General features: G+C 40.0%; 7 protein-coding genes across 14 annotated transcripts; 1 reads left to right on the forward strand and 6 right to left on the reverse strand.

Moving 5' to 3' along the window:
- The first annotated feature begins 13,049 nt into the window (after positions 1-13,049).
- Positions 13,050-33,433, forward strand: cnih2 (cornichon family AMPA receptor auxiliary protein 2). 3 transcript variants are annotated; one of them, XM_036143377.1, is made up of 7 exons: positions 13,050-13,646; positions 14,094-14,639; positions 17,147-17,215; positions 26,840-26,887; positions 29,155-29,267; positions 29,338-29,481; positions 31,728-33,433. In XM_036143377.1, the coding sequence occupies exons 2-7, from the start codon at positions 14,559-14,561 to the stop codon at positions 31,753-31,755; spliced, it is 483 nt and encodes a 160-aa protein (XP_035999270.1). In that variant the 5' UTR covers positions 13,050-13,646; positions 14,094-14,558; the 3' UTR covers positions 31,756-33,433. The 3 variants fall into 3 exon arrangements, with proteins under 3 accessions (XP_035999270.1, XP_021176515.1, XP_012726730.1); XM_021320840.2 differs by having other exon boundaries at positions 13,050-13,240; positions 13,457-14,639; XM_012871276.3 differs by having other exon boundaries at positions 13,050-14,639.
- Positions 33,434-43,962: 10,529 nt separating this feature from the next.
- tm7sf2 (transmembrane 7 superfamily member 2) lies at positions 43,963-60,115 on the reverse strand. The gene is given in 12 exon segments (XM_036143378.1): positions 43,963-44,521; positions 48,683-48,805; positions 49,039-49,119; positions 49,203-49,371; positions 49,474-49,593; positions 50,946-51,049; positions 53,335-53,529; positions 53,828-53,882; positions 55,158-55,354; positions 57,910-57,991; positions 59,507-59,615; positions 59,617-60,115. Coding segments are annotated over 12 exon segments (1,419 nt in total). The 5' UTR covers positions 59,640-60,115; the 3' UTR covers positions 43,963-44,360.
- Positions 60,116-60,203: 88 nt separating this feature from the next.
- On the reverse strand, positions 60,204-70,231 carry vps51 (VPS51 subunit of GARP complex). Its single transcript, XM_021320854.2, has 11 exons — positions 69,830-70,231; positions 69,389-69,518; positions 68,158-68,304; positions 67,847-68,066; positions 65,902-66,817; positions 65,594-65,809; positions 65,368-65,451; positions 65,135-65,269; positions 64,934-65,055; positions 63,699-63,786; positions 60,204-60,682 (listed from the first exon to the last, which is right to left on the reverse strand). The coding sequence occupies exons 1-11, from the start codon at positions 70,001-70,003 to the stop codon at positions 60,422-60,424; spliced, it is 2,493 nt and encodes an 830-aa protein (XP_021176529.2). The 5' UTR covers positions 70,004-70,231; the 3' UTR covers positions 60,204-60,421.
- A 3,890-nt stretch (positions 70,232-74,121) lies between these two features.
- Positions 74,122-84,336, reverse strand: frmd8 (FERM domain containing 8). Its single transcript, XM_021320852.2, has 11 exons — positions 84,165-84,336; positions 82,761-82,866; positions 82,445-82,612; positions 82,244-82,345; positions 80,036-80,094; positions 79,725-79,891; positions 77,236-77,451; positions 77,034-77,157; positions 76,799-76,948; positions 74,809-75,037; positions 74,122-74,716 (listed from the first exon to the last, which is right to left on the reverse strand). The coding sequence occupies exons 2-11, from the start codon at positions 82,849-82,851 to the stop codon at positions 74,607-74,609; spliced, it is 1,416 nt and encodes a 471-aa protein (XP_021176527.2). The 5' UTR covers positions 82,852-82,866; positions 84,165-84,336; the 3' UTR covers positions 74,122-74,606.
- A 2,465-nt stretch (positions 84,337-86,801) lies between these two features.
- Positions 86,802-91,640, reverse strand: rom1a (retinal outer segment membrane protein 1a). Its single transcript, XM_012871271.3, has 5 exons — positions 91,511-91,640; positions 91,035-91,269; positions 88,432-88,862; positions 88,097-88,343; positions 86,802-87,623 (listed from the first exon to the last, which is right to left on the reverse strand). The coding sequence occupies exons 2-5, from the start codon at positions 91,182-91,184 to the stop codon at positions 87,411-87,413; spliced, it is 1,041 nt and encodes a 346-aa protein (XP_012726725.1). The 5' UTR covers positions 91,185-91,269; positions 91,511-91,640; the 3' UTR covers positions 86,802-87,410.
- Positions 91,641-94,432: 2,792 nt separating this feature from the next.
- On the reverse strand, positions 94,433-104,970 carry si:dkey-273o13.3 (uncharacterized protein C1235.01). Of its 5 annotated transcripts, none has more exons than XM_036143381.1 (9): positions 104,897-104,970; positions 104,388-104,618; positions 101,814-103,537; positions 99,853-101,351; positions 99,439-99,467; positions 99,177-99,338; positions 98,143-98,209; positions 97,898-98,002; positions 94,433-95,992 (listed from the first exon to the last, which is right to left on the reverse strand). In XM_036143381.1, exons 2-9 carry the CDS (start codon positions 104,525-104,527, stop codon positions 95,144-95,146), a joined length of 4,575 nt encoding a protein of 1,524 aa, XP_035999274.1. In that variant the 5' UTR covers positions 104,528-104,618; positions 104,897-104,970; the 3' UTR covers positions 94,433-95,143. The 5 variants fall into 5 exon arrangements, 4 of the variants coding, with proteins under 4 accessions (XP_035999274.1, XP_035999273.1, XP_035999272.1 ...); XM_036143380.1 differs by having other exon boundaries at positions 99,853-101,207; positions 101,370-103,537; XR_004931958.1 differs by adding an exon at positions 96,497-96,607 and having other exon boundaries at positions 95,904-95,992; positions 99,853-103,537.
- A 6,731-nt stretch (positions 104,971-111,701) lies between these two features.
- On the reverse strand, positions 111,702-118,514 carry zfpl1 (zinc finger protein-like 1). 2 transcript variants are annotated; one of them, XM_036143384.1, is made up of 8 exons: positions 118,430-118,514; positions 114,864-114,976; positions 114,648-114,759; positions 114,329-114,522; positions 114,163-114,241; positions 112,813-112,998; positions 112,578-112,698; positions 111,702-112,488 (listed from the first exon to the last, which is right to left on the reverse strand). In XM_036143384.1, exons 2-8 carry the CDS (start codon positions 114,963-114,965, stop codon positions 112,302-112,304), a joined length of 981 nt encoding a protein of 326 aa, XP_035999277.1. In that variant the 5' UTR covers positions 114,966-114,976; positions 118,430-118,514; the 3' UTR covers positions 111,702-112,301. The 2 variants fall into 2 exon arrangements, with proteins under 2 accessions (XP_035999277.1, XP_035999276.1); XM_036143383.1 differs by having other exon boundaries at positions 118,306-118,488.
- Positions 118,515-144,179: the final 25,665 nt, after the last annotated feature.

The raw sequence follows: 144,179 nt of genomic DNA on the forward strand, positions 1-144,179 counted from the left end.
CTTTCCATAAATCTAGCAGCCAGTGATAAAAACTGACAAACTGGTAAAGTGTGGCTGGAGGCATCCGTCTTTTAAGCTGGAGCCTGAAGATGTCTGATAGACAACAGGTGGTTCTTGTCAGCATGAAGAGCACACCGATGGCTTCACATCACACCATCTGTGAACATGACAAAAACAAAAAACAAAAAAAACAACTTAAGTGTACAAATCCAATAAACCCTCTGAAAAGTCCCAGCTCAGGGCTGTTAACACAAATTGTTTAAAACGATTCTATTTCAGTCAATTCCTGCAGATATTTTCTGCCACCTCCATGCCAGATGATGTTTTAATAGGCCAATTAAAATATTAAGAAGCAAAGATTACTCTCACTTTAAAAGACACATACAATAAGATCACTGCTGCAGGTTGAGCAGATGTAATTTCAGGGGTTAGAAACAAGGTTTAGACTAAATACAGTTCTTTCTTTATGTTGAGGATGACTTGTAAGGAATTTTTACATTTCAGCCCAGAGGAAAGTGACTCACATTTAGCGATGACGCACACTCAGATAAGATGTAAAATGGTAGCAGCCATTTAGGTTATTTAAATGAAATTGATGCAATGCCATGACAGGAATGGGAAAAAAAGTAAAATAGAATAAAACATATATTTTATTGTCACAGAGTGGGTATTGTGCACCAGAAGTAAAGAGTAAATTTACATCAGAAATAACACTTTACATCCCGATTAAGAGATGGTTCTGCTGGTACCTGTCAGCAGTGTCCTGTGTCCACTGTCTGTACTCTGTCTACCTGTGAAGAAGCCAACTATGGCAGAGTCATCTGGGAACTTCTGAAGATGGCTACTTGGGGAGCTGATAGAGAAATCTGCTGGTTAGAGGGTGGACAGCAATGGTGCAAATACATTTCCCTGAGGAGCCGCTGTACTGCAGACCAGCCTGTCAGTTACAGAGCCCTGTGTCCTTGCATACTGCAGAAGTCGGTGAGGTAGTCCGGTATCCACTGGGACCAGTGGTAGTCCACTCCTGAGCGCTCCAGCTTGTCCCTGAAAAGTCCCTACTGGATGGTACTAAAAGTGAGCGAGTACCTGACTGAACCTGCTGAAGAATTGGCCCGGATCATTTCCTAAATCAGCCTGGGAGTTTTGTTTGTGACCTGAAATTGTTTTCAGGCTCCTCCAAATCCCACTGATATTCTGCTGCAACTGGTCCTCCCTTTTCCATGTAGATGTTTATTTCATCCCTGATCTTCCTTCTCAGTTCCTTCTGCATAGCTCTCAGCTCCTCTTTGTTTCCTGATCTGAAGGCTCTGTTCTTCTGCTTGAGATCTCATGGTTGATCCACGGCTCCATATTAAAGAAACACCATACCTTCATGACGGTGTGGAGGATATCGCAGATTGCTGAAGCATTGGTAGAAGGGAGCACCCACACATTTGTCGCCAACTACATTAGGTAGTGTGGCTCAATGCCAACAGTTACACATTCAATGTCCTGATTGTGGCCTCATAAAAAGGGGATTTCTGGTGTGAATAATTGATGAGTGGCATTTGTGTTCGGTCTCCACACACGCATATGTCATAAAAAAGCGAATAAAAACAAAATTTTTCACAAAATTATCAGCTTCCTTTCCTTTCTGGACAGGCAAGTTAAATATTTGCAAGTACTAACGAAAAGACCTGGCAACCAGCTGGTTCCAACTGAAGGTTGGAACAAGAGCCGGCGAATGCAGGTGCGCCACCTCCTGGCCAGGAGGAGTTGAACTTGTGGCTAAGAAGAAAAAGAGAAAAACAAAACTTGCAGCTATCTCGTTCAATGGATATCAGTTGCTGACTATATCTGTTTTTATTTTGATATTTAGTATATTTTGGTTGTACAAGTGTAAGGAAGAGGCACATTCACCATTTCCAGTGGTGTTTTGAAGATTAAACTCCCATGTTTCCAGTTTTATTATGTCATTTAGCCGGAAATCCATGCACTGACCATGCTGTGTAAAACCCAAACATTGTCTTCTGTAATTCTGTCTTCCACTTACTAATTTTAGGGAATTTTCTTAGAATTGACCTGTTCACCTGTTCTATTCTGTGACATTTTTCCCATCACTTCGTATTCATTAAGAAAAATAAAAAACATTTTATAATTTCATACAAAATCTGTAATCCTACGCATTCAGACTGTTGTTCTAATCATTACTAGAGCTGTTTGTGGTTTAAATATGTCAGTAAGTCTGAATAATTGTAATTGTGCAAACAGTGTGTTAGTATGATTCAGGTTCTGAGCTTTGTTAATTACTCTAAATACTCTTTTAAATTGGGATTAAAGACTGTAGAGTTGTTTTTATGTTGTTTCCCTGGACCTACGAGAATTCACTTAAATATGGCAAAACTAAATAACATGTATAATATTTTCATGTAATACATGTTTAGCCTTGTGCTGTATAGAAATATTTAGGATATTTCACTTTGAATATATCTGATGTGAGATTTCCAGTGCAATTTATCTTCTGTCCTCCTGCTGCTTGTTTTCTAAAATATTCTTACATTTTCTGATAGTTATCATTTTAGATTCTGAACACAGTATGCAGCCTTTTTTGTAACGTAGCCTTTACGATCCAGCAAAATGAAACTACAAGTCTTTAAGGCACAAACAGAAACAGACAATCCAGCAAAGAGACAAGGACCAACGGGAGCTTAAATACTAGGGTGAGTGGCATGAGGGATAACAAGCAGACACGGGTGAACTGAATGAGCTGGAATACAAGGTGGCAGAGTGTGGGAAACAGGAGAAAGCCTAAAAACATGAATGGAACTGATGGAAAACACAAGAAAACCCAGCTATACCAAGAACACAGCAATAAAGTGGAGAATCTAATAAAGAAAAACTCTTCAACATCACGACTCAAGTAGTGCATTACAACTGAGGGGACGGTAAAATTATGCATGTTTTTATATAGCCTATATTACAAGTACAAAACTAACAGGGGTGGAAAGTGCATTCATTTGCATTCATTTACTCTGATGCACCTAAATGCACCTATTAGTCGCCTTCAGCCTAATAGGTGAATAGAGTTCACTTGTGTGTAATAAAAGTAAAGATGTAGCTGTTCTTTTAAGGTCTAAGTTTTCAAAAAATAAACAGGATCATGAAGACCAAAAAACAGCTGATAGGTCAATTAGGTCCATGAACAGAAATTGCATTCACAAATTATTTTACTTAAACAATAACAATGTTAGAAAACATCTTAATACGGCGCCTATGGACAATGAAAACACAGAGATGGTCTCCGTGGTGAAAACACATGATTTCTGGTATGAGATTTAAAAAGCAACTAAACAAGGTTTGTTTTTGTTCCCATGGCAACTGTTGCTGCCACCGCGTATCCATGGTTGTCAAAGGCATGCTCATGACTATTGTGATGCCAAGCTATTCCTGATTCCTCTTTACCCTTTCTCAGCTCTCAATAAAGGTATTGTTGCAGTGGCACACGGCTGGGATGCTCTCTGCTGTCTCAGACCAGTCACAGGCTCTCTGGCTTAGATCTCAGCTGTTCAGGTCAAAAAAGAAATTTGTCACCAACCTTTATATAAGACTTCAGGCAGCTGTAGGCCTATATGTAATATCATCTGTTATGAGATCTGTTATGAGTCAAAGGGGAAGATCAGGTAAGATTGATTCAGGGTTTTGGCTCAACAAAGCATCAGAGCATCATCTGTGAACATCAGCTGGTTAGTTAGTTCACTGCTTTTACGCAAGTTCACATGAAAGTTAGTGTACAATAGAGTTGTTGTGATAGAGATGGGCTTGTGAAGTTTTACAGCATCCTGTTAAGCAGCAGCTTCTCTCCTGACAGCATCAGTGAAACAGATGCTCCAGTAACTTACTGACAATAGCCTAAAGCGCCTTGGTGTTTCAGATAATAACAGATACGATGGCAAATCCTTCCATTCTGCAGTGCCTTATTAATAAGTTAAATGTTTAAACCTGTTAAAGCTGCAACGAAGATTTTTCTTGTAAAATCATTCTAAACTCGCAAAGTCTGTGTGATCTATAGAGTAACACTACGTGGTCAGATTTTCTGTCTGTTTGCGATTCTTTTGTAAATATTTTTTTAATCAGGATAGAATTTGCTCTTTGATAAACAAACTATAACGCAAATATTCCTCTGGTGACATCACATGAGGTTAAAGTTGCCAATCAGACTTCTTTTGAAGGTATTTTTTTAATTTTCTCTCTTTATTTATAAATTTTTAATCAACTTCCTCCTTCAAAGGTGTTTGCTTGTATTCTGTACAGCTGCAGCAAAACATATGAGCCGCATGTGAGGACACTGCATTGACAGTAAAACCCATGGAAGGGATTCATTTAAAGCACCAGAGCAGAGTGGAAAGCACGGGTCTAATTATTAAAGCTCTTCAGCAATCATCTGGAGCAAAGTTACAGTGAAAAGCTTTTGTTCTACTTGATGCATCACCCACAGATTCTGCTCAAAATCATCACCAGGCAGGCAGACTTAAAATTACCCCAGTTCTACTAGTTAGATCCACCATCTACACACCTGCACTACCGACTGTACCATTGCCATCAATACAGGCAACACCAGAGGGATGAAATAAGAAAGAAAATCCCATTACTTGGTAATCTGAAAAAAAAGAGGTTTTTAACAAAGTCGGCCACTATGGTGGCAAAAGTCATGAATATTTAAGGGAATAAAAGCCGAGAACACCATTTACTCGCTTTTCAAATTGAGAATGAGCATTGGAAAGAGGAACATAAACAGATCCGTGTCAGTTTAATTAAATCGATACACTTTTCCTTTTCTTTTCAGCTTCCACCCGCTGCAAAGACTCTTGGGATGCTTCAGATCTACAAATCCCTACTAATGCATGCTCCCTCTCAGCTTCAAACTATTGTGGTGAATGTATCTGTACACACTGAAAGTGCAGTTACTGGTAGCTTTTGTCATGCAATTATCGGGGAATTATTGGGAATGCAGGTGCCTCAAAGTGCTCACTAGCTACAATTAAAGAGACATTTAGAACATTTATTCTAGTGGGTTATTTGTTATAACAGCCAGTCTGACCATCTGTTGCTGCCTCTGCCTCTAATATGTTGCCATCTTGTGGACAATTTTAAAATCTTCAAAACAGATTTGATTAAAACAAGCCAGATAATTACAACCATTAGTCTCCTTTATTTTTTTCAGCTGACACATTTTATTGTACCGAGAAACGTAAAATTCCGCATTTTCAAAGAACGGAGAAATAATAAAAAACGTTTTATCTCAGGAAAACGTTTCATACCCTTGAAGCAGCAGATCATGAGGGAATATCTGTCATTAGTTACAGTTTTAATTTGTGCACCCAACAAATTTGACAAATTTAACAGCAGAGTGGCAAGAAGAAAACCATAAGAAGCCGTGTTTGTTGTTCACTACAAGCCGTGTGAGGGGAATTGCAAACAGATGGAAGAAGATGCTCTGTTCAGATAAGACCATAATTGAAGTTTTGATTTACATGTATTCTATGTATTTATGATGGAACATAGAAAGTGCCAATCACCCAGCCCAGCGGTAGCATGCTCTGGGCATACTTTCTTCTCAGGGACACAGAGGCTGCTCAGAGTTAATGGGATGATGTGAGTCCTTTCAGTTGCTCTCTTATCCAGGGGTGACAAAGACCTGGGCAGAGTTTTTACACTGGATGTCCTCCCTGACACAACTGGGAATTGAACCCAGAATTGTAACGAGGATGTGGAATTGGTCCACTACACTACCACAGAGAGAGCTGAATACAGCCCAATCATGGATGGAAAACCTGCTGGAGGCTGTAAGAGACTTGAGGCTGGAGCAAAGGGTCGCCTTCCAGGAGGACAACAAGCACAGCTGCAATGGGATACTTTAGATCAAAGCATAGAAATGTGTTTGGAGCGGGATAGTAAACGTGCAAGCCTGAACCCAATTAGGAATCTGTTGACAGTCTGACATTCAATGATACTGGCTATGCTGTCAGCCGCGAATGCGGAGAAAGTATTCGCTCAGAGGGGGTTACACATGTGCAGAGACTTCAGATTTCTATATGTTCAAAACCATGTATAATTTTTGTGTTGGTCGATCAAGATCCCAAATGACAATTATGATTATGAATGGGGCAAAATTCAAAGGGGTATGATATTCTTGCAAGGTGGTGGTTTTGCCAACAATTACGGCGAAAATGGATGTTTCACTGGTACATTTTGCATTATTAATTCCACAAAATGGGTAAAAAGCGTCATAGAAGATATTGACCCCTAAGTAAACAAGTCCGTCTCCATTTAAATACATTTGCAGAGTTGCTTTTGCACCGCTTGTGTCACATCCTTTGTGTAAAATCAAAAGAAGAGTTGTAAAAAAGCTATACCTAAATCACAAACTGGGCTCTTAGGCAAAACCAGGTTCTGCAAAAGCTTTTTACCTGCTGCCATCAGACTGTTGAACTGCTGTTCAACGGCTGAACTACAACCAATAAACTCTGCACATTTGCATATTTGCACACTTTGCATCATTACATCTCCACCTAGCATTATAAATGCTACCAAACTCTTAGTCCTTAAAAGCATCCTTGCACAAATGTCCTTGCACAACCCAATTCTGCACATTCAATGGTTTGTATACTGTGACCTTCTGCATTGTTTACATTTCAATTGTTTTTATAGTGTATTTTAAATCTATTGTTTACTTTTAAATCTCTGCTGCACCTAAAACTGTTATTTAACTTTTACTGCAATTTACAAAGCTGTATGCAACGAAATTTCGTTCTGTACGCACTCTGTGCATACAAAATGACAAATAAAGTTGTCTAAGTCAAATGTCTTATGTGACATCTTCGAAGTTTTTTTTTTTATTATTTATTTATTTATTTTTTTTTATTATTTTTATTTCAATTAAAGTCACACAACAATATATAAACAAACAAACAAATATGCCAGGGGGTATGTGAAAATAAACAAGTACAGTTAGGAGAAAAGACAAGCAATTACACAAACATATGCGCTGGGGAGTGTCATATATATGCGTGTATGTAATCCACAAGTAAATATATGTTCTACATCATTAAGTTGTCTAGAATTTCTAGTTGGGAACAGATTGCTATAGTTTTCTGTGCCTTCTGATGAGAAGAGAGTTGAATTGTTTGAAAATATTGCTTAACTTCTATTAAAAAAACTTTAAAGTCCGGCTTTTTTTTTTTAGAAATTTAAATTTATGCAAGTGAAATTTGGCTAACAAAATTAAAAGATTGATAAGGAAAGGTTTGGGAAACATTTTATCTTGCAGTTGAAAGCCAAATAAAATGTTTTTCCAATGAAGCTGAAAATTTTTCATAACATTTGAATCCACATAGTGTGACATCTTCGAAGTGACAAACAGCAAAATTTAGAGAGGGGCTGCAGTGTTTTCTTCCGGCCGCTAGGGGGGAGCCTAATGCCAATAATGAGAACTACTTTTTGTTCGGAGCTGTAGGTTCTGTGAGAACGATTCTTTCTGTAATAAACGGCTTTTAAACTGTACATTTAAAACTAAACATTTACAGGTGGATTTAATAGTGTCTCACCTTATGTATTTTTAAACAAATGGATTTAAATAGCTGTATTAGACATCCTCCTCTGCGAGGAAGAGGAAATTTAATAAAGTAAAAATCAGTATGAACACAAACATTTGAAAAGAACATCTCAACATAAACCAGCAAACCCCTTTTGAACTACATTCAAAAAATCTTATTATAGTTGCATCTACAAATAAAGCGATATCACCAGACTGCCAATCAAAGTAAGTGTACCAAAACAGAAACGTGGGATGAAGATCTTCACTCTGAAGGCCAGAGGACTAACCATCTCGGACTCGCTCCCATGGATTCTGGCCCAGAATACACGGCGGATGTTTTATGAGTAATGGGCTGCTGACTCTAGATGGAGTCAAAATTCTGGTCGAGGCCAATTTGGCAGCTTTGAACACTAGTGGTATTTAACCGCTGCTAATATGAGTGGTAAGCATCTCTGGGCTGTTTCTTTTATTTATTTACTGAATACAGGCAGTGTATAATTACAACGCATCAGAGCTTAAGTTTGAGCTTGCTTGCTTCACAACTCAAATAGCCTAAGTGGGAAACATAACAATAGATGTAAATTTCACAGTAAATATTACATCTTGACAACGGTTGAACAGACTGTGGGCAAAACCTTAATCAACTAAGAACACAGAGAACCAAAATAAAGGATAATTCTCCTCATTCATTTTAGACAGCGTACACATGGTGGAAACCATTAAATCCTTGCTTTTCTCTGATTGATCTCCTCAGCATACAGTACATCCTTCCCCATCCGTCATATAGCCTGTGATACATACACACGAGTTCCTTAATTGTCAAACTAGATATTTGTTTGTTTTTGTCTTTTTTGCTTACTAAGATGTTTTTAACTTTACAGATCAAGATGTCTACATCGCTCTTTTTAACTTTCTCCTATCGCTTTGGCATCCGTGATAGTAATCACTGAAAATGTATGTAGGGTGATAAAGTCTTATTCTGTTATTCGGATGATTTTACTACACAGTAAGGACATAGAAAAAGAACATGGCTTTGTTTTTAAGTGGAAAAAAAACTGTTTGGTCATGGGAGTCAATTATGACGTTCGAAGAGAAAATGAAATAAGAATTCTGGACAAAAGAAGCATTTGAACACTGTTCTGTGAAAAGATGCATTATCACGCTGAAGAGTAACTTCATCATCACCAAACCTCCTCTCCACCGACAGGGGGAAATGTCCAAATGTCAGCTTGTGCTCTTTCTGAAAGATCTAATGTAATCTCTCCTGCTCCAATCTCTGATCACATCCCAATATCATTAATGGAAGTGTGAAGGTGTTTGTATTCACCTGTTTATCGTCATTGCTCTTTTCACAGGCTGTGCACCACATAGAAAATGCATTCTGATCTCTTTGTCCAATTTAGCCTAGCGTAACCTGGATTTCTTCTTCTAACTAACAGTTGAGTTTTTACCTTTTGCTTTACTATATGTAAATTCCACCAGTTTCTTAGACATGTCTTAACTACTATTTTTCTGTTTCCTTTTTAATTTTTGTGGTTGCTTTTTGTTGTTGTGGATTGTCAAGGCATTTCAGATACTCTACGGTTTGTTTAACTGTTGACTGGCAAAAAAAACAATCTTTAGTAAAACTCATATTGAATCCCCTTGTCAGCGAGCTGTTTTTATTCCTCTAAATTATTAGAACTCGGTTCTGTTGTTTGGACCACATTTACAGTCAATGAGAAGCTCAAATACCCACAGAACAATAATTTATTTGAAAACGAAAAACACAATAGGATTCCATGCTTTTGGAAAACAACATGATTGCTTTAAAATTTCAGCTGCTAAAAAAAACATGTTATTTTATTTCTGAATGATGTATTTGAAAATACCCATGACTCATCCTGCTCTCTGCTAACTGTAGTCTTATTTTTTGCACAAAGGACTGCTTTTAAATTTGGAATTACAACAGAGCTGCTGCAGGTTGCTGCTGCTGCTGTTTTTGAGAAGTTAAACTAAGATATAATGAAACGTTATTTTTACTGTGAATGTGAATATAAAAATATCAAATGACAGGAACCTAACAAGTTACGGAATGAATTGAAAAATTATTTGAAATAAGTTTCAATCGCTTGTTTGCTATAGCGATTGGTGAACGAGAGACAATTTAATGTAACAACAAATGCTTCAAACTTAACCAAGGGGTGAGGATAAGGGCTGTAGCTAAGTGGAAATAATTGTTTAAGTTTAAAGCATTGGCCCAAACAACTATTAATATTTCAGAACAACTGTTAGCTGAATGAGCAGTCAATTAAAGTCATACATGAAGACCCAGCTACACTGTGCCGGATAGTCAGAACTAAAGGTTAAAGAGTGAAGTGCTAGCTAAAACTGATCTAAAATGATTTTTTAAAATCATTGGCTGGAAAGTTCATGAAAAGCAAAACCTTTAGTTTTCAGTTTTTACTTCCACAGTTAAACAAGGATGGTAGTTACTAGGCTTGTAATGCATTTAATAGGGAATGGGTTGTTATAAATAAATGATAATTATAGTTTAGATTGTTAGCTGAATGACTGTGGATGTTCTGCCAAAAACAATGTTTTTTTTTTTTTCAACAAAAAAGATATTACATTAAAAAACTACTGAATATTCTTTGTTTCAGTGAGTCCTGTTGAAGGTGGCGGCATAAATAATTGAAAATCAAGCAAGAGTAAGAGAACGAAATACATATAAAACCACACAAACTAAGCTCAACAGTTCACTCTCAGTGAAAACAACAACATCCCAGCCAACATTTAATCGTGGGTCCCGTAAGAGCAGGAAATTAGTTCAGAAATGTGCCTTAAAGGGACAGTGTGTAGCTAATTTGGCTATTCATTAGCAAAAATCTGGCATTGCTTTCAAAAAAATACATATTTTACCAAAGTATAATAACATCACATAAAAAACAAAAGTGTTCTCATAGCTTAAAATGAGTAGTTTATAAATGCATAGGTGGCGGTGCACCAAATGGAAGATATTATGTTGCATCGCCATTTTTGATTACAGTAGCCGAAAGGGGAGAAACTCGTTAGCATTTTACCTGTATATGAAGTCCTGTTGTCGGTGGAGGAGGAGTATAAAACAGGCAAAGATGCCCGTAGATCATTCTACTTGCCGTTTTCTGTTGAAATGGAGGACCATCCATACTCTTTGCCCAGCGGGAGGGAAGAGAAAGTACCCAAGAAAGGAAAAAGAAGTAATGACTGAGAGAAAATTAGTCTATATCGGTGTAGCTTTTAGCAGGTGAAGACAATTCACGAGGGACTGGGGATTCAGAAGTTATGTGGAGGTTACAGGATTTCAGGACAGGTAAGTTAAGTTAAACAGTGAAGTTTATTTTGCCGTTGTGTTAGAAACAGGACTGTGTAGTCCAGCGACTTCTCTGTCCTCAAAGTAGAGATGACTAGTTTGTTCGTCTTCATCCCCCTCTCACTTGATCAGATGATCTCTGAGTCTGCAGGTCACCAAAAAAAACCTTTTCACACGGTGACCGCAGCTATTAGCTATGAGCAGTAGCTTGATTTCAGATACATGGAGGACATACTTATTGACATTGTCACATTTATGTTAAGTAGGACTGTCTATATGTCACATATAGACTGTCCTATGCTGTTTGCAAATAACGTTTTGATGCAAGAAAACTGTGGCTGAAACTTGGGACCCATATGTGTCCTTCGTATGCTGTACCTCGGCAGCTTATTTTCCTAATGCCTATTTAAGATCCAGTAAAAAACATACAGAGAGTTCACTTTTTTTTTTTTGCTTATATGGGTTGTATTTAGTCAAGCAATATAATTCCAATACAAGGAGTGTCATGATCCGGCCTGCCTGCTGTCTTCCTCCTGTTCCTCCTCCAGATCTCAGTTGTTAATTAAGCCTTAAGGAGAGCGCCTGCAAGCCAGCCCTCTGCTGCTTCAATCAAGCTCATCCTGTACATCTGTTTCACCGTCTTCATAAGTTCTCCACAGGCAGCAAGACAGTGGCTAATCATTGAAAGCTTTCAGCTGGTATAGGACCGACGTTTTTCATGCCTGTTACCACGTTCTGACCACAACTCACGCATCCCCCAGCCTTGTTAGCTATCTACACTGCTTTTCTGTTTTCTGGACCACATTACCATGACCACGAGCCTTGCCAAGCCCCTTCATTTACCTGCACATTCTCAATTCTGAACACTTGTGCACGATACGATCTTCTGTGAGCAGCCACCCCTCAGCATCACTGGTTTTTGAAAATAAACCTCTTTAAACACAACACCATGTATGGCTCAAATTTTGCATCTCAGGAAGCCAGAGGTTTGGTGCATTCTAATAAATTATTATATCAATTATTATATCAGTGAAGTGGACGTGGATGTCCAGATAATAAAAAACAGACACCAGATTAGGGTGGGCTGTTGATAAGAAATACCAACTAATAATAATAAGAAAACAACAATAGAAATAGTAACTTCGTCTGGTCCTAAACTTAGACAGAATCTCTTCCTCTCTGATCATAACTGGAGGCTTGTTGTATTAAAAAAGATAACTTTGATCATTTCTCTTTCTTATAGAGCCATGACTAACCCTGCAGTCTGTGAGCAAAGTGCTATGCAAGAACAATATAGGACTATGAGTTATTTATGATGAGGTGGGCTTAGCCATTAAGATCTTTATCTGATGCATTGCAAAAATAATCACACCTCTGTTTTATTATTATTATTATTATTATTATTATTATTATTATTATTATACTCAAAACCAGCATGTTTTACCCTGGTAATAGTGTGTTCAGGATGAAGTGTAGTATTAGTATTATTCCTCACATAGCTTTTTAGATTTAAGCAAAAAAGTTACATTTTGGTCTCATCTGACCAAATAACTTGTTTCTAAACATCTGGTTCAAACCTTAAGTAGCAGAAAAACAGCTTTACAACTTCAAATACCATCTTACATGGCTCTGCTAAACAAAAGGCAAAAATACTATTAAATCAGCTCGATAACTTTCTATGCGCACTTTTATTCTGGTCATGTCTTTGACATTTTAAAAGAAATGTGTATGCTCAGATCAATAGAACAGGCTTAGTTGTATTTCAGTCCAAAAAAAAAAAAGACATGATGTCTCTTTGCATTAGATGGCACCAGTGGTTTCTGAGATCAATTTATTACAAGGCTGCGACGAGGGGTAAAAAAAAAACGAGAACCAGACAAAGTAGAATAGAGCAATTTACTGAATGCTAATGGTGCGGAGGCAGGAAATGACAGGTAACAGAAAGCAACACCCTATCAGAGCCAGACTTACATTTCATGGAGTGATGGATGATTGAAGGCTTTGGGGAGGAGGGAGAGGGAGGCAGACATCTCTAGTTTTCCCTGCCCCCTCATCAGTCTCTGGGGAACAGGGGTTTATAGAAATATAAAAATGCGAGCGAGAGAGAGAGAGAGAGAGAAAGAGAGAGAGAGAGAAGAGGAGAGGGGGAAGAGAGAGAAATCAGGAGAGCAGGGAGGGAGACGGAGCGACGCTATTGGTTGACTTTTATAACACCAGCCGTGGTTGAAATGTTTCTCTCGCAGTCTAAGAAATAGAGGAAAGAGACAGCTAGAGACGGCAGACTCAGGAATTACACTCAGAATCTCTGGAAGGGGTCTGAAAACGAGGGGCTTCAGGTAGAAAGACGGCACACGCAGGGAGATGAGAGGCGATCAGAGGCTGGTATCAATAAGTCATGACTTCTGAGGGCTTTGGAGATGCCTTACTTATCAACAGGAGTGTTTTCAAAATCAGCATTACTGCGTACTGTGACCATGTAGATTATCTACAGCGTTCTGGGTAAATCTCTCCCCCATCATCCCCTGCCTTTCTTTTTTAATTTTTCCTGACAGAAGTGACACATTTGACCCGCACGTTGGCGAAGATCTGATCTGAAGGCTCTGCTTTGACGGGAGAAATCTGAGGAATGCATCTGAGAAGTAGATACAGGGCAGACAATATTGACATGGTGCCGACCCAAAGTGACAGAAACAAGGGCAGAGTGGACTGTTCAGAGGCAGACACGACTCCTACCAGACACAGGTATTCTCTACTCGATGTAAAGATCAGTTAAGACGTCGATCCATGCTTTGGCCGTGTGTTTGTTGATCCTCTAATTGTTAAAATTAGTGTTAAATCCAAACTTATGTGTGCTGATATCGTCTTATTTTTGGTAAATTACCCGAGCAACAAGTAATCTGCTTTTGCGCAACAAGCCCGCATAGTGAGTAAAGCAATATGTCTAACTTTAGGCAAGAATTAAAAATGTTCAACAGCTTAATAATAGAAATAGGATGAGCGCCAACAATGGATGTTTAAAAAAAGCGTTTAAATATGACCTGGAATAACATGCCAGTAAGAGTGTTTCAGACTGAACTGTAAGCCATAAAGCTAACTACTTAATTATATAATAAGCCATAACCATCCTGGAGAGTAATCCTGTTTTTACTGCTCTTAATATCGACAAGAATCCTGTGCTTCTGCCGTCAGCGTGTCCATCAGACACTTGTACCTTCAGAGACAAATGTGTGGGCTTCGTCTCAGGAGAAACTCCTCGGGGGAGGAGGAGACAGACATTTTGCCTGTCAGAGACTGAAAAAAAGAGGAGCACCGGGGGCCAACAACAGACAACTGTGGCTGAGAACAGATTTCTTCAGAGCTTCCAAAACCCCGGCGAGACGGCCGCTGTCTCGCTGTCAGCGACACAAAAGGAGACAAATAGTGGAAGCGGCAACAGCCACAGCTTGAGCTCACTATTGATCGTTGCTTTAAGTGATTGCTCTACCTACCGGGACTGTATAGAGACTCTGCTCGCACCTGAAGTGGAAACAGACAATAAGACCCACTCAGGTAGAAGCGGGAGGGGAAGGTACCAGTTACCTGAAAACGATATACAGAGATACGGAAGGAAGTTTTCTTCCTTCACCCCAAGTCATCAGGCTGGCTGAGGAAGCCATGGCGTTCACCTTCGCGGCCTTCTGCTACATGCTTACCCTGGTACTGTGCGCCGGGCTCATCTTCTTTGTCATATGGCAGGTGAGTGGCACTGTGCACCCAGAAACCACTGCAACACATAGCGAAAGTGAAACGGGCACGCGTTGGGTCTGTGGACGTCCACTTTCACATCGTCCCACACAGGCAGACAAACACATCCACCTACACGCAATTGTACAACACTTCTTGTTTTTTTTGTTTTTTTTCTCTTTCCTTCTGCACACGTACACCGTGAACAGGCCATTTAAGGTTAATGTAACACAGAAATGTGCCTCTTTAGTCCCAAACTGTAATCATTTCACTGTTCAAACCAGTGTTGCCACAAACAGGGGGCTGCAGCCCTTTCCCGTACCCAGTCACCAAGACCATCACAAACCATAACCATCCTGGAGGGGCAGCTTGCATCACTCGCCAAATTATATTCATCTAGAAAATGTCTGGGAATTTGGCCCTCTCATGTGTAATGGCCGCTACAGTACGCCGCTACTCAAATGGTGTATTTGTGTATATGTGTGGGGGTTGATGCTATAATATATATATATATATATAACCTGGTTGGACTCTATTGTGTCATTCTATGCTACTTTCTGTCCAAATAGCATATGTTCACTGAAATCTGATGGAAAATTAATCTTTGTATGACCAATTAACAACCAAGGTATAATAAACTGAGACAATTTGGAAGGGTTGATCTAGTTTACGTCATTTTTCCTGAAATTCTGAGCATTGCTGTGACTATGCTGTTCCTGAAAATAGTTTAACAGTACTAATTGTTTAGTACTAATTATATATATATATATATATATATATATATATATATATATATATATATATATATATATATATATATATATATATATATATATATATATATATATATATTTGCTTTTAGACTGACTGAGTTTTTAAGTGTTAATTCAACTGTATGAGTGACAAAAACTTTGGTGATTTCAGAAATTTTTAATATTCTTTCAGGCTCTATGCGACTCTAACCCAGAGTAGAGAGGAGGAGCTAGTATCCAAGTCCAAATGTATTTAAAAAAAAAAAATTGTGTGCATATGTCTGTTTCTGTCCAGCACAAATGTTATCAGATGGATTGTAATTCTTTTTAACAGTGGTTAGGGCAACATGTAGTGAAAAGGATGCATGCATTTTTGGTGTTGCATTCAGTCAGCCACTGCAGAGACCTGACAAGAGAGAGTTCCTCAAACAAAACACGCCAGCCTTTTTTTTGCAAAACACACTGATTATAAATCTCACCCACCAGATTGTTGGGCATCTGGCTCCCTTCTTTGGGTGGAATTTGTACAGCCATCTCAGGAGACCCGAGCACTTTGTTTGCCGGTTACACAATTACACACTCCGCAAACACCCCAGCTTTGATCTCTCACCTATTTTTACATTTGCAGCATGGAGGCAGAAATAATGCGAAATACAAAACGGCTCATTATGACCATAGGACTTAAAATGACTAACGTACCAGTTGACTAAGTGGGTGAAACTACATGTGAGTCACTCCGTGTGTCTGCATGTGAAAGAGGTGGCGAGAGGTGTGCGTCTGGCTCGGTGGTGATTTAAAAACTCCCGTCAAACCAGGAATATGCCCCCCCCCTCCAGTCTGCTTCCACCCACAAGTGCAGCACCCCAACTATGTTTGGCTCACAGCCAGCCAGTCATTGTTTTCTCTTTAAGAGTAACCATGGTGCCCAACAAGGGACTCACCATGTCTCCAAGGAAACTGCATCTGTTTACAAGGGAGCTAAGTGTGAAGAATGAGGGGGCGCCATATGGACTTAGATGGGGATATTACCAGGACATTTTCTATTATGCATACAAGTGGCTTCTTTTCGTGCAATCTCTCGGTGTTGGCGTGTAATCCCCGTCTCTTCCCGCATTTTAACGAGCCATCGGAGTAATTTCCAAAGCTTACCTGACGATCAGCGGCGAATTACTTTTAAAGAGCTACTAATCAGACAAAAGATTTGACAAATTCTCCGTCATCACGAGTGCTTAACTAGCTAGGCTTACACTCAAGTTAACTGAATTCATTGGATATCGGCATGAAAAAAATAACAAGCACAATCTTTCTGTGTAAAACAATCTTTCCAAAGAGTCTGTGAGTGCATGCAAATTATCTCATTCTAAATGTGAAAACTTGCAAGATGCATTGATTATTTGAATGCATTTAATTATTGATACCTGGACCTCCGTGGATGTTACTGTAAGGATGGGTTTAAAAGTATGATTTCCAAGCAGTTATATGTCCAGTCAATGTGTCATGGATGTTTCTGTGTATAAAAGGGGCTAACGTTCACAAGGCAGCGAGATCGATGCCTTCACTAATTGCGTATGCGCATCCACCCGTAAAACACCACGTGTGATCTCACAATGTGAACAATGGGGCCGCAGCTGTGTGGGATGCTGAGAGGCGCCGTCGTCGATAGTATCGGCCCGCTGCCTGAGACAAGGCAGTTCCTACAAGTGTGGAAGGAATCGAACTGAAAAGTCGAAAGAACATTTTCTCACACCGTTCTGCTACTTTTTTCAGATCATTGCCTTTGATGAACTCCGCACAGACTTTAAAAACCCCATCGATCAGAGCAATCCTACCAGAGCGGTAAGAACCCTGTTGTTTCCCTTCTTGCAAAAAAAAAAAAATGAGATAAAAAAAAGCAAACAAAAAAACATTAAACCTTCACATGCACAAAGAGCAATCTCCACTTTCATCTTTTAGGATGAACCATTTATAGTCCTTCTGTTTAGAAATAAATAATGCAGCTTTCTTTCTAATCATGACAAGCATCCAAACAGAGAGAAAGATAAACACAGGCAGGTTAATTTAATAATTGAGCTCAGTTTAAAGCGATTCATTGATTTTTTTTTGACAAGAAATATTTGCACTATTATTATTTTACTGTTAATCCTGACGTCTGAGCCCTTCCCAGGGTGGTGAGAAGACAGTGTTTCTCAGCGAAGTCATTTGTATGCAGATTAAAGCAATCAATGTTGTTCAAAGACGTCAGCTCCTTGGCCTAATCAGTTAAAGAGATCCCCCTCAGATGAAGCCCCTGTTTATACAATGATAAACTGTGCCACTGTCAGACTGAACCATTCCCACCCAGTGTTACAGGAACAAATCTACTCAGTAAACGTTCATCTAATGAAAAAGAGAATATTTCATCCAAATAGGCCAATCCTGTCCTGTTTTCTAGCAGGGTTTTGTGTACATCCAATGCCTTGCAAAATGTTGCTCACCCATTGAACTTTTACCACATTCTGACTACCAGAAAATACCAGAAACTTTGATGTATTTTCTTAATGTTTTTCAAATACATTTTTTAAAGTGTGGCATGCATTTGGATGTATCCCCCTTTACTATGACACCCTCAAAAGAAATAAATTCAGTGCAACGCAGCAGGAAACATTAGCAAAGAGCTGTTTCTGTCTTTGCTTCTTGTAAATAAATTTCTCTAGAGGAGTGAAACACTTTGAAAAAAAATGATCAAAATGTATGTGTGAAATGTACGTGTTTTATGGTTGAGTTGAAGAACCAGAGCTGTATGTCTATTTTGGGGCTGAACAACAAGAAAATATCAACTTTTACAATAAGCAGATCTGCCAAACTTCTACAAAGCATGTGCCTCATGCTGTTAAAATGCTCAACTGCTATCAAGACCTTGCTCTTATTATACAAAACGTACAGTATTTTATACATGTACTTAATGTTTATGTTCCCTTAAATCCAAAATCCAAGTGAAACAATGTTGCTTTTGTTGTTGAACATTAAAATTCAAATCAGTCCACTTATTTAAAACAAAACAACAAAATCATGTATTTTATTTCTTGCTCTATTGGTCTCCTTCGTATGTGGAGTTTCAGTCATGATCCACAGCTGGTCGTGTTTTTGTTCTCACTTTGTGTTTTGTTTGTACGTACAGTGGCTTGCAAACTTATTCATACACCTTGAACTTTTCCACATTTTCTCACATTACAACCACAAGTATAAATATTGTGTGAAAAGACCAACACTAAGTGATGTGTAATGGTCCAATAGAAAGAAAATGATACATGATTTAAAACATTTTTTTTTTAACAGATAAACTTAAAAGTGTGGTGTGCAAAAGTATTCAGCCCCTTCTTCTCTGAGTGCAACTAATTGCCTTGTGAAGTCGCCTGATGATTGCTAAAGGCTGAATTATGTCCACCTGTGTGTAATGTAAACTCAGTACAAAGACAGCAGCTCCGTGATGGTCCCAGAGGTTGGTCAAGAGAATATTGGGGAGCAAACAGCATCATGAAGTCCAAGGAACACGCCAGACAGGTCAGGGATAAAGTTGTGGAGAGGTTTAAAGCAGGCTTAGGCTATAAAAAAGATTTCCCAAGCTTTTAACATCTGTTCAATCCATCATTCAGAAAAGGAAAGCTTATGGGACAACTGTAAACCCACCAAGACAAGGCCGTCCACCTAAACGTACCGACAGAACAAGGAGAGCGCTGATCAGAGATGCAGCCAGGAGGCCCATGGTGGCTCTGGATGAACTGCAGAGATCCACAGCTCAGGTGAAGCTGTCAGGGGAATCTGTCCACAGGACAACTATTAGTCTCTCACTGCACAAATGTGGTCTTTATGGAAGAGTGGCAAGAAGAAAGTTACTGTTAAAAGAAAACCATAAGAAGTCACTTTTGCAATTTGCCAGAAGCCATGTTGGCGATACAGCAAACACGTAGAAGAAGGTGCTTTGGTCAGACGAAACCAAACTTACATTCTTTGGCCCAAATGCAAAACTCTATGTGTGGCAGATAACTAACACTGGACATCACTCTGAACACATCATCCCCAGTGTAAAATATGGTGGAGGCAGCATCATGCCCTGGGTTAGGGTAGGGAAGAAGGTCAGAGTTGATGGGTAGATGGATGGAGCCAGACACAGGGCAATCTTTGAAAAAAAAAAACCTGTTGCAAAAGACTTAAGACAGGAGAGGAGGTTCACCTTCCAGCAGGACAACAACCCTAAACATAAAGCCAGGGCCACAGTGGAATGGTTTTATTGATATTCTAACATATTCATGTGTTAGAATAGCCCAGTCAAAGTCCAGACCTGAACCCAATCCAGAATCTGTGGCAAGATCTGAAATCTGCTGTTCACAAACACTCTCCATCTAACCTGACTGAGTTTGAGCTGTTTTACTAAGAAAAACGGGCAAACATGTGAGTCGCTAGATGAGCAAAGCTGGTAGAGACGTACCCTAAAAGACTTGCTGCTGTAAGTGCAGCAAAAGGTGGTTCCACATGAGTTTCAAATGAAATATATCGTATGTAGGTGGTTGTAATGTGACTTTTATGTCACATTACAACACATTATATGTGGAAAAGTCCAAGGGGTATGAATACTTTTAAAAGTCACTGTAGATAATTTTAGTGTTTAGTCATTGCAGCATCTCCATAGACTTGATTTTCTTAGCTGTTGCCCTGTTCTGGGCATTTTGGTTTAGACCTGCATGTTGGTATTAGTCCTTAGCTTTTGGTTGGATCCTTTGTTTTCCATTCAGTTCCTCCAGTGCCCATGATTCTACCTTCGCTCACTTCCAACTTACACTCTCCCCGAGTTGCCATTCACTCGGTTGATTGTTTTCGCCTAATGTGCATCCCACAATGAGATCCCCACAATATTTCAGCCTCTAAATTTTTTTCTCTAACTGCTGGATTCTGATGTTTCCTGATTGTTTAACTCGTGTTCTGTGGGGTATCCATTTCATTAAATATTGTATGATCTCCATTATGTTCTGTCTCGACCCCATTGCTATTTGAGTCCTCCTCAGCACACACCAAACAGGACGGTTTCTAGATATTGAACCAAGCCACCAAAAAATAAAAAATAAATAAATTAAAAAAACATCTCTAAGCTGACTTATGATATAATGTATATCTAAAAAAAAAAACCCTGATCAGTCCCTGATGAGCCAAACTTGTAAAGGGCTACATGGGGCTCCAGGGCCACAGGCTTTAGGCTCCTGTCCTAAACATTACATCCTCACTGTGAAACATGTTGGTGGCAGCATGTGGGGATGCTTTTCTTGAGCAGGAGCAATTAAGCTGGTCAGAGTTATAGACAGAAAAATTATATATTTCTTTCACATTTTCTTATTTACAATACATTGACAATATTTGGTTGGGAACTTTGTTTTTTTTTCTTCAAAAAACCTGTTTACATGTTGCCATAAACCTTCAATAATGAAGGTTTAATAATGATATTTGATGAATGCCCTACCTATTTTAGGAGTTAGAATAAGTGTTACTTGGTTAGCTTATGACAGTCATTTTATTTACTCGAAAAAGTCCCTACTTTTACTGTAGCATATGATAATTTAAGGATTATTCTTTCCTGAATCAAGGGCAGTCTTCTTTCACTGTTTTCCAATGTAAACATTATAGTTTAACTCAGAAATTAAAATTTATTAGAATTTTAATAGAAACAGGACCCTTACTCAAGTACCTTAGTATAAGTTGGTTCAGTTCATTTTCAGTATAATGTAGGGACATTTAGAAACATTGTGTGACAGACTATGAATTTTGAAAAAACAACAACAAAAAATAACCTCCTCTTCAGGATAATCAAACATGGTTTTGTCGATTCAACCCTTCAACAACAAGTCTATGTTGCTAATAGGAATGAAAGGATATTGAACGACACTCTGGGTATGTTTTACGCTCCGAACGGGAATTCTCAAAACCGCGAACCCCAACAGCGAATAAAAGGCCTGCCTTTGAAGGGAACAGTGGAGTGGGTACTGTGATCGCCAATCAAAGGGTTGAAGCACAAACAACAGCTGCAGACCCATTGATAGGAACACAGTTTTTAATCCAGAGCACTGCTGTCTGTTGTCAGGGAAACCACGCGGTCGTCTTATAAAGACCTCAAAGCCAGCCCCTCATTCAGGCCTTCTGCACTAATCTCACCTGTGTGTTTGCCTGGAAACTAAGACTAAACTTGAATAGCCTGGTGGTTGGTTTGCAGGTGAAACAAGTTCGCTGTGCAACACCGTCTTTCCCAGTAATCCCTTTTCCACATGAGGGGCAGATAGAACTTCCATCTTGGGGTCAAACCACATCTTCACTACAATCTTTGAGAAAGTCAATGGCAACATTTTCCAGCAGCCTATTGGCTAACAAGCTAGCAGGCTGCAAAGCTGCTAGCTTGTTAGCGATGTTATCTGCCTCGGATTCTTCAGTCTTAACTCCAAAACCACTTAGTGTCCCGTAACCACCTTTTGCTCAAGTTATTCATACTCCCTTTGCCTGTCTCCAGTTTTCGCTTAATTTGCTTCAGCAAAGCAAGGGGCACACCAAACATTGCAAGCAACTGCATCATTATAAGTAGGGGGTGTTTCCTTCTGTTTGGAGATGGTGAGAATAAAATCATAATGTTACGAGAATGTTACAGGAAATACTAAATATTTTCAGCACATCAGCATCAAATCATCACATAATCTGACCCAATCTGTATAATATGATTGAACTTGACTTTGTAAAGTGCCTTGAGATGACATGTTTCATGATTTGGCGCTATATAAATAAAATTTAATTGAATTGAATTGAATACAACCACCGAGGGGGTCACGAGTCCATCCCCACTTTGGGAACCCCTGGTTTAGATGAAACACAAATTTTGCACTACCTTGCAGTAGTCCATCACACAAAATCCCAATAAAACACATCAACTTTGTGGTTGTTCTGTGACAGAATATGGAAAGGTTCAAGGGTGTGATAATGTTTAGGAGGCACTATGTCAGTAATTTCCTCATTACTTAAGTTAATGACATTATCATGAGTCAGAAGAAAGTGCCATCATTCATTTAGCAAGTGAGGAGCAGCTGTGAACGTCTTTTTCACAAGATAGTTAATGTTCTAGCAGTCATGTGAACCTTCATCTGAGAGTGAGGAAGTGATGAGGAGTGGGAGAGGAAACTGTGAAAACAGGCCGTGGGTGTGTGGAGGCATGCCAGCCACAGGAAGTGGACACAAAAGCAGCACCACCTGTAAAATCTATAACAGTCTCTGACAAAGTGTGTGTGTGAGAGAGAGAGAGAGAGAGGGGGGGGGGGGGTGCTTCAAAGCTGCATGACTGAGTGCCATTACCCCCGCACTGTAAGATGACAACTCCAACATGTCAGGCGTCACAAACCTGATGTGCCAGGATGCAGCGTTGCCAGTTTCTCCCAAAATAAATAGGCTGGACAAACAGAAGAGGAATTACATGGAAACAGCCTGTGAAAATAGACGGCGCTGGTTTCGGATATGAGCCAAGAGAAACCCGTGTTCACTCAGCCGGGGGTTGTGTACCAAAAGGACAAAGGCAGCAAACATTTGAGAGCATGAGAGAAATGACATACAGACAACATGGGAGTGTTGAAACACGTGTTTCCAGCTCGGATTTGTGTTTCTAGCTAATATTCACTGTTGGGGTCTCGAAGGCAGAGTCAGTCTAAAGCTGAGTGGACCCATAACAAAGAATCTATTTCAGGGGCATCATCCAACTTCACTTAGTCACCACCTCATCTAATATTCCTGAGTTATTGCGAAGTTCAGCAATTATAGATCTAACACCAATCACAATTTTATGACACTCATTAACACAGTGTTGTCTACTATAGAACAACAAACAGCCAGCTATTTAGTTCAACAACTAAATCAATTCTTCCTTTCTTACTGTAAAGTATGAGACTCAAACACAGACACAGCAGGGTGCCGATGTTTCACGTGCCTCAGAGGTTAGAGTTCGGATCTGAGAATGACAACTCCAGGATGTTTTTATTGTCAGAAAAGAAGCTGAAATTGCACATTTTTATGACACTAACTACTATTATCAATACAAGCCAGTAGCATCTATGTCTATTATTTGCATTTAAGCACTGGTTTAACAGTAAAGAAGTGTTTAGAGCTCCTGATAATTGCTTATTTGTCCAACTTTCAACACATTCCAAAGCCAAATGGGATACTGAATCGATTCTGCTTGATGACTTTCCACTTTCCTAGTTGGAATCTTTGTTATATTTTTCGTAGTAAGATCCGACTTTAAAGTACAAAGAGAATACACCTTTACTTCATGTGCCGAGAGCAACTAGATTGTGCTTCGAGAGACAGACATGACTTAGAGGAATGCTTAAGTTACTGTTTTGCATATGACGTCCATATCTATTTCCCCCTAAAAGGCAACACACTGCAAAAAGGAAATTAAAAGTACGTTGTTTTTTTTTAAGTGAGTGTATTTGTGTATTTGTCCTTGATTTGAGCAGGTAAATAAGATGATCTGACAACGGATTGAGTATTCTTACTCCTAAAATAGATAATTAGATATATTCCCTTGAAATAAGATGATGGAGTTTAGTTGTTCCTATTTTAAATGCCAAAATCGTATTCCATTGGCAAATAATCTTATGTACCTGCTTAAAACAAGGGCAAATACATTTATTTCAAGAAGATTTTACTTAGTTTTAGTGTCTGTTTTGCAGTGCAATAGTCAATCTGTTGAGAATCTGCTATATTGGGAAGTCAAAACCTGGATAAAGCTGAACTTTCTGTGTTGGAAAACAAGACTGAGGTGATTCTCTTTGGTAAATCTGACCGTCTGACAGGATGTAAGAGTGCCAATGGCCCTCCTGAGACATTTGGTCGCAACTCTGTCAGAAACCTTGGGGATTTTTTTAATACTGACCTCAAATTTGAAAAGAAGGTCGCTGCAGTAGTTCAGTCTCGCTTTTGTCATTTGATGTTTATTAAAAGAGGCATAGCATGCAAAAAATATATTTTTCTAACCCTTATACATTTTGTTGTAGGCTCTAGGAATGCAGAAATTTTGAATGCAGAAAGTCCAGGCGCTGCATAGATATATATTTAATTTCTTTTTGGGTCATATTCACTCAGTTTTCTCCACTAAATAAGGTCATAGATTTCCGCCTTACCAATTTCGCAAATCCGCAATTTTTATTGTGCTATGATTTTTTTTAGAAGGATGCCAAAGCTACAATTGGATAATTGAAAATGCTCAGGGGGAGCGGGGTGTGAAGTGCTTTAAATTTATATGGGATTCAGACCAAAGAATCACTTTATATAGACCACAACTGAATGATTTCAATGTTAAAAGGAAGAACTGAAAATAATGTCCTCTTTAACAGAATCAAGCCCTATTTTCCTCGGAATACCCTCAAAAGTGTCATTTATGTTTTTATTAGCACTAGACAGGAAAACTGCAATTCATTCTGTTGTGGGATCAGCTTGACCTTTCTCCACCGTCTTCAGCTATTCTAAAATGCTGCTGCTGTGCGCTTGCTAACTGGGAAAAGACAATGTGTGCAATTCACTCCTATTTGATCGTCTCTACACTGGCTGCCTGTTTCTTTTGGAGTTCCTTTTAAGATTGTACTTTCAGTTTTTAGATCTTGAAATGGTTTAGCAACGTGTTACCTCACTGAGTTTTTACATCAATGCAGTCCCGGTAGGACACGGAGGTCTGGAAACCAACTGCTTTTAGTTGACTCAGCCGGTGACTGAAGGAGACAGGAGCTTTTCATTGGCTTTTAATTCTGAGGAGCTGGAGCATTTTGACCCATGTTGCTGATTTTTTGTGGTAATATTTTATTTTTTTATTCATCCTAACAGTGAAATTGTTTTATTGTCTTTTGCTTTACCCGTTTTATTATTTTATTTGACCTGTGAAGCGCGTTAGTCACTCTGTTGTGAGTAATAATGCTGTATAAATAAAAATAGTCAGATTGATTGATTACTGTAAGGAGAGATAGTGCTTCAATCTCATCCCACAAGATGTTGTTAGACACCCGATCCAATCCAATATATTTATAAAGCACATTTAAAAGAAAAACAACTGAACTGGCTATAGAACAATTATTTGGATCAATTTCATTTCAATTACAGCATTTCAAAGTATTTAATTATTCAAAACCAATAAGTAAAAGTAACACTTTTTTGTCTTTTTTTTTGTTTTGTTTGTGTTCTGATAAATGTCTCCTGTTTGCTTTCATTATTGGAACTGGTTTCCGTTGAGCCTGCATGACCTGACACAAATAAGGGCACCTCAGGGAAGCTACAGGCTATAAAGCCTGAGCCACACAACAATTTACAACTCCAATACCAAGCCAAATAACATACAGTATAATGCATTCATCTGTTAGGATGAGAACGGGGAGGGGTCCTTAAAGCCCTGCGTTGTTAGCGGATGTGGGGCACGGAGCCTGAAAAAGAAGCAGGGAATCGGACAGACAGTACCAACCACGCTGGAGCTGAATAGTTGGTAGCTGGCTGTAGATTCAGGGCAGAATTTACTCTCAGGTCAGCAGGGGATTCGCCATTTATGTCCACAATTTCAAAAAAGCAACTAAAGGGAACAGACATCAAGGGGCTTCAACTCGATGCCGAAGCTTTAAAAAAAGAAGCTGAGACTTAGAAATAAAAGGGAATTTTAAACTTGCTTAGACGAACACGACCACGTTTGTTGTTTGATGTAATTTTGTTTCAACAACAACAACAACAAAAATCAAACAGATGACCCATCTGTAAATGATTAAATTAATGATTTTTTTTTTACTTTCACTGCTCTGTCAAGCCATTGATGGAGGGTAAAAAAATAAATAAATAAATGAAAAAAAAAGAAAGAAAGAAAGAAGCTTTAGCAAAACACATAATTTCACCATGCTGGCTCATCAGTGGACAATCAAATGCTGTCTGATGGCTAATCAATGCTGTAAAAGATGGACGGCTTTCATATCAGAGCTCGTAATTGAGCCTCCAGTTATTACCCACAGGAGGGCTGTTGCTTCGACCGGCCAGAACATCTGCACCAAAACATCGCAGTCCATTAAATGTAGACACCGGGTTTTGGGTTGATGCATGCAATCAATCTAGGCTTTTCTGGACCATCAGCAGGTGTAAAATCTGTGGCCTTATTTATGTAGATTTTTAGCAATGGTAGATTTAAGGACAAATAATGATGTATTATGTAATACTTGCTATGAATAATATGTATTTCCAGCTACCTAATGGATAAAGACCTATTTGTTTTAGCTGTCACAGTTCATTGAAGAGGCCATTTAGATTACAAAAAAAAGGAATCTGAATGTAAAAAAACAACTAAACAAACAAGAAGCATGTGCAGATTCTCTTTATTTCTGGCAACGTCTTGAAATCTGGTGATTACTGATCAGTCTTTTCTTTATGGCCGCCTTGCAGAGAGAAAGGATCTTGAACATCGAACGGATCTGCAACTTGCTCCGCAAAGTGAGTAATAACTGTTTTTCACCTTTTTTTGAGGGGGGGGGGGGGGGGATGACTAAGGCTGAGGGGCTTCAGACAGCCATGAGCATTTGTCTCTTTCTAACCATTGTGACGCACGCTCACTGAATCAGACATATTCCTGTCCTCAAGACACACCATTTCAGGTGGGGATGGAGATGCCATCAAGGTTTTCTCTCTCTGGAGTTTTTTGTATATTGCTCCAAGGCCAGGGGGGGGGGGGGGGGGGGGGGGCAACCCAAGGTCTCTGAAAGCTCATGTTGTTCTTTATGTTCCTTAGAAAATACATCAGTTAGATAATCAGTAGCTCAAAGTGTAATTATAATTCAAGATGAAGGCTAAGCGCAGCGTTTGGGTTCTCATGGAACAACTAGTAAACTCTAAAGCATATTTCTAATCTGCAAAATAAACAAAAACGAATTAGATAAAACTTTGTTCTGGAAGTGCCTCGAACATGCAATCCCTGTTGTGAAACATGGTGATGGCGGCAGCATGCTGTGGGGATACTTTGTGTCAGCACGGACAGGGAAGCAGGTCAGAGGTGATGGGAAGATGGATGGAGCTAAAAAAAAAAAAGAGTAAAAGAGTTGTTGGAGACTGCAAGGGACTGGGATGGAGGTTCACCTTGTAGGAAGACGACACCCCTAAAATACACAGGCAGAGCTGCAATGGAACGGCGAGTCCAAGCCCATACCTAAATTCCAATGAGAACCTGTGGCAAGACTTTAAAAATGATCTAAGGTAGACTAACAAACATTTCCATCTGATAGCTGGAGGACCCCCAGCCCAAAAGACAGCAAAGGCCATTGAATCGCAGAAGACCTTTCCCTTCGCTTCATGTGATGCTTCTGAAAAACAGCTATAATTCTAATAGCTTTATGCTTGCATAGTTTTCTCCATTGTGCTTGGAGTGCAGCACCTTAAGTGCTTTTGACGTATGACCAATCCATCTGAATTAGAGGAAGCCTTTTTGCTAATATTGTTGCCGGCACGACAGTGTAATTTCAGTTAACCTTGACCGCTGCGGGAGAGGACATGCAATGGCGGCTTCAGCTTCGGTTTAGCCTGGTTAATCCTGAAACATCGGCTTCCCTTCCATTTACTTCATCATCCTGCGTATGATGAAGTGCGCGCTCACGCAAGCCCAAGCTGCTGCCGGGTTAGCAATAAACACATGGTTAGTTGTTTTTTTTAAAGCCGTCCATTTATTGTATTCATTTATAACACAGTGGTTAGTAGCATCTGGAAGTTTCTATCAAATTTTCAACAAATTCACATTTGTACCTTTATTTCCTCTTTCGGTTGTGTGTTTCTGAGTTCTGACCATGACTTTGAAGGTCATTAATTTGTTCAAAATCGATTTTCAGTCATTTCTGATATATGCGCCCCACAAAACAAGACAACATTTCTCCTGGATCAAATAGATTTTTGTGTGAAAAATCATGAAAAAGCTAATTGAAAGGACAAATTAGTGCAACAGAACAGTATGTAGAATTGTAGCAGTTCTGCATTTAGGCAGACTATTTCGCAGGAGTCTGGTGGTTCCACCTTGGATGCTTTGGTACAGTCTGTTCTGATGGCTGCAGTCCATAAAGTTCACAGACGGGGAGAGAGGACTCTGTGAAGACTGCAGCAGCTCTCAAACAGACACCGTACAGAGGGTAGGGAGACTCCACTGAACTTTTCAGCTCCCCTCACTGTCCTCTGCAGGGCACTGTGCTCTGCCATGTCTCTAGTTTTACAGCCATTAAGCAGCAGGTTTTTGTTTCTGAGCCAGGCTGCTTTAATGCATAAAAAGCAAAATAACTAAACTCAAAGCAAAAAGGGAAAAGGTTACCAAGCGATAACCAACAAAATTAAGTAAACACAACAATCTGTATAATTCACAATACAGTTTAAACGTGAGACATGATCAGTTTGAATTTGCATAAAAACCTGAGTGTTTCATATGTGTTCCTTACGGGGAGATAACTTCTGATTTTGGGCTGAGCTTCATGTTTTTCAATCAGTATGAAAAACCTTCTGTCGGGATTTCTACTAGCTTGTTAAATCCAGTCCACACCCTTTTAGATCTATTTTTGCACTTTTAGCAGCGGCTTGTCATGAGTAGCTTTTACATCTACGGCCTTGAGGAGTTTGCCACAAAGTGTGACAGTGCTTACCTTCGCTATGTAAGCGCTATCATACCATGCAGTGGTGCAGGTTTACCACAACGCGTTTGATGTTTAACAGTCTTTGTCTGTTCTAACTAGTTGGTGGTACCAGAGTACTCCATCCACGGCCTCTTCTGCCTGATGTTCATGTGTGCTGGAGAGTGGGTCACACTCGGCCTAAATATCCCACTGTTTTTCTACCATCTGTGGAGGTACGGTCCCACAGCAGATGTCTGATCGCTGCGTGTTGAGCAGATGAGCCAACCCCTGCTGTTCTTTCAGGTTTTTTCATCGGCCAGCCGACGGCTCAGAAGTGATGTACGATCCCGTCAGTGTGATGAATGCTGATATTCTCAACTACTGTCAGAAGGAGTCCTGGTGTAAGCTGGGCTTCTACTTGCTCTCTTTCTTCTACTACTTGTACAGGTAAGTAGGAATACGGCGTCAGTCCAGTGGTTATTTTCATTCAGCCATAGCCCTGTGAAACAGTTAGGATGGCCAGAAAGTATTGTTTTTATGTCTAAATAAGGGTCTCAAATGGTTTAATTTGTTTACCGATAAAGACATACCTCATCTTAATCATTGCATAAAGAACCTCAAGAGAAATTCCTGTTCTGAGGAAAAAGTTAGGACAGTCTACTGTTACACTCTTTGGCTGAAATAACTTCAGTGAGAAGCTCGTTGTAGGCGTCCATCAGTCACCGACAGCCATCTGAGGAGGGTTCGCTCCAGTCCTCACGTTGAGCTGAGGTTTGAGGAGTGTCTTGGTTTTATAACCGGTCTAACGTCACCCTACAGGATTCACTGAGAATAAGATTTTTTATTTGTTAAAGCAGCGGTAGGTAACTTTTGTTTACATGTATTTTTTTTTTTTTTTTTACATATTTGTTAAAACTGTCACTGTGTCCTGACAGTAAAATATGAGGTACATAATCTGTGACAAAAATGTGTCTCCTCTGGCTCCTGTTAGTGGTCCTACTGCCATTAGCAGAAATACACCGCTCCTGTTGTGAAGCAACCAATCAGAGCCAGGAGGAATATCTGGCTCTGATTGGTTGTTAGCAACCTCTCACACTGGTTGTATGGCTTACATCCTCTTATCACTCTTCCATGCACTGCTCACACCCCCTCACCTGCACAGCACTACCTTCATTCAAGCCCAAGACTGCCGGTGGGCTGCAGCTATGGGGTGAAATGAACATTGGATCAGCACGGCAGGCTCTGCTGTGGGGGAGGAGCCGTGGAGGGAGGGCTGTAGCACAGCAGGGACCAAGGAGGGGGGACCTGTAAGGTGTGCTTGTTCACATTTTCAGGCTAAGTCCACAGTTTTCTCAGAATTCCCTGCTAAGCCAGTCTTTGGTGGGTTTAGGTTTTTAGGTCTTTGGGATGTTGCAGGACTCAGTTCTGCTTGTACTTTAACACATTTATAACAGGTCTTTCCTTGAGCACCCTCTGATACATGGTAATCTTCATGGTGGGTTATATGACAGGGAACTGGCCAGGTAAAATATCCCCAAACCGTGACACGTGCACCTCTTTTCCTCCGTGTCAGGAAAACAACCAAAGAATATTAACCCTAGAAGTCCTGGTGTTTTTCCAACTTCCCTCTAAACTTCAGTCTAGCCTTCATGTTTTCCTTTCAAATACAAGGGTCTCCTACTTGCACACCTCCCGTGAAAGTCAAACATTTGAAGTCTCTGTCTGATGACACATACAAGCAACTTGACATCAGAAGTAGTAAGAGTCGGATGTACAGTATGTCTCAGGATGACATTTTAGTGTATGCGGTGACTTCGTTCAGCATTTTGTGGTCTATACTTTGAGGCTGAACTTGCTTGGGTGGCCAGACCTCAGCATGCTGTTAGCAGTTTGGAAATTTTGTCAAAGGCTACTAAAAGCCCATTTTCCATGCACTGGAATGACTGCTGTCAAATTTGTTTAAGAACTTCTTAAAATCTCTTACCAGATTCATAAACTGCAACAATGGTTTTATTCTGAAGGCCTCTGGCAGCTTCTTGCCCCATGGTGTCCACTCTCGCATTGACAGTCAAGAGATCATTAGATTACATGTCTGAGGTGTAAACAAGGCAGACCTTCCTGATACCTGATACTGAGTAACAATGTTTGAGTTTTGTGCATCTGATGTAATAGACCTGGGTTATTTTAGACATTTTAAGTGGGAATAAAAGTAAGGGTGTAGTGTTATTTTTCTTATTAGAAAAGGGATTTTAGATTACCTTTAATTGAAATCTTTGAAAGGGACATTCTTGAGTGTTATTGTTTATTTATTTTGGATTATTTTATTTATTTGCAATTGAATTTAAAACCCAAATATCCAAATATGTTAGAAAAAGACGGACTACCATAAGCGTCTGTTTTCAAATAACATTTGGCCTTTTTAAAGAGCACAGGGCCTCTTTTTAATTCAATAATTGTATTATTGTGCATGGATGTCTGTCTATGACACAAAATGCTCAATAATAGTTTAAGTCACCCCAGAATTTCTTGTTAATTCCCACAACTTCCCATTATTCCTATTTAAGGTTTGCAAATTGAAACATTTTCATTTGCCCGAGCTTTTTCACTTTGCAACCCTACTTAGTTCAGTGATGCCTCTCACACTCGTTGTATGGCTTACATCCTGTTAACTTATGCCCAATTTCCCTCCACAGTATGGTCTACGCCTTGGTGAGCTTCTAACAACAAGTGATGCAGAGATCTTACTGGAAGGACCTATACGACATCCAAAACGGATGGAGGCAAACTCTTCATCTTTTCATGTTTCCTGACTTTTGTGGCCACCTCTTGGGCAAAATAAGAAGACCGATCTGACTGAATGTGAGTGTAACAGTGTTACTTAGCATCTGTTTTAGCCCCTTATCCAAGAAACCGCTGTCAGATGCCTGGAGAAAACCAGCTCTGAAAGACTGAAAAGAAACAAAAAGAGGATGTTCGAGATGCCTTTGACCCAATACACAATTTACCCAATATTTCTGAAGGGCTGGATTTCCCCGCGCTGCTCTTACTGATCCAGTCGCTCAACTCACTGTGAATCTCTAAACACTTAGGGGCTGGAAAAGAAAATAACATGTCTGTAAACTTTGACTTTCAAAATGTACTAAAAGCAGGATTGTTTTGGTATTAGTCGTTATATTTCACTGGTTATGTCGAACAATCACACTAATTGTATCGCATGTGCATTTTGCTATATGGAAAGGCTAAACGTGCTGGACAGGCTTGTGCCCAGGCACTGGAAGGAATGCAGAAGGCAATGAGCCGCACAGACCTACTAGGTTTGTCAAGCTCTAACAAAAACCACATTTAATATGACAAGATAAATAACATCCAGGTACAAATCGAACCCAGTCTCACAGAAAAACATGAAGGAGCCGCTGACAAGAAACTCTGTTTGTGCACAGCAGTGCAAATCTGTTTAAGTTATGAACAAAAATCACAGCAACAAAGTTTATGAGTGGGCATGGAGTGGATTTAGCTTTCATGCCGATGTACACATTTTGCTGTGACACTGGGTTTGCTAATCATAAATCTGACTTCTAGGGTCTGTATGCTTTCAAAATGGGTATGTCTGTAGCTGTAAAGACATATATTTATTGCTTCATAGGTTCATGACTTTGACAAGAGCATCATGCTCTAGTAATAATGCCAAAAGTTTAAAGTAGAAAAAAACAACAACCTTGTGCCAGACTTTAAAAGGAATCCCATTTAGTGCATTTAAAGAGATACTTTGGATTGTTTCTAAATTAGGCTCGGCAAGGTTATCAGTACGAGTTTTCTCACCTGAAGTAGACAAGCGTGACGTTGCAGGGAGTTGTCTAAAAGTGAATAAAATCTTCAGAGCTGAGAATGCATTTACAGAACTTGATTTCCAAGCATCAGAAGTATCCCTTTGACATTTGGCACCAGGTTTTGTTTTTTGGTTGTTTTTTTTTTCTTAAGGAAAAAAAAAAAAAAGGAAGAAAAAAAATCTGTTGTACTTTTAGTGTGCAGAGAGCGCCTTATTCCTGTTTCCAGTGAAGTTTACTCTCACTCATCTGCATCTATACTATAGTCATTTTAGCAAGCAGTTTTGGAACTTTTCTCTGATCCGAGGTAGAGTAGGGATCTAATGTACAAAAAGCAATTAAAAACAGCAAAATAGCTATGTTTTATGATTCATGAGACATATCAAAGGTGTGTTATTCAGTGTTTATAATACTAGTGAGTAAGGCTCGAGTGTCAGATGAGACATTAATGACTCAATGACAAAAGTATCAGTTATTGAGGAAGTGTAAAAATGTAGTGAAGTCATCATAATACTGCTCCAGTTGTAGAGAGATTGGATGTAAGATGTAAACCAACAAAGGGTTTCTGCAGTGGATGCTGCCTTCTATGAGACTTTGGCCTATTTGTGTGTCTGATTGGGCAAATGCATGAGAAACAATAAGCTGAGATGTTCTGGAAAAGCTGTGATGTTCCTGTACACTGCTGCCTATGGAAGGAGCTTCTCATTTTGTCTGGCGTTTTAAAGCCAAACTTCACAAATTATAACAGATAAATGGTAACATAATAATCAGTTCAAAGAAAATGTACCTGCTCAAGACATACGCATATCACTTGAGTTATTGTAACGAGAGAAGGTCACCTGTGGGTCCATGACAAGTACCACACTGGCAATATGATGCCACGCTTATTGTCTAATGATTTAGTTTCTGTCAAATAAATAAATTATGACAAAATAATAATAGAAATCTTTATTTGTCATTGTGACATACATTCCAAAGAAATCCATCCTCTGTACTTAACCCATCCTTTAGGGAACAGTGGGCTGCCTGGGGAACATTCTGGGGCTAAGGGTCTTGCTCAGGGACCCAGAGTGTTGGTCTTTGGGATTCAAACCCATAACCTTGCAGCCTCTCCAGGATACAAGCACCCTGCTCTCTTACTAGGCCATCACTCCCTATGTATTATATTAAAATATATTATATTATATTATATTATATTATATTATATTATATTATATTATATTATATTATATTATATTATATTATATTATATTATATTATATTATTAGAGTAAACAGAACAGTATACTGCAACCACAATACGGTGTATTACAGATTACAGAACATTTACCATGGATAATGTAAGCCTGGATTCAATTTTGTTGCTCTAATTGAAACGTCCCAATTATATCCTAAGACTCTGACTGGGATCCTGGTCTAGACATTTTGGTCAATCCGCAATGCTGACTGGGTGGGGGGAGGCGTGTCTTGAGAGCAGCAGGACCGGGAAATAGTTATGTGTGCAGCTTTTTTCCTCCATCATAAAAAGATGAAATCTGGGACATTTCCAGGGACAGCTTTTGCTGAGGACAGGTCGTCCAAAACAGGGGCTGTCCCCAGAACTCGGTAATGTCTGTTCATTTTACTTTCTGGACATATTTTATTCATTTTATTAGGAGAAGAAGAGGAACAAAATTGAGCAATCTCACCTTCTTGGACCATTATGGTTTAAATCGCTCAATGAAATAATGTGAGTCACAATTTTAAAGCACCCAAAACCACTATGCCTTTAACTCAAACAGTTAAAGGCATAGTGGATGACTTTTTCTGGAAATGTAGGAAAAAAAAACACCGAAGACCCTTTTTTGAATAACTGAACGGCTAACACCGAAGCTAACCGGAAACACAAACACTAGAAGTGTGCGTGTGCAGCCCGCAAGTGGGAACTTTAATGTGAGTTTCTGCAAAAAGAATTTTTGCACACTTGCGTTACAATGATTGGCATGTGGGACAACCAACAGATAAGACGATCCCCCCCGGAACTTGAAGGCGAAAAAAGATTGTCCTAAGAATAGACAAGATGTGGCGGCCACTCTCAGTCTAGAGGAAGGGGCAAGAGTCTGCTTGGACTGCCACTGGCGTAAGCATGCAAAGCTACGGTTTCAGTGCCGTGTTTCTCAGAGATTGGAGGTAAAAATCACTATATACTGTGTGTAGGAAGAACGTCACATCTTGGGGGACTCTCTAATTCTTTCAGATTCTTTTTGCAGATTCTCAGACAGCCAGCTTCAGGCAGCTAGTCTTGTTTTTTTGCCCAGGATACGGACACTGGATACACAAACAGGAGAGTGTCCTTCACATTAGCTCCAAGGTTTCTTCAAAGATCAAAACGGTCACGCGTATAATCCCAATGCAGTCTACGAAGAGCTAGGGCAAAGAGGGAGAAATGCTGCAGGGAGAGGAGTTTTGTAACTCCATGACATCATCTGTGAGTCCTCCTTCCTAGGAAATGTCATGCATATGGGTAAATACTGTGCATTATGAGATTTAGAGTTGTCAACAATCTCCTTTTTTGTCCACCATGTCCACCATGATCGTTTAGTTCAGGAGAAAACCTAAAATAGGTTGCATGATTTCAGTTTGAGTCACAGAAGCGACTTTCATAGGCTGCCAGTGTTTTTGGGAGACAAGCAATAGGCAGCAAATGCCAAGAGATGTTCGCAGATAATCACAGGACACCGAGACCTCAGAATTCTGCCAACTGTGTGAATGTGTTGAGTCTGGACAATCACTATCAAAGCACAGGAACATGATGACAGGGGAAGAAATAAAGCCTGCTGGAATGTTATTATGTACTTGCTCTAAATAAAAGCATTTTAGAAGACTGACTTTGATTAAATCTTTGTTGTACCTGTCTTTTATACATTTCTCATTATTGCTAAAGTGAATTTGGTGAATCACTTTATATTTATTCAGTTCGACTATGATGTGCATCTATTTACATGCCATATCCCAATAAAACAGTGCTACCAAAAAAAAAAAACACTTCCCAGTTTCTTCTTTCATGGTGAAGGTCAGCAGCCTGGCCAGTTGTGAGGAAAGCTTGCTCTGCCAAGGCCACTGGTGTACTCGAGAAAAAAAATAGCTCTCTCAGCATGCAGAGGGGAATTCTGGAGGAAACAGAGTGGTAAATTAGACGAGGGTAGAGGACAAAATGCCACACTGAAAAGTGTCTAAGCTAACAGCTGCATTTAGAAGTGGCTGCAGAGACATTTAGACGCATCTTGAAGAGTACCAGAATAACTATGAGCATGCCCCCACTGAGATGGTAAGAGGTTCCACTTTAGAGGCAGCAAAAGCAGGTTATAGCTTTGCGTTAATGTCTCCTGAATACTAACATGAGCTCTAGACAGGTTAGATGTTTCCAGGGGCAGAAAGGTGTATACATCACATGCAGTCCTGGTGAAAGGAAGGCACACCTACCTCAGTGCAAGGGGTTTAACTGTCAGGACATGGGAAAGTAAATGTGCAAAACACACAACAGATTACTACCCAGCATTATATTTTATTTAGAAACCATAAAGGCAGAGTCGAAAAGTCTTGTTTGGAAAACAGCAGAGGGACTGTATATTCCTGTATGCTCTCTTCCAAGATTCAAGTGTTAATCAGTCAATTAATCTGTCATTTAGATTGTATACATTATATTAAAGCTCTTTTTAATAGAGCGGTAAAGTCCTTTACGGAGCTTAAAAACAAAAAGACAATCACTTAAACGACAGATAAAACCATATCCATAAGGGAACTAAATTAAAACATTATGTCATTTACAATGATTAAACACCACCATAAGACATAAATAATGAAAAACTATGAAATTCTGAGACCCTAGAAAAAAAATGCTGTTTTTTCAGATGTGTTGTTTCGGTTCTGTGAATGAGATCAGTGATCCAGTTGGCCTCTCAAGCCGCTGAAGCTATAACTTCAGAGAGAAGGTCTAACAATTACCTCAAGAATAGACCCATTGGAGTGTAACGTCACAAGCACCAGTTCCACCCCTCTGTCTGCCTCTGATGGGAAAAGAGCCTAACTGTTGTGTTAAAGTAGGGCGTGAAACACAGAATATATGGGAATTTAATCTAAAATATCTAAATACCTGTAACCATAATAGCTTCAGCTCTTCTGGTAAGGTTTTCCCCAGCGTTGTCTGATGTGTTCATCATGGTCATCTTGGCATTGTTTTAACACAAACTACGTTCCAGACTCTCACAGAGTGGGCCACGCTTGCTGATGTTCAGCTAATCAAAGTACGGTGCATGATTAGCAGCAGCGCGCTAATCATGGGTTTAGTTTTTACACACAACTCTCCCTCTTTTTACCCTGTTCATGTTAAATAAATAATATATATGGTCTGTGCATTTGTAAACTTGTGGTTAAATTTAGTTCTAAAAATCATTTTAGAACCCGATGAATACCAAACCATTTTCATTGTGTCTGTCTTCTTAAAACCCTAGAACTGAAGGAGGGAAGGTGTTTTTCTTTCTTCTTCTGTGTTTGTTTTTTTTTACATATTTTTTACTTTTTTTTTTTACAATAGCATGAATAAAGAGAGAGGCTTACAAAAATATGACAGAGGAAGGCAGAAATAAAAGGAGCTGAGCTGAAACTAGATCAAGATTGTTTATTCTGACTATGTAGAGGTTAGCATTAACAGTACAGCACAGCTAGCTGTAACAGGAAGTTGGAAAAGTAACACAAGAAAAGTTTATAAAATCCTTTACTTAAGACGTCATGAGATGATTGTTTATTGATATTTACTAACTTTTGTAGTGTGTGTGTGTGTGTGTGTGTGTGTGTGTGTGTGTGTGTAGTTTTCAACATCGCTGTCGCTGATGACATCGATATTGGTGATACATTTCCAGCAAAACACGTTATTCCGTGTCAGTGGGTCGAAAACCCTGGAAATATTTGCAGCATGTTTTCTGTAACAGGAATACAAATTATAACGGAATGGGCATTTGAAAGTCTGTGTGCATCATTACAAGACGCTTTTTTTTTCTTGTGTGTGGAGTCAGTTCAGCAGTTCAAAAAGAGTTACAAACATATGAGTATACAGCAAAGAGGAAGATGGGTGTCATTTTGGGGAAATTGTCTAGCTTAGTTGCTCCTTATTGATTAATCAAATTCTGTAGCTAATTTCATTCCAAAAAATATACCTGATGACTGATGGGGAAGGAGTCAGATCAAAAAAGTGTACGCTTCTTCCTACTCTACAGTATATGTGTCAAAAGACATATATATATATATATATATATATATATATATATATATATATATATATATATATATATATATATATATACACAGTATATATATATATATATATATATATATATAAACTTAACTTTATTTTGATCATGTAAAAAATATACTGAATATACAGTGCTGAGATATATCAGCACTGTATATTCAGTATATTTTTTACATGATCAAAATAAAGTTAAGTTGAATTGAAATGGTCAAAAGATCAATGTACTGTTATTAACGTACATGCTGCGACTTTAGCAAGCTTTTGTGCTCACTTGCCCACAGCCTCCCTGGGAAAGTTATCTTGAGCATCTGACGTGCAAGACTTTATAATCCTACAACATCCTACTTGTTGGTACTACATACAAGCGCTGTTTGTCGAAAGCAAGCCAGGGACTTGTTTTGAGGTCTGAAAGGTTCTGCGGTGTGTCAATACTCTAAATAATGATTCAGACAGAACACAGGGCTTCAAGCTGGCGTTTTCTTCCTCTATTTGAAGAGGACATATCACTCCCTGCTGTCACCATGGTAACCAAATTGTACTAGAAATTCCTGTTGACTCACATCGAGGGTCTCACTCAAAGCAGAAGTATTCAAGTGAAGGTGGTGCAGACGCCCTGCTCCGCCGCTTTTCTGCACAGCACCTTTTAACGAGACCTAAATAAGTCAGTCAGGTAAGGACCCGTGACAACCTGAAGCCCGGCGCCTGTGAGCGGCTGCAAACAGGAGCACACGGCAACACGCAGTGGTTTTTCCACCATGTCTCAGCCCACGGTTCACACTCCTGCACTCCCATCATCCTGGGCTCTTCCTTTTGCAGCACCCTCCACCACAATAATTGTCTCAACTCCTTTCCCCTCTCTCCCACGTCTGTGCTCTCTCCGAGAGATGTAGCCATGGAAACTGGCCACAACTGATGGGCTTGAAACGTCAGGATTGGCATACACAATCGCACACACACGCGCGCAGAGGACGGATGCATGCACAAAGACAAACACAGGCATGTTGGCGATTATGTTGCTCATTCATTATTATGCAAGCCACTCTGAGCATCATGCTATTATGGCTGTGTGGACAGGCTAGCACAGGAAAACCACAAGGAGGACTAACGTGTGAAATTTATGTCTAAATATGCAGTGAGAGTTTCATGTTTCAGTGGAAGATTACCAGCACGCTAACTGACAAGCAGGCCGTGAAAAGAAATCCAATTTTTCGTAATTCAGTGTTTAATTAAAAAGGAATATGCTAAAAGGCTTTTCATATTTTGTCTGCAACGCTCCTGCCAAATACTGAACAGTCAGATTATTTGATGCAGACTCTTGTCTTGCAAAAATATTTATACCTTGCTAAATGTCACATTACAACCACAGACATTAGTATATTTAACAGGGATTTTATGCTATACAGCAACACAAAGCAGAGCATAGTTGGGACTTTGGAGGTGGAAGGATACTGGTTCCTGGTTTTCAACATTTTTACAAATAAAAATCTGAAAAGTGTGGCATGCATTTGTATTTTTCCCCCTTTCCTCTAAAACCTTGAAATAAAATACAGTACAACCACTTGCCTTCATCCTTTCATCCACCCATCTATCTGGAAACCCAAACATCTTGGTAACTGCAGCTAACTCTGGGAGACACCAAAGCCAGATGTCCTTCCAGTGAGTTCTGGGTCTGCTGTCCCCCTCCCAGTGACATAAGACCCAGAAATTCTCCATTTGGACGCACCCAGGAAACATCCTGATCAGACGCCCGGACAGCCTCAGCTGACTGTTCTGATGAGGAGGAGCTGCAACTCTTTTTCAACCGTACCTACGGATGATGCAGCTGAAAGATACTTGAACTCGTGAGCTTGAGGCAGCGGCTGACTCCCCACACAGAAACAGCAATCCACCTTTTACATGGCTTCAGATTCGGAGGAGTCGATTCTCAACTGAGCCACCCCAGTGCACACTGGAGGTCCCGGCTTGAAGACGGCAACAGAATCACATCATCTGCAACAAACTAAGTAGAGACCAAGATCTTTCTAGATCAGACACCTCTCTCACTGCAAAAACGGATCTAAAAATAAGTAAAATGTTCTTAAAGTTAGTGTATTTGTCCTTGATTTGAGCAGGTAAATAAGATTAGCTGCCAATGGAATTAGTATTTGTACCCCTAAAATAAGATAATTAGATATACTGCACTTGAAAAAAGATGATGGAGATGAATTGTTCCTATTTTAAGTGCAAAAATCTTATTCCATTGGCAAATCATCTTATTTACCTGCTCAAATAAAGAATTAATACACTAATTTCAAGAACATTTGACTTATTTTTAGTTCCGTTTTTGCAGTGCTGACTCTGACAGCTTCCCCTGTCAGAGACAAGGGGAAGCCCTAGTGGAGTCTAACTCACATTGGGAAAAGGCTTGACTTTGTCCATTAGAGTGTATTTTGTTCCAGTATGAATGCAGAACACCATTAAACACACAGGATCGGCCAGGGACACAGCTGTGGGGAGGTTTGAAGTAGTGCTTACAACAGTATGTGTGGCACATCTCACGGAGCATCCAAATTTAGAAAGAGCGTGACACACAACGGCAGACCTACCAGGACAAGGCCGTCCACTTAACTGGCAGGCTGAGCAAGGAGGGCATTAATGAGAGAAGCAAGAGGCCTATGGTGACTCTAGAGGAGCTGCAGCAATCTGCGGCTCATGTAGAACACCATATTGACAGATATCTATTATTCATGCATTCCACAATTCTTGCCTTCAGGGAAGAGTGGCAAATTAGAGTTGCTCAACAAAAGCAACCAGGGGAACCAGCAAGCAACTGGAAGAAGTTGCTTTGGTTATATGAGATCCACACTGAGCTTTTCGGCATATGTGCAAATCACCGTGTGATGGAAAACGAACACTTTACATCACCATGAACGCAGCATCCCCGTCCTCGTCAGAGTTGACAAGATCTGCTTCAAAATGATCTAAGAGGTGTTGGTCTCTGACACAAAACCCCAATAAAACACAGCAAATTGTGTGACTATAATGTGACAAAATGTGGGAAAGTTCAAGAGGTATGAGGACGTTTGCAAGTGTCTCTCTCATGCTCTCCCATGGAGATTCTGAAAAGTGATTTCTTCCATTTTGTATTCCAATAGTGGTTTCATTTTTCCTTTAAATCTTCAGACGGATGAAGAATTAGAAGTGTTGTCTTAGCAAAGTGTTTGGGTCCAAGAAAGTGTCAAACCTGTTCACACTTATGGTTTTATGTGGACGGCGGATTGTCTGCCCAGACGGAGACACGAGTGTGACTCACTCTGACTGTCAGCTCCATTCTCATTTATATTAATATCCATCACATTCATCCTAACTGACTGCAAATTTCATTTCCAGCTAATGGCTTAATTTGAGACAGAAAAATTACTTGACTTTTATTATGGCTTTCCAGCTGCTTGCAATGCTTCCGTCAGTAAGGTCTGTTTTCTATAAAATGTAATTAAATCACTCATTTTATAAATGATGCTTTTAAGTCTAAAAGGCTTTCCCTCCTGCTCATTTAGTTTGATTTCAGTCTGACATTTAAAAAATGTAGCAAGACAAACATTAATACAAATTACTATGATATAATTATAGTTTAGTTCTGAAATACAAGCAACAAAAGTATACATGGGAACCGCACGAAGGCATGTTTGTACAAGTATGAACGCATGTAAAAAGCCAAGAAATGCTGACATCCTGCAGGCAATCATATCATTGTATAAGCCCATTTCTAATTAGTACTTTGCATATGAAAAACAACAGAAAATAGCTTGTGTAGGCGAAGCCAGAGGCCAGTTGCGCTGGAAAAGGGCTTAAAAGGTGACAATTGAAGGTGCATCAGCAGAGTGCGCCGTTGTCTGTGTGCACACCCCCTAACTGCAAGTGAGAGACACAATCTGCTGAATAAACGCGGGGTGAATCATAATGGAAAAGGGGCAAATATTTTTAGATGACACTGTTGTTAGAAAAGGATTTTTCAATTTGTTTGGGGTAAAAGAAATAATGATAATAAAGGCCAGCGACAGTGTGAGGCAGACCAGAGATCATAACAACAGACCATCATGGAGACTTTCCTATAGAGGCAGCAGCTGCTCGGAAACAGTATTAACTGCAGCGGCTATAGCCTGAGAGAACTTTGGTTTTCTATCAGAATAAATTATTCAAAAGCCAAGTCTTGATCATTCATCATGATCAGCTTAAACAAGATCAACATAAAGTGTTGACAAGGTTATTAAAAACAGATTAAATACATTAGCATGTGACTGTGACAGCTCGTGACGTGTCACCGCTGCAGTCCATCAGCTACAGAAAAGATCCCCATTTCTTGAACTTCTGCATGTTACATAACTAACTTTTATATTTTTGGTAGGTATTTGTGTGACAGACCAAGTCAGTGCAACACACACTTCTGAAGAGAAAGAGAAGCAGTGCACGGTTGGGAAAATCTGTATTCAGCCCACCTGAGTCGAGACTTTGTAGAATCATCTTTCACTGCAGGCGAAGGATGATGGGCACTTTCTAATACATGAATACATGTGGATCTAAACTGTAGCTCTGACTGCGTGTTTTAAGCTGTTGTCCAGCCGGAAGGTGAGCCTCCACCTCAGTCTCAAGACTTTTGTAGGCTATGGGAAGATTTATTCCCATATTGCCCTGCTGATTCCCATCCAAGATCAGGCCAGAGCAGCTTCTCTGCGTCAACAGTAGCAGCACAACGGCATGGTTTAATAGTTTGTTCAGGGTGATGTAAACTGTTCTGCAAGCAGGTTAAAAAGTTTTGTTTTGGTCTAAACTTGAAAGAGCACTTTCCTTAACAAGTAGACTGTGTCGTTTTGATGAATTATAAATGGCTTGCTTTAAAAATATATATCTTTCTTATGATCTTTGAGAGATTTTGAAAGAGCATCACTTTCTTTCTCGACAAACTCTGCCACCTGAGCTGTGGATCTCCTCAGCTCCTCCAGAGTCACCACGGGCATCCTGGCTGCCTCTCTTATTAAAGCTATACTCATCTGTGATAGATTATGCATTGCCACATTAGATGTTCAATGCTTATTTTAAAACAAAGTCATGCTTTAAACTTTTCCGCAACCTTTTCCCTGACTGTCCGATGGGTTCCTCGGTCTTCGTAATGCTGTTTGTTCAATAAAGTTCACTAACAAGCCTCTGAACAGCAGGGTTTATACTGATGTTAAATTACACACAGGTAGAGTTTATTTACTAATTATTGAAGACTTAAAAGACATCAGATAATACTGGTTTTTATTTAGAGGTATTAGAAAGGGAAACGCAACCCTCACTTTTTTTGTTTTTATCTTTTAAAACATTCTAAAATCCTTCACCTGACAATAACACTCTACTTTGTGCAGAACTATCACACAAAACTGCGGCCCTCAAACTGGGGTCCCCAGACCCCCGGGGGTCCGTGAACCACAGGTTGGGGGTCCGTGAAACGCATGTTGTGGAGGAGGCATCGTGGTTATCTATTTTTATATATATATACATATAAACATACATAACTCCTAATGTCTGTAACAGTATAAAATGCTGCTTAAAAAAACAGTATGAGGAATATATAGGGGTCCTTGGAAATTTTTTTACTGCTGCTAAGGGGTCCCTGGTCACGAAAAGTTTGAACCCCTGACATAGAATCCCACTAAATTATTTGGAGGTTTTAACGTGTCAAAATGTGGAAAGGTTTAATGAGTGTGAATACTTTTATCAGACACATGATTTAAAAAAAATATGATAGATATTAAGGCAATTAAAATGTGTCAAATGAAAACAAATCAGATCTCCAAACTTAGTTTGCCATGTTTATTTATTCCAAATATATTTTACTGCCATCAATACATTTCACTGACATTGTAACACAAACGGTTGTAATATTGCTTGAATAAAAAGGCACTTTTTTTCTCTTGGTAAAATATATTTTCACATAACTATATACATAAGGAGATGCATGTTGCTGATTGGCCCAGCCTACAGTCTAATCCTCAGGTTTTTAAAGTCAGAATAGAAGGAATTATACATAGTGTGCTATCATTTATAAATCAGGGCTTATTTAAGCGCTGAACTCAATTGGTAGGTTCCCCCGTAGGAGTAACAGCTACCACTTTTAGTCCGTGCAATTCAAATTTGATTTCCACTTCGATTCAACCTGAGCTTGAGCACCACCTTTCCTTTAGGTTCCGTCCTCTTTCAGTACAGGTACGGGAAGATCCTGTAGGGAACCCGGCGACAGTAGGCGTCCCACGCGAGTCCGTACTTGGCTCTGCACTGCCTGTCATCCCGGGCCTCCCGGTGAATCAGCAGGATGGTGAAGTAAATCACATAGAAGTAAGGCAAGACATGAGAGAAGCCTAAAGAAAAAAACAGAAACACACAGATGGCAACAAGTATAAATGACCTAAAAAGCAACTTAAAAACGCCACCCCCTCCTTTTCCAATCAGTGGATTGGAGAAGAGAAACTCACACCTTCTCTTACCAGCGCTTGTGATGTGAACCACATTCAACAAGCTGTAATCAAGAGCACAGCCTCCCCTGCAAATAGCTGAACATTTTCTTTTCCGTCTTTATTGTACAGAACCCCGGCAGTGAATAGCTGTTTGATTGTGCTAATACTTTTCAGTGTTGATTCATCTTGACGGTCACTTTATAAGCCTGTACTTAGAGCCTTTGTCTGTCAGCCATTGTTTCCTCAGTTTTTGTCAGAGCAGTTCTCTTCAGTCTGGAACATGTGATATTTTTTTTTCTTTCTTGCTTTTTTTTTTTTTTTTTTATACGGAGAGCAGAATTTCTCAGTTTGTGGTTTTGCACCAGCAATTAAGACAGAAACTGCATAATAGATCTCAGTTACAATGGCTGCTTCAGCAGTGAGTCACTTTAAACTGAATATCAATGAGAGGTAAAGAGAAACGTCAACCGTAACAAAAGTCTGACAGCTTCTATTTCAGGGACGGTTCAGAGGAAAGTGAGGCGGCTTCCGGACGGGGCAAACAGTGACAAGATCTTACTCTTTGGTCAAAAGTGGAGAACATATTGGAAGAGGTGGTAGTGGTATAAGGTCCATAACCTGCTAAAAGGTTCCTGTTTGTGGCACAGAGATGTGTATCTGAAAACGCTTTGTATTTCAAAGGGTTCATGTTGCCATGAACTCTAACGAGGTTATAAGGGAATCTGGAAGGGAAACAGGCCCACAACATAACACATCTGCTACCAAACTCAAATGAGGGCATAGGTGGGTTTTCTGCCAGAACCGCATGTAGTGTTTAAAAAGTCCAATGTTGGCTTTATTGGACCGAAGCATGCGGTTCCAGTTAAAATACTTTTCCCCCAACCAATTTATTTGAATTGCTGTGGGTAAAAATCTACATTAACTGCCTTCATAGGTTTGAAGCAGGCGGAAGTGGGAACCAAATGAATGTGAGGTGATTTTCTTAACAGCGTCCACATTCACGTGTTGGCTGGGTTCTGGCATGCTTTCCAACTGGAAAGCTGGCACAGTGATAATATCTAGCTTACTGACTTGAGGTATGACCCATAGCTGAAGTTTTTGTAAGGAAGTGACAGATACTTTCAATCGCTTTTAGCAGCCTCTTTACTGGTTGTGGTGGAAAGACGAACTCAAACCGTTGTTTGTCGCAGTTTCCGCTGTTTAAAACGTAATCATTACTGTGACACTGCAGACACAGCAAAGTTTAGGCAAGAAGCTATTTTCTTGTAGCGATTGTCTGAAAGACCACATACTGCGTTACGTCAATGTTCCCCTGACTTTCCCATTCTGTTGAGGGGCAAAGAGGTATAAGCCCCAGCGTCATGTCATGTTTATATACCAGGATTCAGGAAGTTCTGGATTAACAATTACAAGTTTCGATGCAAGAACACGTCCGATATATATTAATCAGAACTGTGACAGGTGTCAGTAAATATGGAATTGGTGAGTTTGTGAAAAAACAAACAAAAAAAAACATTATCATTCTTATTTAGGCAGGAATCCCCCCCTCCCCCTACTAAATCATTAGATTTTAAGATTCAGGGTGAGATTAAACTGTTACAAAAAAAAAAGAGAGAAAAAGAAGGATCCTTTCACCAGGGGTGCCAATAAAGGCTGAGGGAGCTGCAAATCATTATAAGATATTACTCACCATAGATGAGGCCTTAGAAAATGTGATGGTGGCATAAATTAGCTAAAAATAAAACTATGTAGTACACCAGGCAACACGCTGTGGTTAATGTGACCTATACAGTGTCTCTCAGTGTACTCACAAGGTTGCGAAAATGAGGAGGGAATACAAAACATCATGTAGGAATATTGAAGATGACCTCAAAGCAGTGAGGATAGCGTTGGTTGGTTCCCAGTGCGCTAAGACGCTTTGATGTACAGCTGCGCGGGGAGCGCGGGAAAAGAGGGCAATCGGCACCTTAAAAGTCCTATCATTCAACATTAAAGGAGATTAAAGCAGGTCTGAATGTGCACTGCTGTCCTACGCTAGGAATCCTGATGACCCACATGAGAAAAGTTGAGAACACAAGAGGGTTCACGCGTGAACGGCCCGTCAATCCTCTCCGCTCGACGTTATCAGTAAAGAAATCTCTCACAGTCACCGGGCTTTTACGCAGAGATCTGTGCTGCTGTGGGTTTACCACGCAGGGTTTATACATCTGCTCACTAAGAATGTGGAACCGCTTTAAAAATCACTGTAAGCCTGATTATTAGTCATCCTGTCTTGGGGGACTAACGATAAGGTCTAAATGTAGGAGGTTTCAACAGCGGCAGGTTGCGGATACATTAAAGAGCTAAACGCAAGGAGTCACCTTGGAGGAATGATGTGTGCGGTTTACCTGGTAAAGTGGTGCCTCTGGGGAAAAGAGTTTCAGATTTTCATTGCAGCAGACCAGATTATGGGTATTTAATGCATGACCTCCAACTCTATCTGACCTATTTTCTTTCTCCATCCATCCATTTTCTCTACACGCTTATCTGTACAGGGTCGCGGTGGGAGGTGGTGGGGGTGGGGGGGGGGGGGGGCTGCCTATCCCCAGTGGTCAAAGGATGAGACGTTCACCCTGGACAGGCTGCCAGACCCCAGGACCTTCTTGCTGCAAAGCAACAGTGGGACCAACTGTGGAGCCCATTTTATTTCTCTGTTGAATAACAGTCTGAAAAGTGAAATGCATTTAATAGGGACCATCGCAAAAACATGTGCTCAGCAACCACAGTATAAAAAAACAACAACTATCTGAGACGAGAGGGAAGAGCATCCCATGGCTGTCAGCAGGAGCCCTCTCCGCTGAGCCACTGGTGACAGGAAGACTTTGATTGGAAAAAGTGGAACAGCATCCCTGTCATGTGGCAAAGACCTGACAAGCTAACATAAACAGAAAGCCCACGAGCGCAATTTCTTTCTTTTCATGCTCATTATCTCTTATGCGCTGGATCAAGTTTAAGATCAAGTAGTAAGATTTTTTTTTTAAAAAAAAGAAAAAAAGAAATTAGATAAGATAATTGTAACTGCGCAGTATATGTGCCAGTAGGAAGCTGCTTCTTTGTTCAATCCAGTCCAATTATTTTGATTTCGCTCATTCACAACAAATATCTTCTCAATGCACTTGGAAACCAACGTATCCTATGATCAAGCATTTATTTAGAAAAACATAATGGTTACAAATGTAATTCAAGCACAATGATCGAGGCGTATTCTTTGAACCATAATGCACAAAACACTCTTGGTTATTTCTTTTTTTAAGAAGACCAAGAACAGAACAGACTATAAACAGAGTTAGGTGAGGCCTGCAGGCGCGTTGGATGCTGTCTGGCTTTTTAATTCTCCTGGATCAGTGACTTTGTTTCTCGTATGCCCTTGAATTTCTGTAGATAAAGGCACAATATGTAGCCCTTTGATTTCTTTTATCCTACTTCATGTTGTCAGAAGGTCTTAAGTGAGCCCATGTAAGTGTGAGAACGATGTAAAAAAACAAAAAAAAAACAAAAAAAAACAGCGGGGAACTTCTTTGATTAATTGATATTAGAACATTGTAGTGAGATTCCGCAAAGCTAACTAGTTAGAGAAGTGACAAAAAACAACCTGTGCATTTCTAATTCGTTTTACAAGCCAAAGTCAGGGACGGAAAGGGGTGACGTGAAGGGAATGATTCTGATTCAAAGTTTAATGCAGACCATAATGGCTCAAATCATGGTGCACATTTTATCCTCAGCTTTATTTGATTTCCTGAAATACAGGTCGAATCGTAGAAATTATGGGGCCCCATTATCATTTATATTTTTTCATTTTAATTTCCATTTGTTGCTAATCTGTAGCTGTGACATCAGCAGTCACAATAAGGAGGATGGAGAGCACCATGGGTGGCTTTAAGTTCTGTTTCATACGGCCAGCTGTATACCATGTATTTCCTAACCTGGCATTGATCTTCCGCGATCGCCTCCGCGTTATGATAAAACGCCTCTGGGGACTGTGTGACGTTGGTCAACAAGGCGGCGAGGAGTTTTAAGCGGTCTTACCACATGGCAGGGACCACGCCAGCGCCATGAGGAGGTCACCGAGGTAATTGGGATGACGAACGAGACCCCACCAGCCTGACACCAGCAGCCGTTTCCCTGTTGCTGTGGCAATGGTCTCCAGTCCTGTAAGGAGGACCGTGAAGAATGCAGATTAGGCTAAAATCTCTCGCATCAGCTTCCCATCTCCCTCCCTGTTCTGACACCAGCAGGACATGCATGAGCAGAGTTACTTTATTGCAAATCACATCAAATCAAATGAGAAAGGAGAAAATAGTTTCCCTCAGGAAATTTGCATTGCTTACGTGGGAGGATGAAAAAAAAAAACGGTGAAAAGGAGGAGAGAAATAATGAATGACCTGAAACGCTTGGGTGAGTCGGGTCTCGTCTGAACTGGTTCTTCTGCGAATTGGATCTGCGGAAAATGTAATATCCAACACCTGATGGCAAACACAAACGTGTATGCCGTCAACAAACATCCCTGAAACGCAACGCTGTTAATCCCAGGGAAAGGGATATTCACCATTCAGCGCCACTATAACGGCGGCTTTGAGCAAAGACAGGGTCTGTGGGTGCACGACCAGGAAGGACGCCTGCAGGCTGTAGGTGAAAGGGACCCAGGCCAGGTCACCAAACACCAGCATGAACCCAAAACCATCATGCACAATATCCATGGTTGTTAGAACAGCCTCCTGGCGATATACGATAATAGCACAAACAATGTTAACAACAGAAAATGAAGAGCTGAATCGCTACATATTATATATCTCTGTACATAAAGGAACAGTGGTCACCTCATTCCACAAAGCATCTGCTACATAAAGCAGCTGGAAGCAGTTGACCAGGATCATGGAGAGGGAGGGAGATCCTCGAAGTTCCACCTCCTTCATCAGCATCCCTAGGTTTATGACCACCTGAGGGGACGGGAACAGTAACGGATCATGCATTACACTTTTTATATTTCGTAGATTTTACAACAAGGGGAATGAAAATTAAACATGGTTTTCAACATTATTTTAAAAGTCTTAAGTCAGAAGACACCGACATCTGACTTTTTTGTGACAAAAAAAAACATAATCACAGATCCCCCTAAACACACAACCCGCGCCACAAAACACGGTGGTGGTAGCATCATGCTGAGAATCTGTGGCAAGACTTGAGAACTGACGATCACAACTTCTCAGTCTGACTGAGCTCGAGCTACTTTGCAAAGAAGGATGGCCGATATTTTTAATCTCCAAATGCACAAAAAAAAGGCTGAAGACTGTAAAAAACGTATCATTTACATTTTACTTGTTGGTCTGTCACATTAGAAGCAAGTTGTAAAGCTGGTGGCAATGAGTTAGCTGCCCCTCCTGATACAAAACTAAACCCATGATCACAATGTTCTAGTCTATTAAGTCACTGACTTCCCACTTGTAGATTTAAAGTTTGCTCGTTGATATTTAATTCGATGATGGCCCAGTTAGAATTCAATGTCCTATTGTTCCTATTAGATATTCTGAAACCCAGAAAACTTGCAGCTTCATCCTGTAAATAAACAGTAATAATTTACCGTTACATAATCAAGCCGACTCACCTAACTGTTTTGATTTGGTACATTATAATCAATTGTAAAATTCGGAATGCTAAAAGTAGATAGTTTTGACATTTCCAAGGATGTAAGAAACTATCCCACACATTGTCTGAAGCCAGTTGGTGGAAGGTTTTTCTTCTGCTCTCCTACGCACGTTGCTTTAAAACATTCACATGAACAAAGGTTTAACTGTTTCTACAGTGACTACAGAGGAAACAAAGGAAACCATTTTCCATTCTTACTAAATCTTAACGGCCTTCTGATTATTATGGTATTTTCATTGTTCAGGGATCCGGTGGAGTGATAGAAAGTTTTAATTCTGAACTATATATTTTATAAATCTCTCTGGGGACACGGAAGCGAGACAAAAATGTCCAATAAATCCGGTACTGTGCTGGGTCAAAAGGGAAGAAACAGCTTCTGCTCTGTGACAACCTGGGACTGCAAACTGATCAGAGGAGAGCAACAGTGCCACCTGATGGTCATGTTGGGTTTTTAAAAACGAGTTCGGTTCTTAAAACACAAATTAATGCATGCAGTCAACAGACTTAGATATATAAACACAAGAAAAAAAATTAAAAACATACATAGTATTTTTCAGTAATAGTTAAAAAAATTGGGATATAAAAAAACTCTCGAACCTCTCTGTATTTGGTTAGCCAGAAACAGGATTTGTTGCATTTTACTCACCCAACCAATCAGACCTGGCCTGAGTTCGCAGAAATACTTCAGGTCAAAGTTTCCGACCCGAGGGTTCAGCTCCCGCCCGATGAAGAAGTCATACAGCGGATTTCCTGCAACACAACCGACAAGAAGGTACAGTTAACTTAAAAAAAAAAAAACATCCGTTCTTTGTACGTCTTTACTGTTAATGTTCGCAGAAAGGTGCTATGAATAAAAAAAGCTAAACTAATAAAACACAACATCAACAGCAGGGGAACATGGCAACCACCTACAACGGAATGCTCTCATTTCATAAAAGCTTCAATAATACACCACCTGACATTCTTACAGCCTTTCTACAATTAAAGCTCGGCTGTCTTTAATGACTGACTCTTCTTGACTCAGGACATTTAACTACAAGTGGCCATTTACCCGTCAAACTAGCACACACTCATAAAAATAAACAGCATCAAAGCACTTAGCAATGAAAGTATTTGTGCTCTCAACGCTTATTAAGGCTTAATGTTCACTTGAAATGAATGCATAATATATATCCAACATGCTTCTTTAAATGAACACCATAAACTGGAATCTCAGCCGGAAAAGTCTCCGAGCAACACCAAGCTCAACATCCAATGTGGCCGCCGGTAGCGGCTTTACAATGAGAGCCAGACAAAGACAGCGGTGTTGGTGCCCAGTGTGATTTGCTAATTGTTGTGCTCAGTGATCGGGCTCACTACTATTAGCAGTATAAGCCCCAACAGAGTATTTCTCTCCATCTATACCTCCAAGGCAAGGCAGGCTTATGCATAAAGCACTTTTCAGTGACAAGATGATTCAAAGTAACCTGACAAAAGCCAGCTGTATGTTGCTCCGCCTAGCTCCACTCACATACATCTGGGACATCTCCCATAGAGAGTGATTTCTCCAACCAATTTTATGGTCTGGCCAATCAGGACGCAGGGCTGGCATTTCATAGATGTGACGTAGTGGAGACGCGACAATGACGTGAGACTGTTTTGATAGCAATGGCGGCTCGTTGAGGAAGCAAGCGTTAGCATTGATGCTGCTATTTCTTCTGTGTTGTCCAATCTACCTAATATTGTTTTATTAAAAGAACAACAGAGAACGGCTCTGAAGGCTTTTGTTGGTGGAAACGATGTTTTCGCCCTTCTCCCGACCGGATTTGGCAAGTTTTGTTAGCGGTTAGCGCGAACCATGTTAGGAGGCCTTTAGTCCTCAACACGGTAGGCCCAGAATCGACTCTGACCCGCGGCGCTTTGCCGCCTGTCTTCCCCCCTCTTCCTGTCAGCTCACTGTCAATAAAACGCGTACCACTAGAGCCGCAAACACATTATTATTATTATTTTTTTTTTTTTCCTGCGTCGCTATCACAGCGTCATTTGTTAGCTTCGGTGTGAGTGGTTGAAATAGCACGTCAATAAAGATGACAGACAAGTGGCTTATCCAATCATATGCAAGAATTAATTTTTGATAAGGCCCAGCCTTCAATAAAGGCAATTCTTATGGCGGTGTCCTAGATGTATGTGAGTGGAGCTAGGCGGAGCGAAATACATCTGGCTTTTGTCAGGTTAGATTCAAAGGGCCAAACAATAAATAAAGGGGAAGAAATCTGACAAAAAAGAGGCGGGATAGTTCTGTGTGTACCACCTTTTAACTGTAGACAGAAATATGAGAAGTGTAAAACAGTTTAATCCTGCAGCCTTTGCAACGTTTTAGATGCACAGAAGCCATATTGAAGCTGATCTCAAGGCTGACTGGGACATCCGCCCATCCTAGTCAGGGTTCTGACTCCAGGAGGCGTCACATTGGATTTTCACTACTTCTGTCAAAGTGCTAATATGCTCACATTCTATAGGCTACATGTATGTGCTATTTTCAACACCAGAGCAATATAATTATAAAGTAGATTAAACATTGCATGTTTGGACCAGCATTAGAAAACGTTTTAACAAATCTGTCTGTATGATTCAATAGAACTGAATTAAAGTGCCTTAAGGTGACGTGTGTGGCGAATTGGTGCTATAGCGAACTGGGATGAGATATACAGCTTACAGGGTAAAAGAAGGGATACATTTCAGTTCATCTCTTGAATTTTTTCTCTCTATTAGCAGTGATAGAAGCGATCCTCTCAGAAACTGAATAACATTAGGGCTGTTTTCTGTCTTTTACGGATGCTTTCTGCCAGAGGATACATGAGAACACAGTGTAGCTGGCACGGCGGGGTCAGTTTGCTTTAAAAGGGAGAATGCTCTTAGATATCTACCCACAGGAATACCAGAAACCCTCCAATCCATCAAACGGGCATTCAAATGCAAAGTGAGTAGCCAGTAGCCATGTTTGCGCAGGGCTTTGCCGTTGACTCTCTCTATCGCGATGAACCTCGGTTTCTCACCTGTGTCGCCCCCCAAGGCGAGAGCATGGGAGGGGGCCCAAAAAGAGCGGACGTAGAGGTAGATGGAGAGCAGGAATGAAACGGCTATGGCAGACACCGCCAGAGGCACGAGCAGCTCAAACAGATATCCCAGAGGAGCGCCGAACCCCAGCAACAGCATCAGTAACACGGCGCTGATGCACAGGCTGTGAAAACCTCGGGGAGGAAAACAAACAAAACTAAATGTTAGAACCCTGGAGAGAGAGAGAGAGAGAGATAAAGAAAAATAGATTGAGGATTGCGTTAAAAAAAAGCTAAAAGTTTGCAGATAGAGGAAATCTTTATCTCCGGTAAACTTTTGCCCAGACAGCCATGAACGCAGTGTCATATTTAGGAAAATATGTGGAATATGGTGTTGCTGTACAATAAAACATCACACTCTGATGTATTTATGTGGCCATGCAGATTCATTTTCAAAAGTATTAATCAACAGAGTAGCCAAGCTCATTAATACCATTTATGGGATACTTGAGGCGGGTTCCATTCCTTAGTACTAATCCTTCAGAGACCTGCATGGAAGAAGAAAAAAAAAAACATGATACATTTTACCAAAGCAAGCATTAACATCCTCGTTGATAAAGGTGCCCGATACTGGACAGGGCATGTTGGTAAACTTATGCTGCAGAATCACGAGGTCAGTCAAACCAACAGGCTTACCAATATCATGCTTGACAGCAGTAATAATGTATATAGGGTAATCGTAACATATATTTTGGAAAAATGCAGTCGTGCATCCCATGACCAAAACCTCCATGAAATGTTCCTCTGTTTTACGCTTTTTATTAATTAAAAGTTGTAATTTGCAGATAGATAGATAGATAGATAGATAGATAGATAGATAGATAGATAGATAGATAGATAGATAGATAGATAGATAGATAGATAGATAGATAGATACATACATACATACATAGATTTTATTGTAGACACACAGCCCATATTATAAAAGAAACACAGCAACAAAAATCAATAGCAGAATAAAAAGAACTAATAAAAAATAGATAATAAAACAAAAGTGTTCGTGTTCTTACACAATAATATAATGATAATGATAATGTAGTCTTAACAGAAAGTGTAGCAAAGGTCAGGCCTCCTGTGAGTGTTACTTATGGCCACATGGGGCGCTGTGTTGCACAGTCTTACTTAAATATAGAAATCAAGACAAACAAATGAAACCAAAGATGTATTTTAGGAATATTAATATATATTCACACACAGAAGGTTATAACAAACAATAATAAACAATTTATTGGTTTATCATTGATTATTTATTTGCTATATTTGTGCTATAAGTATCCACAGCCATTGAACTTTTTCAGTTTCTCACATCACAACCACAGACTTCATTGTATTTTACTGAGATTTTATGTGATAGACCAAAAACCAAAGTAGTGCATAATTGTGAAATACAAGAAAACATGCAACATTGATTCCAAAATATTTGACAAAAAACTTATCTGAAAAGTGTGACTTGTATCTGTATTCATCTGTATTCTGTATTGGTTCCATCTGACCAGAGCAGCTTCTTCCTACTTGGCTTGCAAAAAGCTTCAAACTGGCCGCTTTACCACAATGAATGCTCTCTTCTCACTAATCTTCAAGAGTGACCTTGGACCTCTTGGTTGCTTCTCTGATTAACGCTATCCATAACTGGCCAGTCAATTTAGGTGGTCAACCATGTCTTAATAGGTTTGCAGTTCTTATTCGAGGGGTGTGAATACATAAGCAACTCTCTGAATATGATGTAAATAGAAAGGTATAGCAGGCTTGTGGATATGACAGACCTTTCCTAGTGGCATCATATAGAGGAGCGCATGCAGTCCAATCCATCCCAGCAGCAGCATGGGAGCCAGCGGGTCCCACAGCTGGTCAGTGGTGGGGAGCCGAGGTGGCAACTGGAAGACATTGGCCTCAGGTGATTGACTTACACAGATCAGGAAGAGCACAGTCAGCGGGAGAAAAATGGGAATGCACACAGCACCTGAAAGAACGGAGGGAAAAAGAACAAGATGACGGGAAGGTAGAACATTTCAAAAACTTGACTGATGACACAACACCAGACAACCAAAACATTAAAGATATATAGATACATAGAACTGGACTAGAGGAAAACATAGAGAAAGGCTTGTTTGGTGAGAATGAATCAAAAGAATGGGACAGATGTATAATGGCAGGTAGGGAAGATATTTCAAAAAAATTAGCTAATAAAACTGATGCATGTTGGGATACATGTACATGTGCTGAAATAACAGTTGTTACTGCGCTTCAACATCCAGCATATTAAAGTGATACTGTAGCAACAGTTCTACGATCCAACAGATAAGCTACAAAACACACAATATTTACTTCATGGTCACAATTTTTATAAAGAAACCACTCTGTTATTAGTGTCCAGAAGCATATATATTTTACACATTAGTGCATATGTTCTTTTAAAAGTTAGATGACGTTACTATACATTACTAAGTAATCGTATAAAGGGAATTAGGTAAGAACAGCAAAAGGTGACAGGAAAAAGCTTTTGTGTCACATTTATTTTGAAGTGCAGAAGTTTGGAGGCTTTTTTTTTTATTCCATTCACGACTTTGTATTGTAGCTGTGGACCCAACTCATCCTGGTTATGGGTTATTCAGACTCCTTCCTTCAGGTCAGCGCTACAGGGAGCTGAAGGCTAAAACAAGCCGACACAAAGCCAGTTTCTACCCCCGGGCTGCGTCTCTAATGAACATTTTACAATCAGGTTAGCTACTTGGCTGTGGAAAAAATAAATTCCTGTACATACTGGAGTACAAATAATGTATTTCCTGTTATAGATTGTAGTTTGCTGTTCTGCCTGATGCCAGCACTGGAATCCTTAGTCAAATTCCTTAATTCCACCCACAAATGTGGTGAATAAAGTTGATTCTGATTAAATATTCAGTTCTTTAAGCTCACGTATTACGTGGATTGTTTGTTTTGTTTTGTCTCTGAAAAGGAAGTGAATTAATTGTACAGCAGACAGCAGAAATTAACTTTGTTTTACTGATTAAACTAAAGACCCCGTTGCTAGGTGTGACTCTGTCTTTCAAGAGCTGTGACTGGTTGATGGTGCAGGGGGGGAAAAAACAACACAAATGTGTGCTTATTGATCAAAGGATCAAAGCGTTAAAATGTTTGAACGCACCTTATTTACATCCTCATAATTATTTTGATTTGCTTATTTATTATTGCTCGCCAGTCGTTTTACTACTTCATCTATTTGATATTAATGCACACTCAGCTGTCAACATTTTACTCGGATTGCCTGCTTGTATAAAGCGGTTGGATTTGGCAAAGCGAGCAACATAAAATGGAGGGAAAAAAGGTGGATAAAACCGAATTGGACAGCAGCGCTGCTCAGCGCACAGGTCGCAGCTCTGGGAGGAAAATGTTGAAAGGTAAAGGCAATAGTATAAGGAAATATAGAACATACTTTCTCACCTGTTTTTTATATATTCTTTGTAAATTTCTCCACTTTTTATTCATGGTTTTTTTCCTATTATTTATTTATCCTCAATAAAATTACGTTACTAGAGTCATACATTTAACCCGTCGGGCTGTTGAAACTAATGAATTTCCTTCTATGGAGATGATAAAGTTTATCTTATCTACATAGTAATAATTGTATGATTATTAAAGTCTATGTGCTCATTTCCTCCACTGTTTAGGCCGTGGATCAGCCATCTGTCTCTGTTTCCAACATCTTCCCTGCTTGGCTCTCTAAAAGTCCTCCTCACTACCCCTAACATTTTGTCACACAAGGCCTAAGATGCTTTGTGAATAACTTTCATCTTACTGAGGTAAAAGTCTGAGAAAAATCTTAGAATTAGCTATTTCTTAGAAGAGCTATTTCTAGTCTTAGGATTCTTTGGAAATACGGGCGCTGGTCTTTGTCTGTCAGTTCTCTGTGGAAAACTTCAGTCTGCTGTTCTTGTTCGGAGAGGCAAGTATGAATCACATGCAAGTTTATATCTACAGTAGGAATGGTCTGTCCTGATAAGATTTTGGGAGACTTGCGGCATCTTGCGGTCTGCTGTCAGAGTAAACTGGTCTCGAAGGCCACACTTCTACTGAGTGGATGTGTTCTGAATGTCCTCCAGACCACTACGTGCATCTAACCATGGTGTTCACTCTCACTTCAACAGTGAGTCAGGAGCATGCCAAGCTAAATGTCTAAGGCTTGAACAAGGCACAGCTCGTTCAAAACGCTGAGTAATAATCTTCTCATAATATGTGCTTGATGTAATACAGTATGTCTATGGTTAGTTTTGGCCATTTTAGCTGGAAATAAAGGTGCTGTCCTAAGTTTTATTACATTTTACATACATTTTAAAAGGACTTTTTCTTTGTTGTTTTTTTGTTGTTTATTTATATTACAAGACGTTCTCAGTAGTTAGTCTATAAAATGATAAATATCCACATGTTCAAGTATATAAACACACTGGCATGTTTTTTTTTACATGACTCTGCCATCAAAGATGTGACTGTATTTAATTTTGCAGCAGGGGTCTAACTTACCCAGAGTTCCTCCAAACTCTCTTTCTGTTTCATGCGACAGTCTGTGTTTGGCCGCTTTCTTGTTTAGTCCCATTTTTGTCCTCTTGTTGAAAATATTGACACAGATAAGAGTCATCAGTTAGAATACGGAAAACTTGAGGAAATGACACATAGAGCAGCATAGCCTTTTGATGAAGATGGACATTGAATCGTGTTGTATCGCTATCCTTGTTTCCACAGTTAGAATTATATGTACCTATAGTGTTGGTGAGATGTTTTCATCCCCTCGTCGTTGGAATGAGTGTCATGTCTGCACTTTAACAGAGCTTTTTAAAACATACTTTTTTCCCAGCAGGGAATGACACCTTTACAACTTTATTTAAATTTTAAAACAAAACGTCAGTGCACAGGCTTGAATTTTATATAAACGTTCTTTAATCCTCATTACCAAAAGATTATACATCAAGGTTTAAATTAAGACACACATTTGCATTTATATTTGGATAAAATGCAATATGCAGAAAAAACAAATGCTTTTGTAGTCAGCAGCAATCTCCTGACTGTATTCTGGCTATATTTGACCACTTTTTGTAATTCAGACTGGTGGGTTTTCTGGCATAGACCGAGATTTCAAGTTCAGGATCATTGTTCTGCTGAAACATTCAATCGCATTGCAAGTTTCAACAATCTGACACAAACTGTCTTCAAGATCTACCAAAAATGCTAAAATGCTTGGAGGAACCAAAATGAGACTTTTAAACCTGAGAAATCCCACCAGTGCAGATAAATGCTAACACACCTGATAAGGCGAGGGGTCAAATAACAAGGAAGAATTATGACAGAAGCATCGTGAAAACTACTCCAAGCATGGTTATTCTCCGACAATGAACATTTATACAAATACATTAATGAAGGCGTATGCATAATTGTGAAATTAGGTGAATGAGAGAAAACCCATGATACAGTAATGCTTGATTTGAAAATGAAAAAAAAAAACAAACAAAAAAAAAAACACTAATGATGTATGTTTTAGCTTCTCTGGAGAAAGTATTAGTTTAAAAGAAAAATTAAAACCTCAACTAATGTAGGCTACTATTGATCCAGATGAGTGGACGTAAACTTCTGACAGGAACTGCACAATATGATTAGTTATCATTAAATCGGCATTTATATTTTGTAGCTATGATGTAAAATACAAGTTTGTAAAGTATAACTGCTTTGTGAAATCTTCAAATCAATTTTAGGATTGAATTAACACTGAAAAGGATTAAGTCTAGACATAAAACGGTAATCGATACCCGACAAATGCAACAGAAATAATGTCAGACAATGAAATCTTCAAGAGGAGATGAAAATCATTAAGCAGCCATAACACTGAAATAATTGGATCTGGGGTATCTTTAATAAGCGTTAGTGTAATATGTCATAAATTATGGAGTCCAAGCTGGGGTCGAAGTGCAATAACTCCCCGAGAGTCCACAGTTTTCTATCGTTTCTACACAGAAATCTGATGTAAACACTATTTAGACTGCTGCAGTGAAAATGAGCTGAACGGCAAAGTTGCAGAGAATAAACAGACAAAAGTTTGTCTTGTAATAAACCGAATAAAAGCTCTTACCAGCGTTATAGTGATCTTGTTGTATTTCAGACAATGCTCTGTCCATCCATACCTGTGTCTGAACGTTGATCCGCCCACAGTCCGACCCGTTGGCATGGAGCTCTCTCGGCCAATCAGATTTGTCCGTAGTCATCAGAAGAGGGTGGAGACAAGAGGCTTTGACCAATCACGGGAAGCTAACCAGATGGCGACAGTAAAGGTCGGAGAGTCATCGGCGGCCGGTTTATCTTGTGTAATAACGCCTAAATCTCATAGACGCTTTATGTTAAGGAGCCATAATTAAATTTCCGTGTTTTAACTACCATGTTGCATTTGAAGGGAAGGACATCTTGTTTTAAACAAGGGTTAATGTATGTTTATTCAGGATATACATTCAGGACAGTTTCCTCTCTACTTATATAGACATGCGCAGAACAGAGACTGGAAACAAAGATGTGCTGCTTTATAGTGTTAAATGCTGATCACAGAAACAGGTCAACACATAAGTGAGTCTACAAACAACCCCTGAAAAGGTTTATTATTAGATGAGCTTTGACAGCTTCTTTAGTCATTATTATTCACATTTGTTTCACCTTCCAGGTGGGGATCCAAAAACAAAACAAAAAAAAAAAAGAGTATACATCCCCCCCCCCCCCCCCCCCATATTTTCAGACAGTTTATATATATATATATATATATATATATATATATAATGATTAATAGAGACTGGAGGGAACTTAAAAGTCCAAAGTAGAACATACAGAACAGTAAAATAGTACATTAGGAATCTTAGAAAGATCCCAGTCAAGACCTGCATGATTAATAACAAAAAACAAGAGATTTGGATGATGTTATTTTCTATAATATCTTAACAGCATTGACTCAACTAGTCCTAAATGTGGCTGAATTATCCCGAACAATGTGGCAGAGGTTCACTTAACCTCTTTCACAGATCACTTCAATAACACTCTGCTCCATCGGAGAGGGGTCCAGGCAGCGGTGGGCGGAGCTCCCCACTATCTCATCCAACAGGAAATGCACAAGGTTCTCATCCGACACGAAGCGCCACAAGTACATCTGCAGGTAGTGGCAGTCGACCTGGATCTGCTGCAGGCCGTAGCGCCCAAACGTGCGCAGTCGGACACACTCCAGGAATGTCTTCAGGCTTATTTTGATTATACCTGTCATCACGGAGACCTGGGAAAGAGAAGAGAGGTGCATGAGAGATGTAGACAACTGGCAGGATCAAGCAAAGGAGCAGTACAGAGCTGGTCAGAAATATAGAAGTTTAAATCTTTTGTGCACTCTCTAATCCACTCCACTATACAAATATATTGTATTAATATACCAACAACGGAATTGGTCCTCCATCATTAGTCTAACCAATTTGTGCAATAAATCAGTGTACTGTTTTTAGCAGCTTAGTTAGAATAAAAAAAAGAAAAAAAAGAGGGGATGGAGCCTCTAGACTCTGGAAGTCCTTGATGTTCGTAGTCCAGACAGACTCAGATTCAACCTGAAAACTTTCCATGTTGGCATTTAATTCTAATTCAGTTTCCCCATCAGCTCTTTTATGTTCTGGTGTCTACTTCATATGTAATTTTATTGTATCCATTTTTTTTCTATTTTACTTTATCTTTATTGCCTTTTTTATCTTGTGAGGTATTTTGGTCTTAATTGTTTTTAAATATGCTACATAAATAAAATTAACTTTGACACCAGTACCCCTGCCATTAAAATGTCTTGTCATTGTGCCAGAATATTTCAGTCTTTGTCTTGTTTGATCATAAGATTTTCAACAGAAGGTATTTGGGCTTGTCCGTCTGCATATTTAAATCAGAACTAACGCTGCTGATTTAAGAACAAGGATTTCTTTCTTAGTCAGTCTCCCTTCAGCATCTATTGGTCTTAATAAACTCACATCACAGAGGACAGAGATCCTGTTGTCCTAGAGTCTTCTGGCTTATAAAAGGCTTGTCCCTTGAGATGTTTTTAAGCAGTTTAACCCAGTGATGCCCTACTCTGGTCCTCAAGGCCATTGTCCCGTGTCTTATACTTTTACCTGCTCCCACACACATTCATTTCCTCACCTCTTCAGCCGGGTATCAGAAACCTGCTAATGATCTATTTGTTTCAATCAGGTATGTTGTAAAAGGGAAACATCCAACATATAGTGGACAGTGGGCCGTGATGACCTAGGCCAAGGACCATTGTCCTAGCCCATTTCTTTTGATTTTATCTGAGATGGTTGAAAACTGGATACAGCAAGTGTTAAAGGAAATTTTGAAAGAAGCTTCTCTTTATCATCTTGTATGACCTGACAAATGTATTCATTCTCCCTGTTGCAGCTGCAGAGTTTCATTTACACCCATGGTATTTCACTTTGCTGGGACATTCTTGAAGAAGACGCCAGGAGGTTGTTATCAGAATTATTATTCTGAAGTCACTATGGCCTCACACCACTCGGACAGAGGAGGCCTGGAAACATGATGGCTGTGTGTAAGTTCCACTGTTTGCCGAGTGCAAGGCTGAATGCTGCGTAGAATGATTATTGTCTATGATAGACTGTCTTTGTTATGTCTCAAACCAAGGCCACGGTGCAGTATTAGGGGAAGCCCGAAAAGCGAGGCAGGCAGAGACAGGGCAGACTGCAGCGGGGGCCGTGGGGTGCGATTACTTTCCATCTATGTGATCTCTGCTCTGTTTCTCAATAAAAGTGCTGGAACTATATCACTCCACCGTCTCCTTCTTCAGTAACTCGGGGAAGTCAGTTATCTGTTCAAAACTCCCATAACAGAGGTGCCTGATACAGACAAGGGCAAAACTCTCCCTTAGGTTGAAGGTCTGGTTTCTGAGTCAACATCCTTTTCCTAAGGGTTACCACAGAGCTCATCAGAGCCAACCTGAAGTTTCCGAGGACCTTTCTGTGAGAAACTGGGGAGTTTTGTCCGGTTAGTGCAAACAAGACCCTGTCTGAGACACGTGCCCCAAGCTGTTCTCCTTCTTATAAGAAGATATTCAATTCTGACATTGATAAAATAAGCGATCTTTGTCTTGGTAATTAAGGAAAGCAACGAGTTTCTTTTTTCCCATAACACCAGCCTCACAGGACAATGGTCTTAAAAATACATCTCTTTCAAATGAAAAAAGCAGACTAACATTAAGCTTCCAAAATGGCTCCAAAGTAGGCACTGTTGAAATTCATGGTTTATTTTTAAAAACCAGGTCTGTGCCAAGAAACCAATGTTTTTATAAGAGCTCTACAATTTTCGGCTCTGAAAGTTGTCAGGTATTTAGTCAGAATTATGGCAGAACATTGTTGATGGCCATAAAAAGCATTTGATTTTTCTACAATGTGTTAAGGGATAATTCAAATATAGGTGATCTAATATGCAGATTTTTGACCCACTGGAAGTCAAGAGAAAATCGACAGTAAATTTTAATTTGTGTACCTAATACTTCTTAATAAAATGCTTTAAAGCGGTTATAATTAATTCAATCTGGATAAAAAGAATAGTTTAACCAAATCAATAAAAGATCAAACCTAATATGACTTACGTGCCTATGTTGAGTGGATGTAAACATATGACAGACACCATTACTGTGAGTTAAACGTGAAGGAATATCTTTAGCACCCAAGTGCACAGAACAGCATCTGCAAATGCAAAATCATGCTTTTTAAAAAGCAGATCTCCACCCCGAGCACACACTGGATTACTCCTCAGTGCTTTTAATGAAATAGAAAACATCAGTGAAAGGCTGGTGGTCCAGTTCATTAAATGAAGACCTTGGAAACAGCAAACACGAAGAGAGAAAAAAACACCTGAGTCTGAATCTTCTCTAAATTATGGTGTAAATCCAAAGTAAATAAGAATCTATTTGGCAGTTCAACCTCTAAGAATGTAGCTGTTATTTTCTTTCTAGAGTGTGCCTAGAAAATGATGAGAGGGAGGGAACCAAGGAGTAACATTAGCATATTAAAGTGCTCCCACATTCGCGCCTCCAGAGTCTTAAAAGTCAATTTGAAAATCAATCCACAGGCGAAGCTAAAAGCTCAACAGCAGCGTTGACCGTGCTATGATCCTCATGTTCCCGCGAGCAGACCGTCTTCAGGTCATAGATCATGTTCTGCTTGTGTACTGTGCTGGATATTCTCATGTGCAGCTTCTAAGAACAACCAAATATATTTATCCAGCTGAAGATCAGCACTGACCTTGTTGAACTCCACTGAGCTAAAGATGTCGATCCTTTCAGAAAACAGCTTGTGTATGTTGCTCAGCAGATTGGTATCCATGGGAGCGCTGCAGGAACACAACAGGTAAAAAAGAACATCCATCATAACTATACAGTAAAACAAAATGGTGATTCACTTATTTGGACTAAAACAGATTAAGCAGAGTCCTCCATTAAAATACCATTTTATATACCATATATTTGGAAACAATAAAAAAAGATGACATAATTTTGCCTCTGACATACAGAGAAGATAATTCAGATTCTTTTGTTTCATTAATAAAATATGCTTTCAGAACTAGTTTGGCCTTTCTTGGCTGGAGAACCAGCTTGGTGTCATTACTTTACTAAAAAAAAAGTCTCTTCCAGTCAATATCTGATCCTCCTCCAGTTGTTTTCTGTCAGACTGTTTTGTCTGCACAAATACCTGTAAATCTCAATTGTTGCTAGCAGATGTGTTAATATCCCAAATCCAATTTAAATATGCAGTTTGAAGCAATGGTCCTCATTCCTGAATGGGATCTGGTTCAGTTTACCAATTTCTACCCTGATTTTGTGCTGATCCATTTCCATTTTGTCCTTTTAAACAAATCTGTTCAGATCCACGTGCTTAAACAAAAGCACATCAGTTTATTCTAGCACTGTAGTTAAACATTCTTTTCACTTGAAGAAGGTTAACAGAATGTCAACATCTCGTGTAATTTACTTCAACTGAATACAACTCTCTGAAAACTTTGTACAACACCAGGTTTCTATCTATTGTGGATCTGATCCTCACTGAGGCCATTTGTCTCTTAGAAAATATACCTCCTGATCAGGAGGACCTTCCTGCTGGCAAATATTACTTAATTTTCAGATAACTATGTTTCTTCACAGTAGCCTAGAATTGATAATAGAAAATGACTTAAAATGGCCTGATTTTAAAGCATGTATGAATGAATCCAGTAGAAAATGTCCCATGGTAGATGGCTTTATTTCGTTAATTTTTTATTAAAAGACAGTTACCTTGAGTTATTCTGGTGTTAATCTGATGTGACTTCCTGCTGAAGCTCAGTATGACTTAAAACATTTCCAGTGGTTGTTAGTCTTCCTGCCTCTAATGAAAGCTTTTCTTAACTCTTGTTTAGCATAAGGTTGGTTCAAAGATGGTATTGGTTTAGTGGACCCCCCCCCCCCCCAATGCACTATTGATCTTTGCGTATGAGGTCACCTTACCTGGGAGTGTAGCTGGCTGCGTAACGGGGTTGCTGCCTGGAGCTGCTGTAGACAGAAAAGGTCCTTTTGCTTGAGTCACTGCTGTGTGCCTTCCTCACACCTTCCTCATACAACAGACCCACCTGTTGTGCAGGACATTCATAGATTAGAGTCGGACAGGAACAGTGCCTACATGCCACTGTCTGACCTTCCAAGTGCTACCTGCACGTCAATGGAGGTGGTGTCCTCCACTACTCTCTTCATCACCGCTCGGACGTTTCTCGGCTCGATGGTGTTAACCCAGTCCCGGGTTTCCACACTCTTTCTTAACATCTGGGAGATGATCAGCCCTTGGACCTGGACAAAGAAAGAAAACAAAGGACAAAAAGCGTTGCCTCGCATAAGTAGCTCTCCTGACCCGGCGTTATGTTTTTTTATTTTTAATGGAAACCTACCTTGACATAATGGTTGAGCAGCTTTTGAGCTGCTTCTCTTGCTTCTCCACATAATGTTGTGACTGGCGTTATGGGATTTTGGTGCTGAAAAAGACGGGTTAGTTTAAGAAGCCATTTCACGCTTTGAACTGCTTCATACCCCTGAAGCATGTACCAAAAATGTTTAAATGAAGAATGTACTTTTCTGAGGTTTTATGTCGCGCTGCATTTTCTGTATCTCTAGTACCTGGACGAGAAACTGCTCATCTGTGAGAGTGAGTATGTAGGAGATAGTAGACGTCTCGAAGTCCAAGCAGAGGCGAGACAGGAGCAACAAAAGGGCCGGCGGGGTCGATCCTCCTTTGTCTCCGGCGCTTTCGCAAAACTGCCGAGAAGACTGGCACACGAACCTGATGAAGTTCACCACCAGGTTCTCACGGACACCCTGGCTACAGAACTGGCCCTAATAGGATGAGGCAAAGCAAAACAGCTTTTATTAGAAACTCAATTTCAGCCTTTTTTACATTTACAATGAAAAAAAAAAAAGATATTCACCTTGAAGTAAGGCTTGTTGGAGAATGTGATGTCCTTGGCAGTGAACAGGTGTACCGATGCTAGCACCGACTTAATCTGGTTGAGAATATTAGCTGACAAGGACGAGAGAAGCTCTGGGAGACTGCCCGGAGCATCTCTGCCAGAAGCAGGCCCTCCCAGATGAGCTCCGCCTCCAGCCACAGAAGCTGCGGCCACAGAGAGGCGAGGCGTTGCAAGGGCCTGTCTCACATCTGTGAGGCTGTCCATGTAGAAGCTCTGCAGCGCAGAGAGGTACTGCTTCACTCGCTCCGTGGCTGCTCTTATCACGATTTCCGTCCCCTGGTTTGGAACGGTGGAGCCGGGCAGCAGTTTAGACACAGCCTGAAGTCGGCGGTGGAAGCGGTCGAGGGCGCGGACCAAGAGGGAATTATCACTGACGCCTTTCTCCTCTTGGATCCTCCTCTCAACTAGCGAGAAATAACGAGCTGCCAGATCATGCACAAAGGCCTGCAGCTTGCCATTCGCCATCTGAGGAATATTTTTTGAAGCCAGTTCACCTGTCTGGGCATGGTTGATGAACAATTCTTGATAGGAGGTAATCACCAAACACAAGCTGCTAACAAATTCATTGCAGCCTCTGTCTATGAACTCAAGGATGTCGGTGTTGGGGGTGGGAGAAGGTAGAGAGAGGGTTTTAGGAGAGTTAGCAGTCGGAGATCCGGCGGCTGCAGTGGACGATGACCTGCGTGTAGCAGCCTCTTTGACAGCTGAGGTCGGTGGGTCCGGTTTAATCTCAGCTTCCAATCCCTGGAGGTCCAGCTCCAGGCGAGACCGTGCATGGCTCAGGAACTTATCGCAGAGCTCCTCTGCAGGCTCGTCCAGCTGCAGGAGCAGCTCCACACACTCTGACAGGTCTTTGGCGCTGGTCCCGCCATCTCTGGAAACACACAAAATACCGTCAGTAGGGGCCAGTACATGCCGTCTAACAAATATATTAGGGCTGGATGATAATTCAATAACGATACATGTCGATTGATAGATGCATATTGATGATAGAAAAAAATGGGTCAATAAAAAGTTCAATAGAACGTTTTTTCTTCCTTTTTACATTCTAGCCATGTAGGTTTATATTACATCATTATATCCTTTCAACCAATCACAAACGCAGACCCAGGAACGCTCCGTCACCAAGCTCCGCCCCCAAGCTCCGCACCCTTCAAAGAGCTCAGAGAGCACACGTTCTTTTTCTTTTTTTAAAAACTTGTAGTTTTGGTAAAAAGTTGGTTGAATAAAGGGTTGAGTTTGAATTCAGTGTTTGTGTGTTCTGTATCTAAAAATAGGTTGCTAAGCAACAGCATAAAATGGCCAGGGCTGCACTTAAAATATACGTTTTGAATTTGTTGATAATTATCAATATGATTTCTATTTTATCTATATGCTTTATTTTTTTCTATATCGTCCAGCCTTAAAACATATTCACACTCCTCCTATTTTTCCATTTTGCCACATTACAAATCCAATGTAGTTTAACTGGATGGTATGCATTAGATCAAAACAAAGTAGCACATCGTTTTGATGTGGAAGAAAGGACATTGTCTCAAGCATTTGTTTTTAGCCCCACTTACTCAATAAATCTACCTATCCACCGGTTTAGTATATCAAACTGAAATTTTCCTGCCATCTTGTTTACAAAACAGCTCAAGCTTGGTGATATTAAAAATGTCCACCTATCAACTAATTAGTGACTTGTGAAGCACAGGTTTCCATTTAGGAAAAAAATACAGTAAAAAGTGGCTGAACACAAATTTATGAAAGACTTTGATAAAATGTTGAAAAATATTAGCATTATCCTGCATTAATTTCTAAGCTGCATTAATTTGATTTGGTCAGACAAGCACAAAAAAAAAATACATTGATGCTTGTGGTTGTAAGATGACAGTCGTGCGCATCTGGGGAAAATACCCACCTGAACTTCTGTCGAAGCTCCTGAGCCAGCTTCTCCATGATGGCGTTACAGTCATCCTGAATGCCCTTGAAAGAGGGCAGGTGGCTGTACTGCTGCAGCACACAGCGAGCCCGTCGGTGAGAGCTCACTGCCTGAGCATAGGCCTGCAGCTCCAGACACTTGTTCAGTCTTGCAGGCAACTCAAACAGAAACTGCAGCTTCCTCAGCAGAGTGTGGACACCTGGCATAAACCAAAATGGGGCAACTAACTATGAAAAAAATCATGGCAAAGGTATTCAACAACACAAATGGAAAAAAAGAGCTGATAATACCTGAGAGTTTGGTTATCTGTGCATGCTGGTCCTGGAGTGTGCCGCTGATACAAGCGCTAAAGTCGGTGATTGCAGCCATGTTTGCAGACAAGCAATCCATTTCATCTTCCATCTTTTTAAAATCATTCTTCATTTTTCTTATGGTGTCTAACAAAACAAGAAAAAGTACCACACCTATGGTTTCCAAGATATTCAAACTCATTGAATCCTAAAAATTGTGTCAGATTATAACTGCAACCTTCGACCTGACTTGTTAATATTTCATGAACTAACACAAAGTAGCACATGAATCATTGTGAAGTGGAAGGAAAATGCTACAAGTACAGCTCAAAATATAAGAATATCAAAAAGTACAAAATAAAATAAAAAAATTCCTCGTTTCATAAAGTGAAACTCATATATTCCGTATGGTATATACAACGTTACGCAGAGAATTAAATATTTCCAACCTTTGTCTTCCCTATGATTGCTGATAACCTTATCACAAAAATCTAATTGTCTGAGACTAAATATTGGGGCTTCCTTTTCTGTAATCATCTAAATTCCAAGAAATAATGGCTTAAAATATTTCACTCTATGCTAAATTAATCTATATAATGTAGAGGTTTCATTTTCTGAAATGAGTGGCAAAAATATTGCAATTTTTCACAATGTTCTTTTTGAACAGTACTTGTACAGCTCGAGCAAAAATTGGCTGGTTCGCTGCAGAAAGGGAACTAAAAGTAGATAAAATGTTCCTGAAGTTTGTGCATTTGTCCTTGAATTGTGCAGCAAGTTTAAATGATCTGCCAATGGAATAAGATTTTTGCACTTGAAACAGAAACAACTCATCTCCATCGTCTTATTTCAAGTGCAGTATGTGTAATTATCTTATTTCAGGGATCAAGATACTCATCCCGTTGGGAGATGATCTTATTTACCTGCTCAAATCAAGAACAAATGCACTCATTTCAAGAAAATGTTGCTTATATTCAGTTCCCTTTTTGCAGTGTTTAGATGAAAACATGTCCAAGTGTTTCAATGGTCCAGTCAAAAGTACAGACCTAAAGCAAACAGAGAATACGTGGCATGGCTCAAAACTTGATGTACTATTTTCCTTCCACATTACAATGATGCACTACTTTGTGCTGGTCCATGACATAAAACCCGAGTAAGATACAGAGGTTTGTGGTTTTACCGTTATATGAAATAAGTTCCAAGGGCAGTGGATACATTTGTAAGGTTTGTTTACCTGTAGCAGATATGAACTTGTTATAGTTTTCATAGACCAGGGTCTGCATGTCGCTGTCCAGAGAGCGGATCTGCTTCACCATGCAGTTCTCGTGGTCCATCAGCTCTGCAAGGGAGCACTCTCTTCTGAGCTGTATTTTAAGGAACAGAATATTTTTATTATCTAGAACATAAAATAACTCCTCAGTGTTAATTTGCGGCGACGTAGAGCCCCCTGGATTACAGCTATGAGCGTTTTATGCATGTTTAGCAGCTGATACAAATTGACACCTTCACCTATTTAATTGGGCTTCCACCATGATAACTCGGAGACATCCTGCGTATTCGCTTGTATATATAAAGTACAGTGTGTGGCTGACTTCAGCCAGAATCATAGGACTCCTGTGTCGTGCTAGAGATAAAAAAAAAAGAAAGAAAGAAAGAAAAAGAAACAAGAAAGCACCTTGTTGAGGTACATCTCCGGGTCAAAATGCGGCCCGTTGATGTCGCAGGGATCCAGAGACTGCGGCAGCTCCGGGACCTTCCCCTCCTCGTTTAGGCCGTAGTAAAGCTTCAGCATGCCGTGCACCTTTCGCCTCCTCCCGGACTCCTCCGACACCGAGCCCTCAGCGTCCATACTGAACTCCGACCAGCTGCCAAAAACGGAGGAAGCGAAACAAACACCGGACAGCTCAGAAACACGGGTTGGAAACTGCACCTCCTCGGTTCAAGGGAATTAATATTTATTCAACTTTGCGGAATGTCTTGAATAACGAGAGTCTGTCACAGTAAATGTTTAAAAAAAACTGTCATCTGTTCTTTGAGGTAAATCGCAGCTGTATGGAGTCGTTGTTGTTTCCGTGTTTGTAGCCAATCCAAGTTTACGTTCTCAGAGCGTACGTAATCGAGACAGACGCGTATACGCTACTGCGCATGTCCGCACTACTACGATTTAAAGGGCCACACCAAAGGAACGACGTCAGACAGCATATTCATTTAGATCGAAAAGTGAAAATCATATACAAAATTCCTTATACAAATAGGGATGTTTCAAACATTTCATCGATAAACATTTAATTATGATGAATTCGACTTAAAAACAAAATCGGACATTGCTTTTTAATAGTGGTTCAACAGAATCTTCTTTAAAAATCATCTATTGAAACAGGCCTAGACAGAAATGATGGTATCCCCAGAAAAGATTGAAAATTATTTCATTATAGGGACATATTTAACTGAGGTGTGTCCTCTGGTTAGCATTATAGATGTCTTCAAGCTTGTAACCACTCAATCTGTCAATTTAAGTAGCCCTTGTGCTGTTTGGTGACTTGGTGTGTACCATCCGAAGATTAGAGGAAAATCACAAACAAGCATGTAACCAACAATTTTGCTCATGACTGTTTATACAAAGGACTGTCGAATCTGTTACCATGGAAGCAAATGTGTCCCAGAACTCTAATTAAAATGCACAAATAGAAATGCTTTTTCATTTTCAAAGTGCAGCTGTATATTGAAAATGAAAAAGCACTTCCTATGTATGCATTTTAATTAGAATATTGGGAGACATTCACTTCAATATCTTTCTCCCCCAAGCAATTCAATTCAACTTGGAGAGACTGGGGACAGTTGCCCCAGTCACTTTTTGCATTTGACTCTGTTACTCAGAGATGGTTTGGATTGCACAAACTACATTTTTAGACAATCAAGTTATATCTGTCAATAATCAAAAGCTGATTTAAGTAAATTTTGAACAAATGGTCAAATTAAAAATAAAATCTAAAAAAATCTGTCTTTAGGATCTCTTTAGCTATAAGTATCAAACTTCTTGAAATTAAAATTGTAGGAATCTTACTTATTTAGTGAAGGAAACTTTTGATGATTATTTATCATTACAAACAGCAGTATCAGGTTAATTAGTATTAGCCATGCAGGCTGATAGCCATATACAGCATATCCCTGCTTTTAAATACATTCAAATACTAATGGAATATGTCCACCAATACAGATTGTTTATGTATTTATGTGTGTGAGACATGATAAACTCTAAGAAAATAAATAAGCTGTTTGTTATGGCCCTGTCAATTTGTTGTAAAGCAGTTACATTCAACCTTTAGACTGGGGTTGGTGACAAACCTCCAACTTTCTCACCTTAAATTCTGTCTTTAGAGGCCCCACCCACAAGGAACATTTTTCCTTCAAAACGCAAGTACAAACGGATATGTCCGTTACATTTCCTCCTAGTCACAGAACATGAGTCAGAAGAAAAGCTCCTCTCTTGCTGTAGCTTTTTATATAATGTCTTCATAGTTGGTCGGATATAGAATAAGAGTAAACAAAGATGCATTTGACAGAATACTTTATACGAGTTCTTGTGAAGAAACCATAACCTTTTATGTCACGTCATACATATTAAAACAAATATTTTACAACAGAACAGTTTATTTCAAACATCACCAAAGGTTGATGATAGAAATGACGAGTGGCTTTTAGGTTAACTGTAAAGCAGAACTATAGATGTATGGTTAAACAAAAACAAAATGGTGACAGAAGGTTTTAGGAATAAAGTTTTAACAGTGCATCATGCTGGTTAAAATGATCATGGCTTCTGTATACAGTACAGTTTTTAGGTGTGTAGCAAGCACACTTTTAAAAACACATCTTGCTTTATTTCATTTTTTTTTTTAAAAAGACAGCAGAACTGACTGCCTACAACATCAGTAGGAAAGGTAAAATACATATACATTTTTTTTTTTAATTCCCGATTTCCAAACATGAAAACAGGCATTCAGATACCAACTTAGTTAAAAAGGCACTTCTGCTTCTGCAAACACAGTATTTAATTTAGACCCAATTTTTCATTACCGTATACAGACAGACACAAACGTACAAAGATGGAAGTAATTCAATCATGTGAGTCATCCAACTCAAACCAGTCAGGTAATGGAAACATTTTTATAAAGACTATGTTAGTATTAGTGCAACATTACATTAGGTGTAGGCTGTCGGAATGGCAGTTCTAAAATGAGTCATGCATAGTGTTAGCAACAATGAGTCGGGACTGCTAAGGGTCACAGGCGGTCGCCGAGACACGATCCGAAGCTCACAAAATAATAATAACTTAAAAAAAAAATAAAAGGTTGTGGGGGTTGCATGATGAGAGGAGGAAGGAAGGAAGAACACCAGGTGGAAGGCAGGATTAGGTTGGTGAAACTTCTTTCAGTGTAATTTGTTTTGGTGAAGATAGTTTGCTTTTGAAAGGTGGCTGCATCAGGCGGAAGTTCAGAGAGCATTAATCAGAAAGAACTGCGACCCAATGGGCAGCAGTAGATCAGGTTGGTTTGGTGTGGAGACTGAAATGCATCAGTGTAGTCACATGTGTCATATGCACAGAACTTAGAGATGCTGTCTGGTATAAAATCCACATACTTTGTGACTTTTTAAAAAATTTTCCCATTAACTCATTCCACCAGTAGCACACTGACGGTAATAAACACCAACAGATGGCCTGTAGAAACCCGTCTCTACAAAGCTGAAAAAACATCCATCATAGATCGATATTGCTTTCTCACTTCTTTAAAATGAACTATGCCACCAGTAAGGTTTTAACAGCTTCATATGCAAGTTAGTTTACATTTCAGGAGAGGCACAATTATAATATTGCAGGAGTCTTTTCTTTATGCTTGTTAGCACCGATATGCTAAATAATATGAATGAATGGTTTCCTTTTACCTCACCTGTGCCCAAGGTGGAGATTTAAAAGTTTAACTTCAAATGTTGTCTCCAACTGGACTGAACATGCATGCAGTGCCTTGCAAAAGCATTCCCCTTGAATATCTGCTATTCTTTCTTACATTTTGTCACATCACAACCTCAAACGTCCGTGTATTTTAAAGTGACTTCCTGTGACAGACTAACCCAAAGTATTGCACAACTGAAGCGAGCGACAAGGGACGCACAGGAACTACAATCTAACAGCGGACATCTTCCTGAACACATCCACGGTGGAGGCAGAATCTTAAGCAGGGTCGAGGAAGCTAGTAAGAACTGATGGGAAGAGGGATGGAGCAAAAGACAGGGCGACCCTGGAAGAGAACACCTTCTTCAGAGGTGGCAGAAGACTTGAAACCGGGGTGGAGGTTGATGTTTCATCAGAACAAACGCCCCTAAAGACACAGCCAGCGCTAGGCTGTGGTAGGTTAGACCAAAGCATATTTATGTATTAAAATGGCAAAGATTTCAGCTTCTACAGCAGATGAGCGAATCTGGCAGAGGCAAACCGAAAAAGACTTGCGGCTGTAGCTGTATTGAAAAGTAGCTTTACTTTACAGTTATGCTCTACTTTGTGTTGGTCTAGCACAGAAGAGCCCAAGCGCCTGCTTGAAATGTGACAAAATGTCAACAAGTTAAAACGGGTAGGAATGTTTCTCTAAGGCACAGTATTTTACTGACTACTTTTTAATGCATTATTAATTCATTAATCAATTCTCTGATCTCGACCACAAAAAAAAAAAAATCTTTAGCCCTCAATTATGTTTTGATTCCACAAAAAAAAAAAAAAAGATTACAATATAAAATGAGCAAATCAAATGAAATATAAATGTACTCACAAGAAACTTCCACAACACAGCAAAGGTGCTGCCATAACAAAGAAGCCTTTCTGTTTCTACCAGTCCTTCTCTTATTTGGCTTCGCCCTTAAATAGTGTGAATAACGTTTGAAAAAGCAGAATAATGTTGTCATCAAAACCTTAACCCCCCCCCCCCCCCCCCCTCCAGGCGGTGCTTGTCATGCTGACCGAGGCGAAGCTGTAACATGTTCATCGGGACAAATTGCGACATTCTTGATCGTAAGGTAAAAAAAGAGGTACTGCGGTGGTTTATGCTCCTTTTGAGGTGTCACGTGTTTGAAGGACTGCAGAAAAGCTCAGAAACATCAAAAACTTAGCGGGTTTCTCTGAGGCTCGTCCCGGGTCGAGGAGCGACTGCTGAACAGCAAATTCAGTTCGATCTTTGCAGGTTTAGAGTTTAGAAAGCTCGCGTTCTTCACATTGATGAACTCTCATCCCGCACTCCACTTTAAATGATAAATGTACCCACACATAGATACCTCTTGTTTGGTCCTTGGTTTAAATCAGAGTGTAGCTGAGAAACGTCTTGGACAGAAGTCTTATTTTTCGGCTTGTAAGTCGCAGTGTAAAAATGTTGCGGTTTGGTCCTCTGGGGAGACTGAGGCAGAGGCGTTTAACCCTGCTCCAGGCTCTCAGTTTGCACAGCAGAGTAGGTGGGCGCCGGGGCTTGTCGAGCAAAGAAGGATGCAGCTCTTTTCGGCTTCAAGCGCTTGATTTCTTTACCTGAAAGACAAAACGTGGAATCTAGAAATTTCCCTCTGCGATAAAAAAAAAAGAAAAGAAAGAAAATGATTTGCAGCATTGGATGTGCTCACCATTATCCACGTAGCTGATGGTGTTCAGGGAGTGGACCCGGCTGCACACGACGCTGCCCTGCCTTTGCAGCATCCCACGCCTTCCTCCGCGGCCGTTCCTGGCGCCGGCTTCTTGTCCTGCGGGCTCCTGAGGAGCGCCCGTCTCGCCGCCCGCCTCGGCTGCAGCGCCCCCTTCTGATGCGGACTTCAGCTCCACGCAGAACTCAATGAAGCCGCTCATTAACTCGGCCTAGGCGCCAGAAAACGACATTTTATTGTGTCACCCGTTTCTTCACCACAGATAAAGAGCGGCTCTGCTCTCCGTTTTACTAAACGATCAGAGAGGAAGCAGCACATAAAAGGTAATGCTGGCATCTAGAGCCAACTGTGATTCTGATTGGCAGCCTCTAAGTTTATGCAATGTCTCTTCAGCATCTGGTGCCTCACAACAGAACACTAAGAAACCTGCACCAGTCACAAAACTGAATTTACACTGCCTTGCAAAAGTATTCATAATCCTTGAAACCTTTTAGAGCATACATTTTCAAATGTGGCCACAGATGCTCTATTGGATTTGGGAATGGACTTTGACTAGGCCATTTAAATGCATGATCTCAAACCACAAGTGTCCTGCAACTTTAGAAGAGTCTCCCCTTCAACAACTGAATCATATAATTATTACATGAACAGAACTCCGTAGGACCTGACTGCATACTGACGAGACAATTTAACCATTAGAGGCAGGTTTGTTGGACTAAGTAGACATCTAAAAGTTGCATGAAACCCGTCCTTGATAAAAACCATTCTATTCCTTTGCAGCCTCTAACATGTTTTCTTCCAGGATAGTTCTGTATTTAGCGCCATCGATCGTTCCATGGACGCTGTCCATAGACGTTGGACATGCTGGTCCTGCTAAAGAAAATCATCCAGGTGGTGATGGTGTGATCAGGAAGATCTGCAGATAGTTTTCTGCCACACATAGACCAAAAAATTACATTTTGGTCTCATCTGACCGGAGCACCTTCTTCCATTCGGGTGCTCCTCCCCCTACAGCGTGTGGCCAACAGCAAACAGAACTTCTTATGGGTTCCTTTCATCTGGGGCTTGTTCTTTACAACTCTTCCCCAAAGGCCAGTGCCCGTACTCACAAAGAATAGGACTAAAGGTAGCTCTTAGTTATAATACAGTGCTGCTTTCAGCAACGATCTGAATTGTTCTTAAGATAAAACTCCTTGGCAGAAATTTTGAGAATCTTTGTGAATATGGCCCCAGATTTGCACAGTGCACTACTAATAGCTCTTCTGTGGATAGTTTCTACCACCTGAGCAGAAGATCTCTGCAGCTCCTGCAAAGTTGTCCTGGACCTCTCGGCTGTTTCTCTGATTATTGCTCGTGGTGCCCAGTCCGTTAATTCATGAGCACGGCCATGTCTTGTCAGGTTTGCAGCTGTGCTGAACTCTTCCCATTTTTAGATCTCATACAAACTGAATTTTTTAATATGGGTTATAGTCTAGGTTTACACACAGCTCTTTGTATGTCTTCGTTTGACGCCGTGCATAACGACCACACCGCATTGGTTCTCTGCTTCATTTAAACACCCCACAATCCTGGCAGCACTGCATCGCTGTCAGTAACGTGATCAAACAAAACCCACATCAGCAAACCCTTCCCCTCCTGTAACACAGGCGCAAACAGCAACTAGATGGACATAAACATCAGTAGTTAATATTGGCCCACTTTTACTTATTGGACCAATACCGATATGTTAAAAAATGACAATCAGCCAATATAACATGCATCCCTACTTGAAACCATGTATGACTTCCCTTCTATTTAACTATTAATTTGGGTCTGTTTGTTACATAAAAAAAAAAAAAAAAAAAAAAAAAAGAATCACACTAAAATATATTGACATGAAAGAACGTACAAGAGCGCAAGGGTTGTGGATATTTCTGCTAGACGGTGTGGATCCTTAGATTATTATACTTTAGTGTATTTCACATTTTCTTACTTGTTTTGAGTAAATCTTCAGCAGTTTGTTGACGGCCGTGCCGTCCTCCTCTCCGTCAAACTCCAGCCACAGGATGTGTGAGTCTCCCTCCTCTTCAGGGTAGCTGTGGTCCCACGAAAGCTCGCTGAAACGTAGCCCGAGCAGCACATGCTGCAAGCAACCAGGATCAACGATAGAACGCAGGACTCCTTTCCATGAGTGGAAGTAAAAAGCTAAATAGAATTAAATCTCTTACCTTTTCCTTCACATCAATCACATAAACCCCCTCCAGGCAGATCCCAACGCTGACAGCTTTACGTTTTCCCCGCTGGAGGATGCCTTGCACAGGTTTGTCAATCTCCCCACAGAAAAAGGCGCACCTGTTTGTGGATTTAGTTTGTTAACGCATGAAAAGAAATATAAAGACGTGTAATAACAGCAGCAGCAAGCGTTCCTACCCATAATAAGGCAGAACGTGACACATCCTGAGGTACTGGTGCAGGAGCTGCTGCGGCTCAGGAGACGTTCCCGTAGACACGCTGAGCTGTCTGTACTCCTTGGACAGTTTCTGCTCCAGCTCTGCCTGACGGCTCGATTTCCCCCGCAGAGTGGAGAAAAAGCCTCCGCTGCCCGTGGCAACATGAGCCGGCACAAAGGAAGGCAGCTTCTTTTCCCTGTGCGCAACAGAGGGCAGAGGTGAGATTAAACTCCACTCGTGTGATAACGCTCTGTTCAACCCAGCAAGAACTCACATGTTGTTGGGTTTTAACATTTAAGTTTTGTTTACTTTGAATAAAGGGATTCTTTGCTCAAGGGGTGGCTGAAAAGGAAAAGATGTAGTGAAATTATTCTGCCGTGAAATGACAATCGCATAAAAAGAGACTATAGGCAAAAAAAGAAATATAATAAAATGTTACAGAATGATGTTTTTTTTTATATCCGTTTGTGCAATTTCCCAAACTTTTGTTGACCAGAACAGATATGTAACACTTTAAATACATTGTGCCTCATAATGTGAAGCCAAACTCAAAAAGTATATTTTAATTTTAATTTTAGTGATTTCCCTCACTAGATGCGTGCTACTTCCCATAAAGCTGGAAAATAAAACAACAAATAACAGAATGTACTTTTTAAAAGGACATTAAAAGTTTTCTGTAGCTTGGCTCGGCATGAAAAAGACGCGGCCTCAGAGGCTGCTCATCATGCAGCTTCACTGATGAACAAACATAGCAGTTCCACTTTATGCAGACCACAACTGAAGGATCTGAATGTGAAAAGGAATGACTTAAAAGCACGATATTTGCCCTTAAACACGAGGACCAGAGACGAACTGCAGGCTAGACAGATTTACCTTTTGGAAACGACTGTCGCAGAACATTCATCCGATCAGACTGCTCCCTCAAACACGCAGCGGCAACTCCTTGCCAGCATTATCTCAAACGTTCTTGAAAGTCTAATTCTTGATAAAATAAATGACTGTATATCTACCACTAATAATCAGCTTGGTTTTAAGCTCAAACATAGCACTGATCAATGTATCTATGCATTGAAAGAGGTTTGTTGAGACATATAGAAGTCAGGGCTCTACTATGCTTTTAGGTTTTATTGATGCGTCCAAGGCGTTTGATCGCATTAATCGTGTTAAATTGTTTAATAAACTCATGCACAGGGATGTCCCCAGCAGCCTGGTACGAATCTTAGCCTTTTGGTATTCTAAATCAGAGGGTGCGGGTTAAATGGGGGAACACTCTATCTACATCTTTTTATGTTAGTAATGGGGTAAGGCGGGGGGGGGATTTTATCTCCAGCCTTATTTAATGCCTACATGGATAAGATAAGATAAGAGAGATAAGATAGTCTTTATTGATCTCACAATGGAGAAATTCACTCGTCACATCGGCTCATACAAGAAGGTGCAGAGTAGGGAAGGTGCATTCAGTTATATACAGTCAATCTTCATATCTACAATAGATCAAAAGAATACCAAAAAAAAATACAAAAAAGGAAATAGGAATGTAAATGTTTCATTTACATTCTTACCTCATTTACATGATGACCTGTCCAGGCAGTTGGGGACATGCCAAACTGGCTGTATGGTTGGAGAAATGTTGATAAATCATTTATTATACGCAGACGACCTAACCATTCTATCACCAAGCAGCAGTGAGTTCCAAAAGCTACTTAATATCTGTTCCGAGTATGGGGTAGAATTTGATATTAAATATAATGCAAAGAAAAGTGTGGTTATGATATGTAGAACAAAAGATGATCTAAACATTAAATTCCCTTCTTTTTATCTATCTGGAGACGAGCTGGGAGTAGCTAACACCACAAAATATCTGGGGCACATCCTAACAGATAAACTGGAGGATGATGCTGATATGAGCAGACAAAGGAGAGTGCTATATGTACAAGCCAACATGCTGGCTAGAAAATTCCATCACTGCACTACAGATGTTAAAAATCAACCTGTTTCGAACTTACTGCTCCCCTCTTTACACGGCTCCTCTCTGGGTTAAATCTAAGGAGAGGCCTGCTTAAGCTAAAAGTAGCCTATAATGACTGTCTCGGGATTCTCTTGAAGAAACCAGGAAGTACTAGGGCAAGCCAGCTGTTCTGTAGGCTGGGTTTAACTACTTTCATGGCTTTGGTGAGAAATCGCACTTTTAAGTTTCATGAACAGGCTGGACCGATCCATGAATGAGCTTATTGTTCAGATAGTAGATCCGAGCTGCAGTTCTGTGAAGTACGTGTCCAAAATATGGGAACACTGGTATCTGTGCCTTCATTAGCCCCTATTCTCTTATTGTTGTTATATAGAATGTGTATATATGAATGTGTCTTGTTTTATTGATTTATATACTGTACTGTACTGTCTTCTGTGGGCCTTGAGCCTGTAATAATAAAGTACATTAGTCCTCCAACGTAGACAGATCAGCTCACAAACCTGATTTTAGCAGTGGTTTGCTGGCTGTCCAGACCCGCTCCCTCTTCTAGAGCCAGGGACAAGGCTCCGAGCCCCGCCCAGTGCTCGGGGTCACACGGGTATCGGCCTGTGAGGATGTTGCTCCTGGCCTCCTCAAAAAGAAGTCTCAACACCGTCTCATCTTCTATCTGCGCGCGAGTAGACACAATGGGGGACGTTAGTGGGTTATTCTATTAAATGCAAACAGCTCAGTGAGCTCCTGAGCTTCATCTAATGAACAACGATTCGCCGATAAAAGGATCAGAATGGAGGTTATGCGGTGTCGAGCTTACCTGTAGCTCTTTTGATTTGGGATAAAACACATTACGTCTGTACTGTAGATATGGTTCGTCTGGAAAAAAAAAAAGAGTAGAAAACAAGGATGCGTCAGTATATGTGGATCTTTTTATTTGTGTTTTTTGTCACGCCGCTAAACGAGACTGCTCGTTCAGAGGGGAGCGCGGAGGCTAGAGACAACTCGAGCCCTTCCAACCCACTCAATGCAGCCTGACAACCCCCGACTGTGGGCAGAACTTCCTCAACAAAAGGAAAAGAGCTTTTAAAGCAACCGCATACTCCCCTCGCTTTCCTTTGTGGTATTTTTAGCCGCCCAACGCCGTCCCTTTTTTTTTTTTTTTCTGACTCGGCACATCAACACCTGTGAGCTTTTCCACTTTGATTGCTAAAGACCATGAAAAGAACTAACAGCAGTCTGAGTCACCGGCTTTTGGAGATGAGTAACGCTGCGACAAAAGTCGGCGCTGACGCCGGGTCCATTTGTGAGAGTCCACCGTTTCCTGGTGGAAAGCTTTTGGTTTGGGTTCCCACTCAGCAGTGTTAAATCAGACCGTGCTGTGTATTATTTAGCTTTGCAGAAACTGTTCTAATCCCAGACGAAGCCTCTTATATAAAACAGAACACGTAACCAGTGTCCGCTGAGACCTTTTAGATTTATCAGTGAGAAGATACTAAAAAGGTTTGATATTTGACCGCTACATGGGACCATCGGTCAAAAATGTTACGGCTTATCTCGAAAATGGCAACAATCACAACTTAATCCTTAATAATAATGAGCAGGTTGACAAAACCAACAGCAATGCCTGCCTCAGTCCTAGTTGGAATTTTAAATGTATTTTTCTGCCAATACTCGTGACAAAGAAAAGCCAGAACCATTGGGAAAATTATTATTTGACCCAGGGTTTGCCAAACTCTCTAATTTCGATCATTATTCAGAGAATCAGAATGTCACCCAAAAGGACCAGAAGACGTCAACAAAATGAAGGCTAAAAAGTGATTTGAATGCCACTGTATGAGGCAGGCACAGCAGTGAAGCTCCAGAGGTGTCCATGGAACCACCAGATGGATTTTTTTGGTCCACTCCACTTTAGAGAAACTCTCAAGACCTTTTAGGTTTCTTTGCTGACACTCGGGAACAGATTTTCTGCCAGGCAAGGGGCTAAACCCCCCCCCCCCCCGGACTTAACGTGGTTCTTCTTAAGTTTCTTTTTGGTTCATCAAAACCCATCGGTGGTGTTCTGGCAGAGGGAAGATAACTCTTAACCAAAACGTTAAAAACAAAGCTCCAAGCATTGGTCTTTGAATGTCACGTTGTATCCTTGTAAGTCCCACAGCATAACGCTTCCACCTCTGTGCTTGCCTGTGGGGATGGTGTTTTTCTTTTGGGTCCAAATCAAAACCTCTCCTCCTCCAAACGCACATTTGAGATTATGCTAAATGCATTTCCTGTGGTTGCTGCAATGAAAGATTTTCTGGACAGGAAGCGTTTATACACAAGATCCAAATCCAGTTGAGAGCCAGAGTTCTGATTATATGTCAATGACATATTAATAAGCTTTTTACTTTTAAGTAGATATGTAAAGGTAAAAACACACATTTTCTGTCCAGCTACTTATGCTTGATTGCCAGAAATCAAAAGTTTATCTTTTTCAGCCAGAGCTGTTTATTTCTCACTCATCCTGTCGCCGCCTCCTTTTCCTGCAATTTAATGCAATCAAAGTGGCCGCCCCACTTGCCCTCCGCAAGCACAACGAAAAAGCAGCTTATGAGTAAGCCGAGAGCAAAGAGGAAACAGACTGTGGAACAACAGCGGCCATTAGCAGCATGCAGCGATCCACATGGCTTCAGCAAACATTTGCTGCGTTCTCAGAATTGATCGAAACCTTGTTGTGATCGTTTTTAATCTAAACTGGTACTCAGCTGCAAAAAAAAAAAAAAACCCTCTAGACTTGAAGGGTTAAATTCCCTAAACTAATGTTATCTTTGTTTCATTTCTTTGTAGTTAAGCGCCACAACAGCCACACTTTACAGCCTCGTCCACAGCACCCATAACACAAGGCTGCGTACTGCCAACGCGTTTGACATGAACCTAGTTTGCATGTTTTACCAGGGAAACTAGAGTACGTGTAAGAAAAAAAAAAAAAAAGTCCATGCAAACTGATTCACAGTGAGGACCTTTGTGCCGACCCCATTCATGTTCCCACCTTGTGAAATGTCTTCCTCTGACGCGTCGGTGAATCGATACAGCAAATCCTGCCACTGCCTGCACAGTTTGTACGGCTGATGCCTCGGCTTTAACTGCAGCTCTGCAGAATAAAGAATAATAATTATTATTATTATTAGCTGTATTTTTAAAACACATTAAAAGATGAAAATATGCCCAAAACAATCAAAAGCTTTCTTGCCAAGCAGTGGCGAGCAGAGCCAAAAGGCGAAAGCATCCTGCGCCGACTCGGGGATCTGCAGAGCCTCGCGGACGCTGCGGCCCAACTCCTGCACGGAGACGCTGCCGAGCCCTTCGACCGACAAGTGTACGGCGCTCTCACCGAACAAATACACGAGCACATCCTGAGCTGCGGGGACACACACACATGCAAAGATTAACTGACAAGAGCACAATGAAGATATTTCTATTTTGAATAACTTATAAAGCAATTTGATAAGAAAAAAAACAGGGAAGGGTGTTACGACGTTCTTCATGTTGACTGGATTGCAACATACCGCGGGAAAGGGTTGCAGAAGAAGCCACACTTCCCCTTTGCGAATGATCATCGGACAAATCCGGAGGAAAACTGCAGTTGTCCCCCTCCATGTTTTTTTTTTTTTTTTCTGAAACACAAACAAGGTGCGGTGAGAGCATTTACACAACAGCAGAGTTACACCGCCAACGCTTACAGTAAACTAGAACAGAGGCCCAATGGGAATCAGAGAACTTATTTTACAGACGACGCCATAAACTCCACCGCCTGTAGCATGAATCGTGAACTCCTTTGTGCATTTCGTGGCAACATGCTTTCAAGAATAATTAACTCATGATGCAAATTGATGCAAATGGAACATTTCCTGTGTTACATCACAGATATGAATACAAAACAATGAGGGGAAAGTACGCGCATCTCAAAATGTTTTTTCTTTTCTTTTTTACATCTTATTTCACCCGCCTCAACATTAGTGAGGGCTGAACGGAAAATCATCTGCAGGTGTTGCTCAGGTGTGCTGCGATAAGTAAAGAACTCATTCACTGCCCTATTTACATCACAACCCTTGCCTGTGGCCAGCCACAAAGTTTAGTGTTTGGTTTTGTTTATACGACAGCCCAACGCAAAGTTATGCAGAGCTGTGAGGAAAACTAGGAACCTTTCCAAAACATGGCTGCCAACCTTAACCTACACGGACCAGAGCACGGATGATGACTCTGGAGCAGCTGGAGAGATTGAAGGCTCAGGTGGGACCATAGCCTGGGAGAGATGCTCTGTTCCTCCTGGACCCATTACCTCTCTGATGCAATCTCGCGTTGAATGATGGGTGTAAACACGGATCCCATCCCTTCAATGTCTGTTGTTGTTGTTGTTTTTTTAAGAGCTTAGCAAACAGCGTTCAGAATAGGGTGGGATACAGCAACCGCCGGCGCCATTTGGGTCCCATTCTGGGAGCGATTCAACATCCTGGGCCACAGTTGGCCTGAACTTTCCCCCATTCTCGTTGTCTGGTTCAAGCCAAACAAACCCATGACTGGCCACTTCTTTCTTGAAGTCTTTTACCGGAAGCTGAAACAATTAGAAAACGTCCCAGGAGCCCCCGAGACAAAACGGGCTGCTTTCCCCAAAAACATGTCCAACAGGACTGACAGCCAAGCAGCTTAAAATATTCCAGGGAACAACAATCCTTCATCACCACCAACCAAAGGTTAGCTAAAGCTAGCAGAGAGGCAGAGACAGCGGCTGCGCTAGGCAACACGGCGGAGGAGAGACGATCGCTACCTCTAATTTAGTATACTTGTTGTTATTCGGCAGCCACTTTGCCAATTTCAACACTTATCTCTGGCCCATCATCATCAGCTAACTTTCAGCGTATTGCTCGGCAGTCTGTGGAATAAATAAACAAATGGTTCTTCTGTGCACCTACCTGTATTACTGCAAATTCAGCTCCACTTGCTGCGTTTTCCAGAGACGGGCTTCAGATATTTGAACAAAAAGTGCTAAATACATGAGTCAACAAACCCTTCGCTCCCACCCTATTGCCCTGGCGATTGAGGCGAGGGTTAGCGAGGCGCCTGAAATTAGCTTTCCGGGCAGGCAGGGAGTGTGCTGCTAGCCTGCTGCTGAACGATCCGACCCTTTTGACCGGTTCATTTCCAGGGCGAGGAGAAGTGGGTCCCCACCACTGAGCTATAATATACACTGGAGTGCTGATTTTGCCGAAAAACTGAAGTCACTGGCCGCCATCTTGCTACTCCCTACTCTCACAGAATCCCATAGGATTTGCTTGCAATAATAACAAGCAGTTTTCTGGCTGTGTGAAAACGTTTCACAGGTAATTCTACAGTCAGTGGATGTACTAACACTATCAACTACAAGGAAATTAGGTGCTGAAATATTTTACATGTTATTCATATTAAATATATATATGTATATATAAGTATGTGTATATGTATATATGTATATATATGTATACACATATGTAGATATATGTTTTTGTATATTGTTATTTATATATTTATAAATGTTATATATATATTTAAATGAATAAAATGCAAAATATTTCAGCATATGACTTTCTCAGTACTTGATATTTTTAGAACATAACATAAAAGTATATGGCATTTGACATTTTAAAAGTCTTAAACCCCCCTGAACATGAGAAAATCCTCGTTATTCGATGCTGTAGCGCACATATTCCTTAGTTACTGGGGGGGGGAAATAGGGAGTACCAATATGGCGGCTGGTGGCTTCAAAGCGACTCGTTCAAACAGACGGCGATTAGCACTCCAGTGTATTATATAGCTCAGTGGTCCCCACCCCCCTTAATCTTCAGGAGGACAGAGAGATTTTTACAATACTGATCGTTTATTGAAGTTTCTGATAACAACATCCGAGGTTTTAGAGGTATACGCGTCCCCATTTACTAAATGAGCGACATATTTGTGACATGGTCGAAAAGATCTAATCCCGAAATAAAGTTGGAAGTCAAAGAGCGCGCTGTCGTCTCGTCGCGTCACAGAGACGTCATCGCATCTGTAATCCAGCAGGCAGATTATTTTGTTTTTCATCCAAGAAAATCTTTGTTGATTCATCCACAAACGAGAGATTAGGGCCAGAATAAAACCCTGCGAACAAAACTAAGTAGAATAACAAACTAAATATAAACATCAAATGGAAACAAAATGAACGCATCATGTGATTTTATATTACATTATTATTATTATTATTATTATTATTATTATTATTATTATTATTATTATTATTATTATTATTATTATTATTATTATTATTATTATTATTATTATTATTATTATTCATCCATTCATTTTCTAACACGTTTATCCCTTGTGTGGTCGCAACGGGGACTGGTGCCTATCTCCAGCTGTCAATGGGCGAGAGGCGGGGTACACCCTGGACAGGTTTCCAGTCTCTCGCACACACTCACACCTAAGGAGAACTCATAGAGGCCAATTAACCTAACAGTCATGTTTTTGGACTGTGGGAGGAAGCCAGAGTACCTGGAGAGAACCCACACATGCACAGGGAGAACATGCAAACTCCATGCAGAAAGACCCAGGGTAGGAGTTGAACCCAGGACCTTCTTGCTGCAAGGCAACAGCGCTACCCACTTAATAATAATAATAATAATAATAATAATAATAATAATAATAATAATAATAATATTATTATTATTATTATTATTATTATTATTATTATTATTATTATTATTATTATTATTATTATAAAAACGTCCCCTCTTTGTTGAATAGTAATTACAAAGCTGCTTTTAGATTCTTTATACAAATGAAATCCTTGCAGGGTCACGTGTGCCTACCTCCAGAGGTCAGTGGGTGGGGCATTCTTACAGTGGCCCTGAAGTGCAAACTGCAACAGTGTTAAACAGAGAGAGATACACAGGGCAAACAACCATGCACACACACCTAAATAACAGAAACTTGTGGAGCCCAGTTAACCTGACATGCATATTTCTTTTTTTTTTTCTGGACTTTGGAAGGAAGTGGTGGTGCCCTGTGAAAACCCACACAAGTAGAGGGTAATCGTCCAAACTGATGATTCAATACCTGGACTATTTTGCTGCAAGAATAAAAAAGATCCATGTTTAAAGAACAGAAAAGTCATTGATTTGATAAGCTGCTATAGCATCTTAGTTGATATGTCCAAATATATGCCACAGTATTATTTACATTTTTAGCATTTAATTACATGTATGTTTTATCAAAGCCTATGCACAGTTCACCCTGTTTGTTGCATCCACCTGACACAGGTGAGTAAACGCAGAGGCCAGCAGCATGGGGATTACAGCTGTAAATGGGTTTAGCAGCTTTAACAGAGGTGTCAGAACAGGGGACGCACTTGATGGCTTTAACTGCATTAGTGACACCGCTTAATCAGTCTTCTTAATCCCATTCCTTCACGGGAGAGGAGAACCAAGGACAGAGATGCGGGCTGCAGGACTCACCCCAGAGAGAAACATATTACAGAACTTGTGTGTACTTGGTTTACATGAGAGTGAAAAGGAAAAGGGACGCCACTCCATAAGGCATTTGGTAACTTCAAACTTTAATAAATCATCTGGTATAATATGTCATAGTCCTGTTATGCAGCGGAGCATTGCGCCTCATGTCTCTCTACGGTCAGCTTTACATCTCTGTTTTCATAAGACCCAACATCATGTTTGTACACTGCCTCTTCAAATCTTGCTTTACCACTGGTTGAAGTGTGACTTCTTTATTGCTTTTGACATGGAACATCGATTGTAAGAACGCAAATAGTAGTGCAGATCACTTCCAAAAGCAACAAACAAATACAATACAACAATGGTGGATCATTCATGTACAGTTAGTAACAGGAAAAATAAAAAAGGGATTAAAAAAGTGTTACTTTCTTTTGATTGTTATTCCCAGAGGATTCTTTGGAATTTTCTTTGTCTATTTGAACTTCTGTGCTTCTTGTATTTGTAACGAAGATCCCAGGGTGGAGTTTTAATCGGAAATCCCTTCTGAGCATCATCAGCGGACAATAAAAAATACTACGTCTAATCTTGTGAAATTCACAGAAATGTGTTGCTCGATTTTCCCCTTTTCAAATTGAAATAAATGATCGCATATCTCTGTAAAAATTATTTACACGTGTGTACAGGGCGCGTGGTTTAGGGGGCTGCGGGGGCCGCCTCATCGGACGTGCCTTCTTGCACCTGGTTTTTCAGCAAGAGGAACGTGAGCACAGGGTTGAGGTACTCCATGGCGGTTTCCTTCACCCCCTTCTCCAGCAAGTACCCTTCTGTCTCGATCTCGGTGTTCTCATTCCCTGCAACTGCTTCCATGGCGGTCTGCAGGAAGCGCAAGCTCACCAGCACCGAGCCCTTAGGCGAGGAAAGAAGTAGAGGAAGCAATTAGGACTTGGTACTTTGCCACAAATAAGAAATTTGTTTCTTGTCTACACTGCAAAAACTGATCTAAAAATAAGTAAAATGTTCTTAAAGTTAGTGTATTTGTCCTTGATTTGAGCAGGTAAATAAGATTATTTGCCAATAGAATGAGTATTTTGACCCCTAATGAAGGATAATTAGACATCCTGCACTTGAAATAAAATGATGGAGATGAGTTGTTCCTATTTTAAGGGCAAAAATCTTATTCCATTGGCAAATTACCTTATTTACCTGCTGAAATCAAGGACAAATGCATTAATTTTAAGAGCATTTTGCTTATTTTAAGTTCTGTTTTTGCAGTGTACTAATGATTAGAAAAACCAGTGGTTTCTTTTTACTCTCCTCTGAATTAGTGATGACCAATAAACTCAAATCAGTGTCCACTGGAACTTTTCTTCCGGGTTTACCTGCAGGAGGAAGATTGACAACACTCCAGCCCCGATGGTGTTCATCAGGCCCATGTAGTAGTTGAGCAGGGCCTCTCTGCAGCCTCTAAGGTAGATGTTGAGCTCCTCGGTTTGGTAGTCGTAGTTGTAGTGAGCTGAGTTGTTGGTCAGGCGATTCTGAATGCACGGCCGTGGAGAGCTGGGATTACAGCAGCTGAATGGGACTCCATCCACCAGGTATCGTCCGTCGACGTTGCTCTTGATGCGGCTAAGGCGAGAAACAAGAGATCACTGATTTTACAGAGTTCCCCGTTAATATATCTTCACGAGGAGCCCTGTAGGTTACATGGACTTACTCTTTCACTTCTTTGGAGCTGAAATCAAGGTAGCGGTTGCTGATCCACTGGACCTCAAACCAGTCCCGGAAGTCGTTGTTCCCACAGCACTGGAACTCCATCTGCAGGCGGTCGATGTTCTGCTTCTGGAAGCAGCGGCCCGGGGTGTCTGTGTCCTTGTAGAAGCGGATGCCGTTCCTCAGGCCGGCCTTCAGAGAGGACTCCAAGCTGCCCTTCATGGCGTAGCTCATAATGACGGCCAGCAGCATGAGGACGGTGAAGAAGCTCGAGACGGCGAAGTAGGGTTTCAGGAAGTTCTTCCAGCGGGGGAAGCGCCCTGCGTCCAAGGCGTCCTGACAAATCTTTGAGGCAAAGTAGTTGATGCCCAAGGAAGCCAGGCCAACGATCATGAGGGTGTTGGGCACGATATGTACATCGGAGTTGTCCATTACCTAAAAGTCAGCCATTACATTTCATTAGTTAGGTTTCTTTGATTGTGAACATTGTGCAACGAATGTTATTTTTCTAAAATTATGTGCAATTGTTAAAAGAGTTATCTAAAAATATGCCACTGGTTGTTTTATATCCGCAGAGACATATTGCACAATATTATGCCCCTAGTGCAGGGGTGTCCAAACCCTTGGTCACATGGGCCAAAATTGTCAAGTAAAAAGTACTGGAGGGCCAAAATAGTTTTTAGTCATTTTAGTTTTGAAAAACAAACAGTATACTGTGATTTTTTTTTTTTTTTTAACCTGGTCCATAAAATATGAGCATGCAATATTTTGATTAAACAAAGTAGTCAGATTTTTTTTTTACAGGAGAGGGATGTATCAATCACTGCAGATCCTGAACTCAAAAAGAGTTTTATCACATTTGCTTTATTAGAGGATGGTCAAGTTTGCCCATTCTTTTGGGCTCAATTAAAAAAAAATACATACAATAACATTGTCTATACACAGCAATAACTTTTGTATTAGTCTTTCTTCGAGTGTGCTTGCTGCATGTAGTCAGTTCAGTTAAAGGAATTAAAAGCATTTTTGGTGCACTCGAAGTCCCAGAGAGACATAATCTACCACCAGGTGGTGCTACAAAAAAACAATGGGAAATTTTGCTATTGAAAAAGTCAATCATGTTCAGACACTTCTTTGTGACTGTTTGAAATAGCTTGCAAATATATTTTTCGATTGTTTATAAAACAATTAAAAAGTTTCATTAATATGCCATGTTTGGGTTGAATACAATGTTGTTGCAGATCCTTCCTTCCAGGAGATGTTATAGACATTATAGCAATCACTGCTCCCAACAAATGTAATAGGTTGTTTACATTCCTGTTGTTATTTGCACAGTTTTATTTATTTATTTGGAAACAGTCTGTTGTTTTTTATGCACCAGTATACAGGTACGGGTTGCACACTTTCAAAATCACTCTAAACATTTGCACATTTAATTTAATTTAAGGCATTTCTTAATATCTACAGTGTTTCTACTTATTGTAAACTCCTCCCTCACTTGCTGCCGGCACACCCGAACTTCCCCCCAGTGGGACAATAAAGTATATTTTTATTCTATTCTAGTCTATTCTACCAGGTTATGATGAGGTTTCCATAGACTACAGGGACTTAAATGGGCTTGAAATTGCTCAATGCTCACAGTAACTGTAGTTGCCAAAGATGTATGTAATATATATCAGTAACTCAGTATAAAATGTATTTCTGTAATAATGAAATGCAAGCTGCATCTATCTATCTGTTTAATTCATAGGCATAAATATTTGTTAGTTATTACTGTGTTTAGATTATTTTTCTTCTCTGATTTAGACACAGCATCTTCACCATGTATCTCTGGCAGCTACACAGTCCCACAGCATGATACTGCCAGTGCCATACCTAACTATTTGTACAGTATTCTCAGGTTTCAGAGCCTCACTTTGACTCATCCAAACTGTTATGTATTTGGTACTATTCTTTACGCCATTCGTAACAGGCCAGTCTTTGTCTTGTCAGATCATAAAAACCTACCAGAGCCTGCAAATGACTAATAATATTTTTAATGTGAGATAACTGACATTCACTTTTTTACTTCGCAATTAAGTGTAACTACATAAAGTAAACATTTTAAGTTGAATCAAGAAAAATCTGAGTAAGATCAAATAAAAGCACACTGGTTTATTAAATGCAGAAGTGACAGTCTTCAGAATTAGGGATTAGTTAGATTGAGATTGACAGAGCCTGATTGATGAAATGATTAGTCAGGATCCAAAGTGGGTCACAGGCCTTGTATACCTTTGTGGATTGAAAGTTAATGATGTTTATTTTTCCTATATCAATCAATCTGTCAAATTCCAAAAAATATTACCAAAGTTCATGATGATATTTGTCAAATCTCCTGATACATTTTGTACACCTGTTAGCCCTGCATTACTCCAACAGTTCGGCTGTGACAACAACGATCTTCATTATAACATCGACAACCGTAAACTGCATAATAATTACACATTTGATATCAACAGCTCATGCAATGAAGCTCTAAATTAAATATTACTATTTCCAGGCAATAATAATGTCTAATAATATATAATAGGAAAACAACAAGGATTTGACAGACATCTCTCCAGCATGTACCTCTGCTCTCCTGCGGAGCTCCGTTTTTAGGAGGCACCCCAGGGTGAAGGTCGTGGCCCCGGCAACTGTGGCGCACCAGGATAGGAGCCACAGTCCCTGGGCCAGCTTCACCCGTTTTTCGAACGGGAACTTCATCTTCATGACCACCATGGCTGCAGCGTGGGAGTCCGAGTCTTACCGGGGGAAGGAGGGGAAGGAGAGCGACGAGCCAACGAGAGACGATGCTGTGCTTCGTCTGCGAGAGAAGAGTTTAGAGTTAAAAGACCCCAAAAGCCTGAGAGGGAAGCTATAAAACAGCACTGAATTTTAAAAACACAGCAGGAGCAACAAGGTGAATAAAGTTGAAAGATGCCAAAAATTTGAACTGTAAGAAATGTGCTGAAAAACGTCCAAATCCTTGGAGGTAAAAGCATTTTACGCTGACATCTCCAGCAGTGAGTCCTCCAATAAACAGATGTGAATGCCCCTAAGTTCACCTTATTAGTCTCCACAAAACGTCCTGAAAAAGTCCAGTTCCCCACTGACCACTGGACGCCTTCCTGTGTGCCACACAGTGGATTTGGCACACTGGATTTGGCAAACCTGGATGGTGGGAGCGTCTTACAGCTAATGCCTACCTATCCTATTAAACTGGGCTGTGGATCCAGGCCAATGTCTGCTCAGCACACATTACTCACGCAGTGGGACGTAATTGACAAGCCTTATTGAATCTGACAGGGAGATATTGGATATCAATACTATCAAAGACATTTTTTACAAAACCAATGATGCTTAGGGCGAAATCTCAAATATCTTTATTGTATGAATTTAAATGTATATGACTAAATATGAGGCTACAAGAAAATAAATGACAGATTATGTATAGATTAATTTTGAATTTCTTATTGACGATTTAACTTTTATTCTTCCTGCCAATATTTTCAACTATTAAGGACAACAGAATATTTCTAGGGTACAAAAACAATAATTTGCATTGGGCTTGATGACTTTTACAAGGATGAAATATTCCTGCTGCCATCACCAAGTGAAGGTGAAGTAGCAGAGATTTAGTACTGATTATCTTTTAATGCTAATGAGGAGTTTAGAGAGATAAATATAACTCCCAGGACAGCAATAAGAGGCTCACAACATTTCATACCAGGCAACACAATCTAACCCTGAGATATGTTCACTGCACATAAGCAGAAATCACACAGTTTGGGAAACACAAGCAACTTGAAGCACAAAAATCAATCAATATGAGCGTTAAAAGGGATTTTAGTTTGGACTTTTAATAGACCCCAGCCCCCAGTACTGGACGGGATCAGAGCTTTTTTTTTATTTGTGCTCATACGTAACATAATTAAATCTAATCCCATTTATGTCAGCAACTACAAAATTAATCTAAACACAGACGTGTAGAATCTACAGAAACATCAAATTGTTTGAAAAGTATAATTATTAATGTAAGGATTATTTCAATAGTTTGCAATTGCTGAAAAGTTACAGTCCTTCCCCAGTATCGGGGGCTGGGGCCAAACTGGGACCCAAGAGGTTTTAATTAATGAATCACTTAAACGGCTCTTTTTTTGAGAATAGATTGGTTATACATCATACTACCTCAGCAATGAAGAAACTTGAACTGGGTTTGCACGTTTCAATTTAGGTGGATTTTCTCTAATAGAATGAAAACTATAAATGCGCTCCTGCTAATATTTAGTTAGGTATCAAATTACAAGTTGCATCTTGACCACTCGACTCTTGTTGCCATCAACAAGCTTATAAGAATAGTACATATCGGACATTTTACAACTCTTCTCATGAGAATAAGTATAGTTCAGTCAGGTTGTTGGGTTTCCTAGCACAGACCCTGTGTACAGATCCATACTGCAGTCCTTATATTTTCAACATGGCTGAGGTCAGGGGCTTCCGGAAGCCTAATATGAACCTGCTTCATCCAGTCCAAACCCAGTTTTGATGTGTTTGGAATGATCGGGCTGTCTGAACATCCAGTCATGTCATGATTTGGCATGAGGTTTAAGAATTTGGAGCTAGGCTCTGTACAATGCAGTGGTACCACTGGAAGAGAAACAGGTCTTTAGCATAATGCTACATCCACCATGCAGGAAGTTCTCTGGTTCAAAAGCCTCACCTTGACTCTTCTAAACGTGCTTCTTGTCCTTGTTGCAAAATTGCTTTAACTCATTCGGCCATGAAACCTTTCGTTGATTTGTCCATGTGGGCAGCTGAAAATTTCACTCATGCTTGAATATGTAAATTTTGCAGCAGAGGCTTCTTCCTTTTTCAGTAACCTCTCAGTCCATGTTTTTTTTAGGGTTCACTGGGGACAGTACCAATGGTGTTTCCAAAATTTTCACTCCCTGGTAGCTTTGACCCTTGGAAGTTCCTGGACAGTTCCTGAACATTATAACCGATAACCTTTTTGGATTTAGATTATTGTTGAGTGGGGGGAAATCAACTGCGATTTAGAACTTTTACATGGTATTGTTGTGGTTTACAAAAAGCATGAAGCTGTACAGCAACTCACAACTCAGAAAACCGGTATAACAATGTGAAAATATTTTTGTGAGGATTACATTTAATGCATTATCAGTAGAATTTACAGAACATTGAGGGCTAAAAAAACAAACAAAATAAATTTCAATATAATCTTTAAATGTACTTACTTGACTATATATATATGTATATGTGTGTGTGTGTGTATGTGTGTGTGAATATATTTTTTAAATGTACTTACTTGACTATATATATATGTATATGTGTGTGTGTGTGTGTGTGTGTATAAAAAGTGGCCTTTAATTAAGTGGTTCAATCTTAGAGTCAGCCTCAAATAAGGAAATTGACTTCCTTTTCAACAAGTGAGGGTAGAGAAACATTACCCCTGTCTTAAAGAAAACATTTGCTATCTACTTTACCGTGTTGCCATCATGAACGCTAAACCAATCTCCCTGACAACCACAGCTTCCACTGCCTCACCTAGGTAGTTTGAATTTAGCATTAGCAATATGGCTAAACTAGCAAATGCAGGATACTAACTTGAATTCTTGTCCAGCAAAGCTTATTGTTTTTTTTTTCCTTTTACTGCATATTATTTATTCATATTAAAACCCATATCAGCCTTAACTCTCTCTGTAGGAAACTGCAATGAAGCCAATGGGTGTGGGGTGAAGCTAATCTGTGGTTTTAATTCAATTACATTATTTAGGTGGATTTGCTACCAAAATGAAGTAACTAGTGTTGTTCATTTTTATATTTAACCTGTATTGAACATCACGGTTACAAAATATGTTTAAAAGAAGTGTGAATTATTAAATAGATAATGTTATTTATAGAAAACTAAATTAATGCTTTTAGATCTATATTGATCTGTGTAACCATAAGCACATATAACAAATGCATAAAGTTAATACTGAGTCTAACTCATTTGCTTTATTAGATGCAATATAGACATAGTTAAATGTGTTGCGATCGGGTGTTTTTAACAGGTTAAAGTGAGTCATTCGGTCAGCATGGAGACAAGGCTACTTGATCTAATATTGGTACTTACAGTTTACAGCATAAAACATCACATTCAAGAAAGTACAATGAGGTTATATACAGACAAATTACTATAAATGTATACATGCAAATAATATGGTGGCTATAATTTTATACAGCATGGAGAAGACACATAAAAAACCGAGATAACTTAATCTAAACATCTTCCGTTTCCCACCGAATATTTTAACACTATATGAGCTAACGACTAGATCCAAGCTGCAGCAAGGTTTTTCAATTGCTATTTTATCTATCTTATCCCTATCTTTGTTACCCATTTCAAATCCATTAATCATGCATAATTTAAATAAGGGAGAAATGTTTGATGCAACACTGTAATACACATAGGTATGCTAATAAAGGAAAATAAGTGATTAATTTGCATTATAGGTAGGTTGTTATTGAGCAAGGGATGGGAACACTTGTCATGGAATGCTACGAACACACAATTATATACTTTTAGAAGTTATCTAACAGCATTAGCTGTTCATTTACAGTTTAACATAAAACAGTCATCAATAAGCATTCAATAAATCCATCTCCAGCATTTTTTCCCCCTTCACAGTCTACAGTCAGAGCTGCGTTCGTTCCCCTTTCAGAATCTCTTCTGGAATCCCCCCAGTCCAACCATGCATCTCAACCCTGCCCATCACCCGTCCTTCACTCAATGGCGCGTCGCATATGAAGTGGTTCAGCAACTGCTCTGCTGACTGCAGGCTGGCTAGGCTGCCGTCTGCTTCGGGTCCTCTGCTCTTCATCAGCCTTCTGATAACTGTGTCCCTATCACTGCTCATTTTCCAGTGATGAATGATTTCATTATCGAGATCCTCAATTGCTTCGTCAGCTGAATGATGAAGGTTCATCATGGCTTCTGTTCCTCTGAGCTCTTCAGGATGGCGTGGTAGAGGGATTTCTTCCAGGCTCGCGGACCGGATCAGGATGGCAGACTTAACATTTGAACTTGTGCTGGTGATCCTGTAGCTCTCCTCACTATGCATGGTCTCAGACAGATTCTTGAAGCCAGAAGGTAAAGTGCTGGCATGGGATGATGGCATGAACTCATTGTGAAGGGTGAACTGAAGATGAGGTATCTGCAGAGGGCGTTGAAAGTGTCTTCCGATAAGGTCCTCACTTCCTGACTCGCTGTCTTTGTCAAAGTCTGCTTCTTGCTGTCTCCATACCTGACCTCTGTTTGATCCTTTCAGTAAGAGGCGTGGGGTCTCTTCTCCCACCTCAGACCAGTCAGATTCCTCCTCTTCTGGAACCGATCCTAAAGCCTGCTCCGCAGCAGATGTTGCTTCTTTTCCATAATTATGGGTGTCCATAAACTGAGCCGGAGGGGGAGCGATTGGAGGAATCATCTGAGGGAGGGCATCACCAGAATGAGCATGTAGGTTGATTTTGTGTAGCCCTGCTGTTGCCTAAAGGGAGCAAAGGTTGTAACCTAATCAGTTACGGCGCCTTGCAAAACATTCACACACCTTGAGCGTTTTCATATTTTGACACTTTATAAACACAAACCCCAGAGGATTTTACTGGCATTTTACATGATCTACCAATACAAAGTAGTGCTTGATTGCGAAATGTGAAGTTATGGTTAAAAAAAAAAAGTATTTTTTACCAACAAAAATCTGAAACTATTGAATAGCTTTATATTCAGCCCCCATTATTCTGGTGACCCTAAATAAAAAAAAAAACTGCATGTAGATCTTAGCTAATCAATAAATATAATTCACTTTTATATTATTTATATTTCACTTCAGTCTGACACCGGTATTAACCAAGCTCCTCTGTGAAGGCCTCAGATGGTTGTTAGAGAACATTAGTAAACAAACATCATCATGATGACCAAGAACCACAGCGAACAGGTCAGGGAACAAAGTCATGGAGTAGTTCAAGCAGGGTAAGGTTATAAGACATCTTACTGAGCACGGTTCAGTTCATCGGAATGGAAGGAGTGTGGCGCAGCTGCAAAAATGAATCATAGAAGATAACTCTGAAGGATCTGCTGAGGTTCAAACCTCAGGTGGGAGAACCTGTAGATGAAAGGTTAACTGTTAGTCGTGCCACAAATCTGGTGCTTATCGAATGGTGGCAAGACAGTGAAACACTACAGTGGCAGCATCATGGCGAGGGGATGCCTTTCTTCATTAGGGACTAGGAAGCTGGTCAGAGTTGATGGGAAAATGGAGAGAGCTACAAAATCTGTTAGAGCCTGGATAATGCCTGGGAATGGGGCAATGGTTCGCCAGTTGCTCCCTTGCTAATCTGAATAAAAAATGGGCAAAAATGTCAGCCCCAAGAAGTGGAAAACTAGTAGAGACATACCACAAAAGTATAGCAGCTTTAAGAGTAATTGTGGTTCTACATATTTACCCAGGCATAGATTTGAACTGAATTGAATTGAATTTGTCCCCCGTGGGGGAAATTTTGTTTCAGTACAGCCCATCAAGAGAAAGACAGACATGGGTAGACAGGAGACTGCGGCCACAGTCTGGCCAGGTGTCACCGTCTTGCAGAGTGGAGAAAGGGATACATTTGGATGGTTGAGGGGAAAAAATGCATTACTCGCACTATCTCTCTGACAGTGCGAGTAATGCAAGAAAAAACTCTCAGCACAAAAAAGCAAACATACAATATCATAAGCAGACACATTGCAGGTGGGAAGGTTTTCGGGGAACATGGTGCGCACACACACACACACCATGTTTGTGTGTGTGTGTGCGCGCCAGTAGCGGCCCATGACTTTCCAGCTGCTTCCCCTCCAGCCAAAGTCTTAAAGGGTATCAGCATTTCAAGAAGGGCACTGTTCGAGTTCACAGGTGCCATGAGCGGGTCCGGGCTGGGGTAGAGTGTCTTGTTTGCATAGCATCCAGGAGAAGTAGAGACAAGCCAGCCTCCAAGGCTAGCCATCAGGGTGCTGGATTCAATATCAAGGAGATTTTTTTTTGTGTCAGGCTGACTGTGAAGTTTGTGTCAGCCTTCAAGTAGACATATCTGTACTTTACGTCAAAGGAATCAGAATTTCGCCACACGTATATTGTTTATTATATTATTATAATATGGGGGAAACCTGCCTGATACACATATATTATTTATCTAAATATGTTTAAAACTGTGTAACATTTTTCTTCCGCTTCTCAGTCAAGCACTACTTTGGGCTGTTTTGAATACTTTGCAATGCACTCATCACTTTTAAAGAGTAGTTAAAGAATCAACAAAAAGAAGACTAAAAATCACTTAGAATACACTGTTTTACTTAATTGTAGTAATTATTTGTGATTGTGTGTCAGCTTCAAATGAAGTGACAAAAACAGATATCTCACATTTATTTCTTCCATGGTGCTGGCATATTGAGCATCACTCAGTTGCTCGGTCAGTTCTGAGATGCGCAGATTCAACCTTTCCCGTTCTGCTTCCATACTTTGAAGCTGGTGGGGAAGACATGGGAAGCACATTTGGCAACACAGATCTTCAATAAGTATGGAAAATATCTCACAATATATATATATATGTATAGCTCCCTAAAACATTTAAGAACATGTTCACCGAGGAAGACTTGCTGCCTCACCACTGAGTGAAGCTTTTGCTCTAGAAGACTGTTGGTCTGTTGTGTGGAGGAGCAATCATCATGGAGCCTAAACAATAACCACAGACAGTGTAAAGAACAGTCATAAGGAATTCATAGATGTGGGATCTTATTTTACATGTAGAATCACTGGCCACTTTAACAGGTACCTGACGAATAATAGGTTACATCCCTTATGCAACTGGGTTAATTCTCTGTGGCATCCATTCAAATAAGGTGTCCGAAACATTTTGTAGAGATTTTAGTCCCTGTTGGCAATATGCCATCATGTCAGTATGGACCTGCTGTTCATTCATTACTTGAATCTTCACCAGTCTGAACTGTCGATGCAAGGCAGGATCTTCGTTTACACCAAATCTAGGTCAAATTGTTACAAAGCAACATTTGCCCTATCTGTTGTATGATTTTAATGAGCCTGTGTAAATTGCTGCCCCAGCTTCCTGGTTTTTAAAGACAAGAGTGGCACTTGTTGTGGTTTGCTGTTGCCATAGCCCATCTTCAAGCTATGCCTTCTGAGGTAATTTTCTGCATACCCTGGTTGCCATTAGTGGTTATTTAATCTACTGTTGCCTTTCCATCATGTCGAACCAGTCTGCCCGTTCTTCTCTGAGCGATGGCATCAGCAGGGCATTTTTGTCCACACGACTCATCACTGGATATTTTCACTTTTTCAGACCATTCTCTGTCACAATTAAAGATTATGGTTTGTGAACATTCCAGTAGATCAACAGTTTCTCAAATACTCAGAGTCAACCTGTCTGATACCAACAATAATGACAGGTGTAAAGGGATTAAAATACCCCTTCTTCCCCAATTTGAAGCTCAGTTCGAGCATCAGCAAGTTTTCATCATCACATGTTGCTTTTTAAATTCATTGAGTTGATGTAACGTGATTTACTGACTTGTTATTTGTGATTACATATAATGGAGTACCTACTAAAGTGGCCGGTGAGTGTAGGATCATGTATTGTAAGGGCATGGAGAATCCCAATTTGCGCCCTTTATTCTAGAGGCACCTGTTAAACCTGTCCATGAGGTTGCTGAGCTCCATGTGTGTCCTCTGAAGTTCATTTTCCAGGATCTTTTGGCTGCTGATGAATTCTTCTCCCAAACACTCCACCCTCACCGCTGTATTCAGTAAACTTTGATGCAGACCTTCATTTTGGTTTTGCAGAATCCTAGACAAATAAAAGCAGAAATCATTCATTTAGTTATTACGATCACTTTGGCCAAGACTTTTTCAGTTAGCATAACCCAAAATAAAAACAATGGTCTTACATGATCCTGCCAAACTCGGGTGTTTTTTCCTGTATGACAAAAAAACAAACAAAAAAAAACACTTTTTGATAAGGTGAAAATACTCCAAATCGACTACTGTTGAAGTCTAAACACTGATAAGGTTGAGAAGGGACATAAAAAAAAAAACAAACAAACATTATTTTGGATGGTGAATTGATTTCCATTACTTTGTGCATGGTGGCTAATCTGTTTTTCTACAGGAAATTATCTATTTTCCATCATCACATGCATGCACTGGCCAGAATCAATACAAGAACAGAGGAACATTGTTACATAACTTAATAAAGCTCATGAAATTCAAATAGCTACATATTTATGTCTGTGACTCCTCCCTAAAAGTAAATATGCTCTAAACACAGATGCATAGTTTTAGATTCAAACATAAACCCATACTTTAACGTGGGGTGGGCTGGAGAAACTTGTCCGTTCTTCATCCAGAGCAGAGGGGTTACTAGTTTTACTACGGGAATCAGTGCTGGCAAGACAATCGTGTTTTTTTCGTGAAGGTGGACTAAAAGCAGAGTACTCTTTTAAATGAGTATGAGTGTCATCAAGAATGTTATGTTCAAGGTCACTATTTAGGCTCATATCTGACTGAGATTCAGTGTGATGGTCTTGGTGAAGGTTTGTAGTTTGGTATTTAACATCATGACTCTGACTGCTTGGACTGTGGTGGTCTCTGTGTTGATCACTTGAACTGTGGTTGTCTTCATCATGATTAGCTGGAATATAGTGGTCTTCATAATGATGCCGTGGACTGTGACGGTCATCTTCATGATGGTAAACTGGACTGCAGCAGGCTTCCTGATTATGGCCTGGATTGCGGTCGTCTGTCTGTTGATGGCTTGGACTGCTGGGAATTTCATGGTGATGGCGTGGACTATGGAGATCTTCATGATGGTGACCTAGACTGTGTTGGTCTTCATGAGGATGGACTGGGCTGTGATGATCTTCGTAATGATGTCCTGGAGAGTGGTGGCCTTCATGATGATGGCCTGGACTGTGGTGGTCTCCTTGTGGATGGCCTTGACTGTGATCATCTCCCTGATGATAGATTTGAGTCTTCTGGTCTCCATAATCATGATGGCCTGAACTGTGGTGCTCTCCATGAGCATGGCCTGAATTGTAATAGTCATCTGGACTGTGGTGGTCTCCATGATGATGATGATGGCCTCGACTGTGATCAGGTACATGATTAGGGCCTGGAGTGTTCTGGTCTCCAGGACGATCTGGATTGTGATGGTCTCCATGATGATGACCTACACTGTGGTGATCTGCAGAATGATGACTTGGGGTGTGATAGTCTTCATAATTATGTCCTGAACTGTGGTGTTCTTGATGTTGATTATGGGATGGACTGCGGTGGTCTCCATGATGATGGGGCTGACTTGGGTTGTCCCCGTGATGATGGTTGTCTGAATTGTGGTGGTCTGCTTCATGATGATGGCCAAGTTTTTGGTTGTCTTGGTGGTGATGATGACCTGTACTGTGATTGTCTCCATGATGGTGATGATGAGGATCATGATGATGATGGCCTGGACTGTGGTGGTCTCTATGATGATGGTGGTCTGAATTATGGTGGTTTGAATCATGATGATGGCCTGGACTGTGGAGGTCTCCATGATGATGATGGTCTGGACTGTGGTGATCTCCATGATGATGATGGTCTGGACTGTGGTGGTCTGGACTGTGGTGGTCTCCATGATGATGATGGCCTGGACTGTGGTGGTCTCTATGATGATGATGGTCTGGACTGTGGTGGTCTGGATTGTGGTGGTCTCTATGATGATGATGGTCTGGACTGTGGTGGTTTGGACTGTGGTGGTCTCCATGATGATGATGGCCTGGACTGTGGTGGTCTCTATGATGATGATGGTCTGGACTGTGGTGGTCTCCGTGATGATGATGGCCTGGACTGTGGTGGTCTCCGTGATGATGATGGCCTGGACTGTGGTGGTCTCCATGATGATGGTGGTCTGAATTGTGGTGGTCTGCATTGTGATGGGGGCCTAGACCATGGTGGTCTTTGTGGTGATGATGATGATGACTTGGACTGTGATGATCTTCACAATGATGATTGCCTAGATTGTGGTGGTCAACATCGTGATGATGGCCTGGACTTTGGTGGTCGCCATGATGGTGGTGGTCTGCATCTTGATGATGACCTGAACTGTGATGATGGTCATGGCCTGGATTGTGGTGGTCTACATGATTGTGATGGCCTGGACTGTGGTGGTCTACATGATGGTGATGGCCTGGACTGTGGTGGTCTACATGTTGATGGTGGTCTGAAATGTGGTGGTTTTGGTTGTGCTGATGGTTTGGACGGTGATGGTCTCCATGATGATGGTGGCCTGGATTGTGGTGGTCTCCATGATGGTGGTGCTCTGCATCTTGATGATGACCTGAACTGTGGTGGTCTCTATGACGATGGTGACCTGGACTGTGGTCATCTCCGTGATGACGATGATGATGATGGCCTGGACCTTGACGCTTTCCATGGTGGTGATGGTCTGGGTTGTGTGGGTCTCCATGGTGATGCCGATTAGCTTCACTACGGGAGTCAACATGATCGGTTTCATTGTAATGGTCCTTCTGCGGTTGATGACGATCTATATGGGAGTGAAAGTGATGAGGTCTATCCTTATGTTCACTATGATGATGCAGATGTACTGAACTGTGATGATCTCCGATGTCACTGGTCGAACTGTGACGTCTATGCAGATGTGGAGTGGTGGGGCGAGAGTTTGAATGGCTGTGAGGGTGGTGAATTGTCCTAACATTGTCTGCATGATGATGAGTTGGACTACATTTATCTTCATGATGGTTATGACTGTGGTTTGCACAGTGATGCTGGTCATTACACCTGTCTCCATGCTGATGGTGATGCGGTGTGTTGTGGTGTCTATGGTGATGGTGATGACTGGTAGTATGGTCATATCTTTGGTGATGGTGAGGACCTGGGATGTTACAGTCTTCATGGTTATGGTGATGGTTATTGGAATGATGGTGGTGGTAGCGCTTACGAGAAGGTAATCGAGATTGATGCTCACGAGCTGGGGACCTTGAGTGACAGCTTCTACGTCTGTGCTTCAGATGACCAGATGGACTTGCAGAACGGTGACCGGGATGATGGGAAGCTTTAGAGTTATACAGGTGAGAGGATTTGGAATGCTTGCTGGTATGGGAATGCCTGCTTGAGCAAACTGAGTCTGCACTTGCGGCACGGCTTCTCTGCTGTCTGGGTTTGTCAGTGCTGCTGTCTGTCTCCCTGGATCTGCCAGATACTTGTCCTGGACTCCAGGGTCTTTGAGCATCTGTGACCCCAAGAGAGGTAAGTCTCATGGGGCTGAGGACCTGCCGTGTAATCTCATTAAGGAAGGCAGAAAACTTCATTTTTTCTTTCATTAAATTCTTTCTAGCTTCACTTTTGCTCTGCCCCTGTTCATCTCCTTCATTGCTTTCATTTCCTCCTTTGTCTTTGGGTGCTGTAAGATCTTCCAGGGATTTGGTCTTGCGGAAGTTTCCATCATTTCCTAAACCTCTTGTACTTGTTTGCTGATTTTGTATGCTTGATTTAACAGAGCAGCTGGGGGATGTCTTTCTGATGTGTTTTTTCTTTTTAGCAGAAGTCCTGTTTAGACTTCCACTTTTACTGATTAAAGGGGCAGTATCATTGTCTTCTTCAAAGTACTGATGTTTCCTAGAAATGTCAGTGAAAGACTGGGAGTGCTGGGGCTTCCTATGAGTGTATCTATCTGAAGAGTCGCTACTGTTTCCAGTAGAGAGGCTAGAAGTGGTGGAAGATGATGTAGAAGAAGAAGAAAATGAAGAAGAAGAAGAAGAAGAAGAAGAAGAGGAGGAGGAGAAAGATGATGAGGAAAAAGAAGAGCAGGAAGAGGATGTTGATGAAGAAGACGTTGAAGATGAGGAGTCATATGAAGTTTCTGAAACAGAAACATTACGATGCTTTTGCCTATGGTGGCCATGGTGATGGTGTGAAGGATGGCTCTTGTCAATTTCCACGTGAGTTTGGTGGTGCGGATGATGATCGCCACTGTCCACTGTTGAGAGAGTGCTGTTGAAAATAAATTACATAGTTAGAATGTTAGGATCCCATTTAAAGGAATTTAAATCGAAAATGTAAAATTAAGCTCAGAATTTTGTCCTTTGTCTTTTGAAAACACACAAACTCAGTCAGATTGGATAGAGTGTTTGTTAGCGACAGTTAGAATTAGGACTTTTATTTGGCTCATCTAATGCATTTGTATGTTTTAATCTAAACCAACCTAATGTTGGTTAGGGTTTGAGCCCAGTTTATGTGCACAAAATACTGTGTGGAATAGTATTATTGTTTTACCAAACAAGAGGCCATTGCGGCTAAACAAGCAATGAAGGATCGCCACCTATTGTTGTTTAGCATTTCCTCCTCAGTTGAACAGTTCAATACAGCTTAAAAAAAGACAAAGATTTTGCAATAAAATGCTTTTTTGTACATTTAATAATGGCTTTTGTGTGAGCGTCTGTGTTTTTTTCCTACTGTCAGACAAAAAGGAAACCGAAACGTAAAAAGGCAGACATGACGTAATCTCCAACTGGCCAGTCTCAAATACCGAGGGAAATGCAACGCAGCAATAATACACCCACCTCAACACTCAACTTTTCCGCATTCCTAGAGATTACACAGCAAAATGTATTTAAGGTCTAAAAAAGTGGATTTTGCATATGTCCCCTTTAAGTTAAATTTATCTTCTCATCAGTCCCAAATAACTCCCTGTTGTTCCTTAAAAGAAGCACCCCAGTAGCACGATGCTGACACCCTCATGTTTGTCATTGTAATGTGACAAAATATGAAAAATTCAAGCGATGTGGCTATTTGCAAGATATTTATGCCACTATACAGAAGTGAAAAATAGTTATAGACTTACTCTTGACTGGTGTTGTCATCAGACCGGTGATGGTAATGATGATGGTGATGGACTTGGTGCTGGTGACGCTGCATCACTTGTTTAGATTTTGAGCTGGTGGCTTTTTTGTGCTTCAGTTCTTTTTCTTGGTGGTCACACATTTCAGACTTTTTGTATTGGTCACAAATTCTTCCTAATCCAGCAATACAGCAGTTGAGAACTGATCTCTGACGCAGATTCCTCTTGAAATACCTGTTGTCGATAAATGTTCAGTTTTAAATTGCATTACTTTACAATTTTCTCAAAATGTTAATGAGAAAAGGATAACATTTTACTTGAACTTAATTCATAATGTAAGATATATGCAGTGGAAAAACTACAACATAAAACTGATGATTGCTTTCTAGTAAAACAATTATGGAATATTATCAATAACAAAAAACAACATAAAAATAAATAAATCAAGTGCAAGAAAGGTGGAGATTTGAAAGTCGTCTTAATTTTGTTGTACAGTCAGTATCAGGACTTACGTTGTTATGAGAGCAGTAGTGGTCACTCAGATGTTCCCGCTGCGATGCACCCTCTAACTGAGAAGGGAGGCACAAGCAAAACCCCCACTGACATATCAATATATACCTCTGTGCCAACCAATGACAGAAGGGCTTTGAGTTAAACTGAACTCTAATGAAAATTGCATTGTGACAGCCTATGCAGGGCCAATTATAAAGAAGAAAAGTATACATTGGTATAATACACACAGAAAACTATCAATTACAATAACACACCTCAATGGTACATTTTTTTTTAGAGTTTGATTTTTTGTGACACACTGGAATGTTTTAAAATATCGAACAAAAGAGACAAGGATAGCATTATAAATCCAAAAAGCAGTTTTGAAATGATGTTTTTTTTTTATTAGTGAAATGAGCCTTTGTGAAAAATAACTTCCCCCTAAACAACTAGGTGGCAGCAACATCTCCAAGACGTTCCCACTGATTCAATAGTAAAATAAATGTGAACCACGTTTCTTTTTTTTTTTTTTTTTTGGAAAGCTCGGGATCAATTTCTGTCGTCACTCCCAGCATGGCTAAAGCTGAACTTGAAGAATCAAGAAATCACTTACATAGAACCAGTTTGGCAACATATAGCAGGTTAAAAAATCTCAAAAAGCAACACATCACGCCCCAGTTTGAAAAGAAACGGCATTGACATCTATCAGTCTGTTAAGAGTCAGCAATTTCTAAAGATTTGGGACTTCAATGAAATTCAGTTCCATTTGTGGAGAAAACAGTAGCCCACAAACACAATTGTGTCTGACCTCTTCCAATCGATCCATGAACGGATCAATGATTCATCCAAGAGGTCACCAAACAACCCAGAACAGAACGTCTGAAGCAGTGCAGACCTCACTTGCCTAAGTTAGTGTTCATGATTCAACATTAAGAAAGAAAAACCGGGCAAAAAAGAGTTCCAAGCCAAAAACCACAGCTAATAAAAACAAAACTCACAAACCCGCCTCGCATTTGCCGAAATCCATCTTTGGTGAAATATTTTGCCGACTCACAAGACAAAAGAGGAAAGTTTTGGAAGGTGTGAGTCCAGTTACATCCGGGATAAAAGTAACAGCCTAAACAAGAAAATAAAAAACAACATGACAGTGAAACATGGTGGTGGTAGTGTGATGGTCTGGGATTGTTTTTCCATTTCCTGACCTGGACAGCCAGACGTAAGTGATGGAACCATGAATTATGATTGGCAGCAGAAATTTCCGTCCAACAGTTCGTAACCTAAAGCTCAAGTGCAGCAGAACGATAAGCTGAAGCGCACCTTCTTATCAACCTTTAAATGGTAAAAAACATAAAATTAAAAAATAAACAAAATGAATGTCTTGGATTTGATCAGTCAAAGTCGTGACTTTATAAATCTGAGATAACTTTTTAAATATAGTCAGTGTGGCTTGCATTGCTTTTTTTAACCTTAATAAATGAAATCCTTTGAAAACTGCCTTTTGTATTTACTCAGAATAAGTCTGTCCTTTATTCAGATTTGTTTGATTATCCCAGAAATTTAAGTCGGTGAAAAAAAAAAACAGAAAAAAAAATTCTTAAAAGGAGGCAAAACATGTTTCACACAAGACTTTGCAAGCCATTTTAAAGATGTCATATGGTCTTAAAATCTATATTTAAATCCAAACATGTATATACATGTATATACATGTATATACATAGAACAGCAGAAATAAACAATGTCAGAGTTGCAAAGAACTGCTTTGCTATTGTGAGTCCGCAGAACCAGAGGCTACTGCTGTGTGGGTGATCGAGTTCTTCTTGTATATCATAATTTTAAATCAAACTGTTCCCTAAGCTGTCTGTACATAATGAATCGTGTTTGACACAAGTAGCATGGAGAAACTGTAAGTAAGGAAGCAGAAAATAAGTACTATTTTAATTGCAAGACTACTTTTTTTAATATTAAACATTTTGCTGTTTACCCTGTCACTCCTAAAGTTTTTTTTCTGATTAAATAATAAATAAAATAAATACAAAATGTTACGTGTGCTTCGCTTTAATGCTTAGCAGACACTCCTACATTGTATTTCTGTCTGAAATGTCAGAGTATACGCTCTGTATAGCTGCTGTATGAATAAATGGGCTCTACAGCAGAGCAGCAAATAACAGAGCAGCATGTTGACAACAAAGTCAAATTATTGATAAGTATGTCCCTATTATGTCAGTGCAATGGACAAGCTAATAACTCAGTTTCTGAGAGCTGCATTGAATTCCAATAATGTGACAAAGGCCACTGCACTTAGGATGTTACATTCAATCCAGTTTGCAATTAAATCACAATATTTGTTCTAATCTAATACATATATAGTGCTTCACAAAAGTTTTCATACCTTAAACCTTTGTGCATTTTATCATGTTAGAGCCATGGACATCAATGGCTTTTGTAAAAATTTAATGTGATTGATCCAGTCAAAGCAGCTCCTATTTTTCACATGCGAGTGTGGGAAGCAAATTCATGTATTATCCTTTATGCTGATAGCCCAAAATAATAAGATTGAATGCAACTAAGTCAACCTGTTTGTAATTTAATCTTAGTATAAATCCTGTTTTTTGCGGTTGTTGTTTTCGTGAAGATCTCAGAGATTTGTCAGATAACATTAGAGGACAAATAGCATCAGGGACCAAGGTACATTGTGAAGAACTTTAAAGCACAGTTAGTTTAGAACCAGCACTCTTTCCACTTACTAATTACGCGCTGCTTTGAGCTGGTCCGTCACATCAAAACTGAATGAAATGCATCAAAGATGGTAACTGCAATGAGACAATTTGTCAAAGGAAATCAAGAGGTGTGGATACTTTTGCAAGGTACTGTATGCATGAAATAGCCAGCAGCTTTCTCTGTATCAATTTAGCCGATACTCAAATCCGCTGACGGTCAATGTAGCGAACCTGCAATGCTGTCACCAACACGATGGAAAGTTGGGAGAGTCAGCTGACTGACACATGTACACACGCCGCATGTTGGTGGATATTTAAAACACCTACATTTTGCACATGGATCGTTGTAAGGAGAGTTATTTTTATGCAGGAAACCTGCAACTGTTTCATTAAATATGAAAGCCATACCAGTAAATAGATTCTGGTCAAGGGAAATAAAACCTATAATCACAATTTAGGGATTTCAGTGCCCTATCCACTGTCTCAAATATTCTAGAAATCTAGGTATTGCTGGTGGCCTCAATAGAGTTCAGACCTATTTTAGAATGCCATGCTTGTGTTTAAATGGATGATTAAGACATATTTTTGGAAACTGAAGTGAGATACAAGGAGTGGCATAAAATTTGACCATGGGAATACAGTAGGATTAACTGACTGAGATAAGAAAACTGTCAGGTTTTAAAAACATTTCTAAAAAACAGGTGAATTAAGATACAAAAGAAGAAAAACTGGATATTTTAAAGTTTCTTTAGGCATACCAAAATAAAATGTGTACAATTTTGTCTAAATATTTTAAAATTCTGCATGTATTATTTTTTAAATATATCTTGATTTCAGTGATGTATGTGACAGTTCTGATTGTTTTGTACAGAGAACAGACAGAAACTCACTTAAGGTCATAATAAATACAATTTTCCGACTGTTGCTGCTTCTACATTTAATATAACAAAGTGTGTATTTTTTAACGCTTGCAGTGGATATAAAAAGTGAACATACCCCTGATAAAATGACCTATGAAGCACAATTCAAAGGAAAAAAAAAAAAGAAACGTGTTATTGCGAAAATGGAAAACATAAAAAAACAGGAACAATCCGGTTGCCTAAGTGTGCACACCAATCCTTCACTGAAGCACTTTTTGAGTCTGTTTCAACACTTAGAGTTCACATCCTCCATCAATTATAAACAATCTAATTTAATAATCTAATGAGGATTTTCCTGATATTTCCATGTACTCGTTTAGCTAAAGCTGCCGTCTGCGGAGTAGTCACAAAGGATCTTATTATACAAAAGTATCAGTCAGGAGAAGACTTAACTCTCCTGTGGGAGACAGCAGTTCTCAAAGTTATGTTTCACACACACACAAAACAGCAATCCCCCAGAAAAACTCTATCCCCAAAGTAAACAATGAGCGTGACCCTAAACCGTCAGCTGTCTGCTGTGCAGCTAAAAAGGAAGAGGAGTTTTAGATTTCATCATCACTGTGAGTCTAAGCTTATCTGAAATAAAACTTTACAGCTTTGGAATGGCATGGCCAGACTTCAGACAGAAGCGTAAGAGAAAGGCTGTGGACATGAGACGTCCTCACATTCTTTTTAGAGACAGCGTGAGCAAAGACAGACGAGATGTGAGACGGAGACAGACTCCAACCAACGAAAACTGAACGCTAACATTGGGTGAAAAAGTGCTTTAATACAGTACTAGTATAAGGGTGTGCACGCCTATGTAACTAGACTAGTTCAGGCTTGTTTGTGAATAATTCTTTATACATTACCTCAAAAACAGAAGTTGTGTGCATTTATCGGTTTTAGGACTTCTGTTTTTATGACTTTATTAAAAACAAGCAAATCCAAATTGTATTTATGTAATGTGAAGTATAACTTTACTTTCTTTCCCTCCAAATCCTTGTGTGGTGCCAACAGTGAAACATCCTGCTATTCACAAAGCACCCCAGTCCTTAAGAGAGCTCCCAAAGTGGAAAAATGTTAGGAGTAGTGGGGAGGACTTTTAGCGAACCTAAGAGTGTCTCAAGCAGGGAAGATGATGGAAACAGAGAGAGCTGATTGGCTGATTCACCATCTAAACAGTAGAGGAAATGAGCACATACATTTCTTTAACATACAATTATTAATATGTAGATAAGATAAAAATTAGAAACATTTCATGGGGGAAATTAATTAGGTTCAGTGGCTTGACGGTTTAAAGGCAGCTGTAGTAGCATAATTTTGAGGATAAATAATAGGAAAAATACTGAATGAATAAAAAGTGAAGCAATGTACTAAGAATATAGTACAGATAAGTTTTTAGATTATTTGCAGAAAATGCTTTTAATGATAAACATTTCAGAAGAATTGGAAAAAGTGGCAGAAAATGTGTGCATACACATACAAGATAAAAGAGCTGAGAAAGTGTTTCCTGTATTGTATATGATAACGTCAGTTATGTAAATGTTCATATGAAGTTTGCTTGAGCGATGCCTTTTCCTCTGGATCTTGGTTGCTGCACAGAGCTGTGTTGCTCCTCTTTCTATGTCGTTTTACCAAATCCGGCCACTATATACAAGCATGCAATCCCAATAAAATGATGACAGGTGAGTGCGTATTAATATCAAATATATCTAGTAAAATGACCAGTATGACAAGTAAACATAAGCAAATCAAAATGATGATGAGGGTGAAATTAAGGTGCGTTCAAACATTTTGATGCTGAGACTATTTAATTTTGTTAAATTTCATCATTACGACGCATTTCTTAATCCAGTATAACCAGTTAATTTCTCTCTTGACTACTAAGAGTGCATTTTGTTGTTAGTTTCTTGTACTATCAACCAATCACAGTTCCTATGCTCCACCTATATGGAACAAACTCCCAGAAGACAGAAAGTAATGAAACCCTGAGCTAATTTAAATCAAGGCTTAAAAAAACAAACAAAAAAACAAAAAAAAAATTTTTGAGTTGCCTTTAAATGTTAATGTGGAAGTTTGTGGTTCTGTTCAACTTGTATTATATCTTAACCTGCTGCTACTGGTTCACTGCAATGTACTTTCCTCTGTAATGTTTTCTTTCATTTGTTCTGTTCATGTACAGCACTTTGAATTGTCTTGTTACTGAAATGTGCTACAAATAAACTTGCCTTAGAAGACAGCATCACATCCAACAGCGAGGTCAACCACACCTCCTCACTAAGATCAATATCTGCGTTGTCTTCTTACTCAGAGTTGCTCACTGCAGCTATCTGGATCGATCTGGAGCTAAGACTCCTCGGTAGGAATGTCTAGACTAAGACAGAAGCTCTCTGAGAGGATTCTGAGAATCTTTGTGAATACGGGCACAGAACCACGAAGGAATGGTTTAGATCAAAGTACATTCAGACCTAAATCCAACAGAGCAAACCTTGAAGTTCACAAAGGCCCTCCAACAAATCCAAGTTTGAGCGATTTTGCGAAGAAATTTGAGCCCCAAAAGACCTGCCGTTGTGAAGAAGCAAAAGGTAGTTCTACAAAGTATTAACTCATCCTTTGTGCGATGTTCTTTCATGCAAAGCCAAACACCATACTGCAAAGTTTGGGTTTGTAAAACAAAACAAAAAAGCTTCTGCAAAGCAACATATTTCCAAATAAAAGCTTTAAATCTATTTAATCCTTGTTTCCTCTACTGTACCAAAGAAACCAGCAAAAAAAGAAGAAGCTAAAAGCCATTAAAATAAAACTGTTGTCCATGATTTTATGGTAAATATATTATTTTTGTGCACACAAAACATTCCTTAAAAAGTGTTAGTGTCTTGGTACCACTCATGTAGCTTTGGAAAAGAAAAAAAAACAACCTCTAAATGTAAAAGCAACATTAACAGACAAGAGCAGAGCGCCGCATTTATTATGTGGAATCTTATCGACCTTCGTGCCTCCACTCCTGCGTTAGCGTCAATATGCTGCTTACAGGCAGGAACTCTGGACATTCTCTACCGTCATAATGACACGACAATGTGCCGGAGATATTTTTACACCCGCATGTCACCAAGCAGCCGGATGCTGCGCTGTTCGTCTCACCCCTTGTACTTTTTGTCTGTGTGCTGCGGGCTTCCATCAGGAGAAAGTGAAAAGATTCAGCGGAGTGAAATGTGTCATTTTGCGCGGCTCCGGTTTAATGGACACTCAAAAAACCATCAAGAAAATATACATACAGTGTGAATGGCAAAATCTAAAAGCAAAGCACTTTGTTTGCAGGGGTAATGCAGACCATCAGGGTTGTAGAAACGCAGGATGTGCTGGATCATTTTAACTCCAGGTCCCATGGCAACACAGAGCCACTTTAATTACAGGAACGGGAATCGGTTTTACTGCAGAGAGTATTTTTGTGACATTTCTCCCAGTTAATGCATCGAAAGAAAATCTAAAGAACAGAAATTAACTTACAAACATCACAGAGAAATGTTAGCTGAATAAAGTATCGCCCCTCTTCACCAAACCAACAATAACTGAATACACTGGGTGAATGCGCCGAGGATTGGGTCACCTTTAAAAGGTTCTGTGTTCCTTCATCTGGACAACAAGAACCTGCCAAATGGTTCAAGAATTGCTTCTTTACAGTCTGTAAAGGGACCCCGACCAGCTCGGATGGAAGAAGAGGAACACCCTGGGTAAAGAGCTCCCTCTGGTGGGCTGTCCGCGTATCTGTTCAACACAGATAAAAACAACAGATCCCTGCTCCAACCTCAGTTTTTCCCCACGCGGATGTTGGGGTTAAGAAGAGGATCTAGATTTGGGTCTGAGCCGGCTGAGGCACGTCCGAGTTTAGCCATGATGATTATCAACGTGAAGAATCCCAGAACTCCGACCAAAAGGAGCATGAAGACTCGCTGCTTCCAGGACAGAGCTGTCTTCTTTCCTCCGGTGCGGTTTCTGAAAAGTATTTAAGAAATGAGACAAAGCTGCGACTAGCAGAACCCTTATTTATGGCTTTGTCTCAAACCCAGTATTCAAAGGCTTACTTTAAAATGCGTGCAAACCAACTGAGCGTCGGTCGCCGCCGGTACTTGTCGTCGTCAAAGTCAACCTGCGTGACGGAGCTGTGAGCGTCCCGCGTGTCATAGACCTTTCTGGGCGATGACGCTGGAGAAGGGGAATATGAATGAAATTCAGTTTCGTTGACGCATGCAGAGAGAACGTTCATCTAGAACCAGGGACAGAGACGCCCTGGGACCGAAAGGCTTTTATTGACTCAACCTGTGTGCATTGTGATAGTGTCGCTGGTGGCAGCAGCAGGAAAGTTGATCACGGAATGCTCCGACATATTTGGATCCCCATTTTTATGAAGACCTCCAGAACTTTCTTGTGTTGGAGGCGAGACAGCAGGTGGGCTGAGGCTAGTGTTATAGGAGTGACTGGAATATATGTTACTTTTTTCTTGTGCTGCCAGAAAAAAAAAAAGAAAGGTACAATTTGATTATATAAAGAGATAGAATCAAAACCAAAAGATTGCATCCTCATTTTGTCCCCTTAGAACCACAAACTGTAATTCATTTCTAGGGACCGTATGTGACAGACCAACACAAAGTAAGGCAGAACTGTGAAGGGGAAAGAAAATTACACGAAATGTCTGTCAAAAGTTGGGAGTGAATTGGCATTCAGCTCCCCTGGGTCAATACCTTGTCCTGTAAGCCCAACATCAAGTACTTTGGGTCAGTTAGCTTTGAACATTTAGAGACAACCTTAAGTCAGGTTGGATAGAGACCATCTGTAAACATTCACTTTCAACTCTTATCAGATTTATAATTAGCTTTAGGTCTGGACTTTGACTGGACCATCCCAAAACCTGAATATTTTTGATATAAAGCGTTCCACCGTAGTTCTGGATGTTTGCTAGAAGGTGAACCACCGGCCCACTAAACGTTTTTATGCCCCCTTTAAGAGCCTTTCTCCCTGGATCGCCCCGCCTTCTCATCCCCGTCCCTGCTGAAGAAAAGCCTAACCCCACAGCGTGATGCTGCCAGCACGGTTTGTCACCGCATCGTCAATGTGTTCAGAGTAATGTGGAGTTTAAGATAAATAAAGAATCTGTCCTTTCATCGAGAGCTTTTATTCTGCCACCTCAGCTGTGGATCCCTGCAGCCTTGGCTGCTTCTCTAAATCATGTTCCTTTGGTAGTTTTGCCAGACTCTTTCTCTTCGACATGGTTGACTGAGCAGAACACACTCAGATGTTCAAACCTCTGAGACGGTTTCATAACCCAACCTTGATTTAAACTCATCTGATGTGTTCCTTGGTCTTACTGCTGTTGTTTGTTCACTAATGTTTTCCAACAAACTTCTGAGGCTTTCACAGAACAGCTGCATTTACACTAAGGCAGACCATGTTATGAATAGGTAGGTGATCTTTGAATGCAAGTAGTTGAACTTTTGGGCTAATAGAGTAAAATCGACTGCTTACAAATGTGCACTGCCAAGGAGCGGTTTCCTTTCACTTAACAATTATGGACTACTTTGATTTGGTCTATCACATAAAATTGAAGTTTGTGGTTGTAATGTGACGAAGTTCAAGGGGTATGAACGTTTTTTTAAAGCACAGCTGACTCACCATCAAAGGTTGACCAGTCTCTGTAGTCAGAAACATCGTTAACTGATGTCTCTTCAGGAACGCCAGCAGGCTCTTCAATCTGCCAAAGGACACGTTTTCAATGTTAATCAACCTTAACGCATAGTTTTGGCTTTTGAACCCAAGTGCATCACGAGCAGGTCATTACCAAAGGCAACCCTAAACCAGCTCGAGCCCAGTTGACGGATGAAAGCTGCTCTCTCAGCACATCAGCCACGGGGCTGGCCAGATTGGAGGGTGGGAACACCGGACCCTGACAGGCGGGGCACTGGTACCCGGCAGGGGCCGTATGGAGCGGCAGCCGACATGCCAGGTTATTGAGACACGCCCAGTGGAAAACATCTAGGGAATGACAAAAAAAGAGACGTTGATGCCAAGCTTGACCGTTTCTGTCGTTTGGGGTTTATAAAGAACCGGCTGAGGATTCTTTTCACAAGGCCTGTCGGCACCAAAAGACTGAATCTCACCATAGCAGATCAGCCTGACTGTGTCTTGTGCCGTCAGGGGATTATTGCACAGAGCACAGTTTGGGTTGTAATCGCTGTCCTGGAGCCACTGGAGATAAGACTGCACAATGCACTGTGGTGTGGAAACAGAGAATGTTAATGTAAACCTACAAGAGTTAAACAAACATCACAAGACAGAGCCTGTCCGGACCCCCCCCCCCCCCCCCCTATATTTACCTTGTTGTGGTTTGAAACAAGGCAATGTTCACACACGTTCACGCGATGCTCGAAGCAGAACAAATTGGTCACCTTCCTCTTCGGACACTTGCAGAGACCCATGGCCACATGTGCTGAGTTGGAGGAAAGATAAGCAATGCGGAGCTGTTATTGGCTTATTCTGGCAGTATTTAATATGCAATGGCAGCTGTCAATATGCATTTAAAGAGGAAAAGTTCTTCCTGTGAAGAGGGTTTGATGTATCGTTATCAAATGGGTCTTAACTAGAGATGCACTGATCCAGTTTTTTTCTGATCCAATCCAATAACGGGCTAAGTGTATCAGTTGATTCCCGATACTACTGCTGAATGAATAAACCGTGTACCTTGTCACGTGAGTGAAGTTATCAGGCTTGAAATTAAGACTGTTAAAAAGAAGTTCTGCATGTTCTTTAGCATGGTGCTTATTTAAGTTTGTGGTTTTGAGTTTACCAAGCTTCTCAGCCCCCCTCGCAGCTTATGCATTGCAGATGCTGCATGTTGCAGTCGGACTTGTTGGCGTATCAAGTTTGAAATGTTTCCAAACAGCAGACTCTGTCCGGCACCTGATCCATGTTGCTCTGTGTTTGCTCACCGCTAGCTGCTGTGTGTGCGCTCTGTGTAACCGCCATTACAAACATAGGATGGAAGTGACTAGATCGCCGTAGCTGTATTGCTGTGTATGATATTAATAAAAAACAGAAATGACTGGATCGGCATCAATCATCCGATATATGATCCAGCTTATTAGTCAATATCGGGGCCAATATCGAATCTGGGTATCGGCTTGGTGCATCTCTAGTCTTAACAACAACAACAACAACAACAATAATAATAATAAATATATGGTTCATCCTGCAATTGGCGGGTTGCTGGTGCATGACCAAAACAAAAGGATTCCTGCCATGGTAGAAGTTGTACTGATAATCTATTTCTATCCCACACCATTCAGATTATGTAGGAATGCCAAACAATAAAACGATTCCAATAATTGATAGAGAAGTGAGACAGGTTCAAGGACGGCTGTTTTTAGCTTCTTGCCAAACCTGCGATCGATATCTGACAGTCTCAGATATTTAGAAAGAATATCTCAGTGTGACTGACAGCTGCTACAACCTGCTTAAGAGTAATAGTATATACATTACTTTACACATCTTAAACCCTACATAAAATGTATATATTTTTACTACTCTTTCAGATCAAAGCCATTATGATATGAGAGGCTCCACAGGTTCTGAACGATGCTGCCCTGCAAACAAAAAAAAAAAAAAAGGAAGACATTTTGGATTTCTGAATCCATTCCTGTCAGGGATGACCTGTCCCGTTTACTCCGACCAGAGCAAACACACCGCCACAGGGAGCATCAACCAACGCTGTGAGCAGGTGTATCCAAGTGAATCTAAATAAATAATAATAATATTTACTTAGATACTTATTAGTCATTGCAACACATTCCAATTCCAATGAAACTTCATTTTTCATGTCCACTGCATTTAACCCACCCTCAGGGAGCTCTGGACTGCCACTAAGCGGAAAGTATTCTGAGGCTAAGGGTTTTGCTCAGGGACCCAGAGTGGCAGTTTGCGGGAGTCAAACTCACAACCTCCAGGATGCGAGCGCAATGCGTTCACCACTAGACCAGCATTTCATCCATCAACTATCACAGATACAAGAGCTTCATTGACCTCTGTTGATCTGACATCAATTCTTTTAAAATCCCTACTATATAAACACCTTTGGCTTCACTGTTACTGGTATGAAACTTATTTGAAATAAACAAACCTTAGCCTGACATTTATGAGCTAGAAAGACAATTCTTGACCCTGCTCTGACCTAAAAAGGCATCTGTTTGTTTTTTGAAGTGAAGATCTTAGATTAGCATCTGTAGATAGGTCTAGATTTAATGGTCATGACCCATTAACAAAAACCCCATTGGTGAATGTGAACTATCCCTTTGGAGCAATGCAGCTATGAAAACCTGACTAACAAGTGCTTCTAGCTTATGAGTGGAAATGTAACTTTTTGTCTCACCTTCCCAGAGTGAAAGGTGTAATCTTTTAACATTAAACCGCATTTTCATTCTCTTGTCAAGAAAATCATATATTTTTTTTATTTCTTAAACCAATTTATAGTAAGATAAAGGTTTTGATGCAAACCTTGACTAGTGATTTATGGCAGATATTTCTACAGTGATGAGGCTTTCAGGACAGAATCTGCTAAAACCAAAAAGGGGGATGATGGATAGATATACCATTTAGACAATGGGATCAGGAATACAGTCCAGATCTAAATATATTTGTTTTAATACTCTTACATTCATTTTTCCCTACCTATCCATAACTGTATATTTAACACTTTTCCAGATATTTTAGACTGTAGCATCCCTCCAAAAAGGAGTAACTCAATTCCACATTAAACTAAATTAAAAAACAAAAACAAAAGTTACATCTGATCAATAGTGAGTTCAGATCACATTTTGATGGATTTAATGTCATGAGAACAGTTTATATGCTCCAAGGCATATTGTAAGGTTGGTAAAATGTCTGTAAATTACAACAATTTGGCATGAAAAAAAAAAAAAAAAAAAAAAAAACACCAATGCAATATAATGATTGAAACGTTTCTAAAGAAAGGGAAACCTACAATCTGGTCTAACGTTTTGCATGGTACTATTTAATCTAAAACTTGGGTAAACATAATATGTTTAAAAAAAATGTATTGGGTAAAAATATTTCCTTTCAGAAGCTTCTGGACGTGAGGTTTTCCAACACACTAATGCCATCTTACAGGAAATGACTTACTGTGGCAGAGGATTGTGGCTACATTGTCCATATTGATGTTAAGTATCTTCAAGAATAACTTAGGTTTATTATTATTGTTGTTATTGTTGTTCCAGTATTCAACGAAAATAATGGCAGTTACTCAATTACCCAATCATAAAACTTAAACAGATCCTACTGGAAAACAATGATCCAATTAGCTTTATTCAATTTAACAAACTACGACTCAGTGTTTTGAAACCTGATTGTAGTCCCTAATGTGTTTATTTATGTCTTAATGAAACAAGCGTCAGTCAGGTGTACATTGCTGTGACCAGCTAATGTTGGACGTACCAGCCTGATATTAAGAACCAGAAACACGTCTTACTTCCAGCCCATGTCACCAACAGGACTAACATCACGCAGCTTTAAATGCTACATACAATTCGTCCAAAGTTCATCCTCCTCATCCGGAATAATAAACCCGAAGACTTTTTAAGAAAACAGTTGATACAAATGGGATATTTTGATGATCTTTTCAGCTAAGACAATCTTCTGACAGCTTCCCTTTTAACATTTCTGGATTCTCACGTTGGTTAGCTGCTAGCTCAGCGAGCTAACCAAGCTAGCTGCAGGGCTAAGGAAGTAACGAAAGCAAATACTCACCTAGTTAGCTGTCACACTGACTTACAAAAGACTGGTTCCTTTTAAGTAGTGTCGCAGTGCTGTCATTTAAGCTATCTCCCAAAAACTCCCACTGAAAGCTGCTACAGAGGATGTCATCACAAACCTGAGCTGTCTGCTTCCTCTGAGTGTTTATGTGCCACGTCTCTTCCGGACTTCTACTTCCTCCTGGTGGCTTTTCATTGGTGGCCCCACAAATGCATGCTGCCCTCTACCGAGCCGGAGGTCAAAGTCATTTAACGTTTATTTGAAAATATATATAAACAACTTACGTTTCTGCCGATATTTTAAAGTGATTGAATAAAAGCAAAATTATTTTTGTCCTTTTCCATTTATTGTAATTATTTCATGTTTCCTGGCATGAAATATCAACGTCATCAATAGACGTTATATCTGATTGGCTGACCTGCACAGCAAATCTGCCACGACTTTGACAAGTGAGGCTGACAGGTAAACTTGGATAGAAAATGGACATGGCTAATAAACCCCCGGTCTACTTATACTGACCACCCAAATCTATTTCAGATGGGGAACATTCTCCCACTTGTACTGACACAATCATACACCACAGGAAGCATGAGGTTTAAAGGAGCGTAGCACAAGCTCCAGGGTTTTTCAGAAGTTTGCTCCCTTTGGCAAAAACTTTAAATGACACCAATGTGGTGCACGCGCATGGGAGAAGATTGAGGAAAAGCATCTGCCGCTGCGACTGCACAGGTCTTTTGTTTTTGAATGTCTTCTGAGGTAAGAAGGGGGTGGGGTTATAAATACTCAAGTCAGCCTGTAGGCCGGTGATCAAGAGTGCACACCCAGAGAATATGACCCGAATCACTGGCAGTATCTGAAAACGCCTTTTGGGTAAGAACTCCTCAGCCAAAGCGAAAGTGTGTCAACGGTCTCCATGATAAGTGCTGTCCGAATAGTGCAGTAAGCAGAGAAGGAGGTTGAAAAAGGAGCCTGTATGCTTTTGCTTATAGAGGTACCTCCTGTAAACGGGGGAAACCCATTTTACATGTAGGGCAATTCTAAGGGCTTGTATGGGAAAAATTATTAACTTTCAACTTGTGCAACATTTCTTTAAGATGGAATCGAACCCATACTTTTCCATATGCAAAACAACAGCCCTTTATGCTGAGCAACATCAGTACTTACAGATGTGTTTAAAATAAAAAAGGATACAAATTAAATTAATATTGGTTCATTGATTAAATTGATTATCTAATAACATTTTGTCAAGTAAATGTAAATTTTTGTTCTGTACATCTGGTTTCTGTTCTATATATTTCCTGCTATTTCTCTATTTTCTCTGGCTGTCTGTATTCCATATATATAGTCCACATAAGTTGCTGTCATTTAAGGGAAATATTTACTCCAAGACCTTTATTTCCAAGTAAATCAGATCAAAGATATCCTACAATGGTTTGGTTTTTATCTTACTGCACATCTAATAAATTAAATGGCCTTGAGTCTTTTTTCAACATTTTCTGTCTTGAAAGTATATAAAAAAAACTATGTAGGGTTATAACAATGGCATGTCAGCTGTTACACTGGAGATAAAGATGTTAACCTTTCATCTCTAAGCCACCCACAATGTTGTCTTATTGATATTTTAAAAAGATAATCAATGATGCGCTGTTATGAGTCTGTGAACGCAACATTGCACATTCCTGCAGTGTGTCATCACAAATGGAGATCCTTTTAAATTCAAAAATTCTAAACGAAAAATGTCTTATTTTACTTTCCTTGCATTGATTGCAGAAATAAATTGGTAGCAGCCAGTTTTGTTCCAATATTTTATCTGATCAAGCCTTTAGCAACATTTTAGGTTAGAAACAAAAGCCATATTTCAGGAATGTGAGTTGGAAAAATTACAATTATCCCACAATAGATTGATTAAAGCAGTGCACAGAACACAGAACTATGAAATAACTCTCAATAAATAAACCAATAGAAATAAAGAGAGTATATTTGATTAATAAAATTAAACAAAATACAACAAAATAAATAAATTCAAAATTCAATTCAATTCAATTTTTAATTCAATTCAATTTTTATTTATATAGCGCCAAATCATGAAACATGTCATCTCAAGGCACTTTACAAAGTCAAGTTCAATCATATTATACAGATTGGGTCAGATTATACAGATTGGTCAAAAATGTCCTATATAAGGAAACCAGTTGATTGCATCAAAGTTCCGACAAGCAGCATTCACTCCTGGGGAACCGTAGAGCCACAGGAAGAGTCATCTGCATTGTACATGGCTTTGCTGCAATCCCTCATACTGAGCAAGCATGAAGCGACAGTGGGAAGAAAAACCACCCATTAACGGGAAGGAAAAACCTCCGGCAGAACCGGGCTCAGTATGAACGGTCATCTGCCTCGACCGACTGGGGTTACAGAAGACAGAACAGAGACACAACAAGAGAAACAAAAAAGCACAGAAGCACACATTGATCTAGTAATCTGTTCTACATTAGATGGTAGTAGCGGGTGAGCCGTCTTCTCTGGATGATGTCACAGTTAACAGAACGCCAGACCAGGTGTACCTACTATGAAGAGAAAAGAGAGAGAACAGAAAGTTAAAGCAGAAATGACAACACATAATGCATAATTGAAGAACAGTAGAACTCAATATAGTGAGAAAATTAGATCCTGATATACTCCAGTAACCTAAGCCTATAGCAGTAAAACTATAAAGGTAGCTCAGAGTAACATGAGCCACTAGTTATAATTTTTGTCAAAAAGAAAAGTTTTAAGCCTAGTCTTAAAAGTAGACAGGGTGTCTGCCTCACGGACCAAAACTGGGAGTTGGTTCCACAGGAGAGGAGCCTGATAGCTAAAGGATCTGCCTCCCATTCTACTTTTAGAGACTCTAGGAACCACCAGCAGACCTGCAGTCTGAGAGTGAAGTGCTCTGTTAGGAACATACGGGGTAATCAGAGCTCTGATATATGATGGAGTTTGATTATTAAGGGCTTTATACGTTAGAAGAAGAATTTTAAATTCTATTCTTGATTTAACAGGAAGCCAATGAAGGGAAGCTAAAATTGGAGAAATATGATCCCTCTTGTTGACTTTCATCAGAACTCTTGCTGCAGCATTTTGGATCAGCTGAAGGCTTTGAACTGCATTTTGTGGACTTCCTGATAGTAAAGAATTACAATAGTCCAGCCTTGAAGTAACAAATGCATGGACCAGTTTTTCAGCATCGCTCCTGGACAGAATGTTTCTAATTTTGGCGATATTCCGGAGGTGAAAAAAGGAAACTCTGGAAACCTGTTTAATATGGGATTTAAATGACATGTCTTGGTCAAAAATAACACCAAGATTTTTTACTTTATTACCAGAGGCCAGGTTAATGCCACCCAGATTAAGTGATTGGTTAAGAAGTTTATTTTTTGAGGACTCTGGCCCAAAGATTAAAACTTCGGTCTTGTCAGAATTTAGATGCAGGAAATTTAAAGTCATCCAGCTTTTGATGTCATCAAGACATGACTGCAGTCGAAGTAACTGATTGGATTCATCAGGATTTATGGATAAATATAGCTGAGTATCATCAGCATAACAGTGGAAATTAATCCCATGCTGTCTGATAATTTTGCCGATCGGAAGCATATATATAGTAAATAGAATTGGTCCAAGGACTGAACCCTGTGGTACTCCACAGGTGACCCTAGAGTTTGAGGAAGATTTATTATTAACATGAACAAATTGGAATCTGTCTGACAGATAAGATTTAAACCAGCCTAATGCTTTCCCCTTAATCCCTACAGTATGTTCAAGTCTTTGTAGGAGAATATTGTGATCAACTGTATCAAACGCAGCACTGAGATCTAACAGGACAAGTATAGACACAAGTCCATTATCTGAGGCCATGAGAATATCATTAGTGACCTTCACCAGAGCTGTTTCAGTGCTATGATGAGCTCTGAAGCCTGACTGAAACTCCTCAAGTAGGTCATTACTTTGTAAATGTTCACAAAGTTGATTAGCAACTACTTTCTCAAGAATTTTAGATAAGAAAAGAAGATTAGATATAGGTCTGTAATTTACTAACTCATCTTGATCAAGAGAAGGTTTCTTAAGTAAAGGTTTAATAACAGCTACTTTCAAAACCCGTGGTACATATCCATTTACTATGGATAGATTAATCATGTCTAAAATAGTGCCACTGATCAAAGGGAATATGTCCTTAAACAACTTGGTTGGGATTGGGTCTAACATACAGGTAGAAGGTTTAGATGAAGCTAAAATTTTAGATAGCTCAGAAAGCTCTACTGCTTCTAAACAGTTCAAACACTGCGCAGATTCTAAAGATTCGTCCAATGCTGCCTCACTTACTGAGGACGAGGTAATCATGTTTGGGAGGATGCCAATTATTTTATTTTTAATGGCATCAATTTTATTTATGAAGAATCCCATAAAATCGTTACTACTAAGAGCTAAGGGAATGGATGGATCAACAGAGCTGTGGCTCTGGGTAAGTTTGGCAACTGTACTAAAGAGAAATCTAGGATTATTTTTATTCTCTTCAATTAATGATGAAAAATATGCTGCTCTCACTCTGCGAAGGGTCTTGTTATACAACAATAGACTGTTCTTCCAGATTAAGTAGGATTCCTCTTGGTGTGTAGAGCGCCATTTTCTCTCCAATTTCCTAACATTGTGCTTCAAGGAACGCAGCTCTGAATTAAACCAAGGAGCCAGCTTCCTGTGAATAATCACCTTCTTTTTCAAGGGAGCTACATTGTCTAATGCAGAACGCAATGAGGAAGTCACATTGTTAGCAAAGGTATCGATTTGTGAATGGGAAGAAACAGCAATGCTGCCATCTACAGGGCATTTCTGCAATACTGAGGATATTAAAAAGGGGACAGACTCTTTAAGTTTTGATACAGCATTATCTGATAAAAATCTACTATAATGGAACCCTCTTTTGGGGGTGGAGAATTCAGTTAGATTAAACTCAAATGTTATTAAAAAATGATCAGACAGGACAGGGTTGTGAGAGAATACTGTTAATTCTTCACAATCAATGCCATATGTCAGAACAAGGTCTAAAGTATGGAGCCGAGAGTGCGTCGGTTCATGCACATTTTGAGCAAAACCAATTGAATCTAGGATAGTTTTAAAGGCTACACTAAGGTTATCACATTCAGTGTCAACATGGATGTTAAAATCACCCACTATAATAACCTTATCAGTATTTAACACCAAATCAGATAAGAAATCTGACAACTCATCCAAAAACTGAGTGTAAGGGCCTGGTGGACGATACAAAACAACAAACAGAAGAGGTTTTATTGCTTTGCAGTTTGGATGAGGGAAACTGAGGGTTAAATGTTCAAAAGAACTGTAATTATTAGTTGGCCTGGGACTAATTAATAAATCAGACTGATAGATGGTTGCCACTCCTCCTCCTCTTCCCACAGATCTGGGAATGTGGAAATTTGAATAACTGGAGGGGGTTGACTCATTTATACCAACGTAGTCCTCTTGTAGCCAGGTTTCTGAGAGACAAAACAAATCAATCTGATTATCAGAAATCAATTCATTAACTAACAAAGTCTTTGGAGGGAGAGACCTTATATTTAATAGACCACATTTTATTATTTTATTTTTAGGTTCAAGGTGAACCATATTGATTTTTATTAGGTTTTTATGATTTGTTCCTTTTAGATCAGTTTTTGATCTGTTAAGTTTTGGCCGTGGGAAAGACACCGTCTCAATAGGATAATGGGTGGGTAACAGTACAGAAGCTGCAGAGAGGTGTGTTAAACTAAATTGCACATTGAGATGTCCAGCATCACCTGAATCATAAGCCAACGAGTCAAGATAAAAAGGTGATGCTTTTTTATCACACATTAAAGGTGTGTTAATGGTTGCTGAGTTGTTGTATGGTGAAGATAAGGCTGCAGCAACTAAAACAACTGCAAAGACATAATCACCTGTTTGACCTCAGTCCACCCAATGAAACTCAACGTATCCTGTGGATAAGTCAGTCCAGTAACATTAGAATCAATCGTGTAGCAAACAGGAAATCAGTTAAGTCAGGCCTACAGTGGAGTTGCATGTTTGTTTGTTTGACAAGTGTGACATGTATTTGAATTCAGTCCCTTTCAATCTGATACTTCTACATTAAATCCTGTAAGATACGTTGCATTTAGTATCCTAATTAGCAAACATACCACTTGTTGTTGATTTGATCTCAGAATAAAATCAGCTGTTCCATGAAGGCCTCAGAGGTGTTGTTGGAGAACATTAGTGAACCCAAAGAATCATGAGCACCAAGGAACACAGCTGGCATGTCAGGGAGAACGTTGTGGAGAAGCTTTAAATGTGGCTATGTTAAAAAAAAAACACATCCAAACTTTTGGACACTTCATTGAGTGCCGTTCAGTTCTAAAAATGGGAGGAGGGTCGCAAGCCAACAAACTTCCTAAGCTGGGTCTTCCACCTGAACTGACAGGCTTGGCAAATAGAAAGTGAATCAGAGAAACTGCCAGGAGGTCCTCTGAGGTAGCTCAAGAGGAGCTGCCGAGATCCACAGCTCAGGTGGACACGACCGTCATGACTTCCACAAATCTAGCCTTTATGAAAGAGTGGCAACAGGAATGTCGTTGATCAAATATCAACAAAAGTCTTGTTTGCAGTTTTCTACAAGTCATGTTGGAGACACAGCAGACACGTAGAAGAAATACACCGATCAGCCAAACCATGTCTGCACCATTACATGAAAACACCACCCCCACAGTAAAACACAGGAATAGCCGCATCGTGCTGTGGGGATGCACTTTTTTTGACAGGGGTTGAAGACGGGTGAAGATAGGTACAGGGCACTCCTGAAAGAGGCTGTGAAAGAGCGTAAATTACTTTGGTTCACCTTACAGCTGGATAGAAAAGCTAAACCTGGAGTCAGGACCACAATGGGAAGGTTTAGATCAAAACATATTGATGTAATAAAATGCCCCATGGGGGATGAATACAAATTTCTAGCATGGTTTTCAGTTTTGTAGTTGTAAGAAATTTGGAAATGGAAGCATCATTTTCTTTCCCTTTACTTCAGTGGTTCCAACCCTGGTTACCTGATTCAATTTATGACGGCATGGCCTCCACTGTATGCCGTCAGGTGCTGCAGAAGCTTCTCCAATGATCCACTCCTTTAAGTCAGGTGTGGGCCACTTGACCAGGGCTGGGAACCACTGCTGTACAACTAAAAAGTACAGTTCTTGTCTGTCACAGCACAGAAAATAGGTTTGTTGCTGTTATGTGACATAACAAGGTGTTAAGGTGTAGCATTGCATACTTCACACAATCATACATATGGCATATTTTCTCACATTGTTGCATAATTCGGCTGCTGTATTTCCTCTGTTTAACTAGAATATTTATTTTTTACCTGAATAGTCAATTTTATTAAAAACTGTGCAATACTAATTTCTCTGCCTTTCTGATAAGTTTCCTACTTAGCGCTATCTTTAGATTTCTTTCTATTACTGATTTAGTGTTTAAATCTGTCTATGTGTGTGTGTTTTTTTTTTGTTTGTTTTTTTTTGCCACTTACGCTGAAACTTCCCCGTTGTGGGAGAACAAAGCTAATACTTGTCCTTAAACTAAGCTCTGTACAATAGATAACAGTGGTTTTAACCTGTTGTGATGAAAGCATCGATAAGTGTCCCAGAATCTTTTAGAAGGAAATGGGGTTTCATCCAGACTGGAATGCGTAAATGAGAAAAGCTGTTTTGTCTGTAATTGCACCAAGGACCTTTGCAGGGGATCCATCACTTAAGGCCTCTTCTGTTATCGGTCCCTCATCACCTCTGCAGGCGTCCGGCTTTCAGTCGGTGCTTTAAAGACCTGCGATTTCTAACAGTCTGCATGTAAGCGTGCGCGTGTCAATGACCAGAGCTGCGTATATGAGAACAAATTGTTTCCTTCACACTTCACTGCCCCCGTGAATTGCCTGCAGAGGGAGACATTGAGGGCAAAATGAGAAAATAAAAAATGGAAGGAACAAACCAAGAGCAAAGCGGGGAGACAGAGCAGTGCTGCACATTTATTATTCAACGTGAAATTTGGTTGAAATCATGACACAGCAAAAAGTCAAACAAAGCAACCTAACTGTTTGAAAAAAAAAAAAAAAGAAATACAGATGCCAGAAAAAGGGGGAGTCATTTGTTCTCCCACAACCCCCAACAAGTCACCTGCTCATCAGGTGAAACATGCTTCAGCAACATGGACACATGTGTCACCCTCTAACCCTCTGTGAGAAAAAAAAAAAAGGAGAACGAGACTAAATGAGTTTGAGCCAGGGAGCATGGACCCGAAGTGTCCTGCAGTGACAGCCGGGGACAAGCATAAATCACCGGCGGGGAGGGATGAGGCTGGAGCTTTCAGATGAAGACAAATCTAAAGACAAATGACAGAGACGCTGGAGGACGTATCAGCCCCCGAGGCGCGGCGGCGTGGTCTGAAGCGGTGACGGAGAGCCGAGCCGGGTTAGGCTGCAGGACGTTATTGACTGATAGAGTCTGGCAGGTATTGATCAGCTATCAGCTCTATCTGCGAGGGAGAGCGTTAAGATTCAGGCATGGCTCGTTTAATTATTCTCCTCCCTGATGCTGCAGTCAGAACGCAGCCTCTGGGTGTTCACATGTGTTACTTTGACATGTTGCATTTAGATTACTGTACAGAGAGGGGGAAAAATGGGTTTCTGGTAAAAGGATCCTTGCAGGTTCTTAATTCAGATATGAGGTTTAACCCCAAATCCACCTCCTGCGGGGCCACGGCGGCTAATTTTAATCCTAAAAAACATAATCAATGGTGCTTTTAATAATTCAGTTTAAATAAACAGATAAAAGGATGTTATCGTTAAAGCGAACACAATAGAACAAATTGTCTTTAGAAAAAAAAAAAAGCATTTTCATCTTGAGTAATGAAAGCACGTGTCTTATATTAGAGTTTGTTATATGAGACATACGGTACGAACCAGCACAGAACAAATCCTTTCAGCAATCCGCTTTCTTTTGTTACGTGGCCTTTTAACAAAGATTGGATATAGCTCTTGTTCTCGTCAGAAAAGCCTCCAAGCACTCTTGTATTTAGGCTGAAATAATTAGCTGCCATTCAACAGGGAAAAAAATCTACAAACAACAAAAGATGCAAAATGTTTTTATATTAGTCAATCACTCCCATGGCCACAGGTGTATAAAATCCAACTCCAACGCATGCAGACGGCTTCTAGAAAGGTGCGTAAGAATTCTCAGGAGCTCAATGAATTTCAGAAAGTTGCCCTACAATTCCATCTGTGCAAACACCCGAGTTATGAAATCTCATAATTTCTAAAATGTCAAACGTTAGTCGGTGTCTAACAAAATTGGAGCAATTGGAAAACAACAGCAACTCAACCATGAAGTAGCAGTCCATGTAAAATCCCAGCGTGAGGTCAGCGGATCCTGAGCGACAGAGCCCACAGAGGTCCGCTTCCCGGACATTTAACAGCTACACACCCACAAACTTCATGCGGCCTTCAGACTTGCTCAAAAACGTTGCTTTGAGAGCTTCATGGAAAGGAGTTCCATGGCTAAGTATCTGCATCCAAACCTTACATCACTGATGCACTGCAAGGCGTCTGATGTAGAGTGCAAAGCACACCGCCGCTGGCTTCCAGAGCAGCGGAGATGTTTTCTGGCGAGGTCAGTCCTACCTCTCTGAGTGTTGAATGGATGAGTCTGGGTTTGACAATTGCAAGTAGAGCAGTACTTGCCTGACTGCATTGTTTCAAGTATAGCGTCTGATGCAGCGGGTCTGTTTTTCAGGAGCTGGGCTTAGCCACAAATCTAAATTATGTCTTGCAAAAATTGTTAAAAACGTCAGATTCTACAGCCTGTAGCACATGTTTGTAATACTCGATAAAATTGTCTCAGTTTTCAAATAATTAAGTTCGCCGGTTCAAACCTTGACTGGGCTCTTTGCGTTGAAATGTGCATGTCAGTGTCTTGTAAAAACGTTCATGCCCCGTCAACGTTTTAACATTTTGTCCAAATTGTGCATAACTGGGAAGTGGAAGACCAGTAAAGTCTGGCATAAATTTGTATTCAGCCCACTCAAAGTCAATACTCTGTGAAACCAATATTTGCTGCTTGCATAATCTGCAATTATTTGGGGATACGTCTCTACTAGGTTTGCTCATCTAGAAACTGAAAGTTTCTCCCAAAATATCTCAAGCTCAGCCCAAACATTCTCAATCCGACTTAGATTTGAGATTTTGACTGGGCCATTCCAGCACATTTGTATGCTTTCATATAATTCTATTGCAGCTCTGGCTGTATCTTTCGGCTCTACGCATGTCCAGCTGGAACATGAACCCTAGTCCTTGTCTCAAGTGTTTTGTAGCCCCAGGGTTTCTTCTAATATCCTGTATTTAGTGGCATCAATCGTCTTAATAATAATAATAATTCTCAGCAGCCTCACTGTCCCCGATGAAGAAAAGCATCACCATAGCATGCTGCTGCCACCACTGTGTTTCACCATGGAGATCCTGTTTTTTAGTATTTAAGTTTTTTTGACCAACAAACCGTTTACAGTGCGGTCCAAATAGTCTTGTGTTGGTCTCCTCTTACGAGAGCACCTTCTATCTACCAGATATTTGCTGGGTCTCCTTCATGGCTTTTCCAAAGTATAAATAGATTTCATTTTATCGTTATTTGAGGAATGGCTCCCCACACACACACACACACACACACCTTTCTACTCTTCTATGTAAATCATGCTTTTGAAGTTCAAGGCAAGCTGTCCTGTTAACAGATACGTCCACCAGATCTGTGGGCTTCATGGCTGCTTTTCCGTTTAATGTTCTATCAGAAAAAAGGGAACTGGAACCTTATTTTTAACCTGAAAATCAGGTATGAATTTTCTTTTACTTAAGATGCATCTGACTTTGTGCTGATCTGTAACAATCTAATTAAAATACATTGGAGAGAAAATTTTCATAGACAATGAACCCCTTTATGATGAACTGCATGTTTAATCATGACCACCCTAAGCTTAAAGGAACATTTCAACAGTGTCGCTGGTTTCCTTCTGCAGTCCAAGATATGCATGGTAATTTAAACGTGACTCGGCGTGTGTGTTTGTGTGTGTGTGCATGTGTGTGGATGCTTTTGTGCTTCCATATTGTCCCGACTGGTGGAAGGGTTCCAACTCCTCAACATCTGAGCATTAAATCAGTAGGAAGTCTTTTGGTTCTTGTTTGATTCTTGTCTCAGATACAAACTGGTAAGTACTGAACTCCATCCTCAGAGCAGCTTTATCCTCAAAGCACGGGTGGCATGACAACGGGTATTGTAATCTTCAGGTCAACAGATGAACAATAACCAAGTTTAACCAGTGTTAAAAAAACAACTGCATCTATCAAAAGTCTCAGGATTTTGAACATCTTAAAACAGGAATCTATTTTGTGTGTGTGAGTGTGTTGTGTGAAGCTGTGTGTATGCATGTGTGTAGTTGTGTGTATGAGGGAGATAGCTGAAAATGAAACTAAATCAAATCTATGGTCACATAGCCACATCATCTAATTCAAAGGGTAATTACACTCTGGATGCCGTTACTTTATCAGGACGGTGGCTCTGAAGCAAATCCATCAGGCTTTGTTCTGGATGAAATTGGACTGATTGATTTATGGATGTCAAGTGAAGGGCAAAGAGACGGAGACAAAGAAACTCCGGCGTGTGAGAGCGGGTTAGGAAAGGGGAGTCGCAGCTGTACGGATGAGGCACGGCCCCCCTAATGGGGGGGAAGGAGAGTATTGAATCAGACGGAGACAAATGGAGTGTGAGCGACAGAGAGAAAGAAATTTAGACATATGCCTGCTGACCTCAACTCTTTTTCTGGACTGATCAATACAGGAAAATGCATGTGTGTGTGGTGTTTGAAGGGGATCTGTGTGTGCTGCTCCCTATAGAGACTGCAACAGCAGTGGCATTACCTCAGTTCTGGCTGGCTCCTCCATGGCCCTCAAACCTTTGCTCATTTCTCCATTTAATTTGGGACCTTGTAATCTTATCAACGACTGAGAGGTCTGGAGATCCTGGATTATCGTTGCCACTGTGTTTGCTGAGGAAAATCACAATTTCACTGCAGCTTTGCCAGCCAAGTAAATAGTAAATGTTGTTGCCCAAATATATTCCTCATGTGTGTAACTGTAACGATGATATAAAGCAGATTTGCCACGCAAAAAAGACAAAGAAGGTTAGATTTTTTTTAATTTTTAATTTTTTGGTTTTTATTCACACCCCACTTTCAAAAAGAAACCAGCCAGCCTGGAAGATAGTTGTTTTTTTCTGGGAGCTATTACAAAAAGCTACTTAGTGATAGCAAAATACAGAAAGCCAATTTGATGTAAAAAACAAACCTGTCTCCACATCCTGTTTGGATTATAAACCAAAAACAAATGTGGTGAAATTTTGCCTTTTTTTTTTTTTTAAACTGTGGCCATGCTCCTTGACAATAAAGCTTACATGACTGGAAAGCCTGTTTATTCTGCTTTATAATTTATGGATTACATTTGAATATGTGAGAGTCCCCTGTGAAAAACCTGCCAAATCCTATTTTGGAGAAAGATTTTTAGCAATTTACTGGTTTATTAATCTAACAAAACAGGGTTCTTTGCAGAATGTGGAAGAACTGTACACAGCCACAAGAGCTTGGAACTGCCTCCATATTGCCATCACCAGCTTGGACACACACTGCTGTGGGATGGGTGTTGACATCTGGGGGGTTAGAGTTTGATCCCAAAGAATCAAGAATCAAGTAGCTTTATTGTCATTATGTGTTACCATAATGACATCTTGGTAAGGCAGACACTGGTTCAGAATGCACACAAATACACATAACATGCAAACACAACAAGAATTGATCTTCATGTTTTGTTTTTTGTTTTTTATAAACAAGAAGATTGCACTGGCCAGCCACATCACTCCCCGTGGGCCTTAAGTGTGCATATAATCCTTAGCAGCTAATGGATTCATTTTCAAGATAAAAAAAGAGAGAGAGCATGTGGGATTTCCACTGGATGCAGAAGCGTTACTTCCTAATAAGAGCTGAAAAACCGACTTGGACTTGAATGTCCAAGAGTTTATAAATTACCGGTTGTTATGGTAGCACTTCACGCAGCTCGTATGGGTTTTCTGTCATGTTTATTGACATTGGCTGTCAGTAAAAGGAGTAAAAAGCAGCTTTCAAGTTTTGCAGTAAGTAATCCACAAAACTTAGCTGTAATACCTATATTCTGATATCAGAGAGGTAGTATAATGCCCTCACTTATGTTTCTCAAACTCTGCTTTTAAAAAGACTTTGGCTTAATACAAAATTTAAAACTAACTTAACAAGGGTCGCTGTGGGCACATGGGTAGAGGAACGCCACCCATGTACGGAGACCACAGTCCTCGACGTGACTCGGGTTTGACTCCCAGGCCGTGGACATTTCAGTTCAATTCAATTCCATTTTTATAGCGCCAATTCACAAGACGGGTCATCAAGACACTTTACAAAGTCAAATTTAATCAAATCATACAGACAGATTGGTCAAAAGTTTCCCATCTAAGGAAACCCAGCGGGTTGAATTAAGTCTTGACAAGCAGCATTCTCTCCTCCTGAAAGAGCGTAGAGCCACAGTGGACAGTCTGCATTGTCGCTGGCTTTGCAGCAATCCCCCATACTGAGCATGCATGAAGTGACAGTGGAGAGAAAAACTCCCCTTTAACAGAGAGAAAAACCAGGCTCAATGTGAACGGCCATCTGCAGCAGGCAAAACTGAACCCTGACAATACCTAAAATGAATCTAAGACAACTAAAAAATATTGTTCTGTGCCTTTAATTTACAATAGCACCTTGTTTTGACATTGTGTTCTTTTGTTACAGAAAGCAAATAAAGACATTTGATATTTTTCAGAAATAATTGTTAATTGTATTTCTTACAATTTCATCAACAGCTGCTGTGAGGTTTAAAAAAAAAAAAACACCTTGCATTTTATCCATTTGTCCCTGAGAATTGTCCAGCTAGGCTCAGTCCCGGTCATCGTTCTCTTTTGCCTCCTCTCTATGTCCCCACACCATTCCCTAAGGCCCTCTTCTGCACTCTCATCACACTCTTCCTTTTCTTATCCAGTTCCATCATTATTATTATTTTGCTGCAAGAGAAATACATATTAAATATAGTGTAAATGTATTGCTTATGCTTACTTAAAATATGTTTAAATTGTTTACAGCTGTTAACTTACTCATAGCTTTGGTGAAGACGGAGGCTCCATCCAACTACTACTACTACTACTACTACTACTACTACTACTACTACTGAGAGGAAAGGAGCTTCAGACTGATGTGCAGAATTCAGACAGCCTTTAACTCCGACGTCATTACGTGACCAAAACGCACATGGATGATGTAAGTCAAATCAGTGCCGATAAATTGGCACTCTGTAGGGAACAGAAGGTAATTTCAGCTCTAAATTGTGGAAGGTCAAAAAGTCACTTTATCCGTCCCAGTAAAAGAAATAAGTTACATTTTTATAAGTAAAAATAGCTACCATATTTGTTTTAAGAAACCAAGAGTGTGGATCTCAGACATGATGGCGGTTGGGCGAGTCGCTACGCACTCAAACCCTCATCGGGAACGCAAAATTGAGGGACAATGGTGAAAGTGCGAGTATTGGGACCTAGCCTAAGGCCAACCGCCTTGGCTGACAGGAAGTACAGGTGTGCAGAGGGTCAAGGGACACTCTGCATCCTAGCTCTCAGCTGTTATTGGTTCTCAGGATAGAACAAGATCACCATAAAAGTCTCAAAGGGTCCTGCTGTATGGTATAATAAATTAAGTTGACATTGCACAGTGTGAGATCTGGACAAGTTTGAATTAGAGATGGACACCATTGTGATGGGCAAGGAAACGGTAGAGACCTTGAGCAGATTGTCACAGGGTGAGGTCCCACCCCGGTTGTCTGCAAATAGATAAGAGTAAATATAAGACAATAAGAAAGTACACTTTGGATGCCATGTAGTTTACTGTTGGTAAATCTCTGATTGCCTTCAAGCCGTAGAGATTATAAAATTAAACATTTCCCTGTATGCCTGCTGACAAAAAAATTATACCAATTACAGAATATGGCAAAACCTTTAGGAACAAAAAAAGTGTTTGAAATTTATTTAGCAGTTATTTTTGTCAGTTGGGTTTTGCCGTGTAGGTTAATTTCTCTGTGCTCATATGTTAGAAGTCTTTTCCATTTTTGTGCATTTCTTTGTATTAAATAACTGGCCAAGTGGGCTATTTCTAAGTTTATTCTTATGTTCTTCATAGTTTGAGTTATTTGTTAGTAATTTCCCCCAGGCTTTCTTGCACCTGTATTTCTACTCAGCCCTAGTTAATTAGTCTCTTGTCCTCTGACCGCTCCACCTCAGCAGAGCCAGTTCCCCGTTTCCTCTGATTAGCTCTTTTGGTTTGTCTGTCATTTCACACCCCCTGCCTCAATGTATTTATACTCGTGTGTTTTCTAAGTTCACCACTGGATCCTTCTGTTACGCTGCCTGTTCTCTACGCTGCTTCTGTAGCCCAGGGTAAGTCTTTGAGACTCATTAAATTATTTACTTCACTTCTGGTTTTACCTACGCTCGGGTCCTACTTGAAGCAGCACTGTGTAAGTTTTGACCCAAGTATCAGCTTAATTTGAGATACATTAAATGACATAGCATGCGTCAATGCTCAGTAAAGGCTGCCCTTCACAAAAACTCACCTATGTAACTTGAGTGGGTCGGATCCATCACTGAATGGGTCACGTGACCTGGAACGGGGCTCTAGGTCACATGACCCATTCAGTTGTAACAAAACAGATATGACACGTAAATGATTAAACATATTTTTGGTTCTCTGATGCAGGACTTAATCTAGACGGGTGAATGTCCAGAATATCTCAGGCTGCTGGTCAACTGGTCTGCTGTCAGATTCCAAAACACAGAGGGAGACTTTAATTTATGACAGTGTTTCCAGTGTCCTTCAGGGGCGCTAAACCTGAAAGTTACAGGTCTAGCGATCCTAGTGGCTAAAAGTTACACAGCACTACTTTACTCCAAACATGATGTAGATTTCACTGGGGGGCATATTTCCATACTGGTTGTAATTGAGTGTTCAGCTGTTCTACAGCTTAGTGAAGTTGAAAGAGCTAAACACCAACCTAGCATGCTAACATGCTCAACATAAACATGCCAAGACATTTCTCTACTCTTGTTTCCACAAAGACAGTCGCAGAACTAGTTTTCATTGCAAAAAACAAAAAGTTAGTCAGAGATGTCTCATGCTCTTGACCTGCTAGCAGCATCCACAAATTCCTGCTGGTTGTCTTCGACCACTGCAAGCTACTGTTTCTGTTTACAATTTCTAAACATTGTCAGCTTTCTGGAGGCAGAAAGACTGCTTACTCGCTTCAGTTCAACACAGGGTTCAGAAAGAATATACATTTTAGACCCAATCTATCACAAGGCAGATTGATGGGCACTTGTTGAGGAGGGGGGGGGGGGGGGGGGGGGGGGGACACTGAAATGTTTAATATGTTGTAGTCAGGTCTTCTCTATGTCTTGTGACAGAAAGTCAATAAGGGAAAGGCCAACTCAAAAATACATTTTTTAATCTTGCTTTATTAAAAAAAAATGAACATATCCTTTTCAGTCTGCTAAAAAAAAAAGAGCCATTAGTGATTATTATTCACCTTTAAGAAGCCACAAACATGTTGAGTGTTACACAAGTCTTAAATTATTAAGCACTTCAGTTCCTCTCTTAAGAACTGACAACACTACTCCTTGACATAACGATGAATGGTCTTTGGGAAATTGGCAGAAATGTATTACCTCATTCAAGGCCAATCTGTTTTTTAATAGATGGCCCTGTTTGCCCCACGTATCAATGCTGGGTTGTACTGGCTAAAATTCATATTTTTACAGAAGCAGATGTTGGGGGAGAAAGAAAATACAATAAATGTTTTCATCTCAAGAGCCTGTTAACCTTTTCCACTACCAGAAAAATCCTTCTGCTTACAAGTGTCAGCACTTTTCATTGTTAGACTTGTGTTTGCCTAGTTTGAATGTTAAATGAGTTGGTGGAAAGGTGATATGGAACAGAATGGTGTTTCAAAATCTGCACTGGAAGGCTAACACATTTTCAGGTAGTATACAGTCAGTTGTTATAAATTCCCTTTAGTTCAACAAAGGTTAATCTGGAGCCGTTTTAATTGCAAGAGCCAACTTTTGCTCTTCATCTCAGTAAATAACCTCTGACTAGACCTGCAAAAAACTTCTTCCTTGAAACAGTACTTCTAAATGAACGAAATATAGAGCTAATCAGACTATTGTTGTTCAAAGCAGAAAAAAGGCATAAGGAAACCATGTTTTCATTACATGCACACAATTATTTCCATATTAAAATGAATTTCATTTCAGGATTTTAACAAAGAAATCTGTTAAACTTGTTTGCTGAGCCACCCCATGATGGATAAATATACTTAAACTGTAGGCAACATTTTTCATTCAGTGTAAATTTATGCTACTGCAACCAAAGATAATTTATCTTAAAAGGTATATAGCCATGTTATATGCTAAAAAAAAAAAAAAAAAAAAAAAAAAAAGACTGAAAACCATTTGATCGAGATAAAATAAGGTTATATACACCAAGTATCCATCCTGTCCTTTTTGAGGCTAAATAGAACCCCAACAATGGGCACGATAAGCAGATATAAACAAATGTGGAGCCATCTACCAACAGCATCGCAGAACTATCATAATGCCGGTTTGCTTAAATAAGAAGTCACTTGTAAATAGTGCTGGACTGAGCCTGACTCTCTCCGATGCCTTGCAGTAAAGTGGCAGCTCGCCATGATCGAAAACCAAGCATTATTAATTGAATAAACCAATCTACAGCAACTTTAAGAGCCTCAAATCAGAACATTTACTTATGTCAATCAACTCTCTGGTCAAATCTGAGCAATCAGCAGGTTTAGGGTCTGCTTCAGTGAACACCAACATTCATATTGTATTCCTAGCGACATTCTAGTCTTTTCCCTCCTGGAATAATTTTTTTAGCGTTTTTATTTTTGTGTTGGATTTTGGACCATTCTTCATTGTTGTTTCACTGGGCGATGCCAATAGCCGTTAGCCGCTTCCTTGTTTTATCCTCTGCTGTGCATGCACAGTACGTACATTTATATTATAAATGAACACAAAAGGCTTTATTTATCAACAAATTGAGCAAAAACATAGAATAAAACACAAAAATAACAATAGGCCAGCAAGGTGTGATAATCTTTCATAAAATCTTTGCATGTAACCAGAGTGAGCTTCTGACGTAAAATTGAAAAAAGTCAAATAACATGGCAATGCACCTTTAAGGGTTTTACACAATTTATGTGTGGCTGACCATAAGTTTCGGAGACCCTCTGTGTGAGTTAGGGGTTTCTTAGCCTTGTGACTAAAATGTACTGTACATATGTATAAGGATATTTTTGCACTGAGCAGTATGGATCATTATAAAAAGGGGAATATACAGAATGTGTGTGCGAGGAAAAAAATTGTATGTGTGACAAGAATATATGTATGCGAGAGTGGCAGAAGAAATTAGGCTTTAAATGGTCTTTCATAGTAATGTCTAGTAAGTTGTGTGTTACACAGACACATACAGGCGCCACAAACTCAATCCATTGCTGTTCTTGTAGTGTAAACTCTATTGATACATTACCAGAAAAAAAAAAAATACATATTTCCTTTTGACATTTGAATATATGCACTCAGTTTTCTTGTTTACTGTGCTGTAGTGCAGTATGTGGCTACAGAGTTGCAATATTGCAGACATCTGCTCTGGTCTATAACATTTGAGGATTGTAAAATATAAATCCTACATCTGTTTTTAGCATCACCTCTGTGAGCCACTATATTGTTTGCTATTAATGCCACAAAACACTGTCCAGAAGAAGATGCAATCGATGTGATTAAATTTACTGTGACATGTTATTGTTATTTAAGGACCACTGCATTCAATGCTTAAACTCACTTTAACACATCATTCTATTTTAGCATTTTAAGCCTACTTTTCACCTTATAAAGCTACATTTGTAAACTTTGTCAAAGAATTGTTTATGTTTTGATTTGAGATTAACAATTTTACTACGATACTAGTAATATTAAATATTAATATTTAATATTACTATTTAATGTAATTTATGTAATGTAATAATAGTACGCTTTTTTAAAGCCTATTATGTAAAGTAAAATGAGCAAACAAGGAGTGTAATTTGAACAGATTCTTAAGATTAGGCTTCTTTAAGAAGTAGTGCGTGTATAAAGATGTATATATATGCTACACCCGCAATAATTTTTTGCATGGAAAACTGTTTGCAGTTGTGGAATTTAAAAAAAGTAAGTTTGACATAATAGGGACAATAATTTAGACAGGTCCAGAAAACCAAAGTAATTCAAACTTTAACATAATTTTCAGTCAGTGCTTATTGCTACTTACCCTCTTTAAGTTGTAGGTCATTGCAACAAGTGAAAGTTCTGCTAACATTTCTACTTTTGTTCCAGTGCCCATATTCACAAAGATAATGAGTCCTCTCAGAGGACTCATCTCTTTGCCTATAAATTTTTGTTTCTCATGATGCCTGCTGCTTACAGTTTCATTTGATATCATGATTGGCATTCTCTACGGGTACTCCGGCTTCCTCCCACAGTCCAAAATCATGACTGTTAGGTTAGTTGGTCTCTAAATTCTCCTTAGGTGTGAGTGTGTGCGAGAATGGTTGTTTGTCCTGTCTGTCTCTGTGCTGCATTGCGATAGACTGATGACCTGTCCAGGGTGTCCCCCCGCCTCTCGCCCATTGACCTCTGACGATAGGCACCAGCACCCCTCATGACCCCACAAGGGATAGACGTGTTAGAAAATGGAAGGATGGATCATAATTGGCTAAAACTAACCTCTGAGCACTAGGTGTCACTTCACCCAATCAGAACGGGAAGGTTTGCTGAAAGTCCTTTCCTAAAACGGATTCAATGAGAGCAGTCCCAGATGGATAATGTGCAAAATTTCAAATGCTACACATCTGTTTTGCCAATATTTCTGTTTGCTTCTCTACTTTCATCTTTCCCCTGGCCCGTGCTTGGCTGCCCCGCCTGCTCTCAACTAACAATTGGTTTAAAAAAATTCCGGCGTCATCTGTCAAATTTCCACAATCTTAAAGCGGGTGTGACTTAAGTCATTTTGGGGCTGACTTCTCAAAGTATGAGTAGAGAGCCAAAACAAACTTTTCATGTTCTTGCCACCCCGACAACAGCAACATTTTCAGCTCTCATATGTAGCAAGCTTAATTGTCACTTTGTAGCTGATACATACAAGTGTGCCAAAGTTCCCCTTTTCAGGAAACTGAAAAATTAAAACGCAAAGTATTTTTGGGGCAATTCAAATCCACTAAAACCTGTTGAACCTGTACTGACTTACAGTTGAATTGCTGTATGCCATTTATCCTTGGTGGCACAACTTGCATCACCCATCTGAGTGGTCATTTAAAATACTGAAGTTTGCCCCAGGTATGCCATAATTTAAAATCAAGTGATTATTATGTTTTTAAATGCATGTCTAATACAATAAGTATATGTCAAGCTTTTACTTTAAAATTATCAAAAGGCAAGGCAAGTTATATAGCACTTTTCGGTAGCAAGTGCTACCGAAAAGTGCTACTTGCTTTTAATTTCCCCTTTAATATAAAAATCAGCCATACCGTTTGTTAGGTACCATCTGCATCATCATATGGTCCGTTTATTGTTGCTATAAATCCTGCTGCTACATATACTTGCACTACACATATGGTCTTACACAACTTTTCTGTACATGTAAAATGTCTTTTTGGTTTCCTGCTACATTCATGACATACTTTGATCTATAATGCTTCTTTGTCTTCTGTTTTTGGTTGGAGCCTTGCAACATAATTGCGCTCAAATGTACATTTTGAATGTGCTGTTGAATGGCAAGCCTGCCAGAGTCTAAAAAGCCTAATTAGTTCAGTATGCACAAAATGTCAAAAACTTAATTTGTATTTCAAAGACTTATTAATCTTCAATCCAAAATTCACCTCAGTTGTTAGCTTTGAGAAACATGTTAATGCACAATGAGACATTTTAAATAAATATGAATAAATCTCCAGTGTTGGCAAGTTTACAAGCTTAGAATCTATTGCCAAGTCACCACATATTTCATCTACAGATATTTTATAATATCTGTGCAACTCACCTCGGTACAGAGTTACCTGCGGTGCCCAAAGCGCCGAGTGAGTCATGTGACAGACAGCTGCAGCAGCCAGTACAGCCTCTCCATCACTGAACTGAAATGCCATACACAGAGAGCCTGGAAATTCAGCCCAACATAGCAGTGATTTAAAAGGCTTATTAAAAGAAATCCTCTGGTGCGAAACAGGAAAGTGCCAGGAGCCCTCACAGCTGCTGGAAAGAGAAGTTAGAGGCTGTGGAGAACTGACTGAAAGCTAGAGAACTTAAAAATGAGGCCACCAACCTCCTCAGAGTCCAGCAGGGTGCACAGGGTCAAATCAGTTGTTCTCGGGTCTTCGTTTGCATCCAGAGTGTGACAATCAAATGGGTAAAGATAACAACAAACAGAACTGTCTGCTTTAATCTGGGCCCTGACAGCTTTAAGGTCAGAGGAAGGAGTGAGGGCTGAGGCTTGAGGGGAATCCGTGATCCAGGCGAAGGTCATAAACAAATGGGCAGACGAGGGCAGAAGATCCAGAGGGCTAGGTGAAGAACTTGGTCAAAAATAGCAGAAGGTTGATGTCTGGAAATCAGAAACCAATGGAGAAATCTGACAGGGTCAAGACACAGGAATATATATATATATATATATATATATATATATATATATATATATATATATATATATATATATATATATATATATATTAGTGATGTTACGTGATGTGCCGAGGCTTCGAGGCGTGTGTCGAGTAATGGAGGGGGCGTTTCCGTAAAGCGCATATCGAGGCTTGCTTCATTTAGGGGAGGAGCCGAAAACGATGACGTCCGAAGCCTCGATGCCCGGCTGTACCACGTGACTGCTTCGGGAAGTGGCTCAGATTTTGCCAGATGACCGGTTCATTCAGAACCAGTCATGGCTGCAGGCTGGATCATAAAACAGTTCTGCTAACCAGATGCAGTTTAAAACGCCACTTGGTCTGTTTATAAGTTTCGTTTTTATTAATTCTGCATTTTATAACTACATGCACCGTATTTCTGTGCCTCAGGGGGGTGCTTGCTCCCCCCCCCCCCCTTTCCCTCGGAACAGGTGCTTTTATCACCATTCACCATTCAAAACGTGAATCACTACGTTTAATGTCCTCACATCGGTAGCAACGTGTGCCAGATAAAGTCAATAGGAGAGTTACAAGCTGTGTTTCATGCTCTTTTGTTTATAACAACATAGAATCAGTGGCGCTTCGGTGGGCGTGCTACCTCGCGCTTTAATTCAGGTGCGCACTTTTAAGGGTCATTTTAAAGAACTTGTAACATCAGGGGCTTCATCTCAGACCCTTTACAGTATTTAGTTATGCATTTTCCCCACTGTTTATCCCTCGCACGCAGCGCACCAATGGGGTTAAAATCCGCCCACCGCACCGCCACACTGACGAGAGCAATAGAAATGTGTCTGGTCAGCGCGGCGACTGACTGAGAAACCTGTCGCTGTGAAAGGTGATGAGAATGTTATAAACTGTAACAGTCTAGAAGTGCATTGAGCTGAAAAGAGGGAGACATCAGCAGCTGGGTCGTGCGTAAAGACGCAGCGTGAACCTCTGTGTGCTTCAGTGTTGCTGCTGAGGGGAAATTGTTGACCATAATCCCCCCATGAGTATAAGGGGAGAAACAGGTGAATCATATGAGGCTAATTGGGCTGCTGCAAGGGGGACACAGGTGCAGCTGCTCAAACTAATTAGAAGAAACAGTGAGTGAGACACAGACAGCCAACAAGAAATAAAACAGAGGCAGAGAGAAACACAGTCTGCTGGCCAGAATCACGACATGAACATTGGCCCCTCATTCACACATGCTCCTTCATCTGTGTGTTCTCCGTTATGTCACAAATAAAAAAAAAAAAAACATTCTAGTCAGCAGGGCATTTCCCAGCAGCACGGTGGTGCTACGGCACCACCGTCCATCAAAAATTCCGATCGAGCCTATTTGTGACGAATGACGGAGCGTCAATTTCTGAAAACCAGGTGACCCAGACACGAAGTCAGACGCAGGAAGTGTAATATTTCAAAATAAAGGAGGGAGGGGGCCGGGGCTGTCTGGATTGCGGCCGAGAAGGGTATAGCTGCAGCGACAGCTACTAGAAAACACGCCCCCCCCCCTCCCCCACACTAAATACGCCGTTCCTTGACCCCTTGTTGCATGCATGTGGACATGTTGTGTGGGGCATGGGGTATGTTTTGCAGTTTCCACAGCTGCAATTATCTGTTATTGTTGCTGCGAGGCACATTTTGCATTGAATGAATGGAGTGCACAAGGAACGTAGTGAGTATGAAGCCTGTTTAGGAGGGAAAAGCATCCCAGATTGACAGAACAGGGTGCACAGCCTAAAATACTGTTTTACAAACTTTGCTCACAAAAAAGTTTTTTAAATGGCTGCACGCAATGTAGCCAGTGGGGATGCAGCTGATGCAACGGCTGCATTTAAGACCGAGAAAGGGTCTCACAAGTTGAGTTTGACCAGGCGCCAAACTAAAACACATTTTAAATAATTTAACAATGCTGGACTTTATAAATGTTGAACTTTTTTATGATTACAGTGTTTTGGAACAAAGTCCATCTTGTTAAGCTTGCACGTTATTGCTTATTGCTTTTTTCTTAATCAATTTGCCCTTTTTTATTTTATATTTTATTTATTATTCCCCCGTACAGCACTTTGGTCACTTTTGATTTGTAAAGCGCTTCTAAAAATAAATAAATTAAGATGCTGGCGATATTTATTAATAATGCAGTATTATTAAATTTTCCATTCCTCAGCATTTAATCACACAGTGCAGCGACAAAACACCCCACTATGCAAAAACATTTATTTTGTCATCAGTGCAATACCAAGGCATAGTTGACTTGAGGCAGACATTTACAATTAAACAGAACATGCTGATATTAACCAAGGTGGGAAAACAAACTTTTATTTGGTAACTTTTGATTACAATCATAATCACTTTCCTGTGTAAGTTATCGTGTAAAATCTGGAGATGTCAACAACAAAATCCGAAAACTTGAACTTGTATATTTGTGTTGGAAACAGGAACTATCTTGATTGTGCCTTTTCTGAATTTGATTGGATCACATTCCCCTGTCCATACATACCAACCTACCTGATTTAGTCTTTATACACCATGGTATGATAACTGCAGGGATAAGGCAATTTTTCTTAACTCGCAAACCCCAAAGTGTTTAGGTTGCACAAATTCTGCTCTTGTTCAAAGAAGCTCTTTCTTAATGGTATTAGTTTTATTCAATGACCTCTATAGAATGTAGCTTTTCCCCCTCAAACAAATGCATCGATGATGTTCCCCTGATTTAATTGTGAAAAAGGACGAAGCTACATTGATTTACAAAATGTAATTTTATCCCAGTCTGCTGTAGCACATCAGTAATGTGAGCCACATCATGATGATTACCACCACTTCAGAATAAATAGCCCTCTTCAAACAGATGTTCAGCTACCTACAGCAAATCTGTTCAGCGGTAAATTTGCTTTTGATAATACCATAAATAAATCCAGGCTGGGAAGTAATCTCTCACCCCCACGCACATATATTAAGTCTTCATTTAGCTCCCACATTAACTAATTAAGCAAAAACACAAACGCAAGCTTTGGAGCAGATCAGGGAAACAATATAGTCCACCTGCCTGAGTGTGTTTCTGGGAATCTGCCACAGATAGTCTCTTAGACCTTGAGGACAACAAGATTAGACTGGTATACAATTACTGTATGGATCATTGTACGGTAATAAAATGTCACAGGGCAAATCGTCCTGGCTTCCGAAGACCAGGGTATCATTAAACAGAAGTAAAGTCAGAGGCTGGGAAAAAGAATATCCTCACATCAAACTGAATCACTGCTGTACCTTGCAAACGTATTAACGCCCATGGAACCTTTTCACATTCTGTTACATTACGTCCATAAACTTAAATGTATTTCATTAGGATTTTATGTGACAGGTCAAACACAAAGTAATACCTAATTGCAAAGGGGATGGAAACTGATATATGTCTGAAAGAAAGTCACATGAAGTCCCAGTTGCCATGTCTCACAAGCCATGTGGCTCACAGCAAACATGTGAAACAAGGATCTCCGGACTGATCAGACTAACATCGAGCTACGCTATAAGCAGAATGCTTTGTAGGGGGAAAAAAATGAACCTGCACATTACCCTAGGCAAATCCCACTGTCAAACATGGTGATGGCAGCATCATGCTGTGAGGATGCTTTTCTTCAAGGAAGTTGCCCTAGGACTTCTTGAAGTTTGCTCTTAGTACATCATCTTAGCAGAACTTTTTCCGTGACTTCCAACAACTATTTATGGTGGTTTAGAGCACTATCCAGGAATTGTGTACCTGAGTTGTGGTGAAGGGACAAATTTGGTGGCCAGAAAGAATTGTGCTCCTGTAGCCTCAAGTAAGAACACAAATGTATCTTTTCTTGCAGCGTATGTCAAAACTGAAACTTTGAGAGATTCACCATCCAACAGAGCAATGAGGATAAAGTACAGGCAAAGTTGCATTAGA

This window comes from Fundulus heteroclitus, chromosome 11, assembly GCF_011125445.2.
Source record: "Fundulus heteroclitus isolate FHET01 chromosome 11, MU-UCD_Fhet_4.1, whole genome shotgun sequence".
NCBI lineage: Eukaryota > Metazoa > Chordata > Actinopteri > Cyprinodontiformes > Fundulidae > Fundulus > Fundulus heteroclitus.

Coding starts and splice junctions, on each gene's coding strand:
- vps51 (XM_021320854.2), bottom strand. CDS start 70,003: ATGGACGCTGAGGGCTCGGTGTCGGAGGAGTCCGGGAGGAGGCGAAAG. Junction 69,519..69,829: donor CGGAGATGTACCTCAACAAG/GTGCTTTCTTGT, acceptor CTTAAAATACAG/CTCAGAAGAGAGTGCTCCCT. Junction 65,452..65,593: donor ATGAGCAGTTTCTCGTCCAG/GTACTAGAGATA, acceptor CGTCTTTTTCAG/CACCAAAATCCCATAACGCC.
- rom1a (XM_012871271.3), bottom strand. CDS start 91,184: ATGGTGGTCATGAAGATGAAGTTCCCGTTCGAAAAACGGGTGAAGCTG. Junction 88,344..88,431: donor AGCTCCAAAGAAGTGAAAGA/GTAAGTCCATGT, acceptor TTCTCGCCTTAG/CCGCATCAAGAGCAACGTCG. Junction 87,624..88,096: donor TGTCAATCTTCCTCCTGCAG/GTAAACCCGGAA, acceptor TCCTCGCCTAAG/GGCTCGGTGCTGGTGAGCTT.
- zfpl1 (XM_036143384.1), bottom strand. CDS start 114,965: ATGGGTCTCTGCAAGTGTCCGAAGAGGAAGGTGACCAATTTGTTCTGC. Junction 112,999..114,162: donor AGACTGGTCAACCTTTGATG/GTGAGTCAGCTG, acceptor TTTTTCTGGCAG/CACAAGAAAAAAGTAACATA. Junction 112,489..112,577: donor TGGTTTGCACGCATTTTAAA/GTAAGCCTTTGA, acceptor AATACTTTTCAG/AAACCGCACCGGAGGAAAGA.
- frmd8 (XM_021320852.2), bottom strand. CDS start 82,851: ATGGAGGGGGACAACTGCAGTTTTCCTCCGGATTTGTCCGATGATCAT. Junction 76,949..77,033: donor TGATTGATGTGAAGGAAAAG/GTAAGAGATTTA, acceptor GGTTGCTTGCAG/CATGTGCTGCTCGGGCTACG. Junction 74,717..74,808: donor CATCAGCTACGTGGATAATG/GTGAGCACATCC, acceptor TTTGTCTTTCAG/GTAAAGAAATCAAGCGCTTG.
- cnih2 (XM_012871276.3), top strand. CDS start 14,559: ATGGCGTTCACCTTCGCGGCCTTCTGCTACATGCTTACCCTGGTACTG. Junction 17,216..26,839: donor AGAGCAATCCTACCAGAGCG/GTAAGAACCCTG, acceptor GCCGCCTTGCAG/AGAGAAAGGATCTTGAACAT. Junction 26,888..29,154: donor TCTGCAACTTGCTCCGCAAA/GTGAGTAATAAC, acceptor TGTTCTAACTAG/TTGGTGGTACCAGAGTACTC.
- si:dkey-273o13.3 (XM_036143379.1), bottom strand. CDS start 104,527: ATGTGTGACCACCAAGAAAAAGAACTGAAGCACAAAAAAGCCACCAGC. Junction 99,468..99,852: donor CCAGCCCACCCCACGTTAAA/GTATGGGTTTAT, acceptor TTTGTCATACAG/GAAAAAACACCCGAGTTTGG. Junction 98,210..99,176: donor CTCATGGACAGGTTTAACAG/GTGCCTCTAGAA, acceptor GTTATTGTTTAG/GCTCCATGATGATTGCTCCT.